Raw genomic sequence first — 114,902 nt, 5'->3', positions numbered from 1 at the left:
AACTCATCATACCAGCGTGAATTACAGCCCCAAAGCTCACAATCCATTGTCATCAATAGAAGCAGGCAATGTCATTTTACAATTTTCCAGGGTCAAATTCTTTCCTGGGCTGAACCAAAAACCAAAAGAAGTGCCAAAAAATAATCAGAAATCACTGTATCAATGCGATGAGTAAGCAAACAAATTACGTAACTGTTTCGTCACGTGACAAGGCCTCACTCCACTGCTTCCAAATCAGAGATACATCAGCTTGCATGCAATTGGCTTATAGCAAACTAGCTTGCTGGCTACTTCTCAGCTAACAGTAATAAAGTTCCATAGCTTCGGCGTCATTAAATCACAGCTTTTTTTGCGCATCATAAGGTACATATTGGGCTATAGCCAGCCTATAACTTAATGCATATAGAGTTTGAGCACCCAGTATTATCGACCAGCTAAGTGTGAAAATGGCAAAATGTAAACATGTGTGGCCATACATAAAAATATGCGAAAGATTTATAGCACCCTGTAGCTAGTTATATAGAAAGAAATGCCCTTGTTATCATCTAGAGGTAATTTTTTGTATTTTTAATGGAACTATTAGGCTAATTAGATTTTATTTCAATTCGGCTTAGCCTAAGCTACAGCAAAAGGGACAAGACTGCATAGAGTTACAGTAGGCAAATGCAGTCAATCATGCAAACTTCTGCCTGTTCCACGGAGAGCTGTCAAATGGGCTGATAAAACTGCTGATGCAGTCAACTAGGCCATGACAATTTGAAATGCAGACCTATGTGATGGTTTACACTGATTATTACTTTCCTGAATACTGAAAATTGTAAAATAGCCTACAATGCAGCCTATGATAGCCTATTATATTCACTTTAATATAATAAGGCTGGCCACCTACAGTCTCTCAAGCAAAAGCCATTGTCATGGGGCTTCATTACCACCGCATACCGAGATCTAAGCGCATCTTATTGTGGCTACACCGGGGATCAAACCACCGACCTTGGGGGCCCCAGTCATGTACCTTAACCACTACGCTATATGGATCACTACAGCTTAGAAATACTGCATTCCACCAAAGATAGCACTCAACATTTATAATAAAACTTATGAATGTTACCTAACATAATTTTTAAATGTTTTGATCAAGCCCAGATGATGGCTTTATGATCCACCCCTGTCTGCTAATGTCCGCTCAATTTAGCATAAAGGCAGCCATAACAATCTGCAAAAATAACACAACGACCTTGTTCATGTGACATTGGCCAATCAGAGGAAAAACTGTGGGCCATGACAAAAGTGCCATTTTTCTGTGGCCGTTTCAGTTATATTACAGTTTAATGATTCCACTCCACCATGGACAAACACTGCAATATATATTCAAGATGGTACTAAATATAAAATATATGCGACTACTATCCATTTAAAACGTGAACTGAGTGGAAAGTGATGCGATTACATTGTTTGCAATGTTTTATGTGATTCGTAGTTCATACTCATTATAGTCTTGTCTTGTACCTGTCTTTTTTTTTTTTTTTTTGTATAATATCATGGTTTAGACATTTTAGCTATGGATTTTCTGAAACCGTTGGGGTGGGTATATGGGTATAGTGGGTCTATAGAGAGGTGAAGAGGGTGTTCCCCAAAAATTGAAGTACTAGGCCAAAGAGAAAAAGTAGCCAGCCAGATGATGGCCTCTTTTTTCTGACACAATTTGGAGGCTTCTGGTGCATATTAAATTTATCCCTAATAAATTGCATTATTCTTAAGCATTTTGTTAAGTTCACTTATTTTCTTAACTTCAAATATACATCATATAAAATTTTATCTTGTGCCATTAACCAGAAATCTTGTTGTGCCATTTGTTCAGAAAAAAAGAAGAAAATAAGGTAATGATAACTCTTTACTTAAATAAACAGTGTTTTACAAAGGTTACCTACAAGGTTACACTTGAACAACAATAATATTGAACAATAACACTAATATGACTATGAACAAATTAAACTATTAGGTTTATATAGTCAGTCACCCATGACTCTTCCCAGTCCATGTCAAGAGACACCAATGCTCTGCTTACCTCCTCTCGGAGACTGGGAACTGATGTTGTGTTAATTTCGGCTGTTTTGTTCATTAGGGCATGGGCTTCTTTCTCCTCTATTTCTGCACTGCATGGGGGTTCTCTGTGAGGTTGGCACTGGGGTGCTCTGTTGGTCTGTCTGTGAGGCTGGCTGGGGCCTGACTGGCTCTGGTGTGGTGCTGAATGATCCCCCTCTACAAAACAAAAAAACATTCCAATATGATATTTCATCATTCATAGTGTGATGAATGGAGTTTATCTGCCACGCCCACGTAGTTTACCTGCTATGCCCACGTAGCCTAATTCAGTGCACCTGACTGGACGAATTGCCCTGCAAGACAGCAGGACTGGTTTAATAAAAGTGGGGCTCCATTGTGAGGTGGGCGGTGTGTGCGCTGGGACTGCAGACGGCTAAGGACTCTGCCGTTTCCGAAAAGTGGCTGCAAAGATTTAAGACGTGATCAGAGACTGAATTCTGCGGGGTGCCAGATAAGTGTTCCACGTTACCTGCCTTGAGCCGCTCCGATTGCTCTCTTCTGTTCTAATTTGGTATTATAATGTTTTAGCTTGATGACTGCACTTAGCAAGATCTTTATTTTATCATTTTATTAGTCAGGGTACAGCTTAGCCCTTTGGCCAGGGTTAACAGCCAGCCCCACCCCTAGCTGTTCAACGAGGCCCATAGTTGAGGCAAAAGGGTAGGAGTAATTTAATAAGCCGCCTTGGCCTACATATTGTGTGTGTGTGTGAATATCAAGTGGCATCTCTTATAATAAAGCATTTTTTTGTATATTCACTTAAGTGATTGCCTGGACCTTGTACTGTTGTTTGCATCTCTCTATTATTATAAAAGAAGCGGCGCGTTACAATATTCTTCACATTAATTTAGGATACAATTGGCGTCACTCAGGTCTTTCTTAAAAATCCATCCATCCATCCATCCATCCATCCATCCATTATCTGAACCCGCTTATCCTGAACAGGGTCGTAGGGGGGCTGGAGCCTATCCCAGCATACATTGGCCAAAAGGCAGGAATACACCCTGGACAGGTCGCCAGTCCATCGCAGGGCACACACACCATTCACTCACACACTCATACCTATGGGCAATTTAGACTCTCCAATCAGTCTAACCTGCATGTCTTTGGACTGTGGGAGGAAACCGGAGTACCCGGAGGAAACCCACGCAGACACGGGGAGAACATGAAAACTCTGCACAGAGAGGCCCCGGCCGACGGGGATTCGAACCCAAGACCTCCTTGCTGTGAGGCGGCAGTGCTACCCACTGCACCATCCGTGCCGCCCTTTCTTAAAAATACCCTATAAAATAAAATTTTAATGAATAAAATTAAATAAAATACCCTATTGGTAAAATCACAATTAAGCACCAAACAAATTTAAAGCATGTTTGCCAAATTATAGTCACTGATTAATTAATTTAACTCTTTATTAATGTATCTGTGATGTAGCCTAAATAATATGCACACTTCACATTACATAATGTAAAACACATTCCATAAGTTACATAAATTGTATTTAAAGGTACAATAGGACAGGTCTGGACTCCTAACGATCAAGAGAGGAATTACAGCAACAACACCCTCAAATCACTGTTTGAGGGTGTTGTTGCTGTAATTCCTCTCTTGACCGTTAGGAGTAGTTTTAACACAAAAATCTTACCTATTAACACATTTTCTGCTGCAACACCGAATGATGCATGGGTTCGCTAAATTACCAAAAATGCAATCGATATGGATGCAACGTTAGCCTAAAAAGTGAAGTGGCTTTCACCAACATCAATCGCCTTTGCTTTTACTTTCGTTTGTGATGGCTAATGATTTGAACCAAATTTTAATTTCATAAATTGGTAACTTTAGATAAGATTTATATTACTGGCCATCGCAGGATAGATAATGGCATCTTTGTCATTGCATTTGGAACACAAATCTGACCATTCGCTCATAACTACAAAGATTTTTAAAAAGCAACAAAAAGCTGCTAGTGACAATTTGTGGATGATCTGAAGCCTTGTAATTTTGTGTTTGTATAACGATTTATGCTTAATTTGCTGATATGATGTTGTTTTTGCCGTCTATAATGAAATAGCACTTAGCAGTATACCGGAAATACCATTGACTTCCACTTTACCTCCCTATATCAGCTGCTCACATATATCCTATGGGGTTGCATGGAGTGTGGTGTTTTTTGTTGGTGGTTCTATTAACCCCCCATTTTGGAAATCTGAGCATTGCCACGATGGTAAACAAAGAAATTAGGATGACTAAACATGGGAATGCACAAACACACAACAAAAAACCCTGTATGTAGTAAAACCAACAATATTTTTGTAATACATAAACCTAAATATTATGCCTACTGTTATGTTCCGTTCTGTCTGTTAGTTTATTATCTTATTCTTGTCATTTATTATTTTTCATATTCATGTCTGGTGTTCTGTTTATATATATTAGTCTTTGCACTCGTCTTCCCCTGTGATGTCTGAGTCTGAATGTTTACGAGCAAGAGTCACTCCCCAGTCTGCATGCTCCACTATTCGGGTGTTTATGGTAGTTCAACCTTCCTTCCAATCTTGCATTCCTTACTTCCTGCTTTCTCTCCATTTCATGTTTGTAGATAATATGTTCGTCAAACAAACAAACTAACATTCACTAGTTTTGGGTATTTGTTATTTAAATCACGTAACTAACTTACTAACGCATCTCCAGTTTCAATTCTATTCTGTAACTCCACCTCCCTATTCTATCACATTCTTCCCCCCCCCCAGACATGACATCTACCAATTATTATAGCTACATCGTTACCCAGAATTGAGCTTGTGAGATACAAAGAGGTACAATTACCTAGATTATAGCAGTCTGGTAGCATACGCTCCCAGACTTGTACCTCTAGCTAGCTGGTGGAATAAACATGAACAAGTTTAATTGCTTAAACTATACATACATAATGCAGAAAGGTCATTATCTTTAATTGGATATAGCAAACATAAAAAATGCACATCGGGGTTTTTTGGCCATGCAGTTCACATCACAGTGCAAGGATGCATAACTGCTCTGATTTGAGGAAGAAATTAATTCAACTCCGGCCATTTTGCCTCACTGAATGAGAACTAGTTTATGTAGTGCATGCACAGTATGTGAAATATTTAGATAATTTAACATATATGAGTTGAATGCAAATTTGACACATAAATAGCATATAGACTATGAGTTCGCCATTTAAAACATATCCTAGTTGGCATTCGCATTTATACGAACCTCTAAAAAGTAGCAAAACGTCAAGAAGTTGGATTTCCACTTTCCAGCTCACAATGTTCCGAACAGTGAAACTTTCAAGACAAATAAGAAATTACTTCCAGTTCAACTTTGGTTTTTGTGTGTGTGTGAAGTTCCTTCAGTTTTCATAAAAATGTGGTAGGAATCACGGAATGTTTCAGCAAACAGGTAATGGTGCTCCCCTGTGGTGGGAAAGCTGTTGATAATGACAGACTACGAACCGGGCAGGCTCATAGGGCTCTGCCGTATAACAAAACTGTAGTAGGAGAGACTGGGGAACAACTAAACACTTATAGGTTTTCGCTTAAGTAAAAAATATATACACATAGGCCAATTAGAGCAAATATCTTTCATCTTTCATCATGTTTTTACTATGATTATACACCATCAGTTTTAGGACATTCCTGGCGATTACAGTCCAGTTGAAAGTAGCAGGAGTGAAATGGTTCCAACATGCCCCGACTATGGGGCAAGTTTAAACAGCATCCGAAATAGACTGGAAAATGCTTTGTTTTAATACAAGTCAAATGTTGGCGAATCCAGCATGTCTTACCATTAAAATATTTAATCTGATAATTATCCTATATGGATAAGAGAGAGTGCTAATTAGGACTTAATAAGTGCATGGTTGGCTACACATGGAATATACAACGTTACGTAAAGGTTATGGAACGAGAACCCATGGTATATCGTGGATATTGGCACAGCTAGCTGGGTGGTTAGGCACAACGCGAATCAGAGTAACATTACATCTCCTAGCTGTGCCAGTAGCCTATCCACAATATACCACAGGTTTGAGTTCCATAACGCTTTTATACAATGGTTACCACATTTATCTTTCAAAATTTCACTAAAGAAAGACAAGACAAACTTTAACTTTATTTTTAAAGTTACCTTCATGTTTTATGGTAAATTAATTATTCTGCTGAACATTGTGCAACACAGTGTATTGGTTGCTAAGCAATGGTATTGCGAACATTAGTTAGTAGTGTAGTGATCTATATAGCGTAGTAGATAAGATACTCATGTATCTGGGATCTGCAAGGTTGGTGGTTCAATCCCCGGTGTAGCCACAATAAGATCCACTAAGATCTCGGTATGCAGTGGTAATGAAGGCACAATAATTGATGATAATGGTTTTGGGAGGCACAGATGGTGCGGTGGGTAGCACTGCCACCTCATGGCCAGGGCCTCTCTGTGTGGAGTTTGCATGTTCTCACCGTGCACGCATGGGTTTCCTCCGGGTACTCCGGTTTCCTCCCACAGTCCAAAGACATGCAGATTGGAGAGTCTAAATTGCCCGTGGGTATGAGTGTGTGAGTGAATAGTGTGTGTGGACTGACTACCTGTCCAGGGTGTATTCCTGCCTTTTGCAAGGGTACTAGCGTTAGCTAACATTACTAGTAATAATGTATTCCCACTGCACTAACCTCAGCTAAGCAACGCTATTGCAATAATGTATCCACACCACATTAACGGTAACTTGCTTGTTTATGTTATACCAGAGGACAGTGACACCCAAGGCATCCTTGTTGTAGACATTTATCTGGACACTGCCAGATAAAGTGCAGTTACTAAAATAACTCATAGCGTGGTTATGAGTCATCATTCGCTTCGCCGGTGGTCTTGCTGGTATTTCGAACCGAGGATATTGCCTAAGATGTATTTTTTTCGTGCCTTCCCAAATCAAAGCACAGATTAAAATCACTCATTTTATTTTACTTTGGTAGGCTAATAGCAGCGATATAATGATACAGAAAAGTTACCTTCATTTAGATTACAAAGTAGATAACGATCTACAAACGCGGAGTAATTTTAAAAGATGTGTGAACATTCCATTTTATTGTGGCTGATGCATTTATAATATAACACAGCGTTCCAACATTCACCGGATGTGCTAGTTGTACTCCTGCATGGCACACAGTCTCTGCTTGCTAGTGAAATGTGCTCAAACTATAGGCCTACTGCTTTATAACCAAAAAAGAGTTAGTTTGTATCCTCTCGTTCGTTGTCACTGTCTCTGCTTTGGGGTCCAAAAACATTTTACAAAACCCAGACGTAACAGAATAATTCGGCCATATGGACCCCGCAGAAACAGAGCAACTCCGCCACGCTTTGTCCACCCAAGGTGCCCGGGTGGGACAACATGAGAGAGCGCTAGTTGAGATAATGGACACGTTAAAAGACTTATCCGCCGGAGTCAACCAGCTGAGCAGCCGCATGGACAAAGTAGCTACTATGCTGCCCACCGTTCCTCCTTTGGATGGTGCGCCTGCATCCACCGCCGCTGTCACGGACCATCCGCCTGCTTCTCCGGTACCTCTGGGGTTTCCCTCCAACCACCATCGGGAGCCCTACATTCCCACTCCAGCCCGATATGCCGGTGAGTTAGGGAAATGTATCTCGTTTTTACACCAGTGCTCTTTAGTTTTCGACCAGCAACCGCTAACTTACCACAATGAGAGATCTAGAATCGCTTTTATTATGAGTTTGTTGTCCGACCGAGCCGCTGAATGGGCAGTTGCCGTGTCCACACAGAACTCACCCTTTTGCCAAAATTACTTCGCTTTTCTCTCAGAAATGCGTAAGGTTTTTGATCACCCTGTACGAGGGAGAGAGGCCAGTAACCGGCTCCTCTCCCTCCATCAGGGCTCCGCTCCCGTGTCCTCCTATGCTGTCGACTTCCGCATTTTAGCCGCTCAAAGCGGCTGGAATGAGGTAGCTCTCCAGGGAGTTTTTCTTAGCGGTTTAACTGATAAATTAAAGGATGAATTAGCGGTTCGCGACGAGACCTCCTCGCTTGAGGAGCTAATTGATTTAGCCATACGCCTTGATAACCGCCTCCGTGAAAGACGTAGGGAGAGAGAGGGCACGCTGGTTTCCCGGACTCGCTTCCTGACTCCACACTCTGGCTTCCCGTCCGCGGACAACTCCCCGACGGCCCCGGTCCCAGTGCTGGATTCCTCTTCGTCCGACAGCCCTGGAGAGCCCATACAGCTCGGTCGCATGCGGCTCACCCCGTCGGAGCGACAACGCCGAGTTCGCCAGGGTTTGTGCGTCTACTGTGGGCAGGCGGGACATTTCCTGGCGGCTTGTCCCACGCTGCCAAAAAGATCAGGCTCATCAGCGGCTGGGAGGGCACTGATGAGCCATACCACTTCATCCAAGGGCCCCCCCACCAGACTTACGCAGAGAGGTATGCTAAGATTGGAACAGAACTCTTTTCCTCTACAATTTTGATTGACTCTGGCGCCGATGACAATTTTATTGACGCTGTTCTCTCCTCTCAAATAGGTTAGCACTAGAGGCTCTCCCTGAACCGATAGACGTGTTTGCACTTAATGGTAAACTGCTGGCCCACGTTACTCACCGCACCAGCCCCCTCTCCTTACAACTCTCCGGTAACCACCACGAAATAATATCACTGTTTGTTATTCCGTCTCCTTCCGCGCCCTTAGTTCTCGGGCTTCCCTGGCTTAAGTTACATAACCCACACATTAACTGGTCCAACTTCACCATCTCCAACTGGAGTGTGTATTGCCACTCTCACTGCCTGCACTCAGCTAACCCCATTAGCTTGGTCACCTCACCTGTTACCTCTAAGCCCGTCGACCTGTCCGCCGTTCCATCCGAATATGACGCCCTTTCATGCCAGTTTGCTCCTCTGGAAAAGGAGGAGACTGCAGGGACTTTCCTTCTTGCTGCCTGTGTGGTCGGGGCGAAGTTGAACGGGTGGTCCAGGAGGCTCAGCAAGACCAACCGCCACCAGAGGAGTGTCCCCAGGGGAGGTTGCGTGCGGCTGCCGTTGTACCTGCTCCGGTATTCTGTTTGTTTGTCCTGTTTGTGGTACTAAACCTACTAACTCCTGCATTAGGTCGTGTCATCTACGACAAACAGACTCTGATAGATATAGGCTGCTCGCACTGTCTCTCGGCACCTGAGCCCGATACAGCTTGGCCCGAGGAGATTATACGGAGAGCCGACAACAAACAAACAAACAATGGACGCACAAATCCCACACGAAAGAGGCGCAGAGGAAGACGAGCCGGCCACTCAAGTCTCTCCCTGCATTTGGGAAATCCGATCATGCTGCTATCTTCCTCATGCCAAAATATAAACAGCGGTTGAAGCTAGCAGCCCCGGTACAGAGAGAGGTGACGCATTGGTCTGACCAATCAGAGGCCGTCTTACAGGTCGCCATGGAAACGCAGTCAGCCCGGGACTTGTTCCAGCGCACCCCTGATGACATCAACGTGTTTACGGAAGCGGTCGTGGGTTTTATCGGGGAACTAGCGGACAATATAGTCCCAAAAATTAATATCAGGACGTTCCCCAATCAGAAGCCGTGGGTGGATAAAACTATCTGCGACGCTCTGAAGACCCGCACCGCTACCTACAACACGGGGCTTGAAACCGGCAACATGGACGATTATAAAGCCGCCGCATACAACGTCCGCAGAGCGGTGAAGGAGGCAAAACAACGCTACGGCGAGAAGCTGGAATTACAACTTCAGCACCACCAGAGGCTTGTGGCAAGGACTACGGGATGTAACGGACTATAAAGCGACACCTATGCCCATGGTAAACAGTGACATTGCTCTGGCAAATGAACTTAACAGCTTCTATGCGCGCTTCGAGGCTGACAGCCGACAAGCCAGCATATCTCCCGACAGGGAGGAGGGGCCGTTCGCCATGACGGATCACGACGTGAGGAGGATGTTCAAGAGCGTGAACACCAGGAAGGCAGCAGGACCAGACGGTATCACCGGACGTATCCTAAAAGCCTGTGCTGACCAACTAGCCCCTGTGTTCACGGTAATATTCAATCTCTCCCTCTCACTGTCCATCATTCCCACCTGCTTCAAACAGTCGATTATAGTCCCTGTCCCTAAGAAGCCCAAGCCCAGCTGTCTAAATGACTATCGCCCCATAGCCCTCACATCTGTAGTGATGAAGTGTTTTGAGAGGCTGATCAAAAACCTCATCACATCATACTGTACTCATTATACACCCATGACTGCACGGCCACTTCAGCCTCTAACATCATTGTGAAATTTGCTGACGATACAGCTGTAGTGGGCCTGATCTCAAACAATGATGAGAAGGCCTACCTGATGGAGATCAACCACCTCGAGAACTGGTGCCAGGGGAACAATCTCCTGCTGAACATCAGTAAAACCAAAGAACTGATAGTGGACTTCAGCAGGAAGCAGCAGAGGAGCTACCACACACTCAGCATCAGCTGGGCTCAGGTGGAGAGGGTGGTCAGCTTTAAATACCTTGGAGTACACTTCTACACCTGCACCATAGAGAGCATCCTGTCAGGGAGCATCACCACCTGGATGGGCAGCAGCACCAAGAAGGACTACTTGGCCCTCAGGAGGGTGGTCCGCTCAGCCGAGCGAACCATTAGAACCACTCTCCCCAACCTGCAGGACACCTATACCCAACGGTGCAGCTCCAAGGCCAACAAAATCCTCAGAGAGCCCAACCACCCCAGCAACAGACTCTTCTCTCTGTTGTTCTCAGGGAGGCGTTATCGCTGCCTGAGGGTAAAAACAGAGAGGATGAGGAAGAGCTTCTTCCCTCAGGCCATCCGCCTGCTGAATGAGGACTGTGCTTAGCACATATACACACACACCTACATATCAGCAAAAATGGACTGCCACTGCACTTTGCACTTGCACTTTGCACTTGCACTTTGCACTTGCACTTTTTATCCTGCATTCACACATGAGTAATTCATCTTTGAATTGCTTGTTGTCTGTGTCTTTTAATTTTTGTCTTTTAAACACTGGACGGGTGCACTAAGCATTTCACTGCACATTGTACCTGTATATTGTGTATGTGACAAATAAAATTTGAATTTGAATTTGAGGTTGTTCGTCTCCGAAGCGACCCGGTTGTCGTGAGCCACGGACCCCTTGCCGAGCTCAGACCTCACGTTCCCACGAGCAGTACCTCACAATGAGGTGTCTCGGGGACGAACTCAAGTACTCCGAACGTCCTGGAGCCCTGGTAAGTTCTACTGAACTTCCAGCCCAGTCTCGAAGTGAAGGGTGTGATGCAAATCTGGTAATCGATGTCCTGTATTCAATGTATTCCTCTAAAGAATCTTTATCACATATGATTATAGTAAGATATACTTTATTATAATCAATCAAAAGAATAGAGTTATACAGATTACAGTGTACATATCATCTTTTGCAGTTTGCTAATCACATGCAAGTTACATATACCCCTCTTAGCTCTTTCTAAATTACCTTTCCACCACGATGTTTAAAAATCAAGGTACACCCCTCCAATATCCATCCTCCTCTTTGGCCTTTACCTTATCTTATGGCTCCCCCTTCACGGAGATAAAAGCTACTGAACTGCCATTAATACAATGGGTACGAACACCCCTAAAGTCTACTACTTATTTATATCGTATATAGTATCTTTCTAAAAAATAAAAGACATAAAAATAAAAGGAAACTTATAATGTATTACTTCTATGTATTACTTTTCCTACTTCTACAAGTAATATAGATTATAATTACCACTCATGCCCTAAATATAGCCATCTCGTTTTCTGCGGGATTTGATCCCTCCTCCTTGCTGTTGATGAGCTCTTTGAACAGCTGCATTGGTTTGGGAATCTGGGGCAGGATCAGGACCCAGACTTTCGAAAGACGTGACTTTGCACTTCGTACTTCTCCTGCCTGTTGTCTGGGATGTGCACTGGTATTTCTTCGAACACGTCGGGGGTTTTGCAGTGCAGCCGCAGCATATGCCTCTCCTCACTGACACTGAGGTTAGGGGGGGAGGCTTCAGGTTCTTGCGTGGGTCCAGCAGGAAGGTGTTCTGTAGCGTGGAGGAACCCCGCGTCCCGTCTGTTGGCCTCCAGGTGCAGTTCACGGCTCCAAGCATGTTGTAAAAGCCCTTTAACTCTTTCACCAGCTTTTCTGTATGATGAGGGATGCGCGTGAACACCTCTTCGACATCAGTCCTGCTGTCACAACTCTTGGGCTGAGTCCGCACCGCGTACGTCACTCCTCTCTCCATATCCATATCCTGGAGTGGCGCGCAGAGGGAGCGCGCCACTCCAGCTTGACTGTCTTGCGTTGCTCTCTCTTCAACAGCTCGTAGATATCTTCTGAAGCCAAATTCTGGGATCCTGCTCTAAGGTCTAAAAGCTTATCCCTTATATATCTTTTTTGCATACAAAAGTGTACCTTTTTTGATAAGAAATGCCCCCATTATGTCAAGCAGGAAGACATTTATCTCTTATATAACCTGTTTTTTAATGACCATATTAATTATTTCTGTTTTTCCAATTGTCATTTTCTCATACCTCAAAAGAACTGTCCCCAATATTTTATTCCATGGGCCCCTCTGGTTTGGGAATTTCCCCCATCTTAATATATGAGTGTAAAAACACTAGCCCTTATGTTGTTTTTAATGAACCTATTCATCACTGGTGTCTGTGTCAGTTTCATAATCTCTCCTTGACTTCCTCCAAACTTTGATCTCATGCAAGCCAGACGTTAAAGCCTGCCACCATCCCAACACCCTCTTCAGGTGCCCCTTTTTGTGGCGCCTTAAGGGGTCTACAAAGGTCATCCAGCTAATAGCTGAGTGTAATTCATCATTCAATTCCTCTATAGTCAGTCCTTTAAATCTATTCGATACATTTTTTGTGTTATCCTCAGGAAGGCCCTTGAAGCCTCTTAATTTTCTTTCCGTATTGATGTCCATGCCATTTTCCTTATTTTTGTTTTTCTTTAGCCAGGCATTGTGCCCCTCCCCTGTAGGGTTGGGGTATTCTCAGTCAGAACTTTAACCTTGCTCCTTAAAACCCTAAATCTAAGTCCCCCGACTTCAGACTCCTCTACTGACAAGTATGGCTGCTCATTCTCTGAACCACATATTTTTCTTCTTACGGGCGTTCTTACTACCACCTCGATGGCATGTGCGAGGGGTTAACAATGCATTCCTTTCTAACCCATCCCCCGTCAATCTCTCATCAGGGGGGCCTAGGGCCGGGTCCTCGACAGGTCCCCAGTGCTCCAGTGGGGCCACACGTCCAAGGTGGCCTGCCATCCCGGTTTCCACCGCACCCTGGCCCTGATACAACAACGCTTCGCAGCCTGCTCCATCTGTGCCCGCAGCAAGGCCTCTCACCACCCTCCAGCCGGCCTAGTACGCCCCCTGCCGGTTCCTCAACACCCTGGTCTCACGTCGCGGTGGACTTTGTCACTGGCCTACCACCCTCGGAAGGTAACACTGTCATCCTGACCATTGTGGATCGCTTCTCCAAATCTGTTCATTTTGTCCCTTTACCAAAACTCCCCTCAGCCATCGAGACAGCCAACCTACTGGTGCAACATGTCTTCCGACTCCATGGCATACCCCAGGATATCGTGTCCAACCGTGGACCCCAGTTCTCGTCCCGTGTATGGAAGGCATTTTGCCGGGCATTGGGGGGCAAACGCTAGCCTCTCATCGGGGTTTCACCCCCAAACCAACGGACAGATGGAGCGGGCTAACCAAGACCTGGAGTCGGCCCTTCGCTGCGTCACAGCCCGCCATCCTGCCTCTTGGTCCACCCATGTTCCCTGGATCGAGTACTCCCATAACTCCCTGGTCAGCTCTGCCACAGGCATGTCACCTTTTATGTCAGCTACTGGATTTCAGCCACCTGTGTTCCCTACACAGGAGTCTGGTGTTGCGGTTCCCTCGGTCCGGGAGCACCTTCGGCGGGAGGTCAGGGCAGTCCTAGCTCGCACCACGGCCCGTAACCAGCAATTAGCTGACCAACATCGTGTTCCGGCGCCCGACTATCGGCCGGGGCAGAAGGTTTGGCTCTCCTCTCGGGACCTACCCCTACTGGTAGAGTCCAGGAAACTTGCCCTTGGACCATTTGAAATTGCTAAAATCATCAACCCCAATGTAGTGCAACTAAAGCTGCCTCCAGGTCTTCATGTCCACCCTGCCTTTCACGTCTCATTGCTCAAACCTGTCGCCACCAGTCCTCTCTGCCCTCCGGCCGACCCCCCACCGCCCCCCCGACTCATCGACAACCACCCAGCCTACACTGTCCGGCGGCTCCTGGATGTCCACCGGCGGGGCCGGGGGTTCCAGTTTCTAGTAGACTGGGAGGGGTACGGTCTGGAGGAATGTCAATGGGTCTCCCGCTCCATGATCTTGGACCCAAGGCTCATCCGTGACTTTTATGGACAATTCCTGGCCCGTTGAGGGGGGGGGTACTGTTATGGTTTGGGTTTTGGTGTTGGTTGCGTGTGTTTTCTGTTTCCTTTTTCTGTTTCCCCCCTGGCAGTGTAGGTGTGTGGCAGTGGGCGTGGCTGGACTGTCTACGAGGCACACCTGGCAGTAATCATCCAATTACCCCGCTCCATAAAAGCCTGGCTTCACTCCACTCCGGTGCCGAATTATTTCCGACGACAAGTCAGAATTACGGCTAGCCAGTATTACAGCTGCTTGTTTCCTCGCGGTGGTTTGTCTCTCGCGTTTTCCTTTTGTTTCAAAATACCAGTACGTTTTTACTTACCCGTGTCTCTCCGTTTTCTCCCGTGCACAGTTAGCCCGTGTGCCTCGCCTCCTGTTTGAACCCTCAGGACTCTGACGCTGGTTCCCTCGTTGTGGCTATCCAGGTTCGTGGTGCCGACAGTCCGGTCCGCCCGCTGCCTCCCCTACACGCCAGCGTTTTTGTTATTGTTTTCTTATTGAATAAATTTTAGTTTGTATCCTCTCGTTCGTTGTCACTGTCTCTGCTTTGGGGTCTGAAAACATTTTACAAAACCCAGACATAACAAATAACTCTTGATGAAGATTTCAAATCGCCGTGCCACTCACACACGAGGCGCGGGTTGCTATAATACATAGGCTACGTGAAAACAAACCCATCATTCTTGCTGAAATGCTAATCCCAATGTGTAAACATACCCCGTGTTGGTTTGTGCCCCAGTCTCCCCTAGTTGTGCTTCAGGTGCTGTTCGGAACATCGTGAGCTAACACAGTCTTCCAAACACCGGGAATTTGTGTAGTTGTTTGCTATAATTATTGCTCCAATTCACATTGATCAGATTGTTTTAGTGTGTGTCTGGGATAGTCCATAACCATAATCATACACAATTCCATGTATAGCCGACCCAATATGCGAAATTACATTCTCCGTCTCCCACATCAAAAATATGTTGAAGTCTTCCTTCAAGTTAAATTGCCCATCTCAGAGGTTGAGACGACGGCTAGCTAATCATGCACTTGTCTATACAAATAACTAGCTTCCTTATGCTATAGAAAATACTCTGGGCACATGCATTCTGGCATTAGTGCGTGTTTGCCCGCTGCACGCTAACGAGGAGACAAACAATGGCCGTGTGCCAGGAATTAAAACCGCTACCTTGAGGCGTACTGCCACAGTGGTCAGTTGGACTGGTGTAAAGAAGGTGTAATCCCTTGAAGCAGGAACTACGGTCCTCTGATAAGGCAAAAAATTTGGAGGTTGGGGGCGGGGGTCATGTAGACTGTTGCTACCGTGTTTGATAAGCAATGAAGGAAGAAGACTGGTTACAAATCTCAGCTCTCCACATACGGAATGAGGACCGTTGTTTGGATTTGTGACTGTTTTCCCATACATGGACTGCCCTGCACACTTAGACCCAGGGCGATTCGAGCTTGAATGTGAAGTAGCCTCCGTTCACCCTCTAAGAGCCAAATATGGATGACGGCTGGGAAAATTATTGTGGAATACATAGACATTCAAAATGGCTAGCAGGACAAAAGGTGGAAGGCAGTGAATATAGAAGGTCCGGGGCGGTCCTTGTCACTGTAGTTGGAACCAGAGAGGTTGCGTTGTGCACCCTGAGCTTCTTCTAAGGCAGGCACCACCAAAGGTAAGGACACAACAGGATCAATCAACTTGAATGAGGAATTGTAATGCAATTATTTTTGTGAGCACGTGGTAAGGATCGTATTTTTGTGAGCACGTGGCTTCTTTGAAAGTTATACTACCCTGGAATAACCGAATTGTAATAATAATAATAATAAACTTTATTTATAAAGCACATTTAAAACAACCATGGTTGACCAAAGTGCTGTACAAAACCAGGCAATAAAATTAAAGATAAAATGAAATAAAATGAGATAAAAAGAAATGAAATGAAATGAAATGAAATGAAATGAAATTAAATTAAATTAAATGAAATACATGTACATTATCTGGATTCCCCATTTATGTCTGACATAAAGGCCTCACAAAAAAGGTGGGATTTAAACAAGGATTTAAAAACATCTATGTTTTGGGCAGATTTAATATGTGGTGGTAGGCTGTTCCACAACTTGGGGCGAGCTACCTCAAAGGCCCCTCCTAGCTCTCCTCGACATAGGGACATCCAAAAGTTGCTGATTGCATGATCTAAGTGATCTAGCTGGGGTATACATATTGAGGAGTTCAGACAAGTACGTAGGTGCTAGACCATTCATTGCCTTAAAAACAAATAATAAAATTTTTAAATTTATTCTGTAACGGACAGGAAGCCAATGTAGGGATGTCAGTGCTGGTGTAATATGTTCCCGTTTCTTTTTGCCAGTCAGAAGGCGGGCAGCAGCGTTCTGCACTAGCTGCAGACAGCAGAGAGAGGACTGGTCTAAGCCTATATATAGAGAGTTGCAGTAGTCCAGCCGAGATGTTATAAAAGCATGGACCACTCTTTCCAAATCTTTTTGAGAAAGATAGGCCTTGACCTTGGCTATTTGTCTTAACTGAAAAAAGGCAGCTTTGACAACAGCACTAATTTGCTTCTCAAGTTTAAAGGCACTGTCAAAGGTGAAACCAAGGCTTTTCGCAGCAGGAACATTTTTGGGGGTCAGGGGGCCCAAAGCACCAACAATGTCCTCCAATTGAGCTGGATGTCCAAACATAATGACCTCTGTCTTATTTTCATTTAAATGCAGGAAGTTAGCATCCATCCAGTTTTTTAAGTCTTTAAGACATGCAAGTAAAAGCTGCAGTGATTTCTTGCATTGAGATTTTACAGGTAAGTAAATCTGTACATCATCAGCATAGCAATGGAAAGAAAGGTTATGCTTCCTGAAAATTGACCCCAGGGGCAGCATATATAAAGAAAATAATATAGGACCTAGAATAGAGCCCTGGGGGACTCCACAAGTGAGTGGGGCTGTATCTGAGGAGTAATCTCCCACATGGACAGAGAAACTCCTGTCCAATAGGTACGACCGAAACCACTCCAAGGCAGCCCCCTTAATACCCACACAGTGTTCAAGGTGAGATAAAAGAATCTCATGATTCACTGTGTCAAATGCCGCTGTCAAGTCTAAGAGCACCAGGATAGCAGGTTCACTAGAGTCTGTAGTTATTATTAGATCATTAAAAACTCGTAAAAGGGCAGTTTCAGTACTGTGCCGAGGTTTAAAACCAGACTGAAACTTTTCACAGATATCATTTTTATCTAAAAATGATTGTAACTGAATAAAAACTGCTTTCTCCAATACTTTAGACAAAAAAGGTAACTTGGAGATAGGCCTAAAGTTAGAGAGAACCGAGGGGTCAAGATTTTTCTTTTTGAGCAGTGGTTGCACTACAGCATGTTTGAATGCAGCTGGGACACATCCTGAACTGAGACAGGTATTGATTAGTAATAATTCGCTAGCACCAACTGAATCAAAAACTTCTTTGAGAAGACAAGAGGGGATGCTGTCTGAGGGGCAATATGTAGGCCGCAGATGCTTAATTATATCTGAGAGCGAAGGGAGGTATATAGGCTCAAACTGGTCAAAAATGGCAGAGCACAGAGATGGAGCAGGGTCAATGGTAACACTCAATGTGTTAACACTTGTGTGGGCTAGCCTAAGAGTAGAGACCTTCTCAATGAAAAATTTAAGAAAATTTTCACAGAGTGTGGGTGAATATATGATGGGGGATACATCACGGGGGGGGGGGACTGGTTGATCGAGCGCAAACGGCGTGCGGAGGTGCGTGATTTGATTCCCGAGCAAGGGATAGAAGATGTAAACAGGACAGGTAAATGGTCTGAGATACATGCTGTTGTACAGATTTCATTTACAGAAACAGATAGACCAAACGATAAGACAAGATCCAATGTGTGTCCCTTTTCATGTGTCGGGCCAGATACAGATTGGATGAGATTAAAAGAATCAATTAAGTGCAGAAATTCCCTGGTTAAAGGTCTTGATTCACACATGGACATTAAAATCACCTAAAATTAAAATATGGTCATATTTAACCATGATCCCCGACAAAAAGTCAGCAAAATCATTCATGAAGTCCGTGTTACATTTTGGCGGACGATAAGCAACAGCGCAGAGCACCGGGGAGGACAGGTTCATTTCAAAGAGCTGCAACTCAAAACTAGAGTAACTAGGTGTGGAATGACACAGTCGGCACATGAGATTAGATCTAAACACTGAGGCTATGCCTCCACCGTTACCAGTGGTGCGAGGGGAGCTGAGGAATGAACAGTCACGGGGAAGGAGTTCAGAGAAAGGTGCATATTCGTCAGCATGGAGCCAGGTTTCCAATCAAAATCCAATCCCCTGGAGATAAAAAAGTCATTTAATAAAAATGTTTTATTTACTATTGACCTTGCATTTATTAGAGCCATGCGAAGGTTTACCTGTTGAGTAACAGCCGAATCGACACTGGGGGAGGGAGAATTTAAGATATGTGCAACTGGACAGAGCACTCGCATACCACGGCAAGCCTGACTATCACGACGGTAGGGGTCAGACAATCTAGGCCTATTGGTCACACGAACAGGAATAGGGATACCTGCAGTAAACACATTAGAACAGAAGGGGGGGATCACATCAATAGGCTGTGTTTTGACCCTGGAAGGGAAAGGATTGTCCCGATTTGATTGTCAGTCACGTGGGGCATAATCATTGGCACAGTGCACAGCATGTAGAATGTTTGCAGCAAGCACACGTGAGCCCAGCTTGTTTGGATGGATTCCGTCCGCCGTAAAAAAGGAGAACCGATTCCAAAATAGGTTAAAATTGTCGATAAAACCTTGTTATTTAGCTATAAAGAATGTTATTTGTTCTGCAAGCGGACTGGAGCCAGGTATTAAGACCGAGGATTCGGCTGAAACGTTCTGCTCTCCCCCCCAGCATAGGCAAAGGACCAGATATAAAGACGGACTTTCCACAGTCATTTAAAAACTTAAAAAGGTCCTTGAAATATTTTTTCGTTAGCTCTGACTGTTGGCGAGGGGTGTCATTTGTCCCAACGTGTATAATCCGGCTAATAGATGACGGGAGCATTTACATTTACATTTCAGTCATTTGGCAGACGCTTTTAATCCAAAGTGACTTACAAGTGCATAGGTTCTACCATAAGTCAGAGCATCACATCCAGAAACTAGCAAAATACACAGGAAATGCTGTTCTAAACATAGTTGTCATCAGAAGTGCATTTTTTTTTTTTTTGGGGGGGGGGGGAGTTAGACAAGGATAGGGATATCAGAAAGGAGGGGCAGGGGAAATCAGGAGGGAGGACTAAGGTAGAGTTTGAAAAGGTGGGTTTTGAGTATGCGTCGAAATAGGGGGAGGGATTCTGCTGTTCTGACAGTGGTAGGCAAGTCGTTCCACCACTGAGGAACCAGAACGGAAAACAGGCGTGAACGTGCAGCTCGACCGCCAGGTGCACGTAGAGAGGGAATAGCATCAGGCCTGGTAGCTTACCCAGGATGATGGGGACCGTTGCTCCAGGAAAGCAGTGTGTAGCTGCATTCGCAAACCGAAGTTTCCGGGTAATCGAATCACCCACTATAAGGGTTGTTGGAGAGAAAAGGGGACGAGGTTGAGAAGGGACAGGCTCCTTCATAGGCCTGCAATGGGAAGTACAGATCATCTCCCCGGGAGAGGGGCACTGACGAGATGAAGGGGCGAGGGATCTACGCGATCGCGTCGGCGACCCTGGGGAGCGTGTCCGTGCAGGCAGAGGCTGCGGCAGGGCCGCAACATCAGACCTGGGAGGACTCCGCATTGGATCAGGGTCAGGAGAACCACCAGAGCGGCTGATCACCGCCTCCCTGAGGATCCTTCGTCGGGAAGCAGAGGTCGCTGCCTGGTGTGAAGACCGCCGGTCTGGTTTCTGAGTGGAGGGGAGTGTCACTCGAGCGGAGCCAGGCTCGCTCAAACCGCGAGCAACATGTAGGTCCTAAGTATTGTTTTCTTGGGGGTCTTCCCAGGGCTGAGTGAGTCCGTCCAACACTTGGAAGGTGTTCGTCAGCCGCAACTCTTCTGGGACTGGGGGTAAGGAGGTGCGCCTTCCTTGTCGGCTGCCCGTCGGGACAGTAACCCATGCAGCATTAGATCATGGATCATGAATGATTTTGCTGACTATTGAAATCAGACCATATAGTATAGGGAACGAGTGAACGCTGGCGTGATTATCTGCCGCTGCTCTCCGGATATTTCTTTTATTGATTGCTGTAGTTTCTACTGCGCTCTTAAGCTAATGAACAGTAGCAAGCAGGTAGAAACCTGTTTTGCCGTTTTAAACTTTCATTTCGGTGTCTTTCGGTGTGCAACTCGGTGTGCAACTCGGTGTGTTTTGGACTTTAAATTTTTACCTGTTGGCGGCCATTGGATCCGTCTCCTCCCCTGCTCTGGAGGGTTGGTACAACACCGGGGCAACAATGTGGATCAACAGGCTGCTTGTATGGATTATGTCCGTCTGGATTACTTTATTCTTCATATCACATCCAGTAACACCGCTTCTTCAATATACGGCAGCGGAACTTTTCCAACTGCGATTCCACCTCTCTGAGCCACCACAGGGGCTGCATCGTCACCTGGATATTGCTCGGCATTTCCGTAGGAAATACATCCACCGAAGTTCCAGACGGAGCTTCCATCATGATGACACAAAACCAATACGATCCTTCTGGTCTTCCATTCCGCGTCCCGCAAGAAAGCCCACCAGCGGACGGAGTAGTGTGCTGGTTAGCCTAGCCAGGTCGGCTAACGCTAGCGTCAAACCCGACAAAAACAACCTCAACTTCGGGTTGTTTAACATCCGCTCGCTAACCAACAAGGGACTTCTACTCCATGACCTACTGAAAGATCGTAAATTTGATTTCTTGTGTCTAACTGAGACGTGGCAGCAACCCAATGACTTTTCGCAGCTTAATCAAACTATCCCTCCTGGGTTTGTTTACATCTGTCAACCCCGCCCCTCTCGCTATACTCTACAATGAGAAGTGGAAAGTCTCTTCTCTAACTGTCCCCGTGCATAGGTCATTCGAGTCCGTGGCCCTCCAAATCAACGGGCCAACTCCTACTATACTAGTTACTGTGTATCGACCACCCAAGCCCAGTAGTGAATTCCTAAACGAATTCTCTGCTTTTCTAACCTCCTTATGCTCCCTGTCCCCTAATATAATACTGCTTGGGGATTTTAATATTCACATGGACAATGTCAACAATACTCTTACAAAGGACTTTACATCTTGCTTGGACAGCTCTGGATTACAACAATATATTGATTTCCCTACCCACTCTAAAGGTCACATTCTTGATCTGGTTTGCTGCTCTGGTGTAACTCCCCTTAATTGTACTGCATCATGATCATAAGTTTGTATCCTTCAATGCCAGCCTAAAATTACCCAAAACAAATATGTTACGTTCCATCTCATTTCGTAACATCAATAATATTGACTTATCTGCTCTATCCAGTGGAATTGATAACCTTCCTAGCAAAGACAATTTATCCACTCCTGATGAACTGGTCTCATTCTACAATGATGAACTCCATAGTCTTCTTAATGCCCATGCTCCATTAAAAACCCGGTCTGTCTCCTTTACCCATTCTGCACCTTGGTTTACACCTGATCTACGCCAGTTTAAAACTAAAGGTCGTCGCCTGGAGCGCCTTTATGCTAAAACTGGCCTTGTTGTGCACAAAGATATGTATGATAGTCACATACTTAGCTATAAAGATGCTCTGTCCACTGCAAAATGTGCCTACTATGCAAATCTAATTAGGTTGGGTGAAGGGAACACAAGAGCCCTGTTCTCCACGGTTAAGACTATCTTACGGCCTCCAGACACTCTTGCTCCTCATATGTACTCCTGCTATGCGGACGATACCCAACTCTTCGTCTCGTTCCCGCCGTCTGATACGCAGGTTTCAGCCCGTATCTCTGCTTGCCTGAGGGACATCCAGAGCTGGATGGACAACCACCATATAAAGCTCAACCCAGGTAAAACTGAAATGATATTCATCCCTGCTAATACCTCTCCCCATCTGGATCTCTCCATTTCTCTCGGGGATACCACACTCACGCCGTCACCCAGTGCAAGGAACCTCGGCGTGGTGATGGACAGCAGACTGTCCCTTTCCGAGAACATTGCGGCGGTAACCCGGTCTTGCAGGTTCTTCCTATACAACATACGGAGAATCCGCCCCTTTCTCACCCCCTACTCGACCCAGCTCCTGGTCCAAGCGATGGTTCTGTCCCGCCTGGACTACTGCAATTCCCTCTTGGCTGGCCTCCCAGCGTCTGCCATCAGACCCCTCCAACTCATCCAGAATGCAGCAGCTCGTCTGGTCTTCAACCTTCCCAAATACTCACACGTCACCCCCCTGCAAAAAATCATCAGACCCTACACCCCTGCCAGATCTCTTCGTTCAGCCTCCACAGGCCGCTTGGCACCCCCCCCTCTCAGAACCTCCACCTCACGCTCACGACTACTGTCTGTTCTGGCTCCACGGTGGTGGAACGAACTCCCCGTTGAGGTCAGAACTATAGAATCTCTCCCCACCTTCAAGCGCAAGCTGAAGATGCACCTCTTCAAGCAGCACCTCTCCCCATCCCTCCCTACCTCCCTGTGAACCTTAATTGTTGTCTCTGTGACTTGCTTTGTGTATCGGTATTTTTAGTTGGCTAGGTAAGCAGTGTTTGGATAGTTAACTTTGGTGACTTTTGCTCTGTTTGTTTGTTTGTTTGTTTGTTCAAAAAAAAAAAGCCCCTTGTCCTTATCTTTGTTGTACAGGTAGCAGTTGAAATTGTACTTACCTCTAGGGTCTTTCAGCGAACTTATCCCTGGTTATGGGTATGCACTTTGTTGTACGTCGCTCTGGATAAGAGCGTCTGCCAAATGCCAATAATGTAATGTAATGTAATGTACTCTACTGCTCAGTGTAATACTTTCATGACCTTTTTTGATGCCAAGATTGAAAATATCCACCAGCAATTGACGTCTTCTATTAACACGACATACAGTTCACTCTATTCCCCTTCTGATGTTTCTGTGCTTTCCTCTCTATCTAATTTTGAACTTCCAACTGTGGGTGAAATATCTGGTCTCATCCGCAAATCTAAATCATCTACCTGTCAGCTAGACCCCCTCCCTACTCACCTAGTGAAAGCCTGTCTACCTTCTCTGTCCTCTTTAATCACTGCTATCATACATTCCTCCCTTACCTCTGGTCTTGTTCCCTCATCTGTCAAAACAGCTGCAATAACTCCTATACTCAAGAAACCCGGTGCAGACCCTAACAATTTGAGTAATTTTCGCCCCATTTAAAATTTACCATTTCTTACCAAGATACTTGAAAAAATAGTTGCAGCCCAGGTACAAGCCCACATGACCAACAATAATCTGTTTGAGCAATTCCAATCTGGTTTTCGCTCCTTCCACAGTACGGAGACAGCCCTGGTGAAAATCACAAATGATCTATTAATGGCAGCTGATTCTGGGCTTTTAACCGTACTTGTCCTTCTCGATCTGTCTGCAGCCTTTGATACCATCTCACATAACATCCTCCTTGAGAGACTAGCATCACTTGGAATCACTGGCACCTCTCTTGTGTGGTTTACATCATACCTCTCTGGCCGCACTCAGTTTGTCCAACTCAAAAATCTGAAATCACAGCCCACTCCAGTAACCACCGGTGTTCCCCAGGGTTCTGTTTTGGGCCCCCTCCTATTTATTATTTATCTCCTACCCCTTGGCAATATTTTCAGGAAATATGGGATTCAGTTTCATTCCTACGCGGATGACACCCAGCTCTATCTGTCCACTGAGCCCACCTCCGCTCTTCCGCCCACTTCCCTCTCCGATTGCCTGCTGGAAATCAAATCCTGGTTCTCAATCAACTTTCTAATGCTCAACAGTGAAAAAACAGAGGTTCTCCTCCTTGGCACCAAATCCATTTTGGCTAAATCTGACAGTTTCTCCCTCACCATTGACAACTCCAGTCTCCCCTTCCCTTCAGGTTAAGAGTCTGGGTGTCATCCTTGACGGCACATTATCCTTTGAAAAACACATCAATAATGTTACTCGGTCTGCATACTTCCACTTACGCAATATTAATCGTCTTCGCCCATCACTTACACCTACACGAGGAAGGTAACAATCCAGGCGGGGCTCAGGAGAAAGGTGGGCTAAACAAATAGACAACAGGTGGGAAACATAATAGGGTAATGATACAATAATAGGGGGATACGAAAACACGGACTGGATGCATGTAAAACATATGGCTCCGGATTAGGGAGTAGATATTTGCATAGAGTGAAGACATAGTGATAGTAAGAGATAGGTGTGAACACTTCGCTGAAAGTAAGCAAGTAATCAGGGATAGCATTGGAAGGCGGAGTTATAGAACAGCGCAGAAAGCTAGGAGATTACATTATGTGATTAATCGAAACTACCCAATTAAAGTGACAAACAACGGGCCTCATTTATCAAACCGAACGAAATTCACCACAAATCCATTTCCACAAATAATGTGGGAAAGTTTTCTGATGTCAGTTTTCTCGTAGGAGCCGAAACTTCACGAGTGGTCTCAGCTGTTAGTTTATATGTCTGGTCTCTCTTTACATTATTTTAGCCTATTAGAAGAGTTGGGGCATGGTGTACCCTACTTCGGAAAAAGCGCATATTCAAATACCGTGCTGATTGGTAAGGGTCACAGAAGAAACAACGAACAATAATGGCAAGTTCACGTTCAAACATCATGGTATAGAAGTGACATAGCATGTGGGAGCTTCATTTGTTAATTTGAAGTTAGTTTTGTTTTTTGCCTCACGTTTAATTTCCGAGGTTGACGTGAACTGTTTTTCCCAATTTGGTCATTCTGATATGACGTGAAGGCAGCATTAGACTCTCTTACATTATTTTTAAATGTATTGCTTTAATAGAAGATTCTTCTTGCGGACTGGCAAAGGACAGGGAAAATATATTGGTCCTAGATAATCCCAGACAGTAACGTCTCTCCTATAATTGTATTCAACCCAAAACATGTTTTAAAGAAGAGATAATAATTGGCAAAAGCTGAAAAAGACAGGAAATTCACAGAAGTAACAAGAACATTATCTTGACCTATGCACTGACAAGGCTTCCAACACACAATTGCCTTAATACCTGCTATAGGTACTGTAACTATGGTGATCTACTTCAAACATACTTCAAATGTACCACTGGGCAGGCTGCTGAGTATATATTCTCTTTGAATCAACAACCAAATAGATTATTTTCAAAGGAATGCAGGAGTTAGTGTATGTGAGATGCAGTTGACAATAGCCAAGAACATAAAACAAATAATTGGGTGAGAAACTGTACAACGCTTTAAAAAGTTTGTAGAAGAAAAAAAAAACTCTTATGAAAATGCTAATATTTTCACTTATCTTTTTAATGAAAACTACCTATGAGATTTTCTGGATTAATTGGAATAGTGCGTCTGCCTTACCAAAAGATCTTTTATGTCTATTGGTCCCAGAATGGCGAAAAGAGGAGGCTGGTGATTTTCGTGTTTTGCATGCAAGTGTGGTTCGGACATTATCTTATATATTATCTCTGTTAATAACTTTGCCTCCAGTTTTATGTCAAACCATTTTTGTTTTACCTGTTCCACTGTTCCAGTCCTATGTGGCACATATGTAGTTTATGTAGCATAGATAAACAAAAGTAGGCTAATTACTAATATTTAGATGTTAGTTTGGATGAAAAGAAGGAAGCTTGCACATTGATATGCTCCTTACACACCATTATTGTAGACTTATTAATGTTTCGATCCCAGTGGATCTTCGTCAGCACATCGCTTAATGTTTCTCCACCAGGACAGTCAGCTTAATTTCCTTGTTCATCTTTGAACAGAATAAACAACAGACAATAACTTGAGTTCAAGTTCATTATAAGAAAACATCATGGCATAGAAGATGTTAAATAAGTCCTAAATACGTTTTCATATATATATTCATGTTTCATGTTTCAAGTTACAAAGTAGCTGTAGCACACACAGTCATATAATGATAAAATATATACAGTATTGTGCAAAAGTCTTAGGCACCTGTATAACATTCTGTACAGATAAGATTCTTTCAAAAATAATAAAATCCTCAAAATAAACTATACATTTTACATTGCATTTTAGTAATTTGGCAGAATAGTTCGAAACTGGAACTAATCAATATTTTTTTTGACCACCCTTCGGCGTTAATACTGCATCACTTCTCTGAGATATAGAACTGCAGGACAGTGTTGGCAAAGACAATCAGCAGGGAGGTTGTTCCAAGCATGTTGGAGAACTTGCCACAGTTCTTCTGCAGGCTTTGATTGGTTCCTTGCTTCTGATCTCAGACAGCCTTGATCAAGTTTTTTTACATTTACATTACATTACATTACATTAATGGCATTTGGTAGACGCTTTTATCCAGAACGACATACAACAAAGTGCAAAGTGCTTACCCATAACCAGGGATAAGTGTGCTGAAAGACCCTAGAGGGAAGTACAATTTCAACTGCTACCTGTACGACAAAGATAAGGACCAGGGCCTATTTGATCATCATTTATTTTATTTTTTTATCGTAATACCGCAACAAGCAAAGGTATGAACGCTTACCTAGCCAATCACTGCTTACCTAGCCAAACAAAACATCCTAATACACAAGTAAATCATAGAAAGACAACAATGAAGGTTTACAAGGAGGTGGGGAGGGACCGGGAGAGGTGCAGCTTGAAGAGGTGTGTCTTCAGTTTGCGCTTGAAGATGGGAAGTTTGTATGTAAAAAGTAGTAAATAGCTTACAGTAATATGTTACTTTTTTAATTAAATACAAAAATGTCTCTGTAAAATTAAATCTTCTGGAAAATGAATATTAGGAAATATGAAAAATAAACATATATATAATAAAGTCTAGGGTGCCTAAGACTTCTGCACAGTACTGTATATATATTTTTTTTTAATGAATATCTTTAAATCTCTTTAAATGGCCTGGAATTGATTTCCGTGGTCCTTTAAGGTAAAGTATTTTAGGGGTGCCAGGATATATAAATTATACATTTTGCGCACGCTTTTTGTTTACGATTGATTGGTATTTATCAATATACACACGTGGATACGAAAAAAAGGTGTGTCTACTCCTGTTTCATGAATTCCGCGCAAATGTTTCGGTCGTTTCCGATTGCACATACATTTGCACATGGATTTCAGAAAATACTGATAAATGAGGCCCAAGGAACCCAGAACTCCACTCAGTCTCCCACCACTCTCAACGGTCTCACATACACACCTAGACCAATCACCAGATTCCCACTCTTAAAGCTGGATACCCTCATTTATTAACAACGGCAATGGTCTAGAGAACCAAATCCATAACAGATTTGAATTCCAAAAACATTTAAAAGGCAGAGAAATATCAATAAGAAAAAAAAAAAATCTCGCCAAAAATCGGTTTAATCGGAACTGTCCTTTTAAAATAATTCTCGGAGGAAATCAGTAAAAACAATGATGAGCCTTGCCTATAGTGCAACCCACTGCAACAGAGCATCTGCATTCTGGTGTTTGCTTCCGGACTAGTTGACAGAGAAGTGAAAGGCTCGTAGTGACGTTGAAGGGAAGGGTCTTTTTCAGAACACTAGTATAATCATTAATAGAGAGAAATCTTCATCAGGCACAACATAAAAACCACCTGCTTAAACCAATTCATGATTACAAATGCTTTAAATTATATAAACTTGTCTATAGACACTTAATATTTAATTATATGGTATGTGTACTTACATAAGCAGATAATCATAAGTGAATTGCATTCAAAAGTTACATACATTTCCTGCCACGTCACATCTGTAGGAGCTGTCCAGACCCCAGCATCCATAAGCTCAGGTTTTAGTACACGGTTTACACTCTTTTTTTTGTTTGTTTGTTGATTTCTATTCTGGTTTTTATTCTTCCAAAGGGTACTTCAGTCCAGAAGCCACTTGGCAAAGTCAGAGCTGCCAATACTGCCAGTTTATGTAACTGCTCTCCAATCACCATGATCACCACCAGATGCTCCAGTACCTGTGGTTTTTACCCAGCCTTCTCCCACTTGTACTAGGATTGGTAGGACCATTAGGCCTCCTGGACATCTTATGTGTGGAATTAATTCTGCATTCACAGTTGTTTCTTTATTTCAGTTTGTGAGAAATGCACTTCAAGTGTGAGCTTATATAGACTGATAGATTGTTTATATAGTATTCGTACATTTTGAGCTACAGCAACAGTGTTTTACTTTTAAGAGGTGCAAAAGGCATATTTTAAAGTCAGGAGTTTGGTACCACTCCTTTCTTACATACTCCTTTTGGGAGAGTTTCTCAGCTGACACATACACCAGTATGTTCCACGTGACACATTTTTGTGTTTCTTTTCTTTTCCACTGAGCTTTTGGGGTTGGTTTGGTTGTTTCATTCAGAGCAGTGTTTCCCCATCTTAGCAGAATTTCAGGGGGATGTATGTAACTGGGTAAAAAAGAGAAATAGTTAGCAGTGAAATCCTGCTAAATGGGTTCAGCCAGCACCATCTATTGGTCAGTTAAAATAGCTCATAGTTACCGGAAACAGGAATAGCCACAGCAGAAATCAGAGTACGCTGCAGTGGTAAGTCGCAATGTAATCATGCTCCTGAATAATCTAAAATTAATATACATTAATACATTAGTACATATACATATTTCTCTGTGTAGTCTTTTGTCTAAGAGTGTCACATTTAGTACCCTCTGTGCACACCATAGTCACCCTGTCAGTTCATTAATTCATTGTTATTCGTTTCACCTGCGTTTGCACTTGATTGTTTCCCACACCTGATTGCCATTTCCTCTTGTTTGTATGTCTCGTTGCCAGAGTGTTATGTGTTTTGTTTTCGGATTCTGTTTTTGTCTCCTTTACTCGTCTGTTATGGACCCTTCGCCTGTGACCATGACCTGGTTTAGTATTCTCCTTACTGTTGCTGCTGTATTGACCCATTGCCTGGACACTTGACCACAAACTGCTTGATTCCTGCTGTGTCTGTTTGCTGGCTATTGACCCACGCTGTTCTGACTTTATAATAAAAAAGACTCTGAAATAACTTTCGCTTGCTGGATTTCTGTGACTGGGTTTGGTTGTTTAAGGAACCTGATCATTTTATTAAACAATTACACTGACACCTGAAGTTATTTCACACATGCACTATACATATCCACACTACTAACACTATTTTGATTATTTTCAATTCATATTAGACAGTAACATATTAGCCAGCTAACATTCTGTATGCAGACTAGACCTAACCTGCTGCTGAATCCATTTCAGAATAAACATCATCCACCAGCCGTGTGCCTGATTGACGTGGAGAGAGGGATGGGAGACATAAGGTCACAGTTAGTTACTATGCCTCTATTTCGGACTTTAAACTTGGTAAAACTAGCCCTTGGGATTTCTCAGCTCACTGGCTCATGCTAGCTTGAATATGAAGAAGTTTTATGATAAAACACATTAAAAGTAAAATTTCTTGCTTTTCTTTCTGTTGACAACTTTTGCGTTTCTTCTCCCGGATGGGTAATCATTTTGGCTAATAAAATTATGCCTTGTCTCTCTCCCGATCAGCTCAATTTGAGCAACCATGAACTGCAAAAATGAACCATAATCAATCTGTATTATCACTGTATTTATATGCATTGTAGCTGACCTGAGATTTAAAAACAATACTTAAGGGAAAATACATGCAAGTGGTCCTCCAAATACTGTAGGTGTTATTTACACAGGGGACATGGGGGAGAATTGTGATTGGTGGAGCTACGGGGGGCTGGGTTGTTTATAGCAGGTGCTAATGAATTTTGATGCAACAAACAATAACAAATAATAATACTACAGAAAAATGAGATATACATTTTCTAACAGGCTACAAAATTACATTACATTACATGTCATTTGGCTGACGCTTTTATCCAAAGCGACTTACAGTTGATTTGACTAAGCAGGAGACAATCCTCCCCTGGAGCAATGCAGGTTTAAGGGCTTGCTCAAGGGCCCAACTACCGGGGGATCGAACTACCGAACTTGCAGGTGCCCCAGTCATGTACCTTTACCACTATGCTACAGGCCAACCTACTGTATACTGTAAAATACTGCAGCACTGGCTAGAGTTGAATATGGTAATGCAGAGCATCTTACGCTACTGTGGAAACAGGAATATGAAACTCCTGCCTGCTGTAGCGAGCCCAAGACACACAGCACATGAGAGAAGTAGCCTACTTTCAGCTTGTGACGCTAACTTACAATATTAATGCAGCTCATTCAGACAGTGACAAGCTTCGTCTTCAGAAAGAAAACATTCACTTGCAAAACAAATGGCAGCTAATGTAACAGAATGTGGGCTATATTGGCACAGGCGGTAAGAGCATAGTCTGCCAGTCGAAGGGTTGTGTGTTTCGAAGTGTCCCTGAGCAAAATACCTAACCCCCAAATGCTGGGTTGGTTGGTGCCTTGCATGGCAGCCAATTACAATTTTGTGTATGAATGGGTGGATGAGAAGCATCAATTGTACAGAACTACATAAATGCCAACCATTTACTATTTGTAGAAATGTTGCCTGAGTGAAAGAGAGACTGTGATGGGCATAACTTCACCACCGTACATATATTTTAAAAAGACAGTATCAATAAACCAAACTTAAATAGACACGTTGTCATGTTTCTGTGCTTGCATACGTATGTATCAAGTAATCCAAATCTGTAAATTTTTCTTTACTTAGCTTTGGACCACTTGCCTTACCAACGAAAAAGATGCGTTGGTTAGCTGTTCTTACTGAACGCACTTATGGCAGTACTTCTCTTGGTTACCTATGGTGACAGGTGTACCACCAGTTTTCCCCTTTCTCTGGTCTTGATCTCAGCTGATACGGCTTCAGTAATTTGGTTGGGGGGGCACAGGTTGTCAAAAAACAAAACAAAAACCTAGCTCCAAGGAGAGCCTTTTACAACCCAGTAGTCCCTCACTTGCACTTGTTTCAGAGGAAACACAAAAAGAGAGTTCAATAAAAACAAAACAGAATTTCATTCTCAAACCCTCAAGATGAATTAAGTGATCCAGTTTTAAGGTTTCCTGAGCACGGTCCCATTTATGAGCAGCGTAATTAAGAAAAGCTAGTTTCCCCAGCTCTGTTATAAATAAGAATACACATTGTGTGTGTGTTGTATATGTGAATATATTTGTGACACTGTATACTGTATGTCTTATTTGTGTCATATATCAGTGAATCTGCTGCTGGTCCTGCACCTGCTCCCACCAGCACTATAATCACTCCCTATGCCGTCCTTCCCGTGATCACTGATCCTCTGGCTCCATTCCCTGTCTTTGCTTCTGGAAATTATACATTTTTGTTACCTCCAGAGACAAGATGAGGCATCTCTCTGGCAGACTAGGATTGCATTCACATTGTGGGAAACCAGAGGCTGCGGAGTGACCTGAAGCTGTGGTATGAAAATAAACCTGCCCCAGCTCTGATCTAAAACCAGGCTCCGACACCAGAGCACCACAGATTCCTGGTGTGAATGCCGTGCCACCAGTGGAAGCTCAGGTTACTCTGTGTAGAATGAGTATGATCAAATAATATATATGATTTGTATGATTTCAATGATCCATGTCTCAGGGGGGCTTGAATTCACAAACGTTGCATCCCTGCCATGTTCCCTTAAATTAAAAAAACAAGTGATTTTTCAATAATTCACTACGTTTTTCAAAAAAAATTGCTACACGAAAAAGCTTGCACAAGAATCCTAAACTCATTCCATTTTTCTTTCTCCATTCCTCTTCTTTTCCATTGTTTGTCCTAATCTTTGTCAGGTTCTGTGTTTTTCATTGTCTATGTGCTTAGCGTTTCCATGTTTTGCTACCCTCTGTGCACACCGTAGTCACTAGTCACCCTGTCAGTTCATTCAATGTCATTCGTTCACCTGCGTTTCACTTCCTGATTGTTTCCCACACCTGATTGCCATTCCCTCTTGTTACCTGTCTTATAAAAACCCCTCTGTTTGTCTAGTTCGTCGGCAGATTGTTATATGTTTAATCCATACTCACCAGAGTTTATTCCTGATTGATTCCCGGTTTTGTTTTCAACTTCCGTCCCTTCTGTATAGTATTGATCCATAGTTTGTTGGCCGTTTTTGTTTTCCGATCACTGCTTCTGGATTCTGTTTCTGTCTGATTTGCCCGTTTGTTTTGGAACCTTCGCCTGTGACCACAACTATGATTTGGATTATCCTTGTTATACCTGTCTGCTGGTGTATTGACCCATTGCCTAGACTTTTGATTACGCATTGCCTATTCCCTGATATCCTGTTTGCTGGTTACCGAACCCCGCCTTGTCTGACCTGCCTTTATTTTAATAAAAACTCTGAACTGATTCCTGCCTGCTGGATTTCTGCGACTGGGTCCTGTTCTACGACCCAGATAATCTTTGCCGAAGACATTTCAACATTATGATACAATAAAGTATGGGACAATAACACAAACAAATAAATTAATATATTTCAAAGACTATGAGAAATCTTCCAGGACAAGTTATGCAACCTCTTTTCTGGCATTGATGTAGTTTATGAGGGTGAGAAATTAACCTACTCCTTTAACCTTTTAAAAGGACACACGTTTATACACACCAGTCCATGCGTCAAAAATATACATTATGCATTTTCACTCGTGCTCCATCGAGTATTAGCATAACCAATGATGGGTACAACATACATAGTGCAATTACATAGCCTAGTACAATTCCCGGCCATAAGATCTTTGTGTCATTTTTCAGTCGTGACCAAACTGTAGGCTACCTGCAGTGTTTACCCTACAGTAGTAGGCTACAAACTGTCATAATCTGTCCAATCCTAAACCACCGCTACATGACGCAAGTAGAGGACACAAGAAACTCGCCATTTGCACTGACTGTTTCCCCTCTGTCACTTGAGCCAGTGAGTAGGTTATCATTTAAAGAGTACGTTTTATGTCAGACATATGTCATTTTAAAATGTAAGGTATGTTCCCATTTATTTAAACTAGCGTAGGCTAACTAAAATGGTGATACGGCAACGAAGAAGAAAGTCTTGCATGTTGCGTTATGGCTAAATCGGATCACTAATGTCAGTCACCCATCTAACCATTGGAACAGTTGGATTGCTGTTGAGGTTGTGAATTTAAATTGATTTTGCATTTTACTGTGGAAAATTAACGTCGTAAAAAATAGCTACGTTTGAAATGTGTTTGGATTATTTATTATGTAACACGCGAATAGCCTAAATAATAGGCTACATAGGATATTCATGACAGAAAACTGTTTTTTTAGAAGCTTTGGCACAAATAGCGTTAAGTAGGGCTAGGCTATTATTTTTCTAGAGTAGGGTAACCTGCTACTTGTCAAGCTAGTAAATGTTTAAAATAGTCCAAACGCTTCTCTGTGCCGCGTAGATTGTGTTACGCCATATTCTGAGTAGGTGTGGGAACGTTCAGACCAGTGTTTCATGTGCACACTACAAAGATGCTTAGATTAGCTTCTTTTAAAACAGTGTGAGGGTGTGCATGTAGATTTCTTTTGTGAGAATTTCCGCCGAGATGAAGGTAGGTTTCCATCTGTGACCAGATGGACTGATCGCAGCTTCACAGCTCCAGAAGTGCAGTCGGCGTCGGTGTACTGTTGCTTAGCAATATTGTTTGCATTTGTTGAGTCAATGCTGTGAACTCTCCTTGCTCACACAGTAATTACCCGAGCTACCTGGGGAATTAGGATCAGGCCAAGTAAGACGAAGAGAATGGTGACAAAGAAAATTAGGACTGAATATATGAAGAAATTCAAAGACCCGAAATGGGAAACGTACTCCAAATCTTACGAGGACTCGCTGAAATACAGACTGACTCGAAGGCTTTTGGAGCATGCTCACAAACCGTGGTTCTGGGAAGGTTGGGACAGTGGATCAGAGTCGAGCGGGAGATCCACTCCCAGAAACAGGAATAAGGTAGAACCTTTAAATCTCAACGAACAAATGCCACATGAAAACGAGACCGATGAACCGCTAGGAAAAAACAATTTACCTAAAGATTCTTTAAAATCAAACGGTCTTGAAATAGCCGAACGGCAAACAGTAGCTGACATTTCACACCCTCTGCTTCACACAGGTTCGTTGGCATTTTTTTTCTCCCATTTTCCTTTGGTTGGTGTGGTTAATGTATAATCTGTATAAATTGAGACTGCTCGTCCACAGGGTTGCCAGATCCTGCTCAAATTTCCAGGCCCAAATCTGCTTAAAACCTGCCAAAATATAAGATTCAAGGTATTTAAAATGGATAAATTCTCCCTTTTTTAGGTTTTTGTTTGTTATAACAACAAACTGCGTTAACATTAAAGTGTTTGGAATGCTGTTACATTATTTTTTAACATGATTACATTTGTATTTTCCCTTAACAATTAATTATACATTTGACATTATATTGATTTGCACGTTCAAGTAATAAAGTACATTGATGTAGGGACACAGCCCAGGATTAGGACAAGTAAGTATATAGGGACTGTGACAAATACAAATAAATGAAAAAAAAACAAAAACAACAACAACTAAGATTATCAAGACAGATTCTCAATGTACGTCCAAAGGGGTGGCAATACCTGCCAAAACTTTTTAGGAATATCATATGATAATTTCTCTAGAGGAAGCAATGTGGCTGCTTGAGAAAGCCACAAGTTAAGAGATGGCACCCTAGGAGTAGACCACAGGAGGCGGATACATTTTTAAAAATCATTTTAAACAGACATTTTAAATCATGGGCAAGAGTAATAAATCTCAATGTTAAAAAATACAAAGCAGCTGACATTCTGAGACATACATTGAGAATTTCCTCAATGAGAGAATGTATCCCTTTCCAATCTGTTTTAATTTTGTCACATTGCCAGACAGTAGACTGGGAAATGTAGTCTGTGGTAGTAGGATACAACTTTTGCCAAACTGAACTCCACTCCTCACTAAAGGTTTGTTCTTGATCTCTCCCAGATTCCCTTCAGGCTTAAGGCAGATGATATGCATTCATTAGATAATGCATTGTAGATCCTTGGTGTCATCCCCTTAAAACCACATACGTTTTTCAACCCGTCGCCCCAAATCACAATTTACCACTCTTCAAGATAGATTTGGTAAAATTAGGCAATTGCAGATATCTGTAGAATTCTGACTTTGGTAAGTTGTACTGTTCTTGAATCTGCATAAAAGACTTGAAGGTACCATCTGAAACAAACAAGAAAGATCTGAAATTCCCTTCGTAGTCCATCCAAACAAGCCAATGCTTCTCAGCTGAAGAGGAAAATCAGGATGAAAAGCAATTGGGGATGCCAAAGAGAGGCAAATGGGAAAGATATCTTTGTTGTACGTCGCTCTGGAGACACTCTGGATAAGAGCGTCTGCCAAATGCCTATAATGTAATGTACTGTAAAGATATACTTTAACATCTCTCCAGGCTAGGAGACTGTTATACACCACAAATCTTCTGAAAATAGCCTACCTGGTAATTTTTCAAAATGATTAATAAATGGTGAAAACTTTATTGGTAAGGGGTGACATGCTATGGATTCCAGGTTGATCCAGAGAGAATCAGATCTACCAACTGACCATGTGTTTTAACTGAGCTGACCAGTAATATAATTAGGCTATATGCACTGGCACTCAAACCAGTCTGGCACCAACAATCATGCCACGATCAAAATCACTGATATCAAATTTCTTCCCCATTTTGATGGTTGAGGTGAACATTAATTGAAGCTGCTGACCCATTTCTGCATGATTTTATGCATTGCACTGCTGCCACACGATTGGCTGATTAGATAATCACATGAATAAGTAGGTTTACAGGTGTTCCTAATAAACTGCTCAGTGAGTCTATACCAACCATATTAGCATAAATGTTGAATGAGTCTATTGAGCTTATATAAGTCTATAAGTTGGTAGCATATTAATAGTCCACTGCTACATGTTTGCTAGGCATTTATAATAGCCAATCAGAGAGGTGAGGTGTTACAGCATAATATAAGCCAATTTGTTCAAAGTGTGCCAAGAAAACATTCTCCACACCATTACACCAGCCTGGACAGCCTGGACAGTTAACAGAAGGCAGGTTGGGTCCATGGATTCATGCTGTTGGCGCCAAATTTTGACCCCACCATCTGTATGAAATGGAGAGGTAAGGTGCACATGGTTGATATAGACTCACTGAGCACTTTATTAGGAACACCTGTAAACCTACTTATTCATGTGATTATCTGTGTGGCAGCAGTGCAATGCATAAAATCATGCAGATATGGGTCAGGAGCTTCAGTTAATGTTCACATCAATTTGTTTAATGGCAGTCCATGAAGCATATAAGCACAATTGTTTAATGAAAGTCTATGAAGGCTATATAAGAGCCAATCTGAGAGGCGAGGTGTTATTGTATAATGCAAAGCAATTGTTTTAATGTAACTATATCAGCCATATTGGAAGGGAGCGGGGTCGTAGGACCAAATGCGACTGAGTTCTAAAAGTTGCCCACAAGACGTGAGAAACCACTAGTATTTATTATATTAGTATATAAACTCAATACTAGTATTTTCAAGAGATGCACCCCAGAGGAAGAAGGGGTAAACTTCCTTAATCTGAAGTTTAATCTGAATCACTGATTACAGCGGTCGTAAAACAAGGCAAGTATGAGATAGGTAGCCTACGCAAACCGGGTAGAAAACTACTCCGGCTCCAAACTGCGCTATAGCCTACCTAGGACCGGGAACGGCAAAGTGAACACAACAAAAGACACACAAGACATCCCAACTGTAATTCCATTGACAAAGCGGAGCACTGACCCTAGCAATAGAATACACAAAAAACATTACAAGCTAATTAACGGACGAAGCCGCATTACTGACCGTAACACTATACTTCAGAAAAACATTAACAATTTAATACAACAGAAGAAGCAGGAATACTTTAAAAAGAGATGGGAATACATGAAACAAATGAACTCCCCTAGTTCCACTGGCGAAGCAGGAATCATAATAACAGGGTAGGAAATGTACATAAACAGCGATGGGGGTCTCAGTCTCGGAAACCCTGAGCTTATTGGCGAGTTCGCAAAGCTGTCCACTTGAGAGGTGCAATACTCCAATGGCCATGTCTACTACTTAAATAGAAACACACAGCTAACCTATATAGGCAATCAGACCACACGCAGCAGACAATGGCAATCCGTTGTCAGCACGAGGAAATTGATTACCTAATCACCATTCATTGCCAAAGTGAAATTAATTACCAAATAGGCAGAAATGCGACAAAAAGATAGTGCCTGGAAATTTGCCTACTTACCATAAATGTTTAATGAAATTGTATTAAGCCTATATAAGTCTATATAAGTTGCTTGATTATTACTAGTCCGTTGCTAGGTATTCAAAACAGCCAATCACAGGCATGAGGTGTTATTGCATAATGCAAAGCAATTGGTTTAAAGTCTATGAAGCCTATATACGTATGTCTATATAAGTTGCTAGGGTATTACTAATCAGTTGCTAGGTGGTTGCTAGGCATTTATAACAGCCAATCATAGAGGTGAGGTACAAGGCAATTGGTTTCATGGCAGAATATGAAGTGTGTCACATATAATATATCCATATATACAGTCAGTAATACTTCAAAAAGTATAAGAGATATCAATCAGACAAGAAATGGCACACCTCTCCTAAGCGAGCTGAATAGCAGAGGTGTGTTTTCTAACCAGCCCAAAAAAACGCAACTGGCCTTTTAAAAATATCCAAATTTGGCAAGAAAATCATGGACCTGGCAACACTGTTCATCTACATGCATTAATGATGCTAATTCTTTCAAAAGTAATGTTTGCTTCTATTGTTGGTTTTCATATTTTATGACATAAGGCATTGCTTTGGTTGACATAAAGCATTGGTTTCACCCAGACTAACAGAGGATCACAATTCTAGGAATCCGCTGCCTTCTGCAGGATCATTTTTCCTTCTCATCAGCAGGCTGTTCAAAAACTTGTCTGTAATGTGAAAAAGTGAATTAAAATGCAGTCAATCAGGACTTTCCGATCACTGATTAGATAAGCACATTTATGTCCTGTGAACTGGAATTGTGTGATTTGTTAACAACCATTCTCCTTTTCCATACTAAATCCATGTATGTAAATACTGTTTTATGAAAGATGCTATTGTGGATGGGAATTCAGCTGAGGAGGACCAGGGACATGGGGAGAAGCAAGAACACACAGGTCGACCCCGTGGCACATGCGCAGAGACAGATTGCAGTGGCCATGTGCCTTCCAACCCCCACCCCCAGCAAAAGCCTGCCAGGGCCAAAAGCCAGGAGCCCACAGAGAATCTGACCGAGAAGGAGAACAGACACCCCTTTGCCCTCTATGGCTGGGCTGAGAAACAGGTAGAGACAGCCATCAAGAAAACCCACAACGTGTGCACTTCTGCTTCCACAAAGGAGGTAAGCAAGTCTGCGTTACAGGATAGAACACAAAGAGTAGTAGTAGGAGAGACCTTATCTGAGCAAGGTGTTGTGGGAAGTGGAGTCCTACAGGGATCGATGTTGGGACCACTGTTCTTCCTTATTTACATCAATGACCTTGACAGAGACATTTAAAGTATGTCACTTAAATTTGCAGATGATACAAAACAAGGAGGTTTAGCTAACAGTTTTGAATCGACTAAAGTAATCCAGGAAGATTTAATCATAATCCAGAAGGGGGTGGAAACCTGGCAAATGAAACTCAATATAACTAAATGTAAAGTTCTACATGTGGGAAATAAAAACATAAGGCAGGATTACTTTATAGCTGGTACAAAATTGGAAGGTGCTTAAAGGAGCACTGTCACGCTTTTTTCAGTTGAGCTTATTTGGATTTAATGCGTAAATGATGTGTGTAGGCATTTTTAAAATCACCGTCAGTGTAGCCATTTCCTAAATATGGGGCAAAACCTCTCGCAGCAAACATGTACAGCTGTCAATCTCCAGCCTGTGTTTCCCAGAAGGTAACGGGCGCTCAAACTCTTCCATTTGAACGCAGAGACTGGTTTATGGACGGCCACCCATCCAGGAGATCACATGACACTCACAGAAAATACGGTAACGTTAGCATACAAATATCATGGAACCTAACTTGGCTAGCCTGAGCGATATATAACGGACAGCTCTGACTTCGCCCAGTTACAGCGTGGCTCCATTGCAGCCATCAACGGCAGCAATCAGAAATCATTTTGTCATTCTACCGGCTCCACTGCACCCATCACCATCATCATTAAATCTGACAGTCTACTGTTGTGTTTTGCTAGCTCACTTTACATTGGATGTCAACAGCTATGATGTTTTCAGTCATTAGATTAAGCAATGATGCTCTAATTCTTATGAGAGACTAGGGCTAACTAGCTAGCTAGCTAAATTACAGACTGTGATGATGTCGCCGACGTGAATAGCATCACACTTTATAATTTGTATGGAGTTAAATAAGAAAAAACAAGCAGAACAACTACATTTCTCATTAAAATCAATGCACTATATGGGAATGGACGCACACGTCAATCATCGAGAAATGAAATTCTCTAACTTTGAGGCTGCCATCAAACTTGACGCGATGGCTACAGTAGAGCCGCTGTCATTAATTGTTCCCCGAGCGTCCGATGGCTGATGCCGATTGCTGACGTTGATGGCTGCAGTGGAACTGTGCCCTTAGAGGACAAGCTTTTCGATTTTAATGAAGAAATACAACCATAGAGCCGGAATATTCAGAGGAAGAATTGCGTGTGAGAGAGAGACAGACAGTGGAGGACAAGGCAGCCGAAGCTAACAACTTTCTAGCAGCTCTGGCCGCTTATCATTGGCTATTTCAATGGGTACTCCATGGTGAACGACTGGGGAGAGGTGTAAGAGTTGTGTGTAGTCTCTGCAGCATGTGAAAGATACCCAATGTTCAATATTTTGGATTTCTGGACATAACAATAAGCTGTCAGAGCGCTAGAAAGCTGTTAGCTTCAGCTGCCTCGTCCTTATCGGTCTCTCGCTCACACAATTCTTCGGGTTCAAAACTGTAAGGTTGTATTTCTTCATGAAAATCGAAAAGCTCTTTCTCTAATTTGGTGAAGTCAGTCAGTCATATCGCTCAGGCTAGCCAAGTTATTTGTATTTGTACAGGTGGCCGTCCATAAACCAATCTCTGCGTTCCTGGGTGGAAGTAAAATAGCTGTTCCAGAACAGCATAAAATTAGGTTTGATATTTTGCTCAGTATTACTGTGTCAGACAACATTGTTGGTTGTTCCTTGGCAGTTTTCTATGTTCTACACTGCCTATGGTTTTTGCCCCACTAAACTCTAAAATGTGAATTCATCTTTGTAATGAGTGGATTGTGCACTGCAACCCTACTATAACGTCCCTCTCTATGTAGTTGTATATAAGAGCGTCTGCCAAATGCCAATAATGTAATGTAATGTAATGTAATCTGCATTTGTTATGTTTCTCCAGTCTTTTATTCACATTTTTCTATTAAATTGTCACCCATCTAGCATTTTTATCTTTTTATCTTGTGTCTATTTTTGATAATTGGCAGAATGTATGGTTCTTGTTGAAAATCAATAAAAATTTTCTTAAAAAAGAAAAATGGTAACAGATGAAATTCCCCCTTCACAATGGAGCTGCTCTTGTGGTGTAGTTTAATGCTTCCTCTCAACAAGCGAACATTCAATTCCTGACATCAAATACTCTTTGGGGACTTATGAATGATTAAAAGTGGTTGTTATACATTAATGAGGGTCTGTTGTCTGGGCAGATTTTCTTACCTGGAAAATTGGTGCTTTTCTGCCATAGATTCATCCATCAGCCTTGCGGGCCAAAACCAGATGGGAAGCTGAGAAAATAGGGAGAGCGCTTGATCGCAGGCGTGCACGGTCGGCTGATCTGGAGAAGATGCATAAGACCAAACTGGACCCTGTGGACGACCCTTGGATGACCGAGTATATGCGCTGCTTTTCAGCTCGATCACGATAGGGCGTGAATATGCTGTAAAACCCATCCCAGGCATCAACTTTCCTTACAGGACACTGCCTATTGTCTAGTGTGGACCTGGGTCAGCTGATACACACTTTGAGTGGTGTTGGCTGGAGAATTTGTCATGTGTTTCTTGTTTTCTCACAAAATGGTGCTGTATAATTGGCAAAGGTTGAAAATGGGCAGACATTTTCTATCGGTCAATGACATGACATGTACAGTGTGCAATTGCAGTATTTTCCATATTATATTTTCCAGTTGCATATGTACACACATTATGTGACACAATTGTACTCTCATTAATTGAATCAGTTGTTTATGGTGGTTCGATAAATTCAGGGACCTTTGCTATTTAAAGTTAAAGAATGTCATGCGGATTAACTGTGTGAAGTCCAAGCAACACAAACGTTATCAAAATGGTACATTGTTTTGTTGTCTAAACTGCCTGTCTGATTAGTTTATGCAACAAAAGTCAGTCCGTTATCTTACCATGTTACCAGACATGCCAGTTACAGGGCAATTAATGGTTACACCAATTATTAAGTCTATTTTGGTCTTTATTTTAGGTGAATATGAATTTTGAATGTAAGGCTATGGTTGATGTAATGAAGGGTAGTATGTACAGTATTTATTAATACACTACCCTTTTTTGTATCAGGTGCTTGGCTTTCGTTGAATGTTTATTTTGGTGTAAAATATTTTAGTAGGTGTGTGTGTGTTTTTAATAAAAATGTGGTTTATACTATTAGTTGTATGTGTGTTTAATTTCAATATAGGAGGTTGATGTTGGTGAAAGTAATCACCATACTGTTACTTTTACAGTTTGTATTGATCTGTATCCAAATTATTTACGGGTGTGCAATCAATCTTGTATGATTCCACGAAATGGAATGCCTTGGTGATATTTGAGAGAATAGTTTTTATTAAAGTTTTCATTAGCATTATTTAATACATTATTTTCTCACTCATGTTTTTCCCCTTATCTGTTACTGACCCTATAGGAAGTGATGTGCATCTCTATCCAAAGTTTGCTCACATTCAGGTTTTGAATTATCTAATTTAAATAAATAATTTAATTAAATAATTTGTTCTCCAAGTTATATTAGTTATATTACCCTGTTTTCTTTGGTTATGGATATAATGAATGACATTGGCGTGGTAGGACTGACCAGACACGGAAATCGATTCCTGAGAAGCAGTGTGGAGCCACTTCCTCTCTGCTGCAGGTTACAGGATGCTGAAAGTAGCTACTCTGGAATGACAGCGTGGGAATTTTTGGTTTAAATAATCAAATCATCAAACTGGAATATACACTCAACACAATATTCAACAACTTGCGGCTTTATTGATAGCTAGTCCAACATAGCCATGCCCGGTAAATCGGAAAACAATACTAATATGTTATCGTTAGCAACAAGCAAATTAGCTATAGTTTGCTTGACAAATTTACAAATATCCACTTACGATAAAAGTGTTGTGCTTCAAGTGGATATTTGTACATTCAGGAAGCTAACTAGTAATAGCTAATTTGCTTGTTGTTACTGATAGCTAACTGGTATTGTTTTATAACTAGATATGTAGTCTTGGCAATAAGCAGTATACAGAGTTTCAGTGATTGCTTGTCTGGAGTGTAATTTTCTTAGACGAACACTTTAAAAAGACGGCAGGCTCTGTTGCGTTTGTCACTGTCAGCTTTCCAAAACAGTGCACGAGAATGCTGAACTGTATAATAATGCTTTATATCATGCGTTATATTCATAGACTGGAAAGCATGAACACTGTTGTGGTTTTTTTTTTTTAAGATATTTTTTAGGCCTTTTTCAGCTTTATTGGACAGTATATAGAGACAGGAAGAATGGGGGCGAGAGAGAGGGAAAGACATGCGACAAATTGGCAGACAGTCTGATTCGAACCGTTGACGTCGCGGCTCACAATGAGCATGCGGTCAGTGCTCTGCAGGCTGCGCCACCGAGACACCCACACTGTTGTGGTTTGAGGTTGTTTGTTGTTGCAATTCCTCTCTTGGCCGTTAGGAGTCCGACATTACCTATTCCATCCATCCATTATCTGAACCCGCTTATCCTGATCAGGGTCGCAGGGGGGGCTGGAGCCTATCCCAGCATACATTGGGCGAAAGGCAGGAATACACCCTGGACAGGTCGCCAGTCTATCTCAGGGCACACACACCATTCACTCACACACTCATACCTACGGGCAATTTAGACTCTCCAATCAGCCTAACGTGCATGTCTTTGGACTGTGGGAGGAAACCGGAGTACCCGGTGGAAACCCACGCAGACACGGGGAGAACATGCAAACTCCGCACAGAGAGGCCCCGGCCGACGGGGATTCAAACCCAGGACCTCCTTGCTGTGAGGCGGCAGTGCTACCCACTGCGCCATCCGTGCCGCCGGACATTACCTATTGTACCTTTAATATAGAGTTCAATTGCAATTGGCAAACGTGTAGCGGCATAATTGGCTCACCGCTCTGAGGTTGGGGGGAGGGACTTGGCAGGGGCTGTACGATCGGCATATACAATAGAGCCCTGATTTTACTCATCTCGGAATCACAGTCGCGGGAACTTGAGGAACTTGAGCCTTTGACAAGCTGTATCGCTCTCTAATAAATCTAATGAATCTCCCAGGCCGCCAAGCGACAGGGCCATTGCGGTGTATCCACAAAAATTTAATAGATAGGGTATAATTGGCTACTAAATTGGGAGAAATCTGAAACAAAGAAAACTAAAAAAAGAAAAGCAATTGACAATACTGGCCGACTCAACTAGGGATAGTGGAACTATGATAGCGTTAGAAGAAAAACAAACAAATCGAACTGATTGAAGAATGGGCCACATACTACAAGCACAAGCTTTGGGAAAAATGAAAAAATCGAAATTATGATGATGAGAATATCCAAAAATTAGGAACAACACAGGGAATAGTCAGATTCTCCTAACAAACTACTTGAAGAGACCAAAATACTTTAAGCAGATCTATTCATTCCAGTCACCTCCAGGTAATTTGTGTAAGGACCACAGTAAAAGGTTTTTTCCAAAACACTATAATAAGCCGTCTTCCCTAATTAGGCCTTCATATTGAAGATGAGGAAGATGAACTGTTAACCGTAATTAATTTATTCAAACTTGAAAAATCACATGGCCTTGATGGAATTCCTATAGAAATATATACAATTTTCTATGATGTAATAAAATAACCTTTATTGGCAGGTTTTAACTATGTTTATGAAATAGGGACAGGTCAGGTACACATCAAGAGGGTCTTCTCTCTCTACTAATGAAACAAGACCCATGTTAATATAAGGACCCTGTCTTTTAAAAAATTGGAGACCTCTTACCTTACAATGTTGTGATGCTAAAATATTAGCCAAACGCATCACTTACAGGATAAAAAATGTTAAAAAAACATTTTCAAGGCTGCCTGAGATCAGAAGCAAGGAGCCAACCAAAGTCTGCAGAAGAACTGTGGCAAGTTCTCCAACATGCTTGGAACAACTTCCCTGTGTAACAAGAAAGTGTTACACAGCAGCAACACCAGCAACTTGTTTAAGCGCTTGAAAACAACACATCCAGATAGCTACAAAGAGTAGTCTCCTGCACCACCCTCTGTCCAGCAGATTACGTTGCAGGAGAGTTTCAAGCTCAACATACCCAGGTAGAACCGTTATTAGTTATTATTATCCGTCTTAGCAATTGTAAAAAAAAAAATTCTTTAAAAAAAGTATTTTGTACCTTTTAATGTAATGATCTTTTTTATTTTATTTATTTATTTATTTATTTATTTATTTTTCTTTATTTATTTTTTTATTTTATTTTTTATTTTTTTAATTACCATTATTTTGAGGGCAGCACGGATGGTGCAGTGGGTAGCACTGCCGCCTCACAGCAAGAAGGTCCTGGGTTTTTTGAGAACAAAGAAACAAACAAACAGAGCAAAAGTGACCAAAGTTAACTATCCAAACACTGCTTACCTAGCCAACTAAAAATACCGATACACAAAGCAAGTCACAGAGACAACAATTAAGGTTCACAGGGAGGTAGGGAGGGATGGGGAGAGGTGCTGCTTGAAGAGGTGTGTCTTCAGCTTGCGCTTGAAGGTGGGGAGAAATTCTACAGTTCTGACCTCAAGGGGGAGTTCGTTCCACCACCGTGGAGCCAGAACAGACAGTAATCGTGAGCGTGAGGTGGAGGTTCGGAGAGGGGGAGGTGCCAAGCGGCCTGTGGAGGCTGAACGAAGAGGTCTGGCAGGGGTGTAGGGTCTGATGATTTTTTGTAGATAAGCTGGGGAAGACCCTTTAACTGCTTGGAAGGCTAGCACCAATGTTTTGAATTTGATGCAAGCCATGACAGGCAGCCAGTGGAGGGAAGTAAGCAGGGGGGTGACGTGTGAGTATTTGGGAAGGTTGAAGACCAGACGAGCTGCTGCATTCTGGATGAGTTGGAGGGGTCTGATGGCGGACGCTGGGAGGCCAGCCAAGAGGGAATTGCAGTAGTCCAGGTGAACCATCGCTTGGACCAGGAGCTGGGTCGAGTAGGGGGTGAGAAAGGGGCGGATTCTCCGTATGTTGTATAGAAAGGACCTGCAAGACCGGGTCACCGCCGCAATGTTCTCGGAGAGGGACAGTCTGCTGTCCATCACCACGCCAAGGTTCCTTGCACTGGGTGACGGCGTGAGTGTGGTATCCCCGAGGGAAATGGAGAGATCCAGATGGGGAGAGGTTTTAGCAGGGATGAATATCATTTCAGTCTTGCCTGGGTTGAGCTTTAGATGGTGGTTGTCCATCCAGCTCTGGATGTCCCTCAGGCAAGCAGAGATACGGGCTGAAACCTGCGTATCAGATGGCGGGAACGAGACGAAGAGTTGGGTATCGTCTGCGTAGCAGTGGTAGGATAGCCCATGTGCAGTGATCACAGGGCCAAGGGAGCGAGTGTAAAGAGAAAAAAGAAGCGGGCCTAGGACTGAGCCCTGGGGAACTCCTGTGGCGAGGGGCCGAGGTGTCGATACCGAACCAGCCCAGGCAACCTGGAAGGAGCAACCAGAGAGGTAGGACTCAATCCAGTCTAGGGCTGTGCCACAGATGCCCGTTGCTGACAGGGCAGACAGGAGGATGGAGTGATCCACAGTGTCGAAGGCAGCAGAGAGATCTAGAAGAATGAGGACAGAGGAGAGGGAGGCTGCTCATGCGGCATGGAGTGACTCACTGAAGGAGAGGAGCGCAGTCTCTGTCGAGTGGCCCGATCTGAAGCCAGACTGATGGGGGTCTAGCAGGTTGTTTTTAGAAAAGAAAGAAGAAAGTTGAGTAGAAGCGGCTCGTTCTATAGTTTTAGAAAGGAAAGGAAGAAGAGATACCGGGCGGTAGTTCTGGATGATGGAGGGATCCAGAGTAGGCTTTTTTAGCAGCGGAGTGATGTGGGCCCTCTTGGAGGATGCCGGAAAACAGCCGGAAGACAGGGAGGAGTTGACAAGGGAGGTGACAAATGGGAGAATGTCAGGTGTGATAGTTTGGAGAAGAGAAGAGGGGATAGGGTCAAGGGCACAGGTTGTAGGGCGGTGGCAGAGCAGGAGTTGAGAAACATCAGAGTTTGTAAGGGGGGAGAAAGTGGAAAAGGAAGGGATGGGCCTAGAGGGGGGGAAGGGCACAGTGAGGGGGGCGGTGGTTGTAAAGGATCTACGGATGACTGTGACCTTCTCATCGAAGAAATCAGCAAAGTCATCAGCAGCAAAGGAGGACTGAAGAGGAGGAGGCGGTGGTTTGAGGAGAGAGGAGAAAATAGAGAAAAGTTTCCGGGGGTTAGAACCGGAGTTCTGAATTTGTGTTTGAAAGTATTTTGGGGAGTTTGAAGAAGGATTCAAGAGGGGGGAGTGAGGCGATGATGGTGCTGGCAAAGGAAGAGGGTGAGAGGGAGTGGAGGTTACGGCGGGCTGAGGAAGTGTGGGTGGGAGGAGGGGGAGGAGGATGGGGAGGAAGAGGGAGGGAGAATGAGATGAAGTGGTGATCAGATGTATGCAGAGGGGTAACCGTGAAATCGGAGCATGAGCAGTTCCTCACAAAGACAAGGTCTAGGACATTGCCCGCCTTGTGGGTTGGAGGAGAGTGTTGCAGGGAGAGGCCGAAGGAGTGGATTAGCGGTAGGAAGGCAGCAGCCTGGGAGGCTTCTAGGTGGATGTTGAAGTCTCCAAGGAGAATCAGTGGGGTGCCATCCTCAGGGAAGGAGCTGAGAAGGGTGTCTAGCTCATCAAGGAAGTTTCCCAGGGGCTCTGGAGGACGGTAGATAACTGCAATGAAAAGGTTAGTAGGGTAGGATACTGCAACAGAATGGAATTCAAAAGTGGATATGGACAGGTCAGAGAGGGGGAGAACAGAGAATTTCCACGAGGGGGAAATGAAAAGACCAGTACCACCGCCACGGCCGGAAGGCCGGGGAGTGTGCGAGAAGGAGAAGGAGGATGAGAGGGCAGCGGGAGTGGTGGTGTTGTCAGGTGTGATCCAGGTCTCTGTGAGGGCAAGGAATTGTAGGGACTGGAGGGAGGCATACGCAGGGATGAAGTCAGCCTTCCGAGTGGCAGACTGGCAGTTCCATAGTCCCCCTGTGACAGCAAAGTCCTCACAGGGGGTCAGCGGGGGGTAGCTGAGGTTCGAGGGGTTCCGACGCCGTGGAGGCCCACGTCGCAGGGGGGGTCTTCGAGGGAGAGAGCAGACTGGGATGGGGTGAAACATAACATCACAAACTGGGACGGACACGCCTATTTAAATGGCCTACAATTGCTCACAAGCAATATCAAATCAAAGCTAATCTACTGATAAATTCCACAGCTATTTAAGCTATTTAAGACAAATGTTCAATCACTCTGCAGGTATGCAACCAGTAGAAGTGATTAACAGGTAATAGACAACAGAGCTCTAGGATCTGTTTCGCAAAATATCTAAGGAACATTATGTCTGACCCTGGATAAATGGGTAACATACTTTATGTTGTGTGCCTATCTTAATCCCTAATTAGATAGCGCATCCTGAATTGAATCATTCCACAGCTTCTTCGTTTACTTGCTTTATTGTATAACACGTGCCTCTTAGTACCATGCCGTCTGACAGTCACCGGTCTCTACTTCCTGTAACATTGTACATGTGATCTCTATAGTCCAATCAGAATCCAGTACATGACATGCCCCCTTTTCTTGGAAATAAACATCCACTTCACAAACAATGTATTGTCTCATACATCAGTGGTTATAGTTTTTTTTTTCCCCCACAACAGCTATTTTCTTTAGCTTAGAAACCATCATTTAACTAACATTAACTTTTCCAACATTATACAATTATTCACAATACAACCACCTCACTTTACTCCAATATGAAATCAGAAAACTTGTCAGGAGCCTTTTTAATCCTCTGTGGTCTGGCCCTTGATATGTGAGTCATTTGAGTGTCCCGTTGTGGTGTCTGAGTGATGTTGGTCCATGCGTGTGTGTCCGCGTCCAGTATACTGTCCTCAGCTCCCAGTGTTTCCTCCTGTGTATTTTGTGTTTCCTTGGCCTTGTTTGTTTCATATCTTTTCACATGTGTGGTATTCCTCTTATAGCGTGCTCCAGTTGGAGACTCAACCACAACTTGATTTCCTGTCTTACTCACAACTTTGTGTGGTGTTGCGTTGAACGGTGTTGTAAACTTGTCCACTTTGTCCTGTTGTATGAGTACTGTATCTCCAATGTCCACCTTTGAGTACTGAGCTCCTCTTCGTTCATCAGCATATAACTTTGCCTTTCCTTTCTGCTCAGCATTTCTGTCACGTATATCCAGTGCTGTCGTGTGTGATTCACAGATGTCTGGTAACTTTCCCCTTATTTTTCGATTAAAGAGAAGTTCAGCTGGACTTTTCCCTGTGGTAGCATGTTCTATGCTCCGGTACACAGTCACATATTTTCTCAGTTCACGTTTCCAGTCCAGTCCTTCTGCTTGTGCAATCTTGATCCTCTTCATCAGTGATGAGTTCTGGCGCTCAACTTCTCCATTAGCTTGAGCCCATTTTGGTGTTGTTTTCAAGTGTTTGATTCCATTCGTTTCACAGTATTCTCTGAACAAGTCAGATTTGAACTGCGGTCCATTGTCTGATTTGCAGGTGACGGGTAATCCATGTCTGCTGAAGATTGACTCGAGACTGTCGATGACTTTCTCTGTAGTTGTAGAAGTCAAAACATCATACTCGTAGTATCGACTGTAGTAATCCACTACCACAAGCATAGAGTGATTGGTCGGCAGTGGTCCTATCAGATCTATGGCGACATCCTGCCAGGGTCGGTCCGGTAAAGTTGTGTCTCTCAGTGGTTCTGGTGGGTCAGGTCTGGCTACAATTTGACATCCATGACATGCTTTGCAATATCTTTCAACTGCCTTATCCATGCCAGGCCACCAAACTTTGGTTCTGAGATGTTGCTTGGTTCCTACGATTCCCAAGTGTCCCTCATGAGCAAGCATAAGTGCTCTCGCCTGTAGCTTTTGTGGTAGCACTATGCGATTTCCACGTAATACTATATATCCCACTACACACAGTTCATTTGCAATTGGTGCATATGGTTTACAGTTTTCAAAGTGTCCATTTTCGATTGCTTTGCGTACCTCCCCTACTTCTGGGTCAGTAGCAGAGGCTTCTTCTACCTCTCGAGTAGTAAGGGCTTTGGGTGTGGCACTTATCGCTACAAATCTCACATACTCATCTGATTCATGTTTGTGTATCTGAGTTGGTGTTGTATCCCCTAGCAACCGTGATAGCGGGTCGGCTATGTTCTGTTTTCCAGGCACGTACACCACTTTGAAGTTATATGGCTGCAGTCTAAGGACCCATCGTTCTATGCGTGCACAGGGTTTAGATCGGGGACTGTATATGACTTCTATTGGCTTATGGTCTGTGACTATGTCACTTCCTGCCATACACATATGGATGTAGCCTTTCACATGCCCACACCAGAGCTAAGGCTTCACACTCTGTCTGAGAATACCTCCTCTCACAGCTTGTCAAGCTGCGGCTCACGTAGCACACAGGTACCCTCTCCCCTTGTTGGTCCTGCACCAGTACTGCTCCTAACCCTACAGGGCTTGCATCTGCTATTACTTTAGTTGGTGCTTCCTTATCAAAGTAGGCTAGGGTACCGGCTCTGACTAGCTCATTCTTTAAAACTTGGAAAGCTTGTTTCTGTTCTGGTCCAAAATTAACTGGAGTGTCTTTGCGGGTCAGACGTCGTAGCGGCTCTGACAGTGTTGCAAACTGTGATATGAACCTACTACTGTACCCGACAAGTCCCAGGAAGCTCCTCACTTCTGTGGGGTTCTCTGGTTCGCTGGCTTCCTTTACAGCTCTCACTCTCTCTTCTGTTGGTCCAATGCCTTTCTGTGACAGAAGTATCCCCATGAACACCAGTCTGTCCATGTTGAACTGGCACTTTTCTGAATTCAGTGTTAGTCCACATTCAGAGAGTCTCTTCATGACAGCATGCAGGCGTTTGTCATGTTTTTCCTGATTTGACGCATGCACTATTATATCATCTGAGATGTTCTCAACCCCTTCTATGCCAGCTAGTGCATTGGCTATCTCGTGCTGGTATTGCTCACTGGCTGATGATACACCGAATATCAGTCTCTTGTATCTGTATACTCCGTTGTGTACTGCAAATGTAGTTATCTCCCTTGATTCTGGAGTCAGTTCCAACTGATGGTAGCCCCATTTCAGGTCTAGCTTGCTGAATATAGCAGAGCCATTCATGCCTTGGAGTATTTCATCCACTGTAGGAATAGGGTATCTTTCCCTCACGATCGCCTCATTGGCCCTCCTCATATCCAGACACATCCTGATATCTTTGTCAGGTTTTGGGAGTATAACCACTTGGTTCACCCAGGGGGTGGGCCTTCAACACATTCAATAATGTCCATGTCCATTCATTCTTTTATCTTTCTCTCTACAGGCTCCCTGAGGCTGTATGGTATGCGTCTGAGTGGCTGAGCCACCGGTTTCACCTCCGGATCTATGTATAAGCTAATCTGCTTGGTGTTTAACCACTCCCTTGAACACATCTGGGTATTGCTGTTTGAGTGTGTCTTTAACCTCTGTAACAGCTGAGACATTTTCACCTATTTTCAACACCCCTAGCTTCATGGCTGTGTTTTTCCCCAGGAGTGGTTCACCATCACCTCTAATCACAATGAAATCTGCCTGTTCAGTCCTGTTACCAATTGTGATTTCACATTTAAATGCCCCCTTGACTTGCAGTGACTGATTGGATGTATATGGGTACAAATTTCTCTGTTCTTTTGGCACATATGAGTTACATTTTATCTTTTCTGCCTTCTGCCTCTCCCATACATTTTGTCCCATAATGTTATTTTTAGCACCTGAGTCGACAAACATTTCCAAGTCTACTCCCCCTATACAAAATGTAAGTTTATCTGACATTTCGTCCTCATTTACAATAAATGCAAACTCTCTCTGTTCTTCTTCAACTGTGTTCACATTTTGTTTCTTTGATCCTTTTGTTTTGCACATTTTGGAGAAATGGTCTTTTCCATTACACTTGGGACATGTTTGTCCACGTGCAGGGCATTTGGGATCCTTTCCCATATGATCAGTGTATCCACATCTATAACACTTTCTCTCCGTTCTGCCCTCTTCTTTTTCCATTCTCCTTCCTCTTGTTTTCATGAATTTCCCTCCTTTTTGTGTGACATGAAGAACAGAGTCTGTCTCCCTCTTTTCTCCATTGAGAGACATAGCAGTCATCTGCTCCTCTATCCTCTCACACTGTGAGGCCACCTCCAACGTACGTGCGAGCGTCAGTCTATGCCCCTCTTCCAGCAATTTTCTGTGCACATAATCTGAAGTACACTTGCTCAGAATTGCATCTCTTATCTGGTTATCTGTGTCTGCACGAAAATCACAGTCTCTTGCTGTCTGTCTCAGCCCTGTAGAAAACTGTTGCACAGTCTCACCTTGTTTCTGATATAACTTGTGAAACTTCTGCCGGGCAAACGCTGCATTGACTTGGGGAACGAAGTATGCATTCTGTGCATCAACTGCGGCTGTGTAGTCCGTTGCTTCTCCCGTGTTTGCCAACGTTGAAAATATATCCTGAACATCCGGTCCGGCAAGGTGCAAAAGCAGAGCTCTTCTCCTCTGTGTAGTAACATCACTTGCATCGTCATTAATTATCAGTCCTTTCCCATCCGCATATAACACAAACAATGTCAGCCACCGCGCCCATCTTGGTCCAAGCGTAGCCGGGTCTGTGTAACATGCGAACAGCTGAAGTCCCGACTTCTCCATGCTAACTGTAAAGCTAAGTTAGCTTACTTAACGAGATGTTGCACGTTTTCTTCTTTGCTTTCACAAGTCCAATGTCCTCGTCGCCATTGTTGTGTGCCTATCTTAATCCCTAATTAGATAGCGCATCCTGAATTGAATCATTCCACAGCTTCTTTGTTTACTTGCTTTATTGTATAACACGTGCCTCTTAGTACCATGCCATCTGACAGTCACCGGTCTCTACTTCCTGTAACATTGTACATGTGATCTCTATAGTCCAATCAGAATCCAGTACATGACACTTTACACCACAAAAAACAGCATCTCTGGTTAGTCTGTAGCTATTCTAGCCATTGCATGTCTATCGGTGTGCCTTTTATATTTAGCAAGCTAGTCTATATTGGTTTAGTTGTAAAATAATGTTAACATTACTAGCTAATTGCGTTTGCTAGCTACATGTGTAATGTTAAATAAAAACAATTTAGCTATAAAGGCAACTTCTAGCTAGCTAGCTAAGTTAAGTCCTGTTAAGAATATACATTAAACCAACAAGAGCAGACTAGTTGTCACCGCCAAGTTTACAAAATGACATTGCCTTAATGTAATCTCCAGATTTGCCGCTATCAACAGCTAGCACATCCTGGCATCAGGCATGACATCTTCTCTGTTCATTCTCTTTCACTGCCCGCCACAACATTAGTTACCTGGATTACATTTACATTTACATTTTAGTCATTTGGCAGACGCTTTTAATCCAAAGCGACTTACAAGTGCATAGGTTCTACCATAAGTCAAAGCATCACATCCATAAACTAGCAAAATACACATGAAATGCTGTTCTAAACATAGTTGTCTTCAGAAGTGCATTTTTTTTTTTTTTTTGGGGGGGCGTTAGACAAGGATAGGGATATCAGAAAGGAGGGGCAGGGGAAATCAGGAGGGAGGACTAAGATAGAGTTTGAAAAGGTGGGTTTTGAGTCTGCGTCGAAATATGGGGAGGGATTCTGCTGTTCTGACAGTGGTAGGCAAGTCATTCCACCACTGAGAAACCAGAACGGAAAACAGGCGTGAACGTGCAGCTCGACCGCCAGGTGCACGTAGAGAGGGAACCGTAAGGCGACCAGAGCTGGCAGACCGGAGTGGTCTAGCTGGGGAGTAGGGAGTGATCAGGGATTGTATGTAAGGTGGGGCAGTCCCCTTAGCAGCCTGAAATGCCAACACTAGGGCCTTGAAACGGATGCGTGCGGCAATAGGAAGCCAGTGGAGGCCAATGAGAAGCGGGGTGACATGAGCCGACCTGGGCTGACTGGTGATCAGGCGGGCTGCAGCATTCTGGACCAGCTGGAGGGGCTTGATGGCACACGCTGGGAGACCGGCTAGGAGGGAGTTGCAGTAATCCAGGCGGGAAATGACGAGCGCCTGGACTAGGAGCTGGGTGGCTTTCTCAGTCAGGAGATGACGGATACGGCGTATATTATACAGAAAGAACCTGCAGGTTCTGGCAGTGGAGGATACTTGTGGAGCCAGGGTGAGGCAGTTATCAAGAGTCACCCCAAGATTCTTTGCCGTACGGGAGGAGGAAACTACAAAGTCCTCAACAGTCAATGAGAGGTCGATTGATGGAGAGGACTTAGCAGGGATGTAGAGAAGCTCAGTTTTGGCAAGGTTGAGCTTCAGGTGATGGGAAGTCATCCACGCAGAGATATCAGCCAAGCAGGCAGAGATCTGTGTGGTGACTTGGGTGTCATCAGCGTAGGAATGATAAGACAAGCCATGGGAAGAGATAACAGAACCAAGAGACATGGTGTATAGCGAGAAGAGGAGAGGCCCAAGAACCGAGCCCTGCGGGACTCCAGTTCGTAGGGGGTGAGGGTCGGAGACTGAGCCCCTCCAAGTCACCTGGTAGGAGCGACCAGAGAGGTAGGAGGAAAACCAAGCGAGTGCAGACCCTGTGACACCCATCCCAGACAGCGATGAGAGCAGAATCTCATGGTTGACTGTATCGAAGGCGGCTGACAGGTCGAGGAAGATGAGGACAGAGGAGAGGGATTTTGCTTTAGCAGAGTGGAGTGCCTCAGTGACCGCGAGCAGGGAGTTTCAGTGGAGTGGCCACTCTTGAAGCCAGACTGGTTGGGGTCATGGAGATTGTATCGAAGGCGGCTGACAGGTCGAGGAAGATGAGGACAGAGGAGAGGGATTTTGCTTTAGCAGAGTGGAGTGCCTCAGTGACCGCGAGCAGGGAGTTTCAGTGGAGTGGCCACTCTTGAAGCCAGACTGGTTGGGGTCATGGAGATTGTTCTGGAGAAGATAAGTGGACAGTTGGGAGCAGACCGCCCGTTCCAGAGTTTTGGCGAGAAAGGGAAGAAGAGAGACAGGCCGGTAGTTGTTCAGGGCAGAGGGGTCAAGAGTAGGTTTTTTGAGCAGGGGAGTGACTCTGGCCCTCTTCAGGGAAGAGGGCATGGTGCCGGAAGAGAGGGAGGTGTTGATTAGAGAGGAGAGAAAAGGGAGAATGTCATCAGATATAGATTGTAGGAGGGGAGAGGGGATGGGGTCAAGAGGACAGGTGGTTGGGCGGTGGGAAGTAAAGAGTTTCAGTGTGTCGGCGTCAGAGAGGGGAGAAAAGGAGGTTAGGGAGTTGGGGAGGGTAGGAGGGTCAGCAGGGGTGGAGGGTTGGGAGAAGGAATTGCGAATAGCATCGACCTTCTTTTCAAAGAAGGAGACAAAGTCATCAGGTGTGAGTGATGAGGGGGGTGGGGGGGGAGTGGGGGCCAGAAGAGAGGAGAAAGTTGAAAACAGTTTGCGGGGATTAGAGGCGGCCGCGTTAATTTTCGAGTGAAAGAAGGAAGATTTAGCTAGAGACAGAGGAATGGAAAGATGATAAGAGGGCATGGAAGGAAGCTATATCACTGGGGAGATCTTTTCCATTTTCTCTCCGCCACCCGCAGTTCGGTTCGGACAGCTCGTAGAGCATCAGAAAGCCAAGGACTGGGGGGGGAGGCCCAAGCTAGTTTGGTGGTGAGGGGACACAGAGAGTCAAAGGAAGATGAGAGGGAGGACATGAGAGTTGTAGCCGCATCATCGGGAGACAGTCGAGAGAAAGACTCCGCAGATCGTAGGGAGGAGAGGACTGTAGATGAGAGGGTGGAGGAAGACAGGTGGCGTAGGTTCCGTCGACAGGTGACAGTGGATGGTGGGAGAGATGGATGGGTGTAAGAGGAGAGTGGAAGAGAGAAAGAGATGAAGGAGTGGTCAGATATATGGAGTGGTGTTACAGAGAGGTTGGTTGTTGTGCAGCTCCTTGTGAAGATGAGCTCAAGAAGGTTGCCTGCTTTGTGGGTGGGAGGGGAAAGAGTGAGGGTAAGGTCAAAAGAAGAGAGGAGGGAGAGAAAGGGAGGTGGCCTGTAGCGTAGTGGTTAAGGTAAATGACTGGGACACCCAAGGTTGGTGGTTCTAATCCCGGTGTAGCCACAATAAGATCCGCACAGCCATTGGGCCCTTGAGCAAGGCCCTTAACCCTGCATTGCTCCAGGGGAGGATTGTCTCCTGCTTAGTCTAATCAACTGTATGTCGCTCTGGATAAGAGCGTCTGCCAAATGCCAATAATGTAAATGTAATGTAATGAAAGGTAGACTGGGTGGACTCTGAGTTGAGGTTGAAGTCACCCAGGAGGACCAGGGGGGTGTCATTGACTGGTGAGGAACTGAGGAGGATGTCCATCTCATCCAAGAAGTTCCCCAGAGGACCCGGGGGGCGATAAACAACAATAATAAACAGTTTGCACGGCAAAGTAACAGAAACCGCATGAAATTCAAAAGAGGAGAAGGAGAGGGATGAGGAGAAGACACTAGATCTCCATGAGGATGAGATTAGGAGACCTGTGCCACCTCCTCTGCCAGAGGATCTGGGTGTGTGGGAAAAAGAGAAGGCAGAGGAAAGCGCAGCCGGGGTGGCCGTGTTCTCTGGTGAGAGCCACGTTTCAGTTAAAGCAAGAAAGTCAAGGTTGAGGTGGGAGGCATAGGCAGATATGAAGTCTGCTTTCTGGACGGCGGACTGGCGGTTCCGGAGGCCACCAGCCACACAGAGATCAATACCAGGGGATCTGGGAGGGAAGATGAGGTTAGAGATATTCTGCCCATGTTGGCGGGAGGCGAACCTCCAACCTGACTGGGACCTGGGGAGAGGAGAGAGGACAGGGATGGGAAGGAAATACATGGAGGGAACTAGGGAGGACAAGAGGAATACTACACAGTGGAATCCATTCTGTTGCAGTATCCTACCCAACTAACCTTTTCATTGCAGTTATCTACCATCCTCCAGGGCCCCTGAGAAACTTCCTTGATGAGCTAGACACCCTTCTCAGCTCCTTCCCTGAGGATGGCACCCCACTGATTCTCCTTGGAGACTTCAACATCCACCTAGAAGCCTCCCAGGCTGCTGCCTTCCTACCGCTAATCCACTCCTTCGGCCTCTCCCTGCAACACTCTCCTCCAACCCACAAGGCGGGCAATGTCCTAGACCTTGTCTTTGTGAGGAACTGCTCATGCTCCGATTTCACGGTTACCCCTCTGCACACATCTGATCACCACTTCATCTCATTCTCCCTCCCTCTTCCTCCCCATCCTCCTCCCCCTCCTCCCACCCACACTTCCTCAGCCCGCCGTAACCTCCGCTCCTTCTCACCCTCTTCCTTCGCCAGCACCGTCATTGCCTCACTCCCCCCTCTTGAATCCTTCTTCAAACTCCCCACTAACTCTGCATCTGCCACCCTCCTTTCATCTCTCTCCTCCGCCTTTGACTCTCTCTGTCCGCCTGTCTCAAAGCCACCTTGCACATCCCCTCCCAGTCCTTGGATATCTGACACCCTCCGTACCTCCAGGGCCAGCCTCCGCGCAGTGGAGAGGAAGTGGGGGAAATCCAGAGACGCTTCAGACCTCACGACTTACCAGTCTCTCCTGGCGGCATTCTCTTCCGCTGTCACTGCCGCCAAAGCAAAATACTTTCAAACACAAATTCAGAACTCCGGTTCTAACCCCCGGAAACTTTTCTCTATTTTCTCCTCTCTCCTCAAACCGCCGCCTCCTCCTCTTCAGTCCTCCTTTGCTGCTGATGACTTTGCTGATTTCTTCGATGAGAAGGTCACAGTCATCCGTAGATCCTTTACAACCACCGCCCCCCTCACTGTGCCCTTCCCCCCCTCTAGGCCCATCCCTTCCTTTTCCACTTTCTCCCCCCTTACAAACTCTGATGTTTCTCAACTCCTGCTCTGCCACCGCCCTACAACCTGTGCCCTTGACCCTATCCCCTCTTCTCTTCTCCAAACTATCACACCTGACATTCTCCCATTTGTCACCTCCCTTGTCAACTCCTCTCCGAGAACATACTCGACCCAGCTCCTGGTCCAAGCGATGGTTCTGTCCCGCCTGGACTACTGCAATTCCCTCCTGGCTGGCCTCCCAGCGTCTGCCATCAGACCCCTCCAACTCATCCAGAATGCAGCAGCTCGTCTGGTCTTCAACCTTCCCAAATACTCACACGTCACCCCCCTGCTTACTTCCCTCCACTGGCTGCCTGTCATGGCTCGCATCAAATTCAAAACATTGGTGCTAGCCTTCCAAGCAGTTAAAGGGTCTTCCCCAGCTTATCTACAAACAATCATCAGACCCTACTCCCCTGCCAGACCTCTTCGTTCAGCCTCCACAGGCCGCTTGGCACCTCCCCCTCTCCGAACCTCCACATCACGCTCACGACTACTGTCTGTTCTGGCTCCACGGTGGTGGAACGAACTCCCCGTTGAGGTCAGAACTGTAGAATCTCTCCCCACCTTCAAGCGCAAGCTGAAGACACACCTCTTCAAGCAGCACCTCTCCCCATCCCTCCTGACCTCCCTGTGAACCTTAATTGTTGTCTCTGTGACTTGCTTTGTGTATCGGAATTTTTAGTTGGCTAGGTAAGCAGTGTTTGGATAGTTAAGTTTGGTCACTTTTGCTCTGTTTCTTTGTTTCTTTGTTCTCCAAAAAAAAAAAAAGGGCCCTCGTCCTTATCTTTGTTGTACAGGTAGCAGTTGAAATTGTACTTCCCTCTAGGGTCTTTCAGCGAACTTATCCCTGGTTATGGGTATGCACTTTGTTGTACGTCGCTCTGGATAAGAGCGTCTGTCAAATGCCAATAATGTAATGTAATGAATGAGGGCAGGCAGCAAAAACAAAATCAAACATCAGGCTCTCAGACAGCCTCGATGGACACCCGTAGATAGACACCCTCGACTTTGTACACCTGCGACTTCGTACGCCGAGGCAAGTAGCCGAGGCTGCCGCACACAGCTTTTCTATGACACAGGTACCCGTTTAACTTTGACTCCTACGTTTTTTTTTTTTTTTCTCCAAACAAACATGTTCATGGACTGATTCTAGATAGTTCAATTTCAGAATTCCGATCAACACATTCAGAGGTTGTTAACAAGCTGCAGCGTAAAATATTTTGTGATTTTGTGAATTTTTTATTTTTATGCTGTATCATTGTGTAAGTTTCCTTTTCACATTTGCAAAGAAAACTGTATGCTGTATGCAATTCACTCAGATATACAGATATACTGTATTCACAGTGCTTCACTTTTCCCGCATTTCGTTATGTTACAGCCTTATTCCAAAATGGAATAAATTCATTTTTTCCTCAAAATTCTACACACAACCCACTATGACAACATGAAAGAAGTTTTTTGCAAATTTTTGCAAATTTATTAAAAATAAAAAACTCAGAAATCACATGTACATAAATCTTCACAGCCTTTGCTCAATACTTTGTTGATGCACCTTTGGCAGCAATTACAGCCTCAAGTCTTTTTGAATATGATGCCACAAGCTTGGCACACCTATCTTTGGGCAGTTTCGCCCATTCCTCTTTGCAGCACCTCTCAAGCTCCATCAGGTTGGATGGGGAGCGTTGGTGCACAGCCATTTTCAGATCTCTCCAGAGATGTTCAATCGGATTCAAGTCTGGGCTCTGGCTGGGCCACTCAAGGACATTCACAGAGTTGTCCTGAAGCCACTCCTTTGATATCTTGGCTGTGTGCTTAGGGTCGTTGTCCTGCTGAAAGATGAACCGTCGCCCCAGTCTGAGGTCAAGAGCGCTCTGGAGCAGGTTTTCATCCAGGATGTCTCTGTACATTGCTGCATTCATCTTTCCCTCAATCCTGACTAGTCTCCCAGTTCCTGCCGCTGAAAAACATCCCCACAGCACGATGCTGCCACCACCATGCTTCACTGTAGGGATGGTATTGGCCAGGTGATGAGCGGTGCCTGGTTTCCTCCAAACATGACGCCTGACATTCACGCCAAAGAGTTCAATCTTTGTCTCATCAGACCAGAGAATTTTGTTTCTCATGGTCTGAGAGTCCTTCAGGTGCCTTTTGGCAAACTCCAGGCGGGCTGCCATGTGCCTTTTACAAAGGAGTGGCTTCCGTCTGGCCACTCTACCATACAGGCCTGATTGGTGGATTGCTGCAGAGATGGTTGTCCTTCTGGAAGGTTCTCCTCTCTCCACAGAGGAACGCTGGACAGAGTGACCATCGGGTTCTTGGTCAACTCCCTGACTAAAGCCCTTCTCCCCCGATTGCTCAGTTTAGACGGGCGGCCAGCTCTAGGAAGAGTCCTGGTGGTTCCAAACTTCTTCCATTTACGGATGATGGAGGCCATTGTGCTCATTGGGACCTTCAAAGCAGCAGAATTTTTTCTGCACCCTTCCCCAGATTTGTGCCTCGAGACAATTCCTTTGACTTCATGCTTGGTTTGTGCTCCGACATGCACTGTCAACTGTGGGACCTTATATAGACAGGTGTGTGCCTTTCCAAACCATGTCCAATCAACTGAATTTACCACAGGTGGCCTCCAATTAAGCTGTAGAAACATCTCAAGGTTGATCAGTGGAAGCAGGATGTACCTGAGCTCAATTTTGAGCTTCATGGCAAAGGCTGTGAATACTTATGTACATGTGATTTCTTAGTTTTTTATTTTTAATAAATTTGCAAAAACTTCAAACAAACTTCTTTCATGTTGTCATTATGGGTTGTGTATAGAATTTTGAGGAAAAAAATGAATTTATCCCATTTTGGAATAAGGCTGTAACATAACAAAATGTTGGAAAAGTGAAGCGCTGTGAATACTTTCCGGATGCACTGTATGTAATTTGATCAAATCAATATTTGGTATGACCACCCTTTGCCTTCAAAACAGCATCAATTCTTCTAGGTATACTTGCACACAGTTATAGCCACAGTTCATCTGTAGATTTAGGCAGCCTCAAATGCTTCTGTCTCTTCATATAATCCCAGACAGACTCAATGATGTTGAGATCAGGGCTCTGTGGGGGCCATACCATCACTTCCAGGACTCCTTGTTCTTCTTCAGGCTGAAGATAGTTCTTAATGACATTGGCTGTATGTGTGGGGTCGTTGTCCAGCTGTGAAATAAATTTGGGGCCAATCAGATGCCTCCCTGATTGTATTGCATGATGGATAAGTATCTGCCTGAACTCAGCATTGAGTTGAGGAGACCATTATTTCTGACCAAATCCCCAACTCCATTTGCAGAAATGCAGCCCCAAACTTGCAAGGAACCTCCACCATGCATCACTGTTGCCTGCAGACACTCATTCTTGTACCGCTCTCCAGCCCTTCGGCAAACAAACTGCCTTCTGCTACAGCCAAATATTTCACATTTTGACTCATCAGTCCAGAAAACCTGCTGCCATTTTTCTGCACCCAGTTCCAGTGTTTTCATGCATAGTTGAGTCACTTGGTCTTGTTTCCATATCAGAGGTATGGCTTTTTGGGCGCAATACTTCGGCGAAGAACACTTCTGACCAGACTTCTCCGCACAGTAGATGGGTGTACCTGGGTCCCACTGGTTTCTGGCAATTCTGAGCTGCTGGCACTGCTGGACATCTTCTGATTGCGAAGGGAAGTAAGCATGATGTATTATGCTGTATCTGCTGTATTAAGTTTCCTTGGCCGACCACTGCGTCTATGGTCCTCAACGTTGCCCGTTTCTTTGTGCTTGTTCAACAGAGCTTGGACAGCACATCTGGAAACCCCTGTCTGCCTTGAAATTTCTGCCTGGGAGAGAACTTGCTGATGCAGTATAACTACCTTGTGTCTTGTTGCTGTGCTCAGTCTTGCCATGGTGTATGACTTCTGACATTAAACTGTCTTCAACAACCTCACCTTGGAAGCAGAGTTTGGCTGTTCCTCACCCAGTTCTAAGCCTCCTACACAGCTGTTTCTGTTTTAGTTAATGATTGTTTCAACCTACAGTGGTGTGAAAAAGTGTTTGCCCCCTTCCTGATTTCTTATTTTTTTGCATGTTTGTCACACTTAAATGTTTCAGATCAAACAAATTCAAATATTAGTCAGACAACACAAGTAAACACAAAATGCAGTTTTTAAATGAAGGTTTTTATTATTAAGGGAGAAAAAAAAGGACCTACATGGCCCTGTGTGAAAAAGTGATTGCCCCCTAAACCTAATAACTGGTTGGGCCACCCTTAGCAGCAACAACTGCAATCAAGCGTTTGCGATAACTTGCAATGAGTCTCTTACAGCGCTGTGGAGGAATTTTGGCCCACTCATCTTTGCAGAATTGTTGTAATTCAGCCACGTTGGAGGGTTTTCAAGCATGAACCGCCTTTTTAAGGTCATGCCACAGCATCTCAATAGGATTCAGGTCAGGACTTTGACTAGGCAACTCCAAAGTCTTCATTTTGTTTTTCTTCAGCCATTCAGAGGTGGACTTGCTGGTGTGTTTTGGATCATTGTCCTGCTGCAGAATCCAAGTTCGTTTCAGCTTGAGGTCACAAACACATGGCCGGACATTCTCCTTCAGGATTTTTTGGTAGACAGCAGAATTCATGGTTCCATTTATCACAGCAAGTCTTCCAGGTCCTGAAGCAGCAAAACAGCCCCAGACCATCACACTACCACCACCATATTTTACTGTTGGTATGATGTTCTTTTTCTGAAATGCGGTCTTACTTTTACGCCAGATGTAATGGGACACACACCTTCCAAAAAGTTCTACTTTTGTCTCGTCAGGCCACAGAGTATTTTCCCAAAAGTCTTGGGGATCATCAAGATGTTTTCTGGCAAAATTGAGACGAGCCTTAATGTTCTTTTTGCTCAGCAGTGGTTTTCGTCTTGGAACTCTGCCATGCAGGCCATTTTTTCCCAGTCTCTTTCTTATGGTGGAGTCATGAGGCTTAACTGAGGCAAGTGAGGCCTGCAGTTCTCTGGATGTTGTTGTGGGGTCTTTTGTGACCTCTTGGATGAGTCGTCGCTGCGCTCTTGGGGTAATTTTGGTCGGCCGGCCACTCCTGGGAAGGTTCCATGTTTTCGCCATTTGTGGATAATGGCTCTCACTGTGGTTCGCCGGAGTCCCAAAGCTTTAGAAATGGCTTTATAACCTTTTCCAGAATGATAGACCTCAATTACTTTCTTTCTCATTTGTTCCTGAATTTCTTTAGATCTCGGCATGATGTCTAGCTTTTGAGGATCATTTGGTCTACTTCACTTTGTCAGGCAGGTCCTATTTAAGTGATTTCTTGATTGAGAACAGGTATGGCAGTAATCAGGCCTGGGTGTGGCTAGAGAAATTGAACTCAGGTTTGATAAACCACAGTTATGGTTTTAATAGGGGGGGCAATCACTTTTTCACACAGGGCCATGTAGGTTTGGATTTTTTTTCTCCCATAATAATAAAAACCTTCATTTAAAAACTGCATTTTGTGTTTACTTGTGTTGTGTCTGACTAATATTTAAATTTGTTTGATGATCTTAAACATTTAAGTGTGACAAATATGCAAAAAAATAAGAAATCAGGAACGGGGCAAACACTTTTTCACACCACTGTACATATTAAAATGATGATCATTAGCTCCTGTTTGGTATAATTGGTTTATCACACACCTAACTATATGCCTACAAAATCCCTGACTTTGTGCAAGTGTACCTTGAATTTGCATTTTGTTAATTGATAAAAATAAACTATTAACATTTCTATTTTTGAAAGCATTCTTACTTTACAGAATTTTTTCACACCTGCCTACAACTTTTGCATAGTACTATAGTTTGTATGGTTCAAGGTGGATGAAAAATCAGACAGACTGAGGGTTGGTGATAGGCCAATAAAGAAATTAATTGAAAAGACAAAAGAAGAAAATTAAAATGATTGCATTAAAAAAGTAAACTAAATATTGTTGCAATGGGGTAAAACTCATTTTATTGTTTAGATATCATTATTGTTATTTTTGTGCATTTTTATTCTTTTCCAGTCAAATATTGTTTAATGTATGTCAAAGGTTTGTAAAATGTAGTATTTATGTAAAATGCTGTCCCCCAAAGTGGAGGTGGTGGAGGGACAAAAAAAAGAGAGGAATTTGACACAATGTCCATTTACACAATAGCCTAATTTCCACCATTCCAATTCTAGGCTGGCTTTTATATATCAGTGATTCTTGCTTATATACAGACACTTCTAGGCCTCAGTAGTGCTATTTCAGTCCCTCAATCCAGTGCTTTAGGTTATCTAATACTTTATAATACATTGGTCATTCAGTTAATTTGGATAAACAGATCATGGTTAACCCTTTCCCCTTTGCCCCCCGAGAGGGCACTTTCCACCAATTTTGTAATAGTCCTATAAAAATGTCAATATTTCAAAAGGTATGTACTGCACACACATGGTTTGAGATTTAAATTAAAGAAGAGGCATGTGCCATGTGAGAACAGAACAAATTTATGTCAGGGCATGTACATACAGCATTCCCCAAAGGTACATTAAAATACCAAAAAAGTACAAAAAAAACACCTTATGTTTATGTGTTGTACTTTATATTTGTGCACAAACTTGATGTCAACTTGTGTACAAAATGTGGTAAAGATATCAAACATATATTCAGTGAGATAGGCATTCAAATTCCACGTGAGTTTTCCCAAAACTGTACGAACTGTATGAATGATCAGAAAAACTTATTTCTCTATTTAAACAGCTTTATGACACAAAATGTAAAGAAAATTTCATCCAATACAATATAATTTCTTGCTCAACTGAAATGTCAAGGATATGTGATTTCTGGACAGCCACAGTGAACAGAGGATTCCCTGCCTCTGCCCACACATCTCTATATGTCCACTTCCCATGCAGGAGGAAGCATTACAGTCTTGGATAGTGGCAGCAGAAACAACCAACATTTCAGCCTCAGTCATTGAATCAGTCATTTCCACTGGGCTAGAAGAACATCTGCAACCGGTTCCACTAATTGCATAAATCTTCATAAAATATGACGAGCCATTCTGTCCTTCATGCGTTTTTCATTGCTTGGTACCAATTTGTCCTAACTGCCAATTTTCCAAGTTAATGCAGGTAGCTACCGCAATTGCATAGCTAGCTGCCGTTTGAGTCATCTAGGTGACCATAAGGCCGTGCTAGCTTCTCAAAAAATTCAGCTAGTTGCCCTCTGAGCACATGTAGTTGCCTCTTTGGGCAGCTAGCTGCCACAAGAACACAGATAGACATATCTGAATCCGGGTACGATGACATGCGTGATAATAACAACACACAACTTCGTTGGGGAGTGGAGGAGGGCAAAGTCTAAGCCGTTTTGTTTGTACACTTTGAAAATGGGACAGTGGAGGGAGGGAGTCCACAAAGTATGGTTTCCAGGGCACAGAGTGGAGGAGGGTGGTAGTGGAGTTAAAGAGTATATTGTGGTGCCTGGGGGTAAATCCTGAGGCCGTGGGTGGGCCCAGCTGAAATCCAAGACACAGGAGTAAGTAATCCAGAAGGGACATCGATTTGTGCATTTTAACAATGACTCCTCTTATCAATCCAGGGTTAGATACGGAGTACAACAAGGATCTGTGCTTAGGCCTTTGCTTTTCTCTCTATATATGCTTCCCCTGGGACAAGTTATTCGCAAACTTCAAGTGCTATCATCAAAGACCTTGATGTTACTTTTTATTCAGACCTTGCATTTGATGCACATATTAAAAACATCTCTCGGGTTGCTTTTTATCACTTGAGGAATATCTCCAAAATTCAGAAGATACTGTCCCTAAATGATGCAGAAAAGTCCATGCTTTTGTTACCTCAAGATTAGATAACTGCAATGCTCTTTTGTCTGGATGTGCAAATTCCTCTCTGAAAGAGCTCCAGCTAATTCAAAATACAGCAGCTCGTATTCTTACTAGAACAAAGAGATTTTAGCACATCAGCCTAGTGTCACTGGCTGCCTGTTAAATTCCAAATAGATTATAAAATACTACTTCCGACTTTTAAAGCCTTGCATGGGCTGCCCCTCTGTATTTAAACAATTTACTTAATCCTTATACTCCCTCACGAATGCAGGCCTGTAAAAGTTCCATCGGTGGCAGAGTCTTTTCCTATCGTGCTCCTTTCCTGTGGAACAAATAGCCTGCTCAGGTTTGGGGTGCGGCCACTGTCACCTTATTTATAGCTAGGCTACAAACATATCTCTTTAGTCTGTCCTTTAGTTGAGGGGCAGGAGTGGGTGGCTGGCATAAGCTGTAGCCAGTGGGACTTTAGGACCCAGGGGCGAATAGTAAGGGCTTAAATGACGAGGTGTGCATAGGGGCAGGATTCTTGCGTCATCAGTCAGCTGCTTAGCCAGGGGAGCGGAGTGGAAAGTGTGGTAAGTTGCAATTGTTTGGCATGCTGTTATATTAGGCTAGCATCCTTTACACAACAAATATTTTAATTACTCTGAACGAATGGTATAAATAAAGTATTACTGTGTGGCTTTTGATACATCAGCCTCCAATCCTTTCATTCATTTGAATAACCCTAGCGTGGGGAGGGATCTTGACTGTAGAGTATCAGTGGGTTCTCCCATCCCCGTTAAATAGATGGGAGTGGCGTAATCGTAATATATGGTAGTATAATGGAACTGGGTTGTTGTCGCTAAAGGCCACATAAGCTATAGTCTCTGGTGGACTTGGCGGTCAGTGCTGTCAGTGGATCATTGTTGGTAGTGCTGTGTTAACCAGTCATGGTCTGGTGGTGACTGTCTCAAGCCTGCCCTCATGGCTGTGTTGGCCACTGCCATCGGTTGCCCTTAGCTATTCTGCCATAGCCTTATTCTCCCTGGGTTCTCCTTATTGCACGCAGGCACCTCTCTCTCTCCTGCTGTGATTGACCAATTACCATCTGGACCCCCTAACAATGTTACTTTCCTCTTCTCCCTGCTCTGGGCACCTGCCCGGAGAGCTAGCCCAACTTTTCCTGTGCACCCCCTCCTGGCCCGGAGCTCCAGCCCAAGACCAGCCGTACAACACTCTCCTGCCACTGCTGATTCAGGTGTTGCACCATGCCTGTCCCCTTGCCTGACAGTGCCACCAATTGGTGTTCCTGCCATCCCTCAACCTTATCTCTGCCTCAACTTTATAAGTGGACATTTATGTACTTTTATTAATCTGGTTTTCTGTTTAAAACCATTCTTTCTGCAAACCGGTGTCAACCAGCGGCAGATGGGTTCCCCTACTGAGTCAGGTGCTGCTCAATGTTTCTTCTTGTTGCTAGGGAATTTTTCCTTGCCACTGTTGCCCTAGGCGTACTATTGGGCCCCTTTTCTCTGTAAAGCTTCTCTGTGACAGGCCCTTTGTAAAAAGCGCTATACAAATAAAAATTGATTGATTGATTGATAAAGTGTTGGCTATGATATTAGGTGTACCAAGTAGACGTAATAGTTCAAATAAAACAAACCATTAAAATTTCATTTTTATTTTACAATGTAACTGGACTTTGTAACTTTGGAATTTGACTGCAAGATTAATTTCCCATCCTTTGAAATATCGGCATCTGACACCCATGGCCAGCCCACATTTAACCATAATTTCTAATAGCATACTCTATGTAGCGAGTGGTAGCCTACACATTTCTACACATAAACATGTGTGCGTTCTCAGTCAGTGCATTGATGGGAATTGCATTACATTACATTAATGGCATTTGGCAGACACTTATCCAGAGCGACGTACCCATTGCACAAAGCTCTTTTGGGAGACTACTGTTCACTTAACTACTGTGCAGGGCTCGGATAAATGAATTCAGTTTTTAAATGTTAGCTTTACACCGCGGTCACGGCATCCGCACTTTGAAAACCATCGTTCACGCTATCCACACTTGAAATCTGGTGTGCATCTACATTGCGTTTTACGGTAACTTGTGTTTTGACAACAATACACAGCTGAAATCTCCACAACTTGCTCCTTCAATACTCCAAAGTATACTGTTTGGTTATTTTAAACACTCAGTAATACAAACGATAACATTGAATACTCCAAAATAGTAATTATTTTGAGTGCATTTTTTTTTAATCACTAAAAATCAAAGGTTGACTCAAACTGTTTTCAAAATACCACAAGAATCATGAAAACTACCATTGCATGTATCCGAGCATATCAATTAAATGCGTTTGTACAGTGGGTATCTAGAATTTTGGAATAGCAAACTTCAGAAAATTATTCACAATTCAATTCAATACATGACACAATTTTAAAATCCATGAAAAAACACCATGCTATTCTTGAAGATCACTAACCATTGTATACATGACATTGATTATGAGAATTTTTACCTTAGGAATTAGGGGCAATTTTATTCAATACATGGCACTTTTTTAAAATCACTTTTTAAAATTTTAAACGGTTTGATTTCAATTTTTTAAAGATTTTTAAATCTACCCATATATTAAATACAATTACCACTTTGGAGGATTTTGCAATCCCATAATTCCCAATTTTGACGGTAAAAGGTCACAAAATCAGTAACATATTAAACTCTTATTTCCTCAAAACAGTTTGAGTTAAGTTTTTGTAGATTTTTTAAAAGTGCCATGTATTGAATACAATTAAACTTTTTGGAGGACTTTGCAATCCCATATTTCAAAATTCCTTCAGTAAAAAATCACGCAATCAATAAGATTCATACCTGGCATGGTGCTCTTCAAGATGTATATGGTATTTCCTGAAAGCAGTTTGATTTACATGTCTTTTATAAATAGTGCCATGTATTAAATATGGCTGTCATTTTGCAGGAATTTGCAATCCCAAAAATTCCTACAAGACACATCATGCAATCAATAGCATGTATACCTGGCATGATGTTCTTCAATATGTAAGTGGTCTTTCCTGAAAACAGTGATTTAAAGATTTTATTCATTTTTGAAAAGTACCATGTATTGAATGCATCTACCATTCTTGAGGAATTTGCAATCCCATAATTCAAAAATCATACAGTAAAAAGTAATGCAATCAATAGCATGTATACCTGGCATGATGTTTTTCAATATGCAAGTGGTCTTTCCTAAAAACAGTTTGATTTAAATGTTTATATGATTTTTGAATGCGTCTACCATTCTGGAGGAATTTGCAATCCCAAATACATTTTTGAATTGTGCCATTTACTTAATATGGTTACCATTTCAGAGGATTTTGCAATCCCATAATTCCAAATTCCTACAGTAAATTGACTTCTTTTTACATAAAAACTTTATCAAGGAGCCAATCAAAGTCTGCAGAAGAACTATGGAAAGTTCTCAAACATGCTTGGAACAACCTCCCTTCTGATTGTCTTATAGAATCTCAGAGAAGATGCAGTTTTAATGCTGAAGGGTGGTCACAAAAAATATTGATTTGATTTGAAGTTTTTAACTATTCAGCCAAATTACTAAAAATGTAATGTAAAATGTATAGTACGTTTATTTAGGACCTTTCATTGAATTATTTTTGAAAGAATCTTATCTGTACACAATGTTATACAGGTGCCTAAGACTTTTGCACAGTACTGTACATTTGGAGTATTCAATGTTATTATTTGTATTATTAAATGTTTAAAATAACCAAACTGTAGCACTATTGAACAAACAGTATTGAACAAGCGATTATTGAGTTTTCAGTTGTATAAAGTCGTCAAAACATGATTAACCATAAACCGCAATGTATATGCGCACAATAAATTTAAGTATGGATAGTTTCACAGAAGTTTTTTGAAATGCAAATAATTGACTGCGTGACCGCAGTCACTTTACAGACGTATCTGAATTGACTGAAAACCCCAAGAAAACGGTTGCTCGGAGACTGAAAACCCCAAGAAAACGGTTGCTCGGTATGCCTGAAGTACTTTTTCTGCAGCTTGTCTATGCAGCCTATCTGCATTATCAGAGGAAATCGCATATTAGCAAACTACTCGGTTTCATCCCGCGATCTAAGATTGCAATCAAAGCATAGTTCTCAGTTCTTCAAAACATTTACCACAGGAGAACAGGGGGATGTGTTTAAGCAATGTCCCCATTAAAATATTTGAAACCACGGATTCCCATACTTCCATACACTGTTTACATAAGCTTGTTTGCTTCTGTAAATTATAATTAGCAAAATTGACAATGCTAAAACTAGACTCTGTGTCTTTAGAGTGCTTTCACATATGCCTTGTTTAGTCTGGTTGAACTGAACCCTGGTGAGAACCGCAATGAAACTTCCATTAGCAGTCTACCGGGCAGTTGGGTTTCTCTGTGTTACGTGGCAATTGCATGATTCCATTCTGAATGACCTTAGACTGAACTAAAAAGCAATTCACTTTGAGCAATTCTTAACAAAGGCAATTATTTGAGCAGCCGGGACACACTGACAGTTGAGGGTGTGACAGAAGGAATAAAATGCAATCATTTCTGAATGCATGATTTAGGAATAAGCAGGATAATTCCGGCAAATGCAGCAATAGTATGCAATATGAGTAATGGCAGCATAGGAGAAACAGCATGCCAAAAAGAGCAATGGAAAAGAGCCAGGTAGCTTGAGCATGCAGAATAAGACAGGCAGCAGAGCAATTTGAGTAGTGCAGCAACAGTTAGCAGCTGAGCAACGCAAACCAAGCAAGGGCCTGAATAGATAAGGTTGATTCTTTATCTAGCCCCTCCCATTACATGTAAGTATCATGTGAGGGGACGGCGCTTCTCGAGTTGTCTGCCCAAACTTGCTCTGCACGCTTCGCATCATGTAATGCAAGTTACCTGTGAATCAGAAGCTGTGTTACAAAGGTTAACCAGGGTTGTTAGATGTACAGAGATAACATCAGCAGGAACATTCTTGTTACTGCCATCTTGTGACTGTCTTTATTTGATGATTTGTTGTTTTTCTGTAAACCCTGGGTATACAGAGGGAAATGTGGAATGGTTCAAGGAGCTCGCTAATATGAGCTCCTGCTGGCCATTCCTGTATAGCCATTCATATTACACATTTCTGCATTGGCATTGTATTTCTACATTGAATGCAACTTATTTAACATAATGTTCATTTTTACCTTCATCCACTTGACTCCACCACTGCACACTTAGCCATTTACAGTCCGAACAGACATATGCAACATAGGATACCTGCACCCTGTAGTCACTCGCCTATACACTAGTGCCGTCACAAGATACACAATTGTATCATTGTAGGCTATCCAGGCAAAAGGAACATCCACATTTACACAGATAGCGATCGTATTGACCCACACTATTGTGGACACTTGCCGTTCCTTTTAGAACAGAGCTAAGCTAATATATTTAATGAGTATTACGGTTGTGTACATGTACAAATTAAATGTATAAAATACAGGCAATAACACATTTCAGGACACTTTATTTACAAAACAACCTTCAAAGTACAAATTAACAAAGCATGAACAACAGTCATGTAATAAGAAATAAAAACTAATTCACTATGTGTCCTTACAAACAAACAAAAATGTTTTAAATGCAAGCAACGTGAGTGATAAAAGCTACAGATAAAATACCCATGGAAGACTAAGACAAGATTGTACGATATGTCAAACAATTATGAATATTGCAGTCATCATCCATTGATGTAATACTGTTTTTCAGTCCATAGAACATGCTTTATGAGATTTACAGGGAAATCCATACTATGTACATACACTATGTAAGTAAGGGTAATGAGGGGTAATGGCAACAATGACGAGTGGTGTTGAACCACTCTGGTATTGTGTTGGGGGAGGAGAATATAGGGGTGTCCTCCACTTGAAGAAGCCCTGGAACAAGCTGGGTGTCCAAAGATGACCCAGGGATCTGATACTGTCTGGGGCCCTCTGACAGTACCTCTGTTTGAAAGGGAAAGGAAGGTCAGGGAAGAGTCGCTCCATCTTGCTGGGCTCAACCTCACAGTCCCTGCATCTGTCCTCCTTGTCTCAGCACACCTGTCATGGGGCAGGGAGGAGGGTGGAATTCAGAGCACAGGACAAATGAGATGTATCAGCAGGACAAGCCTAGCCTAGCCAGGAGAATAATGTTAGAGGAGTGGGCACTATAAAGTGCTGGAGTTTTATATTAAAACATTAAATAAGATCCTATCTAGTTTGAAACAAGATGGCAATAGTACCATACGTCTCAAATAGTTCAGGATTTTACATTAAAATGCTTATCTAAAAAGATACTTTGATGTAAAGTTCCTACAGTTATGTTGCCAGGACTTGCAGACAAATACGAGTGAGCGTACATGACATCCATGATCCTTACCAGATTAAGGACATAATTTTAAAATGTTCCCCTCTATTCTGATCACATTAAATGCTATTCAAGTGGCTGAAATTACTAACAGTAGACTTTTGGAAACAAAAAGGCCCTTTTCATTGTGTAACATTTAGTTTAAGTGAAGAAAAGGGGACCAGGTACTGACATTCCCCCCCAGAAGCTCACAAAAACACCAGTAGTTACAGGAGGTATTACAGCTTATTTAGCCTCTGGTGCCAAAAAGCAAATTACCACATTGAAGTCCATTCAAAACTACGACTTCACCCTGGCAAATTTATGCTATTTTGGACAGTTCTTTTCAATTTGATTTCTTTTTCTGAGCCACTCTGGAGAATATATAGTATTTTTAAAATTCATATTCATTCCGTCCATTTTAGGTACAGGCGCATCTCAAAAAAATTCTATATCGTGGAAAAGTTCATTTTTTTCCGTAATTTAATTCAAAAAGTTGCACAAGAAACAGGAATGACCGCAGCCTAGAAAGGATTGTCAAGCAAAGCCGATTTAGGCTGGAGTCAGTGCATCAAGAGCCACCATCCACAGATGTGTCCAGCAAATGGGCTACAAGTGTCGCATTCCTAGTGTCAAGCCACTCCTGAACCAGAGTCAGAAGCGTCTTACCTGGGCTAAGGAGAAAAAGAATTAGACTGTTGGTCCAAAGTCCTCTTTTCAGATGAAAGTAAATTTTGCATTTAATTTGGAAATCAAGGCCCCAGAGTCTGGAGGAAGAGTGGAGAGGCACCGAAAGTTGCTTGAAGTCCAGTGTGAAGTTTCCACAGTCAGTGATGATTTGGGGTGCCATGTCATCTGCTGGTGCAGGTCCACTGTGTTTTATCAAGTCCAGAGTCAATGCAGCTGTGCTTGATTGGCCAGCCAACTCGCCTGACTTAAACCCCATAGATTCTCGTATTGTCAAGAGGAAGATGAGAGACACCAGACCCAACAATAAGATGACCTGAAGGCCACTATCAAAGCAACCTGGGCTTCCATAACACCACAGCAGTAGCACAGGCTGATTGCCTCCATGCCATGCTGCATTGATGCAGAAATACATGTAAAAGGAGCACCAACTAAGTATCGAGTGCATAAATGAACATACTTTTTTCAGAAGGTCAACATCTCTGTATTATAAATGCTTTTTTTGATTTTGTAATATTATGATATTTTGAGGTACTGAATTTTTTATTTTCATGAGCTGTAAGCCATAATCATCAAGATTAAAACAAAAAAAAGGCTTGAAATATTTCATTTTATGTGAAAAAAAAACAAAAAAACTTTTCCACGATTTTTACATTTTTTGAGATGCACCTGTACTCAGTCCGCATGCTCTGGTGCCCAATAGAGAAACATGGCAGCTTCCATGAATTGGAATTCTTGTGCCATTGAGCAGCTCCCATAGGAATCCATGGAACCAGTAAGCAGAAGCAGTCTCCAGTTCTTATATATCTCGATGGTGAATAACCCAAAAGAAACAGCTGTAAACAGGATTTCATAAGAATAGCCATAATTATTTTTCATTGTCAACTTTCCAAACGACATCTCCTTTTCACCTCTTTTGTGAATGGGTTGATATAGGAACAAAATAAAACACTGCCAACTTTTGACTACATTGTTTATTTTAAGGAATAATGTTAATGTGTGCCTTTGGCTAATATTAATGGCGTTTCTGTGCTTTTTTAATAAATTGGTAAGGGGTAACTATTTTTATTTTGGAATTCAAGTTCATTTCAGGTTGTGCTCACATGCTTTACCTTGGGTGAAACTGGGCGAATGCTCAAATCCATTGCACCCACTCATTCTGGCCTTACCCTATTGGCTTCATGCAACTCTATTTGGCAACAATGACTTGAGTACTTCAACTGTCCAGACATCCCCAAGCAATTTTAAAAACAGCAAGAGCAAAATTGCACTTGAGGAGACCCTTGTTGGCTGGGCAAGAGGTGACATTTGGGTTAAATATACAGGTAGGTATATAGGTAATAGGACAGTGGTACATTTTGGCCTTTCAGCTCTGAACTCCAGCACATTGAATTTGAAATATAACAATGACTATGAGGTTAAATTGCAGACCATCACCTTTAATTTGAGGGTATTTGTCCATATCAAGTGATCCGGGTTGGAAATACATCCCTTTTTACACATAGTCCCCATATTTTATGGGACCAAACTTAATTGGCTTCTCAGCACTTTCTGATTAGTCCAGTGTATTCAATTACATTCAAGGAGGCACGCATAGATGTTTCAGTGACTACTCTCTAGAGAAGACTTAAACAGATCTACAGAAGCTGGAAAAACAGGATAACCAGGTTACTTATCTGTCGACAAGACCTATTTAAAGAAAAATAAAATAGGTCTTGTCGAAAGATGACAAGACCAAGACCAAGCCCCCCCCCCGTCCCAGTATCTGTGAAACATGGTGGTGGGGGTGTTATAGTTTGGGCACATAAAGTATGGCTGCCACAGAATGCAGAATTAATTCTGAAGTGTACAGAAATATATTATCGAAGTTAAATCAAATGTGCTTCATCCCACAGAAAGGCACAAAAAGGCAATCATGCCAAACCAAAAGTGTTCTCTTTCTTCTACTCAGGGGCTGTATCTCCAGAGGTGGTGGTGTCCAACCACCAACCGGTTCCAGTCCTTGCAGGAATTGGACCCAGCCCCTGTCTCTGAGAGTGGGAGGATTGATTAGCCTCAGGGCCCCCCGATGGCCACATCCACGAAAAGGGAGTTAGTTATAGTGGGGGACTCAATTATTAGAGGTATATACAGCATAGTCTGTGCTCCTGAAAAGGAGTCTTGTACGGTGTGTTGCCTGCCTTGTGCCCAGGTAGGAGATATCCTGGCCAGAGCAGGAAGGGATCCATGGTGATGGTGCACGTGACATAGGTAAGGGCAGGTTTGAGGTTCTGCAGGACAAATTTGTGGAGTTAGCAGAAAAGATTACTAGCAAAACCTCCATTGTAGTCTTTTACATTACATTACATTAATGGCATTTGGCAGGCGCTCTTATCCAGAGCGACGTACAACAAAGTGCAAAGTGCATACCCATACAACGGAAAAGTGCTCTGAAAGACCCTAGAGGGAAATACAATTTCAACTGCTACCTGCACAACAAAGATAAGGACCATTGCTATTAGATCGGAATTTATTATTTATTTTAAAAAAATTTTTTTATTGTAGTTCTGCAACACACAAATGCATGAACAATGTATGAACCGCTTACCTAGCCAAACAATGCTTACCTAGCCAAATAAAAATATTCTAATACACAAGTAAATATCACAGGTAAAGACAATTAAGGTTTACAGGGAGGTAGGGAGGGACAGGGAAATGTGCAGCTTGAAGAGGTGTGTCTTCAGTCTGCGCTTGAAGATGCCAAGAGATTCTGCTGTTCTGATGTCAACGGGGAGTTTGTTCCACCACCGTGGAGCCAGAACAGAAAGTAGTCGTGAATGGGAGGTGGAAGTTCGGAGAGGGGGAAGCGGCCTGTGGTGGCCGAACGAAGAGGTCTGGCAGGGGTGTAGGGTCTGATGATTTTTTTGGAGGTAAGCTGGAGCTGACCCCTTAACTGCTTGGAAGGCTAGCAGCAATGTTTTGAATTTGATGCGAGCCATGATTCTTCTCCGGAATTCTACCTGAACCATGTGCAAGCAGAGGGAAGCAGCACTTTATCTGGAGGTTTAACACGTGGCTACAACATTTTTGTAGGAGAGGGGGGTACAGGTTTATGGGGCATTGGGACTCCTTTTGGGACAGGGGTGAGCTGTACAAGAGTCACGGCTGCACCTGAACTGGAGGGCAAGCTTTGCACTGGGTGTATGCAGTGTATGCATAGGGTAACACAGGATTATTTAAACTAGGGACATGGGGGGCAGGGAGGATAGAGAGGGTAATGGACAGGGAGGTACAGGCTGCCCAGATGGAAATGGCAAAGGCTATACGTAATGGTGAGAGCAATAATAAAATCTTTTCAGGGCAAAAATCTAGTAATGGTGGTAAAGGATGTGTAGAAGCAACAAACTGAAATGTCTTTGTTTATATACTACAAGCATAAAAGATAAGTTTTTGGAACTTGAGGCAGTTATTATTACTGGGGCCTATTACATTGTAGGGATTACAGAGACATAGCTTGGGGATGAAGATGGTGATGAATATAGAGGGATATAAACTTATTAGGAAGGACAGATCTAGTAAGAGAGGTATGGGTGTTGCTGTTTATTCATTCATTTATTATCCTAACCCGCTTATCCTGAACAGGGTCATAGGGGGGCTGGAGCCTATCCCAGCATACATTGGGCGAAAGGCAGGAATACACCCTGGACAGGTCACCAGTCCATCACCAGGCACACACACCATTCACTCACACACTCATACCTATGGGCAATTTAGACTCTCCAATCAGCCTAACCTGCATGTCTTTGGACTGTGGGAGGAAACCGGAGTACCCGGAGGAAACCCACGCAAACACGGGGAGAACATGCAAACTCCACACAGAGAGGCCCTGGCCGACGGGGATTCGAACCCAGGACCTCCTTGCTGTGAGGCGGCAGTGCTACCCACTGCACCATCCGTGCCGCCTGTTGCTGTTTATGTAAGAGAAAATCTTAGTGTGCAAGAGATTCCAGAAATTGTCTATCACAGGCCTAGTAAGGATATTTGGATTGAGCTTATTGGGGAGGAAGATGAAGGCCTTAACATTGGAGTGTGATAACGGCCGCCAGCTTCAGATAGTAGTGTAAATACAATGCTCTTTAAAAATATAAAAGAAGCTTGCCAGGGGGGCGAGACTATTATCATCGGAGACTTCAATTACCCAAATATTAACTAGAATTTGGTGATATTCACAGGGAAAAAGTGATGAGGAATTTTTGTTATAAATGACCTTTTTTTGATACAGTATGTCAGTCAACCTACAAGAGGGCAATCGATTTTAGATCTGGTAATATGTAATTATTCAGACAGAATTTGCAGGATAGAGGTAATCGAATCACTGGACAAGTGACCATTCCACAATACATTTTGATGTACAGTACCGTGCAGAAGTCTTTCCTCTGCACCCTAGACTTTATTATATATATGTTTATTTTTTTCGTGTGTGTTAGTACAACAGAACACATTTGAGATTTCCAAATATTCATTTCCCAAAGATTTAATTTTACAGAGACATTTTTGTATTTCATTTTTAAAAAGTAACGTATTACAGTAAGCAATTGACTACTTTTTACATAAAAACTTGATCAAGGCTGTCTGAGATCAGAAGTAAGGAGCCAACCAAAGTCTGCAGAAGAACTGTGGCATGTTCTCCAACATGCTTGGAACAACCTCCCTGATGATTAGCTTATAGAACTGCAGGACAGTGTAGGCTATCTCAGAGAAGTGATGCAGTTTTAACGCTGAAGGGTGGTCACAAAAAATATTGATTTGATTCAGTTTTTAACTATTCCAACAAATTACATAAATGTAATGTAAAATGTATAGTACGTTTATTTAGGACCTTTCATTGAATTATTTTTGAAAGAATTATTAACTATCAGATATAAAAATTATAAACTATCAGATATATAAAAAGGACAGCACAGAGTAATAAAGCTGAATATTGTAATATGCGTGCTAAGGTTAAAAAATAACTATGGTTAGCCAAAAGGCAATTTGAAATGAAAATGGTGGATGATGCTAAATGCAATCCCAAAAGCTTCTTTCAATACTGCAGTAGGAAAAGGAAAATTAAAGAGGGGGTCATGTGCATTAAGTATAACGAAGGAGAACTGCTGGAGAAGAATAAAGATATTGCTGAGACCTTACAGTTGTGTTCAAATAAATAGCTGTGTATTAAAAAAAGTGAATAAAGTGCAAATATTTTTGAATAGCTTTTAGTTCAATTACATATTACACATTCAATTCCAAATCAAAGCATTAGCTAATTTTATCAAGTCTGTGTTATTATTTTACAAGAAGCAAAGACAAGGAATATTAATCTGTTCAGAAAAATGGCAGTGTCAACATTTTTCTCTTCAAACTCTCTTCAAACTGTATGAACTGAAGACATTTTTAAAGATTTAGCTTCACTTTAAATGACTGAACTAATATTTAGTTGCATAACCATTGCGCATCTGCGTTGCATCGAGTCAACCAACATCTGGCACCTAGAAATGGGATGGGTATTTCAGCCCAGGACGAACAAACTACATTCCACAGTTCCTGTGAATTTTGGGGTTTTGCTTCAGAAACTGCATTTTTAATGTCACCCCACAAGTTTTCAATGGGGCTGAGGTTGGGAGATTGAGCTGGCCACTCCATTACCTCAATCCTTTTTGTCTGGAACCAAGATGTTGCTCGCTTTCTCGTGTGTTTGGGGTTGTTGTCTTCTTGAAACACCCATATCAGGGGCATTTCCTCTTCGGCATATGGCAACATAATCTACAAGTATTTTGATGTATTCAAACTGATCCATGATCCCTGGTATACAAACCCAACACCGTAGTATGAAAAACATCACCATACCATGATTTTTGCGCCACCATGCTTCATTGTCTTCACAGTGTACTGTGGCTTGCATTCAGTACCCAGGGGTCATCTGAAGTACTGTCGATGACCACTAGACCCAAAAAGAACAATTTCACTCGTATCAGTCCACAGAATGTTACACCATTTCTCTTTGAAAATTTTTACAGATTCTGCACATGCCCTTTTTTCCAACAATGGTGCTTTATGGGGGCTTCTTACTGATAGCTTCGATCAAACGTCTTCTGACTGTAACAGCACTTACAGGTAATTGTAGATCATCTTTGATCTTTCTGGAGCTGAATCTTTGCCATTCTGACTATTCTTTGATCCGTTTTAACAGTAGTTGCTTGTTTTCTTCCGCTTGTTTCGGGTTTTTGTTGCCATACGAGATCATTTTAGCTGAGCATCCTATAATTTGCTGCACTTCTTTATACGTTTTCCCCTCTCCAATCAACTTTTTAATCAAATGACGTTGTTTGTCCAAACAATATTTGGAATGGTCCATTTTACTTCAGAAGGAAATATATTTTATAACAATGTGTGAAACATTTGCTTCCCTGCTTCCTTAATTAAGGACAATTGATGACCCCTGTTTTTTCACAGAATGAATGCATTCTCTAATTAAACTCCACACTGCTGTTATTTTGAACATGCCCCTTTCAATGAATGAGACAATTATTCAGAACAAGCAGCGTGCATGTCATGACAGTTGGGTCTGTTGTTTTTCTTAGACAACTACACCTACAAGTATTTGCCATGAAATATCACTACTACTAATAACAGTGGTTCATCAGGTTACTGATGTTGTACTGCTATTCTCTTGAACACAACTGTAAATAGCTACTTTGCTGAGAGTTTTACCAGGGAGGAGGTTACTAGTAGGCCGGAAGGCATACTCAGTACTAACAATGTTTTAGCCAATACTGAGATAGGGGATAAACAAATATTGGATAAATTACATAAACTAAAGACAAATAAGGCAGCAGGCCCAGATGGCATATTCCCAAGGGTACTCAACGAGTTAAGTGAGATCATTTTTAAACCACTGGAAAGTATTTTTAGACAGTCCTTAGAAACTGGAGTAATACCGGATGACTGGAAACAAGATAATATAATACCAATATATAAGAAAGGGGACTGTACCGATCTAGGAAACTACAGGCTTGTCAGTCTAACTTGTATCACATGTAAAATACTGGAATCTATAATTAGGGACAAACTGAAATTATTTAATGAAAAGAATAACATTCTAAGGGATAGCCAGCATGGTTTTTGAAAGAGTAGGTCATGTCTGACAAACCTTTTGGCATTCTTTGAGGAAGCTACCAAGTGTTTTGATGATAGCAGGGCTTATGATATTGTATCCCTAGATTTCCAAAAAGCATTCGATAAGGTACATGACAAACTCATTATCAAAATGAGGACGGTAGGAATTGTAGGAGCCATTTCAAAGTGGGTTCGGAATTGGCTACGGGAAGGGACACAAAGAGTCGTAGTAGGAGGGGCCTTATCTGAGCAGGGTATTGTGGGAAGTGGACTCCCACAGGAATCAGTCCTGGAGCCACTGCTTTTACTCATTTATGTAAATTACATTCCATTATTGGCATTTGGCAGATGCTCTTATCCAGAGCAACGTACAGTTGGTTAGACTAAGCAGGAGACAATCCTCCCCTGGAGCAATGCAGGGTTAAGGGCCTTGCTCAAGGGCCCAATAGCTGTGCGGATCTTATTGTGGCTACACCAGGATTAGAACCACCAACCTTGTGTGTCCCAGTCATTTACCTTAACCACTACGCTACAGGCCGCCCTGTAAATGTAAATGACCTAGACATGGGCATTGAAAGTCGTTTAGTTAAATTTGAAGATGATATAAAAATAGGAGGATTAGCAAACAGTATACTAAACAGTATACTAAAATACTAAAATAAACCGCACTATAAGAAGGACATAGAGGCTAGAAAAGGTTCACAGAAGGGCAACCAAATTGATTCCATGAATATAAGATAGGAGTTATGAGGATAGACTTAGGATGTTTAATCTCTTTAAGCTTAGTAAAAGGAGGCTTAGGGGGGGAATTTGATTGTTAATCCCTTTAATGAATTTAAAAGCCTGAAAGTGAATTATAGGGGATTCTTCAGGTTGAGTTTGGTTAGAAAATGTCTCCTGGCCCAGACTCACCACTTTCTTCTGGTCCACGTCTGGTTTGGAATTATTTACCATCTGAAACTTGTGCTGGTTCAGATCTGGCCCACTATACATTTGGTCAGTGGTATCAAATCTCAGCCAGATGTGAACCTTTTGTTAACCCAACTAAGCACCACAATTCATTATGGCTCATTTTCTGGCCTACGTCCTTTAATAAACATACTGTAACAAAAACCATGAAACCACACTATTTTCAATTAAACCATTTATTTGCTGATAATATAAATGTAACAAACTCAGTCTGGTAGCTAAATGATGTGATGTGTAAAAGGAGTAATATTTTATTCATAATTGAACATAAAATAAAAAAATTAAAATAGGTTTGCTGGTTGTCTGTGGTTACACACTGTGGATCATGAGCCTTCCTTCTCCGTCATGGTCAGCAACAAGCTGCAACCACCTGTTTGAATATAGAAGCCATAATTAACATTTAAATATGATTCAATGTATCCTAGATGAGCATTCTTGCACCTCCTGTTCCAACCCCTGGCTCTACCCTTTTGAAATAACGATCATTAGCTTTGTAGTTACTTAGCTAGCTAGCTAACTGAAGTGACAATAATAGAGTCGGCTAGCTAGCTATAACATTAGCTTCATTATTGGGCCATTTCAAATTCAGGCCTTTATTCCTATATTCTTATATGCAATATTTGTATAACTGGATTGGAATTACGATTATAACATTAACCCCCTTTGCACAAAGACAGGAGAATCAAATTGAAGTAATGTAGCATTCTATTATTATTATTCATGATGACGTCTATCTTAACAGGTGCCCTAATATTTAAACGAAATATAGACCACCCGCCATATTTAAAAATGCATGAGATCCATTTCCACATAAGTGGAGTTTCTTTTTTTAAATATGAAAAATTCTATAGGTCCTGGAGCATCTGTTACGATAGACATCACCATGAACACTAATATGTATGTTTACACGATTTCCATTTTCATAAAAATGTTTTACTTCTGAATGCAATTCACTTCTGATTATCTGCTTATATAAATAGACATATCCTATAATTACATATTAAGTGTTTACAGACACATTTATGCAGTTTTAAGCATTTTTAATCATGAAAATCTGGTTCTAATGTTATGGCTAATCAGTGTATATATCTAGCAGTTTAAGCTTTCTTTAGTCGAATTAACATTGCTTACCTGTAACATACTTTCAGGCTGTTCTGTTACTCAAGCCGCACCAAATGAAATTTCTCTCATAGCTTGCATGATGGCGCCCTCTAGAGTAACTGAAAATGTCTATCAGAACTACAGTAAGTCAACGTCATCTTTTTTTCTTGTTGTACTAGAAAATTGGTACTTCATCTAAAACAAATGTAGTAAGCTACTAAATGTGACCTGTTTTATGCAAGTAAAAGAAGTAAAAAAAATGTTTTACATTATCCCGGTGCTACAATACTTTTCAGCAGTTTGATTCAAGATTAAATAGTTTAACGTCATTCATGTAAAAAAAATCTTGCATCATAAGAGAAGAGAAAATAATGTTGTGACAATATAATTGGACATCCAGCAAAATGGCTCTCAGCCGAGGTTGTGCCGCACCTGAGCCAGATCCACCAAACATATTAGAATTGATTTTCCATTTACCATATACCATTTGGAGAGGTTTTGGCACACCAAAATTACACTAGTGACAGACCACATATTGAGGATGAACTGTGTACAATAATTAATTAGATTTAGATGTGGTGCAATAAACATTAGAACTGATATGCATTACCACACAACAGCTTTATTTAAAAGTATTGAAAACAGGCATGGGGGTAAAGGGTTAATCCTATCAGCCTTCTCCAGTAAACCAATGGTAATAATGGTCAGTGAAACTCATTTCAATATTAAAATATGCTTTTTTGTAATCTCCCTCTGACATGTAGTAATAACTTTTAGGAATTAAATTATTTGGTGGACAAAAAGAATGCTGCCATTACACGCACATGATACATAGCACTTAGTGTCAGCCCATGTACTTGTGTAGGGCCCATCATGGGAGTTGGGATTATGGCTGTTGGATGAGCAGCCAGGCTTGATTTGAGGGCCTGGTGCCCAGCAGATGGCTGTGGACAGTCCTTACCTTGGTTCTCAATGCATTGAGGCCCTTTGACTAACAGCCACATTCCTGGGCACTCTGGGCCTGAGCCCGACGAGGCGAGCGGAGCTGGCGCAGAGCCGCATCTCCATACTGAATCCCTGAGCCCATGCGTTCAGGGTCGAGCTCTCCTGGGAACATGAGGGGGAGAAGCAGGGTCATGCCGATGTTGATCGATGATCTGCTTGCCTCAACGACCTGTTCAGTCTTTGCATATCATTGTTGTGTAGTGACGAGTCACATTTTAATTTCTGTAGACTAGTGATCTGAAAGTACATTCCTGGCCAGCAATGTACGAAATATGAAGCTGGCTCTGAAACCAAGAACACAGCAGAGTTAAATATTTATAAATGCACAAACTTGACCATTAGTGTTTGTATTAGTGTAATGGTGTTGCAGAGTCCCTAGCGACCATATGCATGCATGCTTAAATAAAAAATAAAAAAACACAATAAAAATAATTAATCTTAATTAATGCCATAAGATCATTAGTGTTAGAGGCAAAATTCTAATTTAGTAATTAAAACACAATACTTAAAGTGGCAATGTAATTCTACATTTGAATAAAAAATTTCCGCTCATACAGTCCCCTCCAAAATTATTGATACAGCAAGGTCAATTCCTTTGTTTTTGCAAAAAAAAGATGTTACAATTCCATTTTTTCCTTCCCAATACCAATTCCGATACCTGAACTTGCTTATTGGCATACTGCTTATGACCGCTAGGGGTCGTATCTTTTATTTTTACTGGTGTACTGACAAATATCATTTAATTTTCAAACTTCTTAATTGTTAAATGTCAACATTGTAAGTAAGATAATAGCCTAATTGCCAAATTAAAGATTTGCATTTAAATTTACATTGTGCAGTGTAACCTCACAGTTGCAGAAGGCTGTAAATCCGTGTAGTTTACGTCTAGGCATGCTGGTCGATTGTGTGTTATTTTTTTTAAATGCATTGGTTAAAATTATAATTCCTCATGTTTTCATCCCTCTTCCCTATGGCTCCTGCCCGACAGACTTGATTGGCATTAAATATGTAAATATGCTCCTGTTAATAACTTTGGTTACGCAGTATAATATGAGGGTCTATTTTCCCATAGGCAAATGGTCTAATGATTTTACTTTTACACCAATACAGGTCTCTGTACAATTTGATATATTTCTATGTAACAGTAAACTTTGCCAATGCATTTTATATGGCGTGGGACAACCGTGGTGGTGAGATTAACATGGTCCATTTTTTGCTGAAAACAGAAAATTTTCGCTTTCAATATCCGATGGATAAATAGCCTACTGATAATCTATTGCTTCATTTATTTTTATGTAGATATTGCAGAGTATTTAAGTAAATGAAAGTAGATAACACTTATCTACAATAGCTGCATCAAGTCCATTGACATGAAACTGTTGCATTTTTCTTTTGTGATGCTTTTACTGAAGCCTCTTTCAGTTGTTTGTTTTGGGAGGGATCTTCCCCTCAATCACCTCTTCAGGAGGTGAAATGCAAGCTCAATTGGGTTAAAGTCTGGTGATTGACTTGGACAGTCTAAAACCCTCAACTTTTTCTCCCTTATGATGTCCTTTGTTGTGTTGGCAGTGTGTTTTGGGTCATGTTCTTGCTGCATAATGAAGTTTGGACTGCTGGACCCCCTCGAAAACGAGATGGCTCATCTCTAGGGGTTATCCATAAATAAATTTGAATTTCTCCGCAAATTGGCTGACAGAATGTTTTTGTACACTTCTGAATTAATCCTGCTGCTGCCATCATGAGTCACATCATCAATAAAGATTAGTGAGCCCACTCCAGAAGCAGCCATGCAAGCCCAAGCCATGATACTTCTTTTACTGTGCTTGACAGGTGAGCTCCCATGTTTTGGAACATGAGCAGATCCCTTCTTTCTCCACAATTTGGCCTTTCTTTCACTTTGGTAGAGGTTAAACTTAGCCTCATGAGTCCATAAAACTTTGCTCCAGAACTTTTGTGCCTCATCTGTGTGCTTCTTTGCAAATTTGCCTTCCAATTCTTATGTCTGATGAGTGGATTGCACCTTCCATTGCACAGACCTCAAATGTCTTCAGTGCATAGCAAAAACCTAGGAATTGACCTTGCTGTTCCCAATACTTATGGAGGGGACTGTATTAAGCACATTTATAATCATTGTTTGAGAGTGAAAATACATACAAATACATACAATATGCATATTTTTTAACATTTTGACACCATTACTTTATCACATGAAACATGTCCAAGCAGTTTGTACATTTTAATTTTCCAATTAGCATTTCATTTGAATAAAACTATAATTATCTTTATTAAAGCTTTCAAAGGAATTGTCAAGTACATGAAATGGCAAATACAAATGGCATTACTGAATTAGAATTTTGAGACAAAAATAATGTGCATACGAGTGGGACATTTTAATTCATTTAACATATTGCATTGTCATTAGAATTTTGCCTGCAAAATCATTCTATCCAGGTGTTGCATGTTGTCACTGTGAACTAGTATTTTTAATGTCAAATTTAGCTGAGGAGGCTGGTATACCTGACTCAATTTTGTTGAGGATTTTCCTGGCACATTGCACAAAGGCCTCTTCCACATTCTCCCCCGTCAGGGCACTCGTCTCCAGGAACATCAACTCTGAAAATGCAGTCATGGGCTCACCGTCAGTGGACTTTGTGTATCTATTTATGCAGGCATTGTGTCAAATGTCCACCAAAATTATCTTGAAAGGTTATTAGATTCACCTTGAAAGGTGAAAGATTTTTGGCAAAAGACAACCAAGATCATTTGGACACTAGGAATGCAACATAACTCAAATATCCTATTCAGAAACACACCCTATCCTATATTCAAGATATTTGAAATTGAGCACTAAACAGAAAGTGTGACTTGAACAGATTTATTGCTATTATTATTATTGCCGTCTCTGCACACCGCTCATGGACACCCAATCTTGAGTGTTGAGTAGTTATTAAAATGTTAATGCAACAGACAGTTACAAGACAGTTTTTCAGTGCAGGGATGGTCAGAATACTTTTTCATAAATAATACCTGACATATTATTCATTAATTGTCTTTGGCTCATTTCAAACACCTTATTTTTTTTTCCCTTAATAAACCTGATCTGAAAATAAAAAAATCCTGCATGCCACTTCCTGTTGAAGAAAACTGCACAATTATTTGAACCTCATTGTGCTGCCTCTGCAATTCTGCCACCTCAGTGGAATGCTCCCAGAACTGTTTTTTTTTTTTTTTTATGCGATGAGATAACATCAGCAGGACTATTGTTGTTACCACCATCTTGTGACTCTTTATTTGATTATTTGTTTTTTTTCTTGTAAACCCTGGGTATATAGAGGGAAACGTGGAATGGCTGAAGGAGATTCGCTAATACGACCTCCTGCACACCATTCGCGTATAGCCATTCATGTTCCGGTAGCACCTGGTCAGAATTTTTGGTGTATTTTGGGGTTCCTACAGTGTAAAAACAAAGGAAAGTAATCACAAAAAAACTATGTCTCAAAAGACAGGAAATTGGATTGATTAGCCCTAATGCTAACATCAGCCTGCTCTCCATCAAGGCATCAGTACAGATCTCTATCAACATACTACAGCCATGTACAATGTCTACTCCAAGTCAAACAAACAGATTGTTTATGATTCAAACCACTCAAATAATTAATAATCTTAGAGTAGTGCACTTTTGCATATTAGCCTTAGAGGCAATATACTTATTTTGCACTTTTCTAAAGCATGCTTTATTTCCAACATGTCCAATGTGTCCCATATGGTACCACATATCTTGTTTCACTCTTTCAACATAGCTTGGCAACAAACTGTGTTGGTACGTAGCATACAATTTGCAATTAATTGATAGATCCTACATTAAAGTTTATATTGTAGAGTATAGAGTGTATACTGCCATGGTCTCATTTACATAGGCCTACTGTATGTCGTTCCGGATAAAAGCATAGAAGCAGATACAGTGGTGTGAAAAAGTGTTTGCCCCCTTCCTGATTTCTTATTTTTTTGCATGTTTGTCACACTTAAATGTTTCAGATCATCAAACAAATTTAAATATTAGTCAAAGACAACACAAGTAAAAACACAAAATGCAGTTTTTAAATGAAGGTTTTTATTATTAAGGGAGAATAAAAATCCAAACCTACATGGCCCTGTGTGAAAAAGAGATTGGCCCCCCCTGTTAAAACCATAACTGTGGTTTATCAAACCTGAGTTCAATTTCTCTAGCCACACCCAGGTCTGATTACTGCCACACCTGTTCTCAATCAAGAAATCACTTAAATAGGACCTGCCTGACAAAGTGAAGTAGACCAAATGATCGTCAAAAGCTAGACATCATGCCGAGCTCTAAAGAAATTCAGGAACAAATGAAAAAGAAAGTAATTGAGATCTATCAGTCTGGAAAAGGTTATAAAGCCATTTCTAAAGCTTTGGGACTCCAGCGAACCACAGTGAGAGCCATTATCCACAAATGGCGAAAACATGGAACAGTGGTGAACCTTCCCAGGAGTGGCCGGCCGACCAGAATTACCCCAAGAGCTCAGGGACGACTCATCCACGAGGTCACAAAAGACCCCACAACAACATCCAAAGAACTGCAGGCCTCACTTGCCTCAGGTCAGTGTTCATGACTCCATGACTTCACTTTTTCACACAGGGCCATGTAGGTTTTTTTTCTTCCTTAATAATAAAAACCTTCATTTAAAAACTGCATTTTGTGTTTACTTGTGTTGTCTTCGACTAATATTTAATTTTGTTTGATGATCTGAAACATTTAAGTGTGACAAACATGCAAAAAAATAAGAAATTAGGAAGGGGGCTGTTGAACATAATGTACAGTCTCACATATACAGCCAGTCAGCCACTGTATTATTTACTGCGCTATAAGCAGCTAATTTGGTCCTTGCGGGTATCCATATGTGTGTGTGTATGACTTCTGCGCATGTGCAAAATAAAGTTCTCTCCCTGCCCCGCCAAGTACGTTGTGGACGTCTAATGTTTGCTCCTCCAGTCTAACTCTACAAAAGTATATTAACATACCTGCAACAAATATGTAGCTAGACATCCGTGACATAAATATGAACAGTGCAACAGGTTATGGGCCCAGTGCCATGTCTAGTCAACGATTTAATAGACTTTTGTTCGACGGCGACGAGAGAGGATACGAGTTATGGGAAACTCGCTTCCTAGCCCACATGGAGTTGAGAGCGAGACTCTACTGAACGTGCCAGTTATCCCTGTGGGCGAAAATGCTGTCCAGTTGAGAGAAGCAGACGTCAAGAAAAACAGAGAAGCATACGCGGAGCTGGTGCAAGTTTTAGACAACAAGAGCTTGTCACTAATTATGCGGGATGCAGCAGCCGACGGTAGGGCGGCATTGAAGATACTTCGGCAACATTACGCAGGAAAAGGAAAACCGCGCGTGGTGAGTTTATATTATGAACTCTCAGCTCTTCGCATGGAAAGCAACAAGACCGTCACGGAGTATATTGTTTGTGCAGAGACAATATTCTCGTTGTTGAAAGGAGCCGACAAGAACATAAGTGACGGGTTGCAAGTGGGAATGGTAGTGAAAGGACTGCCGGACTCTTTCAAACCGTTCGTGGTTCATATTACTCAAAGTAATGACAACCTGACATTCAGTGAATTCAAGGCAAAACTAAGGAGCTTTGAAGACACAGAAAAGTACAAGCCGAGTAATGGTGATGACGGGGACAGTGTGATAAGAGCCGCCGCCGCAGCAGCCACCACCTCTCGTGGAAGAGGTAGAGAGAGAAAGAGCATGGCCGAAATTGAGTGCTTCAGATGCCACAAAAAAGGGCATATGTCTCGAACATGTACGAGCATGCCTGAAGCAAGAAGAGCGGAACGCAGGAGAGACACGCCAGGCCGGGGGAAGCAGCGAGACGCCATCGCGGGAGTGACCGGGCAGAGCAGGGTGCAGCGGGGGACCAGGACGGGCGCTGGGGAGCGCTATGCCTATAGACAAGACAAAAAGAAACTGGATCCAAGGTGCGAGAAGGGTATTTTCATAGGATATGATAAATACAGCCCTGCATACAATGTCTATTATCCAAAAACAGGAAAAGTGTCAAAGCATAGATTAGTTAAGTTCATACAGAAGAGCAACAGAGACTGCCAGACACAAACAGGTCCACACAACGTTGGAGACAGCTATGAGGATGTAGACTCATACGAGCCTAGTGACATTGTAGTGAGGGCAGAAACCGCTACCCAACTAGAGAGAGGAAGAATACCAGTGTAAAGCAGAATGTACTGATGAGCAAGATGTGGATTATTTCTATAGAGCTGTATTTGGGGTACCAAACACATACAAAGAGGCCATGAGCTCTAATAAGTCTCAGAAGTGGGCTAACGCAATGGACGAAACGTTCGAAACGTTCACCTTGACCACACTTCCTAAAGGGAAAACTGTTGTGGGAGGTCGCTGGGTCTTTACAATTTACAAAAGAGAGCCAGGATGAATCTGAAACATACAAAGCTAGATATGTAGCTAAGGGCTATAGCCAGATAGAGGGGATAGATTATAAAGAGACATTCTCCCAAACTGCTAAAATGACGTCAGTGAGAATTCTGATGCAGATGGCGGCACAAGACAACCTAGTGCTCCATCAGATGGACGTGAAAACGGCGTACCTACATGCCCCGATGGACTGTGAGGTGTATATAGAACAGCCGGAGGGATTCATAGTTGAGTCAAACACTGATGATCATTTGGTTTGTAAGCTGAACAAGTCGTTGTATGGCCTGAAACAATCAGGGCGCAACTGGAACAAACTCCTACATGATCACCTAGTAGAAAACGGATTTATCCAGAATGCGGCCGACAATTGTGTATATGATAAACAATCTGAAAATGAGATTATTTGGGTGGATGATTTAATAATTGCAGCCAACAACAACGACTTGATCAGTGAGGTAAAGGAAATGTTGAAAATGAAGTTCAAAATGAAGGATCTAGGAGAACGTAAACATTTCTTGGGTATTGATTTCACACAGAAAAAGGGAGAAATCAAGATGAGTCAGGCAAGGCACATTGCAAAGGTGCTACAGAGGTTTGGCATGTCCGACTGTAAACCGAGGTCAACACCCTGTGAGCAAAAGCAAAATTTTGATGAGGAGGGTGAGGTTGTAGATGCCACAGGTTAGAGAGAGATAGTTGGCAGTCTGATCTACATAATGACCTCTACTAGACCAGACCTAAGCTGGGTGGTCAGCAAGTTGTCACAACACTTAGCACAGCCAAAACAACAACACTGGGTAACAGCTAAACAGGTGCTACGTTACTTGAAGGGCACAATTGAATATGAGCGATGTTACAAAAGAAGTGACAAAGACCTTAAACTAGAGGGCTATAGTGATGCCGACTGGGCGTCAGACCAAAATGACAGGAGGAGTACTACTGGGTACTGTTTTAGCTTGGTCAAAGAGGGTCCAGTTGTATCCTGGAAGACTAGGAAACAACCAACAGTGGCTTTGTCAACATGCGAGGCGGAGTACATGGCTCTAGCAGCCACTGCCCAAGAGAGCCTATATCTTGTTCAATTACTCCAAGGGATGAATAAGGATAGGAAGCACACACCAGTGACAATATTCGAAGACAATCAGGGGACGATTGCTCTGTCTAAAAATCCAGTATGTAGGCAACGGAGCAAACATGTTGATATTAAATATCACTTTGTGCGAGCCGCACATATTGATGGTAAAATATCCATTGAATACTGTCCCACAGAAAACATGATGGCCGACATGTTGACCAAGCCACTGACAAAAGCAAAGTTTGAGAAGTTCAGATGTTATTTCTTTGGGGAAACATAGATAACCCAGATGTATCAAATGTATGACTTCTGCGCCTGTGCAAAATAAAGTTCTCTCCCTGCCCCGCCAAGTACGTTGTGGACGTCTAATGTTTGCTCCTGCAGTCTAACTCTACAAAAGTATATTAACATACCTAACAAGTATGTAGCTAGACATCCGTGACATAAATATGAACAGTGCAACAGGGGCACTTTTTCATACCACTGTACATAGCTCACATTATGTACATATCTGGGCCTATACATAATTATTAATATTTGTCCAAATATAATTGACCAATTAAACAAAGTCATGGCTAACTACTGTGCATTCAGTCACTCAATGATGGTGTCACCCACAAATCACTTTTATACTCACTGTAGGAATAAATCAATATGTCAAGTGGATACTCCCAAAATTCAAGTGACATTGTATTGATGTAATGTCTGCTAAATTGACAAATTGCTAGTCAGGTGAATCTTGAATTTTACTTACGAAGGGAAGTTTACCACATCTAATTACTGTCAAATTACTGTAGGGCACAGGTGCAACACAATTACAGTACTACACTTTCTGATCATGGACGAACCTGCTCAGACAAACATTCAACAGGGGCAAGTGCCTGCTCATCCAAGAGGAAGAGGAGTAAGGATGCGTGGTGACTAGGACAAGACCACAAAACAAAGAAAGAGGCAGAAGAGGACAAATGCAAATGGTTGTCTCCAGTGAAGTGAGGGCCACCATTGTGGACCATGAAATCAACCATTGTCTTACAATGGCAGAGCCTGGTTGAAGAGTGATACCTAATGCAGGCCAGTCCATGGTGTCGATCAATTATATAAACATTATGAAGGCGAAACAAGTGCGCAATATTGTAATTCATCATGCTATTTCAGGTTACAGTAAATGCATGTTTGAAGTTCATAAAGAAATACAAACTGTGATGTATTGCTGATTTCCAACTGATTCCCCTGCGTCACTGTATCAATAGAAATGATTCAACAATTATACAAGAGACAGATTTGAAGTTACTGTAACAAACGTTCTTCCAGGGTGCACTATCCTAATGACAATCTCTAACCATTTTGATTTCAAACGATGACTTTTAATTTTGATGACACTGGCTAATTCATTGAAACAATTTCAATTTGAAACATGAGAAAAGATTTGTGCTTTTGGAGGTGAACCATAAAGGCGTGCAGTATTCATGAAATGGGCCAAAGTGAAAAACTGTAAAGAAAATCTAGTCTTGCAAATCTTTCCTCCCCATTTCCTATATACAAATGCTATCTACTGGCAAAAAGTGGTATTTGCCATTCATTGAACAATAAATTATTGGTTGAATTGAGAGTTCTCAACCAAAGGTTTTTGTAGCTAGCATGCATAACAATACAGGATTTAAAAGTATAGCTAGTTAGCATCATTCTTTTAAAATCCAACAATAATTCCACTGTTTGAAACTAATTTCTTGAGTCAAATCTTAAGGCGACGGCAACTGTATTCCATCAACATGGTATTTACATATTAAGTTCCACCTTGCTTGCAAGACTGCATGTTCTCATGTGTATTGCGAAATATATCAGCCAGTCGGCCAACTACTGTAGCTTGCTAGCCAGCAAATTTTAACTACTTCTAAAAGCCCAACTAGGCTAGCTAATGTTAGCCAGTTAACTACCTGGCATTAACACTGTCACTGCTATTTTTCAGTGTAGATAGCCAGAGCTAACTTGCTAGCTAGTCATAAACACCAACAAAGGTGGTGTTTATGACTAGCCTGAACAACTAACTAAAATAGCTGCTGATTTAGCCTGTCCATGGACTATGCAATGTCATCTAGCGATGACCTGCATGCAATAAAGTTGCTGAACATAATGGTCTCATGTTAACATAATGTTTAAAATTTCTTTTTTTTTTTTTCAAATTAGAACTTTCAATTAACTTTATTCAAGTTAGCATTGTGTCTCACCATGTTAAATCTATGGACAATTCTCACCAATTTTGAATTCTGAGGTCTAATTCAAATTTTATAAAATGTACAGTCATCAAAAAACATTATTTCATAATTACCCACAGAATGTGTGGTATTGTATGAGTTATTTTTGAGCAAAATCTTAAAGGAACAATAGGTAAGATTTTTGTGTGATTTTTATTGTTACAAGACCATTGTATCCCTTCCTATCATTGTAATAAAACAATACAAGTTCAGTATCGGAAGCAACAAGCAAATTAGCCAGTTAGCTCGACAAATTTACAAATATCCACCTGAAGCAATACGAACATAGTAGCGAACGTTGTGAGCATAGCTGCACAAGCATTGTGTCTCAGGTGGATATTTCTAAATTCGGCATTACCTAATAGCTAATTTGCTTGTTGCTACCGATAACAAACTGGTATCGCTTTATAACTAGATACAGGTGCATCTCAAATTTCATTACACAAAGTGAAATATTTCAAGCCCTTTTCTGTTTTAATCTTGATGATTACAGCTTCCAGGATCCAAAATCCAGTATCTCAAAATATTTGAATATTACATAAGACCAATTACAAAAAAATAATTTATAGTACAGAAATGTCAACCTTCTGAAAAGTATGTTGATTTATGCACTCAATACTTGGTCGGGCTACTTTTGCACGAATTACTGCATCAATGCGGCGTGGCATGGAGGCAATCAGCCTGTGGCACTGCTGAGGTGTTATGGAAGCTTACAGGTTGCTTTGATAGCAGCCTTCAGCTCATCTGTATTGTTGGGTCTGGTGTGTCTCATCTTCTTCTTGACAATAAAAATCTATGGGGTTCAGAAGAATCTATGGGGTTCAGGTCAGGCGAGTTGGCTGGCCAATCAAGCACAGTAATACCATGGTCAGCAAACCAGTTACTAGTAGTTTTGGCACTGTGGGCAGGTGCCAAGTCCTGCTGGAAAAGGAAATCAGCATCTCCGTAGAGCTTGTCAGCAGACGGAAGCATGAAGTGCTCTAAAATCTCCTGGTAGAAGGCTGCATTGACTCTGGACTTGATAAAACACAGTGGACCATGGCACCCACATTACTGACTGTGCAAACTTCACACTGGACTTCAAGCAACTTGGATTCTGTGCCTCTCCACTCTTCCTCCAGACTGTGGGACCTTGATTTCCAAATTAAATGCAACATTTACTTTCATCTGAAAAGAGGCCCAGGTAAGAAACTACTGACATTGTCTCAGGTTCAGGAGTGGCTTGACACTAGGAATGCGATACTTGTAGCCCAGCCTCAGTCTACTCCTTGTGAAGCTCCCCCAAGTGCTTGACAATCTTCTCAAGGCTGCGGTCATCCCTGTTGCTTATGCCCCCTACCACACTTTTCCCTTCCAGTCAACTTTCCATGAACGTGCTTTGATACAGCACTCGAACAGCCAGCCCTTTCAGCAATGACCTTCTGTGGTTTTCCCTCCTTGTGGGAGTGTCAATGAGTCTCATCAAGATTAAAACAAAAAAAAGGTTCGGAATATTTAACTGTGTAATGAATCTAGAATATAAAACCTTTTCCACTATATTCACATTTGTTTAGATGGACCTGTATGTATTTTTAGCTTGGATAATAATAATAATAATAATAATAATAATAATAATAATAATAATAATAATAATAATAGTACACAGAGTTTCAGTGATCACAGCCTGGAGTGCAATTTGGGCAGTTACACCCTTTTATCTCTTTACGTGTTCAATCATGTGTGTTTAGCTAAACTTTTGTCTCAAACTGTAAGTTACATTTGCATCGTTTGTGGAAGACTATCATATCTGAGTTATATAGGCAGCTTGTTACATAGCCACATAAGTTTCTTGCTCAAAATATAGTTGGTTAGCTAAAAGACCTCAAAACGACAAAAAATATGAATAGTGTTGTGTAGCACACTAAAGTCAACATTTCAAAGTCACCTGCATGGCGAACATTTTCTTACTAGAACACTACGAAAAGATGGCAGGCTCAGTCTCGTTTGTCACGGGGTCTGAGGTTGGTTGTTCTTGCAATTCCTCTCTTGACCGTTCGGAGTCCGAAATTACCTATTGTACCGTTAATGTTTTATGCTCATTTTAAAAGGGTATCCATAACAGAAATAGTTGGCGAGTCTGTTACCATTGTAGCGGACCTGCAAAATGTCATTGAGATTGGTTTGAAACGGGTGAGATATTAAGGTTCAAAATTTACAGTGCCAACCACTGTAAACGCATACAGTAGGAAAAGTCAGCAGACATGGCAACAGACCAAACTCAATGCTGCCCTCTAGTGCTTTAAACGTTTTTACTGGAATGAAACATTTTCACTTTCATACCTACAGTAGCCTAATTTGCATTAGCACATTTACCAGTTTAAACTCAAATGGAGGGCAAAGCTCTGGGATTTACTCAATTTAACAGTTACTCCAGTCAAAAAGCAAAAGTCACCTTGATATGAAAATGGAGATTACATTTAAGGATGGAAGAGAGGTAGACTTAATTTACAAACTGAATCTGCCCGTGCATTGATCAACTAGTTTGCTACGCAGATGTTTAAATTTCAGTCGTTGTGGCTACTTTTCAGTCTTTGCGGTTGCACTGATCATTTCATTTCTATACAGTGACTGGTAGCTGAGAGGAACATCACATTAGCCTACATCCATACACATTGCTAGCCATAGGCACAACGCTGGCAGCCATGTTTCGGTTACAAACTTAAAATGTGTTTTTTTTGTTGTTTTTTTTTTTTTGCCAGTTGCCATTGCAGTTTCAGTCATTACTTTAATTTAATTTAATAACCACACAGTTCTTCCGATGGTTTACCAATGAATGAAAATAGGCCTAAAGATTTTTTTCCTTTTTTTTCTTTTCTTTATTGTTATCAACTGCCCGGAACGTGTCTCTATTATATCAATGATAAATGCTGTTCGGTTTACAAAATTTCAGTTTACGAACAGTTTCTCAAGAATGTAACCCCTTCTTAAATCGAGATATGCCTGTACCTTTAAGTAATGAAAGTAAATAGTTTGGTCAAATTTCTCTGTAAGTTGGCAGAGAGCATGTTTTTGTAGATTTCTGAATTCATCCTGCTGCTACCATCATGAATTACACCATCAATAAAGATTGGTGAGCCTACTCCAGAAGAAGCCATGCAAGCCCAAGCCATAATGCTTCCTCCATCGTCAATCAATCAATCTAACAGGACAACAAGAAACACCAGTCACATGTTCCAATATTTTTGCTCACCTAAAAATGTGGTGGTCTGATTCTTTACATATTATATTGTTCAGTATTCCATCCGTTTGTGGATTTGTGGATGCGATTACCTTGTTAACTTTGCGTGTTTGTTTGTTTGGCTCCAGACTCTCTCTTAGTCCGTTTTGATTGGTTTGATGATTGGATGTTGACCATTACCTTGCACTATTCAACTTATTCTTGCCTTAGGCCTTTTTATTGGTTTGTTTACTCCAGTGTACTATTCGTGCTTGACCCAATTTGCCCCCTCCCCGACAATGACTTTTGTTTGGCCCCTCTGCTTGCGATATAGTGACTCTGGTTAATTAGTGTTTCTGACTGCAGACTCCTCCATGGCATTAACAGAACCCAAGACAGAGCTTGATTTAAATAACTAAATAAAAGAATACAGAGTTCAGAAAAGGATTATACATTATAACGGAATTGGGAATAGATTTATGGGTGTAATCATACTGCAAACTGTGTAAACTGATTCTTCATGCACCCTGTTCACTGCTATTACTAAACTTGATGGAATTAATTTACTACAACACAAGAGTAAATTATTATTTCAGCCATAAGGAATCGTGCCACTCTGTATCCAGATCAAAATGTTTATAAAAGAGACTGTTGGGGAAATGTTTGCGTAACTTGCCTTGTTATACTCCCAATGTATGGAGTGGGACAATGACAGAAATTAAGCCAATGGCTCTGATAATCGAATCAGTAGCTAATGATACAGTCAAAGCCAGAAAAACTGTCACTGAGTTGGTGGCCACCAGAACTGTTCTTTTGCAGAATTGTGCAGCTCTGAATTATACTCTGGTATCTCCAGGTGGTGAGTAAAGAATATTGTACCTATATTCCTCATAATAAAGATGAGATCTGCAAAATCATTGAACACATTCCTAAGCCTCTTCAGTTTATGCTTGTCCACCTAGTTGTGTGAAAGTTGTTTTGAGTTGAATTTAAAGGGATGTAAATAGTTATTTGGTTAATGCAAACAAATAATTGAGTAGTAATTTTCCAATTTAATTTTTATGTGCAAAAATTAAACATTTGTCCCTTCCAAGAGAGTATTCACAGCCACAGGTGTCACTGTAAACATAATACGCACTTGTTTCACTCACACGTATGTTGGCATGGTTATGTTCATTCATTCATTCATTCATTCATTCATTCATTCATTATCCTAACCCGCTTATCCTGAACAGGGTCGCATGGGGGCTGGAGCCTATCCCAGCATACATTGGGTGAAAGGCAGGAATACACCCAGGTTGCCAGTCCATCGAAGGGCACACACACACAATTCACTCACACACTCATACCTACGGGCAATTTAGACTCTCCAATCAGTCTAACCTGCATGTCTTTGGACTGTGGGAGGAAACCGGAGTACCCGGAGGAAACCCACGCAAACACGGGGAGGACATGTAAACTCCACACACAGAGGCCCCGGCCGACGGGGATTCGAACCCAGGACCTCCTTGCTGTGAGGCGGCAGTGCTACCCACTGCACCATCTGTGCCGCCCGCATGGTTATGTTTCTGAACAAAAACATGCAATATGCCACTTTTCAGTCAGGCTATATGTTTGTTTGAGGCTTGTGTTTAAACTGAGCTATAGCTATGGTAGTTAAAGCTACACTCCCCTCCAAATGTATTGGAACAACAAGTTCAATTCCTTTGTTTTTGCTATACACTGAAGACAATTGAGTTTGAGGTCAAAAGATGAAAATGAGGTGACAGATCCAAATTTCAGCTTTGATTTCCTGGTATTTTTAAAAACATATCACCTTTTGTATCAGACCACCACAGTTTTAGGTGAGCAAAAGTATTGGACCATATGACTGTTGTTTCTTTGTTGTCCAGACGTGTCCTGTTAGATTGATTGGTTAAACAATAAATCGTTCTGAATGTCTACTCTTTTAGCCTTGGGTTTTCCTCTGAAGACATTCAGTCACTGCATTTGTGTTAGAAAAGACAAACCAACATGAAGACCAGAGAGCTGTCTTTGGGAGAAAAGCAAGCCATTTTGAAGCTTAGAAAAGAGGGGAAATCAATCAAAGCCATTGCACAAAACCCCAAAACATCAAAAATAAATCTCCACAGGGCAGGGGTGAAGGTATCTCAATGAACCGTTCTAAGAAGACACAGACAGCAGCAATATAGAAGCTATACCACAAGATGCAAACCACTCATTAGTAGTAAAATTCGGACAATTGGCAAAGAAGTCCAGACATGAGCCACAAAAGTCTGTCTGCTAACTTACGGAGAAATGCATCCAAACTTCATTATGCACCAAGAACATGACCCAAAACACACTGCCAACTAATTAGGAGGAACTCCTGAAGATTGAAGGGACATTAACACATCTAGGTGTAAATACCAGGAAATAAAAGCTGAAATTTCATCGTTCATCTTTTTACCTCAACCCCAAATGTATTTAGTGTATTGCAAAAACAAAGGAATTGGCCGTGCTGTTCCAAAAGTTTTACAGAGGAACAATACCAAAACACAATGGATTTTATAACTATATTTGATAACTTATATTTCTTCCTTTTTACACCAAGCATGGCTGAGCATTTATATGGCATGGACAAAAATCCAACCAGGTAACCAATCCTTGTTATTGAACATTGAACATCTGAAATATTTGCTGAACAGAAAACATACAAAACCCATCCAGACTCACCATTCTCCTGCGCAAAGCGGGATGCCTCCAGGAAGGTGACCTCTCTGTCCCCATCCAGGTCTTTCTTATTACCACACAAAATAATGACAATGTTTTGACTGGCCAGCATCCTAGCATCCGTCAACCAGTTAGTCAGAGCGTTGTAGGTTTCTCGGCTGGATGTGCAAACATGACAGAGAGAGAGAGAGAGAGAGAGAGAGAGAGAGAGAGAGAGAGAGAGAGAGAGAGAGAGAGAGAGAGAGAGAGAGAGAGAGAGAGAGAGAGAGAGAGAGAGAGAGAGAGAGAGAGAGAGAGAGAGAGAGAGAGAGGAGAGAGAGAGAGAGAGAGAGAGAGGTCCTACACTTTCAAAAAGGGATTGCAGCTGAGAATACTGGTTCCTGTACAGTACAATAGAACATACAGCATAGCAAAACACTATATAATATTCTTCATAATAAAAAATGGTGGAGCATAGCAATAGCGAATAAACTCATATCAACCATCATCATTTTTAGTTCTTCATTCTTAATGTCATTTTGAATGCAGAATCTTAAAAATTAGAACATTAGGAAACATGACTGGAGTGACGTGACATCAGTGTTAAAAAGGAAAGAAAGAGAAGAGAGGGAAAAAAACAGTACATAGAAATGCATTTCTTTCAACCCTTACAATTGGATGAACAAAGAATGGAGCATGAAGGTTTGAATATCGTGGAAAAGTAAATGTTTTCCGTAATTGAATTCAAAAAGTGAAACTTTAATATATTCTAGATTCATTTCAAAGTGAAATATTTCAAGCCTTTTTGTTTTAATCTTGATGATTACGGCTTACTTCTCATGAAAACCCAAAATTCAGTGTCTTAAAATATTAGCATATTACATGAGACCAATCAAAAAAAGGATTTATAATACAGTAATGTCGACCTTCTGAAGAGTATGTTCATTTATTTTTAGTATAATAAATCCTTTTATAATATAATAAATATTTTGAGATACTGGATTTTTGATTTTCATGAGCTGTAAGCCGTAATCATCAAGATTAAAACAAAAAAAGGCTTGAAATATTTTACTTCATGTGTAATGAATCTAGAACAGAGGTCACCAACCCTGGTCCTGGCGAGCTACTGGGTCTGCTGGTTTTTGTTTTCACCTTAAAATCAGGACCCTGTTGAGACCCAGGTAACCAAGTGAGGTGAGTTAGCTGTGTAATCATCTGCTCTAATTGATTAATTAAGTGCAGAGTAACAGCCAAAACCAGCAGACCCAGTAGCTCTCCAGGACCAGGGTTGGAGACCATGGATCTAGAATATAGAAAGTTTCATTTTTTGAATTAAACCTGGCATTAAAAAAAATGAACTTTTCCACGATTCACATTTTGAGATGCACCTGTAAATATTTAATCCAGGAATTATAAAACACTTTTAAAAAACAATCAAAACACTTTTCTGTGGCTACATTAGCACCTCCCAAGATCAATAATTATGATGAAGTCACTTGCCTGGTGATGTCATATGCAAGGAGGGCCCCTGCTGCTCCTCTGTAGTAGCTTCGTGTCACTGACCTAAAAGGGAAAAGGACTGGTCAGCCAATCATTGCCCTCCAACTGCACCACAAAACTTATCAACCTAAATGTGTGGCTTCATTCATTTTAAAATAGCAGCCTTGGAAGACCAGCTTGGGCTGAATGGGTGCCAAACTAAAGTGTTTATTGATCTGTTGAAAGAATACACAAATGTTTTCTTGTTTTTAGATCTCAGAGGCCTGTGCTGATTCTAGTGAATATGCCTTAGAAAGTGGCAGCTCTTGAGCGCAGAGCACTTTTGCAATATTATTGTTACACTGTAACAATGTAACCACCTTTCTGTGATGCATTGCGTCCACCGAGACCACTCTGCAATTAATGAGCTTGGCATCGGACACCATGCTGTCTGGAAGACCTGGCATTAGACTGTGTGCCAACACGCGGCAGGAGACAACACAAATTGACTCAGATTTAAGAAAATAACATGACACTGGGAAGAGAGAGTGTCTGGAGGAGATGCATAAGCCTCCTACCTGAATCGCTCTTGGCCTGCAGTGTCCCATATTTGGAGCTTGACAAATTTATTTACCACGTTGATTATTTTTGATCCAAACTCCACGCCTATGGTATGATTGGAGTCATCTTTGACTAGACAAACAAGTGGTAAACAAATTATAACCTCCAAAACCTACTGTTAAAAATAAAATCATTTAAAGCAAATTCATACACATGCATACAAACAGATGATGCTAAACTAGTATTCAAGCTTTTTGATTTTTATTCTACTTCTTAAATAATACAGTATTTGAAAGTATAGGGTCATGGCATCATAGAAATCACAACTCACATTTATTTTCTATAAACTGGTGAAGAAGACATGACTTCCCCGTCCCTGCATTCCCAATCACGAGAAATTTGAACAAGAAATCTGAAGGGAAATTAAGAAAAAAGGGTTACCTGGATGCCCCTTCCATTCTTAACTTCTGGCATACAGAACTTTCAAAGGACAGCCATTTGAAAGCATCTGGGCAGTATCCACTTTAAGTCACATCAGTGAATGAAGACAAGCTTTATCCCTATAGTTCTTAAACTAGGATTATAAAAATACAAGTATACAAAAGTATACAAGTGAAACTTCTGAAATTACTGTTATTCTTACAGTTAAGAGACGTTAATGACGCAATCGCTAAACCGAGGACGATATTCAACCTAACCCGACGTGCTCAATGATACCTAACGGATGTACACAGATTTCAACTGTATCAGCTGAGTTCGGGTACATTGCGTTTAGAATATAGCCCGTAGCAATACAATGACAGACATGGAGAAACAGCCAGCATCTGTTCATAGGCTACTACCAGTCTTTTTATGCAAAGTTTAATATTAGACTAACATTTCGTATTTAAAGTCTGACACTGTTTAACAAAGTAGCCGGGTTGATTTTGTTCAATAAATGTCCCACAATGTACAACTCTGCTGAAACACAGCTCAAGCTAGGTTTTGAAACAGCTGGTCGCAGGTTGACTAGTTAGCCCTGCTCTATACTGAACATGGTTTGACCAGCTCAAACTATGTTTTGAAACGGCTGGTAGCTGGTATTTCAAGCTGGTCATAGTTGGCTTTTACTGTATGTATGTTTTACTAAAAATATAATTGAGAAACTTACATTATAAGCAAATATAATAAATTATTAAGATTATATTAAGATATTTCGCTGCAAATAATGAAGAGCAAATCATAGTAGGTAAGTTATAGGTACACATAAATAGGCCTACATTCGGATCTAATAAACATGGTGGTGCGGCATAAATTACAGTTTGCATTGGAATAGGAAAATACAGCAAAATAAAAAATAAAAACATCAGGAAAACAGAGATGTTAGTTTACATATGGCTGCGCTTGACTTCGAAGGCCTATTTGTGTAGCCAGAAAACCGAATGCTGCCAATAGGCTAAACAGGGGTCTCCATAGATTAAGAGGATTTTCACACACCTGCTCCGTTGGTTTTAAAATCAGGGTCACATAAATCGCAGCGCTATAACATGCTTACCGTATGTCTCCGACATGGCCGGCGATTGCTGGATAAAGCCCTGTTGTTTTTTTTTTTATTTAGACACGGAAGACGGCGGAATAAACGAAGGAAAAAATCCCTGAGAGAGAGATTAATGAATCCTGAAACACTTTCAGGACCTCGACTCGTACTTCCTGTTGAAGCCTTTTCAAAATAAAAGCCCGCAGTTAGTTGATTAAGTGGCAGCAGCTTCATCAAAATAGATTTAATCTAACTTTGTCTGATTTTTGTTCTCCTGGAAAACATCGATATGTCCAGGATTTTAACAAGGCCTGATGTATACTTATATACTTATATACGTATACTTATACCTGATGTATACTATAACAAGGTTATTTGAGGACCTCTCGCTGCGGTCCCTAGTTCCTGGATGAAACGCTAGGTGGCAGTATAACACGAGTTATTTTATTTTATTGACAACTGTTTTGTCATCCCAAAAAAGCAATTTGAATTTAATTGAAAAATGTGAAATTGCGGCTGCCATTTCCAGGTAACGTGAGTAGTCGTTCAGACGTGTGTATATTTTATTTTACGTTGAAACAACGTCTTGAAAGCTCAACAAAAAGTCAATTTCTTTTTCAGGACATTCACACAAGTTGTTGTACAAGCTCCCCCTTTTCTAAGCTTCAAAATGGCTTGCTTTTCTCCCAAAGACAGCGCTCTGGTCTTCATGTTAGTTTATCTTTGCGAACACAAATGCAGTCTTCACAGACAAAACCCACGGCTAAAACCAAGAGTAGACATTCAGAACTATTCCGGGTTTAACCAATCAATCCAACAGGACTCATCTGGGCAGCAAGGAACATGTTCCAATACTTTTGCTCACCTAAACATTGGGTGGTCTGATATAAAAGGTACTATGTTCTAAGTCTTTAAACAATCTAGGTAAAAATACCAGTATATAAAAGCTCAAATTCAGATCGGTCATCTCATGTACATCTTCTGACCTCAAACTCAATTGTCTTTAGTGTACAGCAAAAACAAAGGAATTGACCTTGCTGTTCCAATACTTCTGGAGGAGTTATTTAATTGATGAGTAGTATATAGACACATCCTATCTGTTCAAGTTCAAGTGAATGCCTCAAAACTCATTGACCAGCAGTTCATTCTACAGCAGGACAATGATCCCAAATATACTGCTAAAGCAACAACTTAGTTTTTCAAAGCTAAAATATTATTGTGGCCAAGTGAATCACCAGATGAGAACCAAATTGAGCATGCATTTCATATGTGAAGAAAACTTAAGGGGACTAGCATTAATCAGCAACAATCATGAGCTAAAGATTTATGCACATGAAGCTTGCAGTGCAGAATGTGGCCGTACAAGAGTGTGCTGGTGCGGTCACAGTCTGCCTGAAATGAACATCTTATTTACAAAGGCTACAGCTCATTATGCAATCAGCAAATGGTACCTACATTGAAAGAGGAGATCTTAAACAGCGCAGTTAAAGCATGTGTTTAGTGCATTCTTCACGGCATGTGGCGATATCTATGCATAAAAGCATGTGTACGTATTCCAGCTGTGGCAGCTATGAACTTGACTATTGCTGGGATAGAATAGAAACATTGTGATGAGAGGTTCCATGATATATTTTATTTCTCCTAGAAGCACAATTATTTGTATGCCTGGTTGTAGGTTACAGAAGTCTTTCCCTGCTTCTTTTCCATGATTGTTTTGGAAGATAACTAATGAAAACAAACACACAACCCTGTTTTTATTATTTTAGCAATGCCAGTTGAGCATGCTCTGTTTCTGTTAAAGGGAAAAAGCATGTCTTTCCGCAATGGACAAAAGCAATTAAAATCAGCATATCAATGCATTCAGCCTACTCATATAATTTCCATCCATCCATCCATCCATTATCTGAACCCGCTTATCCTGAACAGGGTCGCAGGGGGGCTGGAGCCTATCCCAGCATACATTGGGCGAAAGGCAGGAATACACCCTGGACAGGTCGCCAGTCCATCGCAGGGCACGCACACCATTCACTCACACACTCAGACCTATGGGCAATTTAGACTTTCCAATCAGCCTAACCTGCATGTCTTTGGACTGTGGGAGGAAACCGGAGTACCCGGAGGAAACCCACGCAGACACGGGGAGAACATGCAAACTCCACACAGAGAGGCCCCGGCCGACGGGGATTCGAACCCAGGACTTCCTTGCTGTGAGGCGGCAGTGCTACCCACTGCACCATCCGTGCCGCCTCATATAATTTCTCGCAACAATTTTTTAAAACTTGTTACACTTTTTAAACACTTTGTTACTGTCACTACTGTCATGTGTGCCAGTTTCATGATGCATGTTTCCTGGGCAGAAAGGGTCATATGTGTGCCTGAAAAAAAGGAATAGTACATCTGGCCCTATATAGGCTACTGTAATTTCTACCTGGTGAAACCAAAATGTATAAAAATTCAATTTATAAAAGTAATAAATAAATGATGGTTCTTTATCCCAAACATTTTGGAGGGCACTGTATAATAATTCTTGATATAAATCATTACATTTGAACTATTCATTTGAATTCCTGAAATGAATAATTAAATTTTAGTAACAAGTCGAATTCTCATTGTTAACAATTGCATTTTAACTAGCAATAATTACAACTCTTGATAAAGAATATGTTTACTAGTTAAAGTTGGAATTCTTAATATCAAATTTCCACAAGTTCTCATGTTAATGAGCTTCATTTAAATGTGTCCATGAAGATGGGGTATCACTGTGACTTTTTTAAAGGGCCAAGCACCAAAATACCAAATACCAAAAATAATGATATGATAGCCTTGAGAAAGTGGAACAATGTGCAATAGATTATGGAGTAGCTTTCTGGCTTACCTTTTAAATACAGTTAAACATGCACACATTCATATGCGCTCAGAGTTTATTGACGTCTTGTCCTAGTTATGTTTAGAAAACATAAATAGCACCACTAGATGGCATAATTTGGCAACTACATTCTCACTTTACCAAAAACTTTGAATAAGCATTGAATCTATTGACCAGTCTGATGAAATTATCAGTAGCCTATGTTAGCCTACTCCCTTATTTGTCTTAAAATATACACTCACCGAGCACTTTAGGAAGATTTTTGCACCTGCTTATTCATGCGATTATCTAATCAGCCAACGGTGTGACAACAGTGCAATGCATCATGTAGATATGGGTCAGGCGATATGTTCACATCAACCACCAGAATGGGGAAAAAATGTGATCTAAGTTACTTTGACCGTGGAATGATTGCTGGTGGCAGACAGGGTGGTTTGAGTATCTCAGAAACTGCTGAATCTCCTGGGATTTTCATGCACACTAGTCTCAAGAATTTGCAAAGAATGGTGCAAAAATAAAAAAAATAATCCAGTGAACAGCGGTTCTGCAGACAGAAATGCCTTGTTAATGAGAGACGTCAGAGGAGAATGGCCAGACTGGTCAAAGCTGACAGGAAGGTGACAGGAAAGCAAATAACCACACATTACAATGGTTGTATGCAGAGAGCATCTCTGAACACACAACTCATCATAACTCTAAGTGGATAGGCTACAGCAGTAGAAGTCTAAAAAATAAGTCTAATAAATACAAAATGAAGTGCTCGGTGATTGTATTACCCATCCTACGTAAGGAAATAAATTAGTAATGGGATTTTTGTAGACTCATTCATTTAGCACGCACATTACATTACATTATTGGCATTTGGCAGACGCTCTTATCCAGAGCGACGTACAGTTGATTAGACTAAGCAGGAGACAATCCTCCCCTGGAGCAATGCAGGGTTAAGGGCCTTGCTCAAGGGCCCAACGGCTGTGCGGATCTTATTGTGGCTACACCAGGATTAGAACCACCGACCTTGTGTGTCCCAGTCATTTACCTTAACCACTACGCTACAGGCCTGCCCACATACAGTGGGGTCCATAAATATTTAGACAGTAATAGAAAGCATGTGTAACTACATTTTATTTATATTTACATATCTGAATCATATCTGAATCTTTTGGGAATTACAGCCCTTTAAAATGAAGTCAAGATCTCACTGTAAATAGACAAACAGACAGCCTTTCAATTAAAGGAATCTTATATAAAGCAATATATTCTAAAGGTTCTTGTGGGTTGAAAAGACATCATCATCATAACATTTCCATAGTCACTCCAAAAGTTATTTTTTATTTGGACTTCAACAGATTCCAGACACAGATTCAATAGCATATCAAAAGCATGTTTTTGGAGTGCTTTGACATGTAATTCAGTCAAACTTTGCTTAGTTAAAAAATACAATTTAATACTTCGGATGTTCATTTCCTTTTAACTCAAACCTAAATCATGTTCCCTATGGCTGCAGACTCAAAGCTTCTTAAGAAAACATTTTCCATTGTGCTATTATAATTGCAACAAAAGCAATTCTTGTGCTAGCCTCCAAAGCAAAGTTACCTCAAAATTACCTCATTCCACCACTGCACTGGTAAGGCGCTATGATTGAATGATGGAATTACAGGGACTTTATATTTATGCAGATGCTATGTGCTTTAACTACTCATGTAAACTGCCATGAATTTAGGATAGTTCTCTCTGAAGCCATTATTTAAAAAACAAAAAAAACAAAAACATAAATAAATGAAAATATAGCAGCAATTCCCGGGGTCCGAGCATCTAATCACTCGTCAGTCACCAGAAGACCGATACATCTCAACAGACACACCCTGCCATTAACCAAGGGACTGGTCTGACAGACCAGTGCTTTCAGCAATATGAAAAGAAATTGTAAAAGAGGTTGAATGAATGAGGCGCATGACCTACTCAGCATTTCAATATTGAGTATTTGCCTGCATGCTATAGCCCCACAAACTGGCCTATCAGTGCTTTTTAAATAGTGATTGTAGGAGGCATCAGCCTGAAGTTTGCCCAATTTGCACAGTCCAAAATGTCAGTGTAGGCCCTTAATCGGCCTATACAAAAGGATTCATGCAGCTAAACAGCTTGGACACAAAAATTGCTCTAGTTTCGACATTTCTTAAGCGATTGACACCATTCAAATTTTGTATCATTCAGAACAACATGCCCAACATGGTGATTGTAAGTCAGACTATATAGATCATTTCAAGACCTATTTGGTGAAGGTGGGTCAAAAACTCAGAGACTAGTTAACAAAGGTAGGTTTGGCAAATATGCGGAAAATCTAAATGACTGGCAGAGTTGCTTCTAGAGGCAAAGTTGTTCGGGTGGAGGATGTACATCAAATGATGTATAGTATATAATTTTCCATTAATCACAGCCAATGATTCACGCCTTGAAACCTGCATATTTGCTATAGCGCCCCCAAAAGGCTGATTTATTCCAAATTTTACACATTCCTAGCAAGTGCTCAATATATCCACAAAGTTTCATGATGATCGGCCATTTATAAGCCTGTCAAATGGCAGCTGATTACTGATTGGCTAATGGCGGCCATGTTTTTTTAGATATCTTTTTTTCCATGGACAGCATTTTAGAGACTTCAGAACAGATGGTGTATCTAAAATGTCAACATGATTGGTCAAATGGTTCAAGAGATAGAGGCATTTACAGAAATTATTATTATAGCGCCATCTATGGGCACTACAGTATCACGGTTTTCAATGTTTTTCATTACAGATGCTCAGGAACACATCACCAGGAATTGTAGACAGGAACAGAGAGTGGCCTCCAGACTTATTGCCAGCCTTGATAAAAATGAAGAAAAAAGATTATTTAGGAAACAATACACAGATAATCTATATGTTATGTTCAAACCTATAGGAAAACAATATACTTTTATTTCAATTACTGTATTCTCATGACTCAAAGTCTTTTTTTTTTTTTTTTCTCCTGAAAACTATTTTGTTTCAATACTTTGTGCATACACTTCTGGAAAAAATGACTTTTTTCCTATAAGTATTTTCCTATAATTTGTGATAAAGTTAGAGAACATATTTGGAGGGATTTTTTTACTATTCCTCCACTTTCAGAATCATTGAAATCCCTAGATTTGCGATTATGGTCCCCCCTCTTCAGTTCTGACCACAGATTTTTGATGGGACTTAAGTCTGAAGACTGAGAAGACTGCAGAAAATGGATGTTCATTTCACTTAACCATTTCTGTGTAGATTTTGATGCTTTGGGTAGTTGTCCTGCTAAATAATCCACCAACGACCAAGTCTCAGTTTCTGAGCAGAGACAACCAGATTTTCTGCCAGAATTTCCTGGAATTCATTGTGCCAGTGATCTGAAATGGTACCCCTTGACCACTGGCAGCAAAACATCTCCAAAATATCAATGACCCACCTCCATCTTTGGCAGTGGGTATAAGATGCTTCTCCTTGTATGCATTCCTCTTTCACCACCAACCATGCTGATGGTGTGTTTGGCCAAAACCCCACATTTTGGTCTCATATGACCATAGCACTCTCTTATAATCATAATTCCAATCTCCAGATGATTGTTTTTGTTGATGTGCATTGTATAAGGCATATAATAAATAAGAATGGGGGTTTGAAGAAATAATGAATACATTTGATCTGACTGAATAGAAAGGTGCAAGGCAATTGGTTTAATTGAAGTATATGAAGCATATACGCATTTCTGTTGAATGAAAGTCTATGAAGCATATAACCATTATTTATACAGATTATTTATATTATTTATATCAGAAGTATGGTTGTGAAGGTATTGCTATGTGGTTGCCAGGTGGTTGCTACAGTGTTGTTAGGTGGTTGGTATGGTGTTGCTAGGTAGTTGCTAATGTCTTGCTAGGTATTTACAGCAGCCAATCAGGCAATTGGTTTCATGGCAGTATATGAAGCACTTCATGTCACATGTCAGTTATGAACTCTTCTAGAGGGCAGAGGCTATTTTGACATCGCAGGGTTCCATGAGGCACACAGCTAATTTGCATACAAAATAAATGTGGATTGGCTGAACTGCAGAATGTCTGTTAGAGCAGGACTAGCATGAGAAGAAATCTTTTGTCAAACAAATGCTCATAATTCAAAAAGTATAAGTACTACCCCAAAGTTTTGAGAAACAGTATGCAATGCTGAACATTTTGATGAATATACACTCAGTGAGCCCCTTATTTTATTTTAGATCTTTTTTTAGTCTTCTGCTGCTGTAGTCCATCCACTTAGAGGTTTGATGTGTTGTGTGTTCAGAGATGCTCTTCTGCATACCACTGTTGTAATGCTTGGTTATTTAACAAGGTGTTTCTGCCCGCAGAACTGCTGCTCCTGGATGTTTTGTTTCCCCCCCCCCATACCATTCTTTGCAAACTCTAAAGACTGTTGTGCATAAAAATCCCAGATGATCAGCAGTTTCTGAGATACTCAAACTACCATGTCTGGCACCAACAATTATTCAACGCTCAAAGTCACTCAGATTGCATTTTTTTCCCATTCTGATGGTTCATGTGAACATTAACTGAAGCTCCTGACCCATATCTGCATATTTTCATGCATTTTACTGCTGCCACACGATTGGCTGATTAGATAATCGCATGAATAAGTAGGTATACGGGTGTTCCTAATAAAGCAAGTGTATATATTAAACCTATAAAAAGGGTTTCAACATCAAAGATGTTGATGTGAGAGGTAGATGGATCACAAGTGATGATGAGGTCCAGTTTGTGACCATGGCTATGTGTAGGGGTGTGGAGAAGTTGCATGAGGTTTAATGAATGAGGATGGTTCTTTAAATCAGCAGCCATGGAGGAGTTGGGGGGAGTCCACATATATGTATATAAAAATCACACAATATCACAATATTAGAGAGTGGGACATACAGAGGTAAGGAAGTTAAAGGTAACAAGTAAAGAGCTGTGTTTAATTGGTTAAAGGGGGGAAATAATATCAAATACTTTGCATACAGGAAACACATTCTACAGCCTCTGATTAGTTACTATGGAAGGGAGAATTGGGAGGAAAATGTACTACTGATTCTATTTCATGACCTGGTTGATATCTGGAAAAACCCAGATAAAGAGGCTTTTTACATGGATTACTTAATGAAGCCAGTTGTATTCACTATTTTCCCCCCTTGTTCTAAATGTCACAAAAGTGTTCATTGGAGGGAGAATGAAGTCTGATCACCACATTATTGTTTTGAATCTTATGACAACAGAATCTCCCCGTGGGTGTGCCGACTGGAAATTTAATCAGAGCCTTCTGAAGGATACTGTATATATAAATAAAGAAATTATAAGCAACTTTTTCTTTCATAATTTCTGCTGACCCACTAATTGTTTAGGATACTTTTAAATGTGCTCTTCGGGGTCACGCTATTCAGTATTCATCTTTTTAAAGCAATATCAGACTAAAGAAAAAAATAATAACAGAAACTATGATAGCATTACAAGAAAAACAAAAAGAAATGGTGGCCCTTTCTTCAATCAGTTCTAACACATGCTACAAGAATAAAGCATTTATAAAGAATTTTTTCATCAAAATTCTAAGAAGAATATACAAAAACTAGTAACAACAGAGGGAATAGTCATGTTTCTCCTGACAAAGTACTTGAAGAGACCAAATACCAGAGATGTTCACAACTCATCAAATGCAAGTCCAAGTCAAGTCTCAATCTCTGAGCTCGAGTCCAAGTCAAGTTTCAAGTCTTGAGAATGGTGCAGCCTAAACAACAGTATAGCTATAGAAATTCATCACAATTCCTATGCCAATTGAAGTCATAGAAACCAGAAGACATATTTTCTATATGACATCAAGTGTGTGACAACTGAAGAACCAGTATTATCAGAGGCACACAAAAAGATAGTGGTTATTTATTTATTCATATCTCAATGAACTACCACGTCTGAGCCAACGTTTTGGCAAAGCCTTTCTCAAGATGGCTGGAGAAAGGCTTGCCAAAACCTCAGGTCTGGTGTGGTACGTAATTGATATACCAATAAATAATATAAAAATAAATAACCATTCTATTTTTTAAGAACTGTGTGACTCATAATGTAAGCATTACCATGGGCTGTAATATAAGATGATGGTCAACAACAAAAAAGGGGCCGGTTAATCCTGGACTAAATGCAGCTTGGTATGGATAATCTAATAAAAGTATTGATATTTGAATCACGTTGCAATATTGGTTTATTAACATACTCTTACTTTTTAAATGAAAGGTAACGGTTAAGCATTTACTTTAATCATTTTTAAAAATCGAATGAGGCAAGATATGCAAGAAATCGGGAGTTATGATTTTGGGACTAAATCCACATTATGCTATAGGAGAACCTCGAACCCTAAGGAATGCCATTGCACTATTGCATAGTAAAATTCTAAATCATTTAAAAACCGCATGAAACTACAGTACATGGTAAAGTCGGTTTCTACGGTAGCCTTGAATGTTATCGTCAATTACAAACAAGCTCTCTCGAAAATACAGTTCATATTTGGAACACCAAACAATGTCCATGCAACTAGTACATAACATCACCTAACAAGACATTCAAAATCACTCGCTGTCCGGCTTGCATATTGATCTTAAAGATCATACTGAAAGGTTTTTAAAATCAGGCTCCTGATAAAAATCCCATTACATGGCCGTTTTACTGAAAACGCAGAAGCTTGCGTGAAGTACGTTGACAATGAAAATGTATGGATCTTTTCAAGCGAAGCTGAAAGTTTGTTGTATCGTTACTGTACGTTACGCTCGTGGTTCTCTATCTTGGGTAACTTTGCAAGATCAACCATTTGAAATGCAAACCAACATCCCTACAACTTGACAAAATAAGAAAATATGCTGATTAAACGGTGACATGAACATTAGCTATACTGAGTCTGAACCGCAAGTAATGTTAACGCAACAGGGAATAGCAGTGGGATTAGCTCCGGTGCTGGTAAACTGACTTGCCTTTCCATATGAGTTTTAAAATGTCTGTTGAAATTTGACGTAGTTGCTCCCGCATCTTTTATTTTAATTCTCCACATTATTCTAGTTGCAATCATTTTGTTTGGCTTGGTGAGGCCAGGCCACAACATGCGGAACTGTACTCTTAGCGAGCTATGCTGCAAGAAATACAGAGTAGCGTGCTGCTATGGTCGCTACTAAAAGGCATTTTCTTCATATGAATAACTGAATAACTGGCTGTGACATTAACTTCGTCATTTTCACGATGCTCACTTGTGATGCTAAAATATTAGCAAAATGCTTCGCTGACGGGATTAAAAATGTTATTTCAGACATTATACATAGTGATAACCTGGAGATATCATGGAGATAACATAAAACAGATCATTGAGACTTGAGTAAAGAAACCAGGCCTAATATTTATATACTTTGCACATGTATTTTTTTGTTTTGTTTTTATATATGTTTATATACAGTTGTGTTCAAATAAATAGCAGTACAGCATCAGTAACCTGATGAACCACTGTTATTAGTAGTAGTGATATTTCTGCATGGCAAATAATTTACTTGTAGATGTAGTATAACAACAACAACAGAAAAACAACAGACCCAACTGTCATGACATGCACGCTGCTTGTTCGGAGTAATTGACATTGAAAGGGGCATGTCAAAATAATTGCAGTGTGGAGTTTCATTAGACAATTCATTCCTTCTGTGAAAACACAGGTGTCATTAATTGTCCTTTATTAAGGAAGAAGGGAAGCAAATGTTTCAAACATTGTTATAAAATATATTTCCTTCTGAATTGCTAAGTAAAATGGGCCGTTCCAAACGAGGAACGTCATTTGATTAAAAAGTTGATTGGAGAGGGGAAAACGTATAAAGAAGTGCAACAAATTATAGGATGCTCAGCTAAAATGATCTCAAATGCTTTTAAAATAGCAAAAAAAACCCTGAAGCACGCAGAAAACAAGTAACTACTGTTAAAACGGATTGAAGAAGTCAGAATGGCAAAGATTCAGCCATTCATCAGCTCCAGTAAGATCAAAGATGATCTACAATTACCTGTAAGTGCTGTTACATTCAGAAGACGTTTGATTGAAGCTAAGCTATCAGCAAGAAGCCCCCGTAAAGCACCATTGTTAAAAAAACGGCATGTGCCGAATCGGTTAAAATTTACCAAGGAACACATTGAGAAATGGCGTAACATTCTGTGGACTGATGAGTAAAATTGTTCTTTTCGGGTCTAGTGGTCGTCAACTGTAGGTCAGACGACCCCCGGATACTGAATTCAAGCCACAGTACACTGTGAAGCATGGTGGTGTAAAAATCATGGTATGGGGATGTTTTTCATACTATGGTGTTGGACCTATTTATCATATATCAGGGATCATGGATCAGTTTGAATCCATCAAAATACTTGTTTATGTTGCCGTATGCTGAAGAGGAAATGCCCCTGAAATGGGTGTTTCAACAATACCCCAAACACATGAGGAAGCGAGGAACATCTTGGTTCCAGACAAAAAGGATTGAGGTAATGGAGTGGCCAGCTCAATCTCCCAACCTCAACCCCATAGAAAACTTGTGGGGTGACATTAAAAATGCAGTTTCTGAAGCAAAACCACAAAATCCACAGGAACTGTGGAATGTAGCTTGTTCATCCTGGGCTGAAATACCCGTTTCTAGGTGCCAGAAGTTGGTTGACTCAGATGCATAACCATTGCTGCTACGTAACTAAATATTAGCTCAGTAATTTAAAGTGAAAAATTTATTTCAGTTTATACAGTAAGTGTTTCAGATTGAAGAGGAAAATTGTTGACACTGCCATTTTTTTAAACATTAATATTCATTTTCTTTGCTTCCTGTAAAAGAATAATGCAGACTTTGCTTTGATTTGGAATTGAATGCGTAATGTTTCCACTCCATTTGATATATGGAACTATAAAAGCTATTAAAAAATATTTGCACTTAATTCAGTTTTTTTAACGCACTGTTATTTATTTGAACACAACTGTACCTATGACAAAGTCTCAGCTTCCTATCTGTGTTTATAGTCCTTAAATTCTGGTTTCAAAATATGCAGTTGACGGGCCGGCACTCTGTACCCAAACATCTATAGCTGTACAATAATTCAAGCTCATTGGTTGAAAATTGGTTCTAATTGCCACAGCCAATGGCATTTCAACTTCAGAGCATTCAGAGAAGGGGTGAGAGATAAACATTGTTGTGGTTTGAGCGCATTTGTTGCTGCAATTCCTCTCATGAACATTAGAAGTCAGAAATGACCTATTGTACCTTTAA

The 114,902-nt window shown here is 41.6% G+C and overlaps 3 protein-coding genes across 7 annotated transcripts; 1 reads left to right on the top strand and 2 right to left on the bottom strand.

The window, feature by feature from the left end:
- Positions 1–14,903: 14,903 nt before the first annotated feature.
- On the bottom strand, positions 14,904–21,103 carry LOC133121220 (uncharacterized). Its single transcript, XM_061230420.1, has 7 exons — positions 20,979–21,103; positions 20,618–20,684; positions 20,319–20,497; positions 20,086–20,231; positions 19,017–19,171; positions 16,753–17,622; positions 14,904–15,053 (listed from the first exon to the last, which is right to left on the bottom strand). Exons 1-7 carry the CDS (start codon positions 21,101–21,103, stop codon positions 14,904–14,906), a joined length of 1,692 nt encoding a protein of 563 aa, XP_061086404.1.
- A 12,454-nt stretch (positions 21,104–33,557) lies between these two features.
- On the top strand, positions 33,558–42,448 carry LOC133122495 (centriole, cilia and spindle-associated protein-like). Of its 3 annotated transcripts, none has more exons than XM_061232488.1 (4): positions 33,558–33,611; positions 34,393–34,809; positions 38,863–39,152; positions 41,524–42,448. In XM_061232488.1, exons 2-4 carry the CDS (start codon positions 34,446–34,448, stop codon positions 41,701–41,703), a joined length of 834 nt encoding a protein of 277 aa, XP_061088472.1. In that variant the 5' UTR covers positions 33,558–33,611; positions 34,393–34,445; the 3' UTR covers positions 41,704–42,448. The 3 variants fall into 3 exon arrangements, with proteins under 3 accessions (XP_061088472.1, XP_061088473.1, XP_061088471.1); XM_061232489.1 differs by having other exon boundaries at positions 33,594–33,824; positions 38,863–39,095; XM_061232487.1 differs by having other exon boundaries at positions 33,594–33,824.
- Positions 42,449–71,682: 29,234 nt separating this feature from the next.
- On the bottom strand, positions 71,683–102,876 carry rab4a (RAB4a, member RAS oncogene family). 3 transcript variants are annotated; one of them, XR_009708004.1, is made up of 9 exons: positions 102,728–102,876; positions 101,525–101,605; positions 101,211–101,325; positions 100,654–100,716; positions 99,178–99,332; positions 85,973–86,068; positions 83,412–83,557; positions 82,481–82,579; positions 81,510–81,719 (listed from the first exon to the last, which is right to left on the bottom strand). XR_009708004.1 is itself a non-coding variant. In XM_061230748.1 (8 exons), exons 1-7 carry the CDS (start codon positions 102,741–102,743, stop codon positions 83,442–83,444), a joined length of 642 nt encoding a protein of 213 aa, XP_061086732.1. In that variant the 5' UTR covers positions 102,744–102,876; the 3' UTR covers positions 71,683–72,273; positions 83,412–83,441. The 3 variants fall into 3 exon arrangements, 1 of the variants encoding a protein (XP_061086732.1); XR_009708005.1 differs by having other exon boundaries at positions 82,481–82,569; XM_061230748.1 differs by lacking the exons at positions 81,510–81,719; positions 82,481–82,579 and adding an exon at positions 71,683–72,273.
- Positions 102,877–114,902: the final 12,026 nt, after the last annotated feature.

This window comes from Conger conger, chromosome 2 (genome assembly GCF_963514075.1).
Source record: "Conger conger chromosome 2, fConCon1.1, whole genome shotgun sequence".
Lineage (NCBI taxonomy): Eukaryota > Metazoa > Chordata > Actinopteri > Anguilliformes > Congridae > Conger > Conger conger.
This window is presented reverse-complemented; position numbering and strand designations above follow the sequence as displayed.

What these genes read in the sequence shown, in the direction of transcription:
- LOC133122495 (XM_061232488.1), top strand. Translation starts at nt 34,446, where the DNA reads ATGGTGACAAAGAAAATTAGGACTGAATATATGAAGAAATTCAAAGAC. An exon ending in ACACCCTCTGCTTCACACAG is followed by an intron (nt 34,810 to 38,862) that starts GTTCGTTGGCAT and finishes GTTTTATGAAAG; the next exon opens with ATGCTATTGTGGATGGGAAT. An exon ending in CTTCTGCTTCCACAAAGGAG is followed by an intron (nt 39,153 to 41,523) that starts GTAAGCAAGTCT and finishes TTTCTGCCATAG; the next exon opens with ATTCATCCATCAGCCTTGCG.
- LOC133121220 (XM_061230420.1), bottom strand. Translation starts at nt 21,103, where the DNA reads ATGAAGAATAAAGTAATCCAGACGGACATAATCCATACAAGCAGCCTG. An exon ending in GGCTGACGAACACCTTCCAA is followed by an intron (nt 20,498 to 20,617) that starts GTGTTGGACGGA and finishes CCCTCCACTCAG; the next exon opens with AAACCAGACCGGCGGTCTTC. An exon ending in GCACGGACACGCTCCCCAGG is followed by an intron (nt 20,232 to 20,318) that starts GTCGCCGACGCG and finishes TTCCCATTGCAG; the next exon opens with GCCTATGAAGGAGCCTGTCC.
- rab4a (XM_061230748.1), bottom strand. An exon ending in CTTGCATATGACATCACCAG is followed by an intron (nt 99,333 to 100,653) that starts GCAAGTGACTTC and finishes TTGCACATCCAG; the next exon opens with CCGAGAAACCTACAACGCTC. An exon ending in CCGCTTTGCGCAGGAGAATG is followed by an intron (nt 86,069 to 99,177) that starts GTGAGTCTGGAT and finishes CTGCATTTTCAG; the next exon opens with AGTTGATGTTCCTGGAGACG.